This window comes from Phoenix dactylifera, unplaced genomic scaffold (assembly GCF_009389715.1).
Source record: "Phoenix dactylifera cultivar Barhee BC4 unplaced genomic scaffold, palm_55x_up_171113_PBpolish2nd_filt_p 000245F, whole genome shotgun sequence".
Lineage (NCBI taxonomy): Eukaryota > Viridiplantae > Streptophyta > Magnoliopsida > Arecales > Arecaceae > Phoenix > Phoenix dactylifera.
The window spans coordinates 1,679-145,857 of NW_024067741.1; positions in this window are offsets into that span (position 1 = coordinate 1,679).

Consider the following 144,179-nt stretch of genomic DNA (forward strand, 5'->3'; position numbering starts at 1 on the left):
AAGAAGACGTGTGAGCTGAGAAGAGTTAACGGCTGGGCAACCGGCTTCTTATTTGTGGATAGGCTGATAGAAGATGCTCGGAACTTTCATCCGGCTGACCACGGGATGAGGATGGATCGCAGGATACTCGGGAGGAGATGGGACGCTCAGAATGAATGGGATTCAGGTTCACTGGCTTGATCTGAAGAAGAGGATGAACGTGAAACAAGGGAGAGAAGTTGGGGATCCGGTTTGGATGCCGTGGAACTCGGGAAGATGAAGCCAAATCATGGAGAAGAGGTGCGAAGTAATCCGGAAGAATGGGTTGATGTTGCTTCAACGCGGTGGAGATGAAGAGAAGTTGAGGGAGACGTTGAGAACAGTGGATACGGGTTGGGAACAGGGGATTAAGATGAACCTATTCTTTGGACATGGGAGAGAAGGAATGTCATGGAACGAGGGGAGGATAAGACAAGATGAAATTCCGGTTGACGTGGATGCATGGGAGCTAGGATAGAGCTATGCAAGTGGAACAAGGGTTGTGGACTGAGACACGAACGTGGGGAACTTGATGAACGTGTGAAGGAGAAGAAAAGAATTTGATGGAATGCAGTGTGGGTTTAAACATCATTTAATTGGGTTTGACTTGACCTGCATACATACAGCTCAATCAGTAAATAATCAAATCAAACTCGAATTATTTTTAATAATTTATTAAGGTGCAATAATGAAGGTAACACAATTTTTTTAGTTAAACTTACAAAATATGCGAATTAAAATAATGATAAGTGCTATGAATAAGATATTAATTTATGCATTATTTAGCACTTATCACACCCCCCAACCTGCATTTTGCTAGTCCTCGAGCAAAATAAAAACTAACTCACTTTCGCAGGAATCGCGATTGCATTTACCGTATGCAATAAGGCTTTAAACCCCTAGGTGGCCCTAGTGGACGAGTTTTGTCTCGTGAGGGTTTCCGGCTCAGATACCCACAAACTGCTGTCCCTACCTAAAGAATTTATTTTACTGTTTTATAAAATCTGATTTCAAATGCATAAGTGCCAAGAATTTCAAAAGCACACAAAGTTTTATTACTAAGTCAGCCCAAATCCTAGGTCAAGATGCAACTTAAGTTGAAGTCATTAAGTTTCCGTTAGAGAGTTGTAAGGCTAATTTATACTTGGGTGCTCGGTGATGTCTGGACCATATACAAGCTAAGGCTTTAGATTCTCCAAAATACTGCTAAAGCTAGTAGCTTCCAAGAATTGGTCAGATAAGACCTAATCACTGATTCAAAATCATCCTACCTTGCAGGATTTCGAGAGTTGTGGATGTTTACTTTAATACCTCATGGGCTTTATCTGTAATATTCCAGTTTACTCGAATTTTTACAACGACGGCTTTCACACTATCGTCTTTTTTCAAGGTCAATATTATTTTCTCTTTTTCTCTTTCATTTTTTTTGATTTTGATTTTTTTTTTTTGATTTTGTATTTATAAATAAATTATGCACTTTTACTCTTGTAATGATTCCTCCTTGTAGCGAGCATTCAGTCAACACTCCCACGCCAGATGGCATAAGGTGTTGGGCATCAAGACTCCCCTACGGACCTATGCTCGGGTTCCTTATTACAAGCCCGCTGACCTTTGACAATAGGTAGCCCTTTTCGATGTACCTGACTAAATTCGCTTCTTTTTTTTTTTATAGCGAATTAGATAGGTATGATTCATCAGGACTCAAGGTTGCTACCAGACTTAACAACATCATGTTAAACCTAACCCTTAGAAGTGCAGGCCATACGTGTTGTGAAATTTCAAAGTAAAAATTATCTTACAACTTGCTAAAAGAATTTTTGATGAAAAGAACTCAAATTGACTTATTCCTGACTAATCATTGGGCTTTTTAGATTTTATATACTTTGTGTGATTATCATTTCAGCACTAAGGCATAGAAATTAGGTTTTTTTTTTTTTTTTGAAATTCACTTTTTTTTTTTGAAATTCCCTTAAAAATGTGAAAATGCGAAAAAATTTCTTTAAAAATTCGAATCCTATACCCCCCCAACCTAGATCAGACATTGTCCTCAATATTTTTTTTTTTGAATATTATATTATTATTTTTATTGTTTAATATATTTTTTATTTTGGACGAAAATATGATGCATATGGAGGATAGAAGCATTTTACCGTAATTGCATCAGTAATATGAGGGATCCTGTTAATGCAATATAATAAAAAAATACGACAAGAAAATATGCAAAAATAACCTACGAGAATTGGGTTGCCTCCCAACAAGCGCTAAGTTTAACGTCTTCAGCCAGACGCAGTGCATCCTTATCAAATCATACCGGGTTCATGCGGGGTTCTCCAAGGAAGAAAATTTGTGGAAGACTGATTGTTAAGCAGGAAGTTGACTGCTTCTATGGCCTTGTCGATATCAAAGTCAAAATGGGCCAAGTATGTTTTCAGAGGGTCATCTGCTAAAATATAAGGAAAGGCTTCTTCTGCAAGATCGTCCATTTTATCTATTAGGAAGCACTCAACTTCCTTTGCGGGTTGATCAGAGGCACGAAATATATTTAACTTGACCTTCATATTCCCAAAGGATATATTCATCACCCCAGTTCTACAATTTATACTTGCATTGGCTGTAGCTAAAAAAGGCCGCCCAAGGATCACGGGGATTTGTTTCTTAGGATTAGGCTCATGTTCCATATCAAGGACGATAAAATCTACTGAAAAATAGAATTTATCTACCTTGACAAGAACATCTTCAATTATTCCTCGTGGTATTTTTACAGATCGATCAGCCAACTGAAGGGATACCGAGGTTGGTTTTAACTCACCTAACCCAAGTTTCTCGTAAACTGAGTAAGGTAAAAGATTGACACTTGCCCCTAGATCTAAGAGTGCTCGATCAATGAAATTATTTCCTAAGACACAGGAAATGGTGGGAGCACCAGGATCTTTGAATTTCGGTGGGGTGTTGTGTTGGAGAATAGAACTCACTTGCTCAGTTAGGAAGACCTTTTTAGGTACATGTGTCCTAGATTTTCGCTTTTGGGTACAAAGGTCTTTGAGAAATTTGGCATAGGAGGGAACTTGTCTAATAGCATCGAGAAGCGGGAGGTTGATTTTGACTTATTTGAAAACCTCCATCATCTCCTCTAGTGAAGTTCCCTTTTTGCCAAAGGGAGAGGGTGAATTAAGAGCTTCAGAAAATGGGGCCTTTGGGATATGAGTTTTGGCAGAAGGTGGACTAGCTGAAGAAGAAGAAGAAGATTTTAGATTTTCATTTGACACATTTCTATCCTCTTCTTTACCTTCCTTATTGTTATCCTCTCCAATCTTATTGTTTACTACACGTCCACTCCTTAGGGTAGTCAAAGCATTGGCTTGTTCATGATGAATTGTATTTAGTTGATTTTCTTGAGCCATGTATTGTCCCCTAGGATTACTCACTGGTTGGCTTGGAAGCTTTCCTTCCTCTTGCTTGTTCAGTGTATTAGCTAGTTGCCCCATTTGGGATTCTAGCTTGGCGATAGATTGCATGTGAGAGTGCACCAATTGTGTAATGGTTTCCAAACCTTGAAGGGAGGTCAACACTTTCTCCTCAAAGGCTGTGTTTCTATGGGGTGGAGGAGGAGTGTGTTGAAATTGAGTCGAAGGACGGTAGGGATTAATATTCTGGAATGGTTGAAAGTTTTGGGAATAAGGTTGGGAAGTATTGGGAGTCTGCTGCTTCCAAGAAAAATTCGGATGGTTGCGCCATCCCGGGTTATAAGTGTTAGAATACGGATCATTACCCGGTCTAGACTGTGCTTGGGCAGCATTCACTTGTTCTTGCACAAATTCAGGGAATTGTGCTGCCGAAGGGCACTCAAAGACAGTGTGAGATGGACTAGAACAGAGAGTACATACTTGTGCTTGATGAAAGTTTGGAAGCTGTTCTTTAGACATTAGTTGGTCCAATTTGCGGGATAATGCATCTACTTTCTCAGATAGACCTATGGACTGGTTAACTTCATATATGGTTCCTTTTCTTTGAGAACTCGGGGGTGCTTGACGAGTGGAGGAGGCATGGTGGAGGGAATTTTCATTAAGGTTCTCAAACAATTGCCATGCCTCATGTTCACTTTTAAGCATGAAAGTACCCCCACAAGAAGCATCAACCATTTGACGATTTCGTTCGGATAGTCCGTCATAAAAGCATTGCACTAATTGCCACTTGGGTATTTGATGATGCGGGCATTTCCGGAGTAAATCTCTAAATTTTTCCCAAGTTTCATGAAATTCTTCCCCGTCAGATTGGGAGAAGCTCGTGATAGCACGCCTAAATTGGTTTGTTCTTCCTATGGGAAAATATTTTTTTAGGAATTCATGTTGCATTTGAACCCATGAAAGAATGAAATTGGCTTCTAATGAATGGAGCCATTGTTTAGCTCTATCCTTAAGGGAAAAAGGAAACAGCCTAAGTTTCAGAGCATCATCAGTGAAGTTCTGAATTTTAACAGTAGTGCAGATCTCAAGGAACTCATCTAAATGTTTATATGGGTCTTCATTGTTAAGTCCATAAAAAGAGGGAAGCATTTGGATGACACTAGACTTAATTTCAAAATGCACCGCAGTAGTGGTATCAGGTAGTCGAATACAAGATGGAGAGGTATAAATGGAAGGAGTGAAGTACTCCTTTAACAGTTTGGGTTGCTCTTCAGCCATCTCGACAAGGGGTGTAGATCCTATGGTTCTATAGGTACGGATTTCGGCTCGAAGGGTTCTAATAGAACGCTCTATTTCAGAGTCAAAAGGTACTAATTCAGGAGATTTGGAACGACACCCTAGCATACACTAAGACTCCTCTGATCAGTCAAGTACAGTCAAGCATACACTAAAAAGAAAAACATATCAATTCCTTAAGTTCACCCTAAAACTGCTAGACAGCTCCTAACTGGTTTGAAGAGGGCACCTAAGCCTCCAATCCGGTCTAATGAACTGAGTTGACCAGGTAAGCTCCCAGGTAAGTGGGGGGGTCACGATGCGTTGCAAAGGTCCCACTTAAAAACCACTTGCCTCGAACAGATGAACTGTCTCCCTTGGGACAAAGCTTGCCTAGACATCAACTGAGTCACAGAGCGAAATTGGTGCAAGTTTCGGTGATCTTCGTCCTATTGAGCTCGAATGTCCCTAGGGGCCAACGTCTAATTGATTTTAATTAATGTGATAGCTATGTGAGAATTGATTCACCTAATTTGGGCAAGAATCTGGTGATGAAATCCAGTTCTTATCTTGTTGGGGTGATTGCCCTTACTATGTGCGGATTAATTAGTGTATGTTATCAAGCATGCATTCACACTTTTGCTGAATTTAAAATCAAACAATCACCACACAAGGAAATTTAAATAAGAAAGGTTAGATGTTACCAAAGGGAATTTCCCCAGCAATTTTTTTTTATTTTAAAGCAAACCTCTACAGCCTCTCTTTTCCAGCAGTTCTCTTTTTGATTGTCCCAGATGCTCTCTTTGATTCCTGATCAAATCATACAAAAAGAAAAACCCAAAAATTAGTAAGAGAGAAAAAAAGGGATAAGTAAAGTAACAAAAATAGAAGATATTTTTATTATTATTATTTTTAGATATATATATATTATTATTATTATTTTATTTTTATTTATTTTTTTTTAAATTTTTTTTTTTTGAAAAGAAAAACAATTATGCTAACAATCCCCGGCAACGGCGCCAAAAATTGATAGTCAACTTTAAAGACCACGCAATAGCACGTATCTGGTAGGATAGTGGTTACGGGTATCGATCCACAGGGATTGGGGTACAGTTGTTTTTCTTTAAAAATAAAAATATTTGAAAAAGGATGAATTTGTGAAACTAAACAATTTAATAAAAGAAAATGCAATTAAAGGGATATCAGTTTAGGAGATCCTAGGGCATGAAATTCACCACTAACATCGGAACAATGATTAATTATATTTTATTTCGTTCTTGGATTAACATGCAAATTGGCTACAAGCCTAATAAGCATTTAAATAAAAATTCACAAAAGTAATTTGGGCATAATCCATCTTCAGTTGGCATGAAATGTCTACCCTAATCTAAGGTGGTAGCACACTGCATCTTCCTTAAGCATGGACTATCTTATATTTACTTAGTGATCATGAAGAACAGTTGTACGAACATCATACTTAAAATCACATAAATTAAATATGATTCAAAAGAAGATATCCATTATAAACAATAAGTTCATACAACCCCAAGAATATAAAATAAAATATAAAACCCGTATCCCTTTGTTAGGGCTGCATCCAGCCCTAATGAGGAGATCAGCCTTCCATGGAGTGGTAGACGGCAGCAGCAGCACAGCAACAGGCTTCCATCACTATTGGCTTCCTCTCCGGCTCGTCTCCTCTTCCAATAAAATACTCTGTCTCTTGTGGACTCCTTCGAATGATGGATGGGATCAGCCTTGGTGGGGAAGAATGAATACCTCCCCTCCGAAGAGATGGTCCCTAAGAATGAATGCCTCCTCCTTTTATAGCTTCACCAACCCCTCTATTCCCCCTGGATAGGATCTTCCGAGTGGGAAGATAAGGTCAAGGAACGGCTAGATTTGGTGGGATAAGGATGGGAGCTGAACAGGGGATGTTGATGGTTGTTGGGAACGGAACTGGGATCAAGCCGTGGAAGGAAACGAATCCATGAGCTAGGAGGTAAGATTGGATCCTGAGTTTGGTAGATATGAAGTTGGCTTTGAATGACTTGGGAGATAAAATGCGAGCGTGGACTGAGAGGATCTGGATGCACACGGGAGGTTGGTTTCAGTTCGTGGGATACGGGAGCTATCCTGGCTGGCAGCGGGATATGGATGAAATGAATCCGAGATGAGGCTCCCCTGTTCTGTGAAGTTTGAGAAGAGGCTGAACTAAGAAAGCAGGAAGGTTCGGTTTGGATTTGGTTCATGGTTGATTCGTGAGATAAAGATGAACTTGGTTGAAGTTGGGAAGATGGGTTCTGTTTTGAGGCAGAGGAATATGTGGACAACGTGGCAATATGAGATGGTGCTCACGGCTGAGAGGAATCCGGAAGGGGCTTCAACGTCGAGGTCGTGGATGCTTGAGAGGATTGGGATGAAGCCGTTGGCTGGATGTGGCTGTAACAGAGGATTTAAAGCTGTGAACGGCTTGATACGGGATAAAGGCTATGGAAGTTTGAATCATGGAATCAGTCCGGAAGATGACTGGGACGTGGGAAATCCTGATGGATGTGATTCGAAACAGGAGATTCTGTTTGTGGATGAGATAAGGATGCTGGGAGATGTGATCCGGAGGGAGGAATGGGAAATGCTTGGCTTGGACGCTGGGATGATGGGATGCATGCGGAGAAGACGTGTGAGCTGAGAAGAGTTAACGGCTGGGCAACCGGCTTCTTATTTGTGGATAGGCTGATAGAAGATGCTCGGAACTTTCATCCGGCTGACCACGGGATGTGATGAGAGCACAAAAGTGCGACCTACATGTCACCTAAATTAGTATTATTGCTAACTGATAATAATAAATTCACTGGATTAATATTATATTTGGGTTTGGCACAGATTTTCATAAATTAGAGATAAAATGCACATTGAGTACAAATTTGACTAAAGAAGAATCCCTTCCCAGATCCGACCCGGTTGAAGATCGGATTGGGTCCGAGTCGGGTTCGGATCCGAATCAGGTCCATTTCTTTTGTGCTTTTAGGAAATAATTTTGGGGCAAATCTAATTTGGCCATATCATAACTATGAGGTGCTGGGTGACCCATGACTTAAAAGATTTGCAATTGACCTCCAGTGAGAACAGATGACCCGTGACGAATCCGTCTACAACCCAAATTTCATATCACATTATTTATTTTATCTAATTGGACGGAACTTGGTGTCTCCCAGCTCCCATCTCAGGAGGGCAAAACACATCCTAGCTCTTCCCGGATCGTAGCCGCATCAAATCATCCATGTCCTCCTCCTTCCCAGCAACCAAAGAAGGGAGTTCACACCCTTCCAAATCCTCCACGCCCACCGCGTGCCAGCCACCGTGCCAGCAGCGCCCAAATCCCAGCGTCCGAATCCATCTCCCGAAATCCAAGCTTCCCGTGATGCAGGCCGTGATCCAAGCAGCATCCCCATCTCCCCCTCTTCCGGCCACAGCAGCGGATTTTCAGCAAGCCCCGAGCAATGCGTCCATGATCGGCTCCTCCCAGTGCCCGGATTCGCAGTGCCCCAGCTGTTCACCGTCCGTGATCCCACGCGTGTCTGCCCTCTTCCCGTTCCAGCGTTCTCCCAACACCCATCAAGCCGTGATCTCCTTCCTTACGCGATCAAAATCCCAGCGGCCAGCCCCTCTTCCGTGATCCCAGCAACGCCCGTCTTCAATCTCCTCCACGGATCACGCCAAGATCGCTCCTCCTCCGCCTCAGCCCGTGCCTCCTTCCTTCCGCACCGCGTCCAGCCGTGCAACCATTCCGGATTCGAGACCCCATCCTTCCGCATCCAAGGAATCCCACTGCCAGCAGCCGGTAATCCAGCTCATCCCTGCATCCGCGCCGGATCTTCACCCATGATCAGCTCCCATCGATCACGATCCTCTCCACGTGCTTGCTGATGGGGTCTATATAAGAGAAGGAGGAAGAGGAAAGGGGGTGTGCTCGGTGGGAGGCCAAGGGCTAGGGAGGTGGGAGCTCGGCTAGTTCAAAAGAAACAAGGGAGAGCTCTGTTTCTTTTGGAGAAGAAGAAAAAAAAAAAAAATATTAGTTTATGTTGTTATTCCACCGTGGGAGAGAAAGGGAAAGGTTTTCTTTTTGATTTTTGTTATTTCTTTTCTTTATTTTATTTGCAGAAGAAAGGCAGCATCAAGTTACCAATCTTCATTTCTACCTTTGTAATCAATTTAGTTTTATAAATCTATCATTTCTTTTTCATGCAATCCTTGTTCTAGGTTCAAGTTAATTTCTATTTCTTTATGCAATCTTTTAATTGATGCAATATATTTAATTTTCTTTCATAAAATTTATGTTCCACGCTTCGATCTTCTTAGTTTCATCCATTTTAATTTATGCCAAAACTCTTCTTTGATTAATTAAATAAATGCTTTTCGAATCTGAGTATCTTTCTTTTAGTTAGTTTCAATTAGAAAATCATATCAACATCCTCAAAATAATGTTTTTCTTTAATCATTCAAAAATCGATTTCAAATCCGAGTGAACGTTCTGATTTTTATGCAACTCCAATCGCCTCCCTGTGGATCGACCTCTTACAACCGCTATTCTTCGAGTAGGAAAGGTAAGAGTAAAATTTAAATTAACTTTTGTTCGTCGGTTCTAACAACGATCTGTCTAGCATATTTTTAGGTAGACAGGAATCGGACGAACAGAATTTTGGTGCCGTTGCCGGGGAGGCAAATCGAGAAGCAAGAACGATCACGAAGATCAAATTGGATTTTGGATGCCCGGAGTGAACGCACTCCGGTAGTAAGTTTTTATTTTTATTATTTTCAGTTAATAATTTTGTAGTTATTAAATTCTGAAATTTGAAATTCAAAAAAAAATTCAAAAAAAAAAAATTTGAAAATATATTTCAAAATTCAAAAATTCAAAAATTCAAAAATTCAAAAATTTAAATTCAAAATTTGAATTCTGTGATTCGAAATTTGAAATTCAAAAAAAAAAGTTAAAAAAAAAAATTAAAGAAATTAATTAAATTCAAAAAAAATATTATTTTTGCTAGTAATTGATAGGGTGCAATCCCCCGAGGTGATCATACCTCTATTGGGACTCCTCACGGAGTAATCTCCAGAGCTTATTCAACGGGCATTCGGAGATTGACTGACGCATAAGGATTAGTTTTAGTTTACATTCAAGTTATTCCTATATTAAAAATTAAAAAAAAACAACATAAAATTAAAATTAAAAATTAAGAAAAATAAAATAAAAATAAAAAAAAATTGCTTGCTCATTTAATCAGTACAACCTAATGACATTGCATAAACTTTAAAAAAAAAATATTGATTATTTGCTGCATTTAGTATTAAGCATTTGCATAAAGTAATTAAGGGCAAAACCCATTAACAAAATAAGGTCGGGAAGTCATTACCTGTCCTTAGCCCAAAAATCACCACCTTGCATACTTATCCTAAGCCAAATTAAATTAAAATCAAATTAGACGTCGGCCTTAGGGTTTTCGAGCTCAATTAGGCTCTTGGAAAGAAGCGGCTGAAAGCCACTCCAGTGAGGATTTAGTAATTGGTGATGTCTAGGAAAGTTTTACAACAGTGAGAACTGTTACGGGTATTTGGTATCGGTGTATCCCTTCTGGCACCACTGCACACCCCGGGACTTTCCTGGTCACTGGTTACTGGATCACTTAACTGGTAAGCTCAAGCTTAATCTGAAAGGGAGATTAGGAGCTGTCTAATCTAGAGAGAATTTCAGGAACTTTTTTTAACCTGATAAGTCTCTATGCAACTAGATTTAAGAACCTACTAAACCTCACTTAGCTCTAAGACTAATAGGGTCAAATTGTTGTGTGGTGTTGATTGTGGTCATCTTGGTCTAGCCCTTCTTCTTATCTTTTAGGATTTCGTTTAAAAAAAATTGCGTCTAATTAAGTTGTGGAAAATGTATGCATGGTAGAAGGTCATTAAGGGATAAGTTAACCCCATTTGATCCTGAGATTGACAGAACTTTTCATCATAACCTGCGAACTGTAAACCAACCGTCGATCTCTACAATGGGTGAACATATTAGAACCCTGAATGAATTATTCGCACCCGCATCTGCTAGTCCTCCTACTTGCATAGTATTACCAATCAATAATGCAGCCCAATTCGAGATTCGGGCTGCAACAATAAACATGTTACCCAAGTTTCATGGGTTCGAGAGTGAACAACCCTACATTCATCTGAACAAATTTTTGACAATCTGTCAAACGTTTAGAAACCAAAACTTAGATGAAGAGGGTATTAAATTAAGATTGTTTCCCATGACTTTAGAGGATCGTGCTGCTGCATGGCTGTATTCCCTTGCTTCAAATTCCATCACATCATGGGAACAACTATCTAAGAAGTTCATGGCTAAGTTCTATCCTATGGTAAAGACTGAAAAAATTAAGGATGCCATAAGAACTTTTAGAGGCAAATCTGAGGAGGAATTTTTCCAACTTTGGGAAAGATTCCATGACTTGTTGGTCAAATGCCCACACCATGGGCTTGATAAGGCTGATCTGGTCCACTTCTTTTATAAAGGACTACCTCCAGCACATAGAAACATGATTGAGTCCATGCACAAGGGTAGGTTCATGAACCAAACCCCGGATCAAGCCTATGAATTTCTTGTTGACTTAGCTGAAAATGCCCAAAATTGGAGTAGCTATGGTGAGGAAGTAAATAGAGATGAGTTCGGGTCTAGAAAACCAGGTAATCATGAAATGAAAGCAGACCCAGAACTCAAAAATGTCATGTCCAATCTGGTGACTGGAATGAACAACTTAAGTAAAAAGTTTGATGCTTTCACTGTTTCCACTAGTTCGAGTTCATACAAAGAGTCAAATCCCGTCATGAAAGTGGATCACGAGTCATATAGTTTGTGTGTTTTGTGTAACAGTCCTGAGCATCTAGTGGAGTGCTGCCCTAATCTGCCCACCATAAAGGCCGAGCAAGCAAATGCTCTAAATTCATATAGTGCCTTTAAGAAGCCCACTCCCAACTCGTTCAGCCCAGTTTATCACCCTGATAATAGGTTCCACCCAAATTTCTCATACAAGCAAAATGAACCTATTCAGCATCAAGGTGGTCCACCAGGTTTTCAGAACAACTTCCCCAGGATAGGTCCACCACAAATAAACCAACCTTTGGTTCCATCTGTACCGCCTTATAATGCCCCTATCCCACAGCAACCTTCACAATTAGAAACCATGATGGCTAATATGATGAAACAACAACAAGATTTTATCAAGCAACAACAACAGACCAATACAGCCCAAGCCCAGACTAACCAATTCCATGCGCAAGCAATTGCAAAACTTGAGGTTAGTCTGAGCCAAATAGCTAACTCTCTAGGGGATAGGAAGAAAGGTGAACTACCTAGTCAACCAGTGCCTAACCCTAGTAGACAACAAAATCAAGGTCAGATAGGTCAGTATCAAATCAATTCTAATGGAAATCCGACCTATGAAGTCCAGGCAATTACCACTTTAAGGTCTGGCAAGCAAGTGGACAATAAAGTCCAACTTTCTGAACATGAAAAAGAAAATAAAACTGAATCCGATAAGAACCCTATTCAGAAGGGGGGTCAAGAACAGGACAAACCGGAAAAGAGGGAAGAACCCATAGAAACATACAAACCCAAGGTTCCCTTTCCCAGTAGACTTCAGGACTCCAAGAAACAATCTAACTTTGATGAAATCATGGAAGTCTTTAAAACTGTTCAAATAAATATACCTTTTCTCGATGCCATAAGACAAATTCCCTCCTATACAAAATTCTTGAAAGACCTCACCACGGTCAAAAGAAAAACCAGTATTCCTAGGCAAGCTGTTATGGCTGCACAAGCCTCATCTCTCATTCAACAACAGATTGCCCCGAAATTCAAAGACCCTGGTTGCCCAACTATTGAAATAAAAATAGGAGAGACGATCATCCAGAGAGCTCTATTAGATTTAGGAGCCAGTGTAAACCTACTTCCCTACTATGTGTACCAAAAATTAGGTTTGGGGGAATTAAAGCCTACAAATATTACCCTTTCCTTAGCAGATAGGACAGTGAAGTACCCCAAGGGGATTGTAGAGGATGTAATAGTAAAAGTAAATGAGTTTTACTATCCTGTGGACTTCGTTATCCTTGAGACTGAACCTGCAATACATCCAGACAGTCACACACCTATAATTTTAGGTAGACCTTTCTTAGCCACAGCAAATGCTGTGATCAACTGTCGAAATGGGATGCTGAAGTTATCTTTTGGCAACATGAAAGTCGAGCTTAATGTCTTCAACATAAGTAAACAACCACCAGACGACAAAGAAATCAATGAAGTTGACATGATTGAAAGTCTGGTTCAGGAGACTTTTTTACAAACTTATAATAAGGACCCTTTAGAAGCTTACCTTGCCCATTCCGAGGAAAGGGTCAAGCATGCGCCTCTTAGTTCTGTTCCCCTTATGAGCATAGATCGTCATCAGCCGACTGTTCTTCATCGGACTCTTCCAAAACCATTCTTAGATAATTGGTGAAAAAAAAGGAGATTTACATTTTGTCTGGCTGAAGACATAAAACTTAGCGCTCTTGGGAGGCAACCCAACATGTAAATATTATTAAAAAAAAATTATATAAAAAATAAATAAATAAATAAATAAAAATTTTTTAACATGCAAGTTTGGGGGTTTTTGGCCCTAATTGTCACTTTACCCATCCATATCAGGTAACTTCTCCTCTGTCCTCTTACTGCTTTAAATTTTCTTTAACATTGAGGACAATGTTAGATTTAGGTTTGGGGGTATTTTTAAGCATTTGAAATTTCATAAAAATTAAAAAAAAAGAGTTTTTATAAAATTAAAAAAAAAAGAGTTTTTAGGTAAAATTTTTGAAAAAAAAAAAAAATTTACAACACACAAGGTATATAAAATCTAAGAGCCCAATGACTAGTTGGAAGTAGTGCAAAGTGAGTTCCTTTTATTAAGTTCCTTTTAGTGAGTTGTAAGCTAATTAGTGCTTTGAATTTCACAACACATCTGGCCTGCACTTTCTAAGGTATAGGTTCGACATTGTGTTGGTAGCAATCTCGAATCCTGATGAACCATCTTTTTCTGATCCAAAAAAAAAAAAAAAAAAGAAAAGAAAAAGGATTTAGTCAGGTACATCGAAAAGGGCTACCTATTGTCAAAGGTCAGCGGGCTTGTGATGAGGAACCCGAGCATAGGTCCGTAGGGGAGTCTTGATGCCCGACACCTCATGCCAACTGGTGTGAGAATTGTCGACTAATTGCTCGCTACATGGAGGAATCATCACAGGAGTAAAAGTGCACAATATATACATTATCATTTCTCTTTCAAAAAAAAAAAAAAAAAAAGAGAGAAGAAAAAAAAAATGAAAAACAAAAAAATGTATATTGACCTTAAAAAAGACAATAGTGTGAAAGCCGTCGTTGTAAAAATTCGAGTAAACTGGAATATTACATATAAAGCCCATGAGGTATTAAAGTAAACATCCACAGCTCTCGAAATCCTGCAGAAAAGATGATTTTGAATCAGCAAATAGGTCTTGTCCGACCAATTCTTGGAAAAACTACTAATATTAGCGATATTTTGGAGATCCAAAACCTTAGCTTGTGCATGGTCCAAACTTCACTGAGCACTCAAGTATAAATAAGTTTTACAACTCCCTAACGGAAAACTTAATGACTTCAACTTAAATTGCATACTAACCTAGAATTTGGGCTACTTAGTAATTAAAACCTTGTGTGCTTTTGAAATTCTTATCAGTTATGTACTTGAAATTAGACTTTCATTTCATAAAATAAATTTCATTTTGGGATTGAAGTTTGTGGGTAACTTCACTGCAAACCCTCACGAGACAACACTCGTCCACTAGGGTAACCTAGGGGTTTAAAGGCTTATTGCACGTGCTAAGTGCAATCGTAATGCTCTACGAAAATGAGTATTTATCTTACTATTTTTTTTAATAATAAATTACACTTTTGCACTCTCATTTTATCATTTTCACACTAAATTGCTAGAGACTAGCAATAAGCTAGTTGGGGGGTGTGATGAGAGCACAAAAGTGCGACCTACATGTCAATTAGTATTATTGCTAACTGATAATGATAAATTCACTGGATTAATATTATATTTGGGTTTGGCACAGATTTTCATAAATTAGAGATAAAATGCACATTGAGTACAAATTTGACTAAAGAAGAATCCCTTCCCAGATCCGACCCGGTTGAAGATCGGATCGGGTCCGAGTCGGGTTCGGATCCGAATCAGGTCCATTTCTTTTGTGCTTTTAGGAAATAATTTTGGGGCAAATCTAATTTGGCCATATCATAACTATGAGGTGCTGGGTGACCCATGACTTAAAAGATTTGCAATTGACCTCCAGTGAGAACAGATGACCCGTGACGAATCCGTCTACAACCCAAATTTCATATCACATTATTTATTTTATCTAATTGGACGGAACTTGGTGTCTCCCAGCTCCCATCTCAGGAGGGCAAAACACATCCTAGCTCTTCCCGGATCGTAGCCGCATCAAATCATCCATGTCCTCCTCCTTCCCAGCAACCAAAGAAGGGAGTTCACACCCTTCCAAATCCTCCACGCCCACCGCGTGCCAGCCACCGTGCCAGCAGCGCCCAAATCCCAGCGTCCGAATCCATCTCCCGAAATCCAAGCTTCCCGTGATGCAGGCCGTGATCCAAGCAGCATCCCCATCTCCCCCTCTTCCGGCCACAGCAGCGGATTTTCAGCAAGCCCCGAGCAATGCGTCCATGATCGGCTCCTCCCAGTGCCCGGATTCGCAGTGCCCCAGCTGTTCACCGTCCGTGATCCCACGCGTGTCTGCCCTCTTCCCGTTCCAGCGTTCTCCCAACACCCATCAAGCCGTGATCTCCTTCCTTACGCGATCAAAATCCCAGCGGCCAGCCCCTCTTCCGTGATCCCAGCAACGCCCGTCTTCAATCTCCTCCACGGATCACGCCAAGATCGCTCCTCCTCCGCCTCAGCCCGTGCCTCCTTCCTTCCGCACCGCGTCCAGCCGTGCAACCATTCCGGATTCGAGACCCCATCCTTCCGCATCCAAGGAATCCCACTGCCAGCAGCCGGTAATCCAGCTCATCCCTGCATCCGCGCCGGATCTTCACCCATGATCAGCTCCCATCGATCACGATCCTCTCCACGTGCTTGCTGATGGGGTCTATATAAGAGAAGGAGGAAGAGGAAAGGGGGTGTGCTCGGTGGGAGGCCAAGGGCTAGGGAGGTGGGAGCTCGGCTAGTTCAAAAGAAACAAGGGAGAGCTCTGTTTCTTTTGGAGAAGAAGAAAAAAAAAAAAATATTAGTTTATGTTGTTATTCCACCGTGGGAGAGAAAGGGAAAGGTTTTCTTTTTGATTTTTGTTATTTCTTTTCTTTATTTTATTTGCAGAAGAAAGGCAGCATCAAGTTACCAATCTTCATTTCTACCTTTGTAATCAATTTAGTTTTATAAATCTATCATTTCTTTTTCATGCAATCCTTGTTCTAGGTTCAAGTTAATTTCTATTTCTTTATGCAATCTTTTAATTGATGCAATATATTTAATTTTCTTTCATAAAATTTATGTTCCACGCTTCGATCTTCTTAGTTTCATCCATTTTAATTTATGCCAAAACTCTTCTTTGATTAATTAAATAAATGCTTTTCGAATCTGAGTATCTTTCTTTTAGTTAGTTTCAATTAGAAAATCATATCAACATCCTCAAAATAATGTTTTTCTTTAATCATTCAAAAATCGATTTCAAATCCGAGTGAACGTTCTGATTTTTATGCAACTCCAATCGCCTCCCTGTGGATCGACCTCTTACAACCGCTATTCTTCGAGTAGGAAAGGTAAGAGTAAAATTTAAATTAACTTTTGTTCGTCGGTTCTAACAACGATCTGTCTAGCATATTTTTAGGTAGACAGGAATCGGACGAACAGAATTTTGGTGCCGTTGCCGGGGAGGCAAATCGAGAAGCAAGAACGATCACGAAGATCAAATTGGATTTTGGATGCCCGGAGTGAACGCACTCCGGTAGTAAGTTTTTATTTTTATTATTTTCAGTTAATAATTTTGTAGTTATTAAATTCTAAAATTTGAAATTCAAAAAAAAAATTCAAAAAAAAAAAAAATTGAAAATATATTTCAAAATTCAAAAATTCAAAAATTCAAAAATTCAAAAATTTAAATTCAAAATTTGAATTCTGTGATTCGAAATTTGAAATTCAAAAAAAAAAGTTAAAAAAAAATTAAAGAAATTAATTAAATTCAAAAAAAATATTATTTTTGCTAGTAATTGATAGGGTGCAATCCCCCGAGGTGATCATACCTCTATTGGGACTCCTCACGGAGTAATCTCCAGAGCTTATTCAACGGGCATTCGGAGATTGACTGACGCATAAGGATTAGTTTTAGTTTACATTCAAGTTATTCCTATATTAAAAATTAAAAAAAAACAACATAAAATTAAAATTAAAAATTAAGAAAAATAAAATAAAAATAAAAAAAAATTGCTTGCTCATTTAATCAGTACAACCTAATGACATTGCATAAACTTTAAAAAAAAAATATTGATTATTTGCTGCATTTAGTATTAAGCATTTGCATAAAGTAATTAAGGGCAAAACCCATTAACAAAATAAGGTCGGGAAGTCATTACCTGTCCTTAGCCCAAAAATCACCACCTTGCATACTTATCCTAAGCCAAATTAAATTAAAATCAAATTAGACGTCGGCCTTAGGGTTTTCGAGCTCAATTAGGCTCTTGGAAAGAAGCGGCTGAAAGCCACTCCAGTGAGGATTTAGTAATTGGTGATGTCTAGGAAAGTTTTACAACAGTGAGAACTGTTACGGGTATTTGGTATCGGTGTATCCCTTCTGGCACCACTGCACACCCCGGGACTTTTCCTGGTCACTGGTTACTGGATCACTTAACTGGTAAGCTCAAGCTTAATCTGAAAGGGAGATTAGGAGCTGTCTAATCTAGAGAGAATTTCAGGAACTTTTTTTAACCTGATAAGTCTCTATGCAACTAGATTTAAGAACCTACTAAACCTCACTTAGCTCTAAGACTAATAGGGTCAAATTGTTGTGTGGTGTTGATTGTGGTCATCTTGGTCTAGCCCTTCTTCTTATCTTTTAGGATTTCGTTTAAAAAAAATTGCGTCTAATTAAGTTGTGGAAAATGTATGCATGGTAGAAGGTCATTAAGGGATAAGTTAACCCCATTTGATCCTGAGATTGACAGAACTTTTCATCATAACCTGCGAACTGTAAACCAACCGTCGATCTCTACAATGGGTGAACATATTAGAACCCTGAATGAATTATTCGCACCCGCATCTGCTAGTCCTCCTACTTGCATAGTATTACCAATCAATAATGCAGCCCAATTCGAGATTCGGGCTGCAACAATAAACATGTTACCCAAGTTTCATGGGTTCGAGAGTGAACAACCCTACATTCATCTGAACAAATTTTTGACAATCTGTCAAACGTTTAGAAACCAAAACTTAGATGAAGAGGGTATTAAATTAAGATTGTTTCCCATGACTTTAGAGGATCGTGCTGCTGCATGGCTGTATTCCCTTGCTTCAAATTCCATCACATCATGGGAACAACTATCTAAGAAGTTCATGGCTAAGTTCTATCCTATGGTAAAGACTGAAAAAATTAAGGATGCCATAAGAACTTTTAGAGGCAAATCTGAGGAGGAATTTTTCCAACTTTGGGAAAGATTCCATGACTTGTTGGTCAAATGCCCACACCATGGGCTTGATAAGGCTGATCTGGTCCACTTCTTTTATAAAGGACTACCTCCAGCACATAGAAACATGATTGAGTCCATGCACAAGGGTAGGTTCATGAACCAAACCCCGGATCAAGCCTATGAATTTCTTGTTGACTTAGCTGAAAATGCCCAAAATTGGAGTAGCTATGGTGAGGAAGTAAATAGAGATGAGTTCGGGTCTAGAAAACCAGGTAATCATGAAATGAAAGCAGACCCAGAACTCAAAAATGTCATGTCCAATCTGGTGACTGGAATGAACAACTTAAGTAAAAAGTTTGATGCTTTCACTGTTTCCACTAGTTCGAGTTCATACAAAGAGTCAAATCCCGTCATGAAAGTGGATCACGAGTCATATAGTTTGTGTGTTTTGTGTAACAGTCCTGAGCATCTAGTGGAGTGCTGCCCTAATCTGCCCACCATAAAGGCCGAGCAAGCAAATGCTCTAAATTCATATAGTGCCTTTAAGAAGCCCACTCCCAACTCGTTCAGCCCAGTTTATCACCCTGATAATAGGTTCCACCCAAATTTCTCATACAAGCAAAATGAACCTATTCAGCATCAAGGTGGTCCACCAGGTTTTCAGAACAACTTCCCCAGGATAGGTCCACCACAAATAAACCAACCTTTGGTTCCATCTGTACCGCCTTATAATGCCCCTATCCCACAGCAACCTTCACAATTAGAAACCATGATGGCTAATATGATGAAACAACAACAAGATTTTATCAAGCAACAACAACAGACCAATACAGCCCAAGCCCAGACTAACCAATTCCATGCGCAAGCAATTGCAAAACTTGAGGTTAGTCTGAGCCAAATAGCTAACTCTCTAGGGGATAGGAAGAAAGGTGAACTACCTAGTCAACCAGTGCCTAACCCTAGTAGACAACAAAATCAAGGTCAGATAGGTCAGTATCAAATCAATTCTAATGGAAATCCGACCTATGAAGTCCAGGCAATTACCACTTTAAGGTCTGGCAAGCAAGTGGACAATAAAGTCCAACTTCCTGAACATGAAAAAGAAAATAAAACTGAATCCGATAAGAACCCTATTCAGAAGGGGGGTCAAGAACAGGACAAACCGGAAAAGAGGGAAGAACCCATAGAAACATACAAACCCAAGGTTCCCTTTCCCAGTAGACTTCAGGACTCCAAGAAACAATCTAACTTTGATGAAATCATGGAAGTCTTTAAAACTGTTCAAATAAATATACCTTTTCTCGATGCCATAAGACAAATTCCCTCCTATACAAAATTCTTGAAAGACCTCACCACGGTCAAAAGAAAAACCAGTATTCCTAGGCAAGCTGTTATGGCTGCACAAGCCTCATCTCTCATTCAACAACAGATTGCCCCGAAATTCAAAGACCCTGGTTGCCCAACTATTGAAATAAAAATAGGAGAGACGATCATCCAGAGAGCTCTATTAGATTTAGGAGCCAGTGTAAACCTACTTCCCTACTATGTGTACCAAAAATTAGGTTTGGGGGAATTAAAGCCTACAAATATTACCCTTTCCTTAGCAGATAGGACAGTGAAGTACCCCAAGGGGATTGTAGAGGATGTAATAGTAAAAGTAAATGAGTTTTACTATCCTGTGGACTTCGTTATCCTTGAGACTGAACCTGCAATACATCCAGACAGTCACACACCTATAATTTTAGGTAGACCTTTCTTAGCCACAGCAAATGCTGTGATCAACTGTCGAAATGGGATGCTGAAGTTATCTTTTGGCAACATGAAAGTCGAGCTTAATGTCTTCAACATAAGTAAACAACCACCAGACGACAAAGAAATCAATGAAGTTGACATGATTGAAAGTCTGGTTCAGGAGACTTTTTTACAAACTTATAATAAGGACCCTTTAGAAGCTTACCTTGCCCATTCCGAGGAAAGGGTCAAGCATGCGCCTCTTAGTTCTGTTCCCCTTATGAGCATAGATCGTCATCAGCCGACTGTTCTTCATCGGACTCTTCCAAAATCATTCTTAGATAATTGGTTGAAAAAAAAGGAGATTTACATTTTGTCTGGCTGAAGACATAAAACTTAGCGCTCTTGGGAGGCAACCCAACATGTAAATATTATTAAAAAAAATTATATAAAAAATAAATAAATAAATAAATAAAAATTTTTTAACATGCAGGTTTGGGGGTTTTTGGCCCTAATTGTCACTTTACCCATCCATATCAGGTAACTTCTCCTCTGTCCTCTTACTGCTTTAAATTTTCTTTAACATTGAGGACAATGTTAGATTTAGGTTTGGGGGTATTTTTAAGCATTTGAAATTTCATAAAAATTAAAAAAAAAGAGTTTTTATAAAATTAAAAAAAAAAGAGTTTTTAGGTAAAATTTTTGAAAAAAAAAAAAAATTTACAACACACAAGGTATATAAAATCTAAGAGCCCAATGACTAGTTGGAAGTAGTGCAAAGTGAGTTCCTTTTATTAAGTTCCTTTTAGTGAGTTGTAAGCTAATTAGTGCTTTGAATTTCACAACACATCTGGCCTGCACTTTCTAAGGTATAGGTTCGACATTGTGTTGGTAGCAATCTCGAATCCTGATGAACCATCTTTTTCTGATCCAAAAAAAAAAAAAAAAAAGAAAAGAAAAAGGATTTAGTCAGGTACATCGAAAAGGGCTACCTATTGTCAAAGGTCAGCGGGCTTGTGATGAGGAACCCGAGCATAGGTCCGTAGGGGAGTCTTGATGCCCGACACCTCATGCCAACTGGTGTGAGAATTGTCGACTAATTGCTCGCTACATGGAGGAATCATCACAGGAGTAAAAGTGCACAATATATACATTATCATTTCTCTTTCAAAAAAAAAAAAAAAAAGAGAGAAGAAAAAAAAATGAAAAACAAAAAAATGTATATTGACCTTAAAAAAGACAATAGTGTGAAAGCCGTCGTTGTAAAAATTCGAGTAAACTGGAATATTACATATAAAGCCCATGAGGTATTAAAGTAAACATCCACAGCTCTCGAAATCCTGCAGAAAAGATGATTTTGAATCAGCAAATAGGTCTTGTCCGACCAATTCTTGGAAAACTACTAATATTAGCGATATTTTGGAGATCCAAAACCTTAGCTTGTGCATGGTCCAAACTTCACTGAGCACTCAAGTATAAATAAGTTTTACAACTCCCTAACGGAAAACTTAATGACTTCAACTTAAATTGCATACTAACCTAGAATTTGGGCTACTTAGTAATTAAAACCTTGTGTGCTTTTGAAATTCTTATCAGTTATGTACTTGAAATTAGACTTTCATTTCATAAAATAAATTTCATTTTGGGATTGAAGTTTGTGGGTAACTTCACTGCAAACCCTCACGAGACAACACTCGTCCACTAGGGTAACCTAGGGGTTTAAAGGCTTATTGCACGTGCTAAGTGCAATCGTAATGCTCTACGAAAATGAGTATTTATCTTACTATTTTTTTAATAATAAATTACACTTTTGCACTCTCATTTTATCATTTTCACACTAAATTGCTAGAGACTAGCAATAAGCTAGTTGGGGGGTGTGATGAGAGCACAAAAGTGCGACCTACATGTCACCTAAATTAGTATTATTGCTAACTGATAATGATAAATTCACTGGATTAATATTATATTTGGGTTTGGCACAGATTTTCATAAATTAGAGATAAAATGCACATTGAGTACAAATTTGACTAAAGAAGAATCCCTTCCCAGATCCGACCCGGTTGAAGATCGGATCGGGTCCGAGTCGGGTTCGGATCCGAATCAGGTCCATTTCTTTTGTGCTTTTAGGAAATAATTTTGGGGCAAATCTAATTTGGCCATATCATAACTATGAGGTGCTGGGTGACCCATGACTTAAAAGATTTGCAATTGACCTCCAGTGAGAACAGATGACCCGTGACGAATCCGTCTACAACCCAAATTTCATATCACATTATTTATTTTATCTAATTGGACGGAACTTGGTGTCTCCCAGCTCCCATCTCAGGAGGGCAAAACACATCCTAGCTCTTCCCGGATCGTAGCCGCATCAAATCATCCATGTCCTCCTCCTTCCCAGCAACCAAAGAAGGGAGTTCACACCCTTCCAAATCCTCCACGCCCACCGCGTGCCAGCCACCGTGCCAGCAGCGCCCAAATCCCAGCGTCCGAATCCATCTCCCGAAATCCAAGCTTCCCGTGATGCAGGCCGTGATCCAAGCAGCATCCCCATCTCCCCCTCTTCCGGCCACAGCAGCGGATTTTCAGCAAGCCCCGAGCAATGCGTCCGTGATCGGCTCCTCCCAGCGCCCGGATTCGCAGTGCCCCAGCTGTTCACCGTCCGTGATCCCACGCGTGTCTGCCCTCTTCCCGTTCCAGCGTTCTCCCAACACCCATCAAGCCGTGATCTCCTTCCTTACGCGATCAAAATCCCAGCGGCCAGCCCCTCTTCCGTGATCCCAGCAATGCCCGTCTTCAATCTCCTCCACGGATCACGCCAAGATCGCTCCTCCTCCGCCTCAGCCCGCGCCTCCTTCCTTCCGCACCGCGTCCAGCCGTGCAACCATTCCGGATTCGAGACCCCATCCTTCCGCATCCAAGGAATCCCACTGCCAGCAGCCGGTAATCCAGCTCATCCCTGCATCCGCGCCGGATCTTCACCCATGATCAGCTCCCATCGATCACGATCCTCTCCACGTGCTTGCTGATGGGGTCTATATAAGAGAAGGAGGAAGAGGAAAGGGGGTGTGCTCGGTGGGAGGCCAAGGGCTAGGGAGGTGGGAGCTTGGCTAGTTCAAAAGAAACAGGGGAGAGCTCTGTTTCTTTTGGAGAAGAAGAAAAAAAAAAATAAATATTAGTTTATGTTGTTATTCCACCGTGGGAGAGAAAGGAAAAGGTTTTCTTTTTGATTTTTGTTATTTCTTTTCTTTATTTTATTTGCAGAAGAAAGGCAGCATCAAGCTACCAATCTTCATTTCTACCTTTGTAATCAATTTAGTTTTATAAATCTATCATTTCTTTTTTATGCAATCCTTGTTCTAGGTTCAAGTTAATTTCTATTTCTTTATGCAATCTTTTAATTGATGCAATATATTTAATTTTCTTTCATAAAATTTATGTTCCACGCTTCGATCTTCTTAGTTTCATCCATTTTAATTTATGCCAAAACTCTTCTTTGATTAATTAAATAAATGCTTTTCGAATCTGAGTATCTTTCTTTTAGTTAGTTTCAATTAGAAAATCATATCAACATCCTCAAAATAATATTTTTCTTTAATCATTCAAAAATCGATTTCAAATCCGAGTGAACGTTCTGATTTTTATGCAACTCCAATCGCCTCCCTGTGGATCGACCTCTTACAACCGCTATTCTTCGAGTAGGAAAGGTAAGAGTAAAATTTAAATTAACTTTTGTTCGTCGGTTCTAACAACGATCTGTCTAGCATATTTTTAGGTAGACAGGAATCGGACGAACAGGATGGATGGATCGCAGGATACTCGGGAGGAGATGGGACGCTCAGAATGAATGGGATTCGGGTTCACTGGCTTGATCTGAAGAAGAGGATGAACGTGAAACAGGGGAGAGAAGTTGGGGATCCGGTTTGGATGCCGTGGAACTCGAGAAGATGAAGCCAAATCGCGGAGAAGAGGTGCGAAGTAATCCGGAAGAATGGGTTGATGTTGCTTCAACGCGGTGGAGATGAAGAGAAGTTGAGGGAGACGTTGAGAACAGTGGATACGGTTGGGAACAGGGGATTAAGATGAACCTATTCTTTGGACATGGGAGAGAAGGAATGTCATGGAACGAGGGGAGGATAAGACAAGATGAAATTCCGGTTGACGTGGATGCATGGGAGCTAGGATAGAGCTATGCACGTGGAACAAGGGTTGTGGACTGAGACACGAACGTGGGGAACTTGATGAACGTGTGAAGGAGAAGAAAAGAATTTGATGGAATGCAGTGTGGGTTTAAACATCATTTAATTGGGTTTGACTTGACCTGCATACATACAGCTCAATCAGTAAATAATCAAATCAAACTCGAATTATTTTTAATAATTTATTAAGGTGCAATAATGAAGGTAACACAATTTTTTTAGTTAAACTTACAAAATATGCGAATTAAAATAATGATAAGTGCTATGAATAAGATATTAATTTATGCATTATTTAGCACTTATCAACTACCCAACTCGTTGTTTTACCCCGGGCTAACAACGAACCCTACAATCCCCCAATTTAACCTAGGCTTGGGACGCCTATCCCTTGTTCCAAGTCCCTTGACTGGAACAAGCACAATATTCAAGTGTTTTACAAGAATTTAAAAGCTCTTATGAAAGCAAATAAAACAGTGAAGAACAACAAAATCGGAAGAACCCTCTTTGCCGTTGAAAGCATGGGTGATGGTGGTTCTTCCGATGTGGATCACGTTGGCTTGAATGCGAGCTTTGATTGCCGAGTGGGAGTGAGTAGATGAGCACGAAATCAGATGAAGAAGACTTGAATGCACTTGATTTCTCCTCTTGGAAGCACCAACTCCCTTGAACCTCTTTCTCTTTCTTCTCTCTTGAATGATCTTATGTTTGGTTGGTGAGAAGTTGTTTAAAGGCACTTAAAAGCTCTTTTTTATACTCCTACAAGCAATAGATCCGTTAGGCACAAAAATATAGCCGTTTGAATTTCAAACAAACCTGCAAAAGTGTGTCAGTCGCGTCCCAGGCGTTCCGGAGACGTCTCCCCTTGAACGAGAGACGTCTCGGCTGTATAAAAAATCTTTTGACGATGTTGGAGTCGACTCGGTGCTTTCTGGGGACGACTCCGAAGAAGAACAGCTCGATTTCTTGTTTTTCTGTTTTTCTGAGAGAGTCGGCTCGACGCTTTCTGGGGACGTCTCGGAATGTTTGTGCTTTATGCGTGGGGACGACTCCGCGACGTCGGGGACGACTCCGACGTTTTCTTAACGAAAAAACAAGTCCTCTGGAATCCCTGAGAGAGTCGACTCCGCGTCCTTCGGAGACGACTCGCGCGCATCTCCTGAAATCGGCCTTTCTACCGTCTCTGAGAGAGTCGACTCCGGAAAGCCGGGAGTCAACTCCGACCCTGCGAGACGCCTCGGCAGGTGCCGGGGACGTCTCCAGACGTGCCAGTTTCTCCTCTACGTGCCAGAGACGTCTCTGGAACAAACCGGAGACGTCTCGGCTGCCCCTGATCCGTTTTCTTCATCTCAAAAAATCTTCAATAAATCCTCGAAAAATATGGGAACATGCCTTGACAATTCTTAAAAATATTCTTAGTTAAACACCTGAAATGCTCAAGTAAATTGTTAATATAAGGGGAATTATACTCTAGTGTTTTGTATTCATCAAAATCCATTAGGGGGGTCAACACCTTCACAACTCAAGAACTCCTTCTTGGGCTTTCACCTTCAGAACTACTCTCTCCTCTCACTCTCTTTCTCTGGTGCTCTTGATCTAAAGAAGAAGGAAGAGGGGTGGCCTATTTATAGGCCAAGAAGAAGGTGAGGTGTCCCTATGAGGTGTCCTGTGAGGTGTCCTGCCAGGACACATGTCACACATGCAAGAAAAAGAGGTGTCCTGCTCTGCCACGTGTCACGCATGCAAAGGGGTGAGGTGGTCTGGAGGGCGATGTTATGGATGACCTCATGAGGCAGATGAGGTCATGGATGACATCAGGAGGAGTGTGAGGTGTCCAGGCCCGCCACATGTCACACATGCAAGCAAAAGAGGTATCCTGCTCCGCCACGTATCACACATGCAAGCAAAAGAGGTATCCTGCTCCACCACGTGTCACGCATGCAAAGGGATGAGGTGGCCTGGAGGGCAATCGAGATGTGGGTCCCACATATAGTATGTGGGTCCCACCTAAGCAGGACATGGGTCCCACATATAGTATGTGGGTCCCACCTAGGTAGGACGTGGGTCCCACATACAGTATGTAGGTCCCACATAGGGAAGGAAGTCCTAGTCATACTAGGATCATAATTGATTTTAATCCAATTTGACTCAAGCCAAATCTGATTTGGTTGGGGGCAAATTAGATATTTTTGCCAAACCAATTTTGGTGTCAATTACGATTTTACCAATTTCAAATCATATTTGAATTTGGTCAAGCCCAATCTCTATTACTCAATCAAATTGAGTCTAATCAGTGATCCAATCACCAATTAATTTCTCCAAGCAGCAATTGCTTAGGGTAATCAGTCAATCACATTGACTATTTTACCTCTAGACGATTCTTAATCGTCAATCAGCCATTTGATCAATCCAGAAACTTCTAAGCGTGTGACCTCACAGGTTCGAACCTAAGTCGGTAGTACAAGAACACTTCCTGCACTAATCGAAGTAATCATCTAGCAATGGGATCCGACGACCGGATAGGCCGAATAGATGCAAAGCAACATTCTAGAACCTATGAACTATGGTTACCGCATAATTCATCCTCTTGACCAGAAAATGCCCAGGGTGGGTTCAGAGTCTGTCTACCCTGAAACGATCCATCTAGAAATATTTTTCAATTCAATAAGTCAAGTGATAGTGATTTGACTTTTCCTGGCCAGGGTACTACTTAATTGAAAACACAAGGTATTCACCCTTATTTCTAAGGAAGGTCAATCCTATCTTGATCTGCAACTGACTACCACAAGTACTTGACTGGACCCATAAAACTTCCATCGCTGGATTAGAAATCCAGGTAGTCCGGCACCAAAGTACAGTGAGTTGCTTGCAAGCCACCGATTGCAATCTCAGGTCTAAAGGATACATATACCCATATCCACTCGGAACAACTCTTGACAAGAGAGAGTCCATCAATTGGTCACGTTCAGTGAACGTACACTACCATTCACCTATATACCATACTAGTATCTCTATACTCTTTGGTTTGGAAGACAACCAACAAATATGATACACAATGATCTACGCCCGATAATACTATCGTCCTATTAATAGTATATCATACGGTCATGAACATTTAAGGACCTGTGTGACAAAATCATATTTCATTACACAAAGCAGTCCTAAGGACTTCATCACATCGGAGTTTGTGAAGATGTTCTGGTGATGAATAAATACCATGTTATTTATAATTGATTCAAATACATTTACAATCAACAATTGATTGGATTTAGGACACAATTCCCAACACATTGACCTTCATGGATTCCATTTCGGATTGCATGGCTCCAAGCCATGCATCAGACTCATACCTCTGTATTGCATCCATGTAGGTGATCGGATCCTCATCGTTTTCATCAAGTTCGACAGGATCCCCGTTCCGCACCAAGAAACCATAGTATCTGTCTAGCTGACGTGGTACTCTACCTGATCGCCTTAATGGTGCATCTAAGATGGGTTCTGGATCTGATCTAATCAAATCCGACTCAATTGGTTCAGTGGATGGTGTCGGATCATCTACATGTTGAACTTTTCTAAGTTCAACATTAGAGCTATTAGTTCCTTCACTAGGAATTCTTTCTCTAAGAAAACAGCTCTATTGTTTACGAACAACTTTTGCTCTTCAGTAAGGTAGAAATAATATCCTTTAGTTTCTTTAGGGTAACCGACAAAAAAATATTTGTCAGACTTGGGTTCATGTTTGTCTGTCTTCAAACGTTTGACGTACGCCGGACACCCCCAAACCCTAAGATGAGAGAGTACCGGTTTCTGTCCCATCCACATCTCATATGGTGTTTTATTCACAGATTTACTTGGAACCTTATTAAGTATATAACAGGCTGACTCAAGTGCATATCCCCAAAAGGATATGGGCAGATCAGCAAACCCCATCATGGATCGAACCATATCTAATAGAGTTCGATTTCTCCTTTCTGACACGCCGTTATACTGCGGTGTACCAGGAGGAGTCCATTGGGAAAGAATCCCATTCTCTTCTAGATATGTCAAAAACTCATTGGAAAGGTATTCACCCCCTCGATCTGATCGAAGAGTTTTAATACTCTTTCCTGTTTGTTTTTCTACTTCATTACGATACAATTTGAACATTTCAAATGTTTCAGATTTATGTCTCATTAAATAGACATAACTATACCTCGAAAGGTCGTCTGTGAAAGTAATGAAATATGCTTATCCGCCTCTACCATTTGTGCTCATTGGCCCACATACATCAGAATGTACTAGGGTCAATAAGTCATTGGCTCGTTCACCTTTTCCAGTAAAAGGTGACTTGGTCATCTAACCAAGAAGGCATGATTCACAGGTTGTTAATGATTCACTATCATTAATATTGAGGATTCCCTCTTTATTTAACCTGTTCATCCTGTTCTTGTTAATATGACCTAGCCTATGATGCCAAAGGTAGACATCCATGACATTATCTATTCTAAGGCGCTTATTGGACTTGTACATTACATGAACAGGTTATGATAATATGTAAATCCCATTACTCAATTGTCCATGCATTACAGTAACACTTTTTATAACGATATCACAGTAATTTCTTTTTATTGAAATCTCATAACCGTTCATGGCCAAAAGGCCTACAGAAATTACATTCAATAAGAAAGAAAGACAAAAGTGACAATCACTTAAGACTATTATTTGAGAATTGAATACAAGTTTCAGAATCCCTAAAGCTAGAACTGGAACTGATCTTCAATCTCCAACATTTAGGAACCTTTCGCTTTCTTCAAATCTCTCACTGACCTGTAGTCCCTGCAACGAATTACAAATATTAAAAGGACTTCCGGTATCCAATACCCAGGTCGAATTATCATATATTGAAAAATTACAAGATGTTATCATATAAGTACCTTGATCTGCAACTGATTGCATCTTTTTCTTTGGCCTGTTCGGGTCAAGAGAGGCAATGTACTGAGGACAGTTCCTCTTCCAATGCCCTTGCTTCTTACAGTAGAAGCACTCTGCCTTACTCTAATCAGCCTTCTTATTCTTAATCTGACTTTGCTCTGCACGATGCACTTTTTTTCTTTTGATTTTTATTTTTCTTCTTCCCTTTCTTAAAAGGACCACGACCCTTGGACGAACCTCCCACTAAATTCACCGACCCTTTTAGGAGTTGGTGATCCTTCTCAAAAGTTTGTAGTAAATCCAACAATTGGTGATAGTTTACTACCGATTTCGTCATACGAAAGTTGGTGAGAAATTGGCGGTACGAACTAGGAAGAGAGTTCAGTATAGCATCTTTCCCCAATTGATCATGAAGGAGAAAACCGAGAGTGCTCAGGCGCTCGATCAACTCAATCATGTACAATACATGATCAGTCACCGATGTCCCATCCTTCATCCGTGCGCTGAAAATAGCACAACTAGTCTTGTGTCTTTCAACATCGTCGGGAGTGCCAAAAGATTTGTTCAACACTTGAACGATTTCTTCGGGCTGGGCGCTCTCAAACCGGCAACTGAACTCGTCGCTCATTGCAGCAAGCATAATGCATCGGACAGTGATATGGTCACTGAGCCACTTCTGATTAGTTTCTCTGACCGCACCCCGTGCATTAGCGGCTGGCTGCTCAGGTGCTGGATCCGTTATCACATAAAGGATCCGTTCATGCTCTAGCACAATCTTAAGTTTTCTAAGCTAGTTATTGAAATTGGGTCCAGTCAACTTGTCATTATTCAACAATAAACGAAGTGACAAATTAGTGGCCATTTCTGCATAAAAAGAAAATCGGCTATCAGTATATGAATTGACAATACCTTAAAGACTTGGACTTTAGTCTAAAGGTCCTCCCACCATTTTATACAAATTTGTAGCCTCTACCTCAAATTTGAAGAATTACACTTAAATCTTTAGTGAGCACTAGAACCCAATTGATCGCATATGGGCCCGAGTGTGGCTCGGCCAACCCATATGCACCTATTGGTAGGTTCTGAACTAATTGTTTCACCAAACAATTTCTAGTGATAATTTTGCCCCAGTCTCTTTGGCAGGCGTGTGGCGCCTCCACCGAAGATTCTGGTTAGGTCCAACCATTAAATGATAGGGTTCCGTGTAATCAACTAATAGATGACCAAGCCCGAGTGTGCTCGGCCCACCTGACCACCTATTGAAGGTACACTCGACTCATCATATATCAAATGACAATTCCAATGCCCGATAAGCACCAGGCGTGTGGCGCCTCCAATGATTATCGAAACATTGGACTCATTATCATCTAACTTAATGGGAGGCTATGACCTAGTTATCCCCATAACTATTTCATTTTAAGGACCTAATAATTTTAGAGGATTAAATTAGGATAGATAAGAAGATCCGGTTTACCTAAATTCTCCCACTGACTTCACCAAGTCAGATTATAAAGAATTAGATTCAAACCGGTTAAGGAGGCACCTAAATCAGTCAAACTGATTTTTCTTACAGGCATGGGTTAACTCGAATCATTAAATGATCCAATCAAAAAATGATTGACCAAATCGGCCAGATAAGTGAGATCGGTGGAAGGGATATGCCATTAACTCGACAAAGACGCATCAGTGCGAGTAGCTCCCAATTAAAAACTACCGGTTGAGTCTGCCAAACTTACCTTAGACACCGACTGGTTAATCAATTTTGATTTTGACCATCCTAATGACTCGGGCTCAACCACGGAGCCTAAATCAAGTTCCATCTTGGTCTGATCAAAGACATGGAACCGATCAATCTATAACTATTGTAAATTGAATTGAGTTATCTTGATTTGATCTAATTGCTACTTAGTTAGATTTAATCAATTAACTCAATCATTCCATGATTTGATTCTAACCTTAGGTCTAACCCAATTAGAGAACTTGACTTGGCTAACCCAAACCCCCAAGACTTATGCAATTTGTCATTGAAATTCAATTCACAATTCTAGGTCACTTAATTTTCAATTAAGTGTAGTTTAATGAAATTTTTTTAGATCATTGTATAAGTCTTAAATCAGATGTTAATTACAAATTTTTTGTTCTTAAAATCAGATCTAAATTTGTGAATTAAACATTCTGATTTCATATTTAATTCATGTTTAAATCATTAACGATTTATGTTCATATATCACATATATAAACTAACATGAATTAACTTAAATAACATGCATCATAAGCATTTATTTTCAGATCTTATATGTCTTACAAAATCAGAGATTAAAAGGATCATAAATTGCATTTAGATCTAATCTAAATAAGTTTATGATTTCAAATTTTACATGTTCAACATATCACATATATTAATCATAAAACATGCATCACATGCATCCAAATTTCAGATCTAGTTAATCATGCAAAAATAGTAATTAAATCATTCATAAATCTTCTTTAGATTTGATCTAAACATATTTATAAATCTCAGATTTAATTACAATTATTTTAAGCATAAATTGTTTAAACATTCAACCTTGCTTTGATACCAATTGTAGGGGGAGTCTCCACTCCTACATGGGTTCGGTCCTATTAAAAATAGGGTGACACCCATGTATACCTATCAGAGCACGCATCTCTATACGCCTCCGGATGGAGAGCCATGCTTCGTCACACGATCACGCGTGAGAGTTTCCGGAGATCGGTCACAACTCTTGGACCTTTGCTTTGATACCAATTGAAAGGAAAAAGCCGGTTTTTGCATGCATGTAATTTTAAAAATTTTCAGAAAAATGCAGCGGAAAGATAGAATTAAACTCTTTAATTCCAAGCATGCAAGGGAGATCATATCTCAAAAATAAATTACAGGAACATTTAAACTATTTATGTAAAAATAACTATAAGCATGATTAATCATAGAATTAGAAAATCAGCAATCCTTGTTAAGTTCTAAACCTAACTAAGATAAAATAAATCTCATACCTTATGATGAAGAGGTTGGATTTGAAGATCTGAAAGTCAAGCCTCATAGCCACACACGTGTCTGGCCTCTACGGATGATCCACGCGAAGCTCCGGGTTGATCTGATCCCGCGGAAGTGCTAGCTTGCGCGGAACCCTGCTGTGGCTGATTTTGTTCTTCTTAAAATCAATCAACTTTTGATTGATCTTATGAGATGAAGGAAGAAGATGAAGAAGGAGAAGAGGAGAAGTAATGAAGTGACCATTTTCTGAATTTTTCAGAACTCTAAGTTCTTAAAAAAAAATCATAATCACTAAACCCTTGGCGTGGAGAGGAAGAGGAGAGAATTAATTTATAATGTCTCTCTTGCTACCCATTTATAGATTGGGTTTAGGGCTTCTCCTAATCTTATTAGGAGTATGGGACTTTAACCCACCCTTGGATTAATGCCAAATGTCCAATCCTTGTGCTCATAGATGCATGACATGTGTCCACTTAATCAATTGATTAATTTTCTAATCACATTAGGATTTCTAATCTCATTAGGAGAATTAATTGATTTGGGAGCATGCATCCTACGACGCCATGGGGACTTTAACGCATAGTGTGAACATGACTTAAGTCATATTCATCCTACGATGACATGTGGTCTTTAAAATCCGCACAAACCTGGGTTTAATCAAATTGACCCATTCATGAACCCAAATTAATTTGGGTCGAACCCAATTTGATTTGGCTCATTAAATCAGCCCAATTGCAATCCAATTGCAATTAATTCCACTTAATTCTTCATAAGAATAACTCTTAATTGACTAGAGTCAATCCCGATCCAATTAGGTCAAGTTCGATCAATTAGGTTATGCCCAATCAGCTCGGGTCGAACCCGATCGAATTAAGTCAAACCCTAATTTAGCCCAAATTGAATCTAATTCAATTTGGCTTAATTAAAGTCCAATAATTCAATCAAATTGAATTTATTAGTAATCCAATTACTAATTAATCCTTCAATAATTCAATAATTATTTTAATGCAACTTTTGCTTAGGATAATTTGTCAATCGTATTGACCAAATTATCTTTGAATGATTCTTAATCATTAATCAGCCATTTGATCAACTTAGAAACTTCTATGCGTGTGACCCCATAGGTTCGAACCTAAGCCGATAGAACAAAAATAACTTCTTGTACTAATCGAAATGGCCATCTAGCAATGGTACTCGATGTCCGGATAGGCCGAATGATCGCAAAGCAACATTCAAGAACCCTTGGACTATGGTTACCGTATAATTTATCCCTATGACTCCTAAATGCCAGGATGACTTCAAAGTTCTGTCAACTCTGTAATAAGTGCATCCATGATGTGATTCAACTTTAGAAATCCTGTGACTTCTCACAAGGATTACCCTCGCCAAGATTTTGCTAAATTGAACACAAGGCATTATCTCCTGTTTCCAGGAGGGGTCAATTCCATCTTGACTCACAACTGACTACGCAAGTACTTGACTATATCCAGTGACCTTCCGTCACTGAATTAGAAATTCAGATAGTCCGGTATCAAAGTACAGTGAGTTGCTTGCTAGTCACAGGTTGCAGTCTCAGGTCAGAGGGCCAAACTTATACCCATATCCACTCGGAACATCTCTTGACAGTAGAGCATTCCGGAATTGGTCACGTTCAGTAAAATGTACTTCTACACTTCATCTGTGTGATATATCAGTGTCTCCACACTCCTTGGTTAAGAGGACAACCAACGTATATGTCACACAATGACCTAATCTCGATAATGCTGTCGTCCTAGTAACAACATATCATTTGATCGCGAACAGTTTTAAGGACTTGAAGATTGATAAGTGCTAAATAATGCATAAATTAATATCTTATTTATAGCACTTATCATTATTTTAATTCGCATATTTTGTAAATTCAACCAAAAAAATGTATTACCTTCATGATTGCATTTTAATAAATTATCCAAGATAATTCAAGTTTGATTTGATTATTTATTAATTAAGCTTAATGCATGCAGGTCGAGTCGAGCTCAATTAGGTAAAGCCTATGGACACTGCAGCATCCTCCAGAATCGACTCCAAGAACTCTCCTCCAAAACCCAGTGCTTCTCATTAATTCCCGTTTCTTCACAATTTCACCTACTTCTCTTCCCACACTTTTCAATCATTTATTTCTCAGATCTCAAAGTATATCATCTATTCATCTATAGTTGCACAGATCTCAGAGAATTCTAGTCATTGGCCTTTTCTCAGCCAAATAGGATTAATTTCCCTGTTTCAAACGGTTCAATTCCCATCTTCCCAACCAAGCCAAATCAAATCCATGGATAAAATCCCAGCCGAATCTGGCACCTCCCAACGGCTCAGTATCCTCCAAGATCCTCCATCTTCATCCCATCATCCGCTTTAAGTCCCCAGTTTCACGCGTCAGCATCCCAACGTCCCATGTTCTTCTCCGAACCCCAGCATCGGGCATGTTATCTTCCTTCTCCGTGTTCTTCTCAGCGGAACCAATTCTAGAACTCATCCTTATCTCCCAGCTCTCCTCTGCTTCCGGATTCCTTCCCGTCCAGCCACCGGAAACATCCCCGAGCTCCAAGGATGAGCATTCAAGCCGTTCTAACTCCCCTGTTTTCCAGCCATGCCGAGCATCACGGAAGAAGCTCACGCGTGAATGATCCACATCGTCCGCAGTCCAAGGATTTCCTCCCAGTCGGATGAGCATCCAAACTTCTTCCCCTCTGCGTGAAACAGCATGATCCTATCACCTCCCAGATCCCCTCCACGGATAAGCTCTCAACAACGTCACCAGATCATCATCTCCCGTGTCCCACAACAAAACCAAGCAATCAGCCGAATCCAAACCTCCACGTCCTTCCCAGCTCCCCTCCTTCACTCCATTCTCTTCCCAGCATCTGTATCTCCACGTCACCACGAAATGGATCAACATCCCAAGTGCATCCCGAGCTCCACGGAATCCCCTGTTTCGGAACCACTCCCAGTCGGCATGCCAGATTGACTCAAACCAATCCAAGCATCCCACGTTCGGCCATCCGTGGATCACGTCCCAGCTCCCTTGTTCCTAGCCGAAGAATTCTTCCAAAGATCTTCCTCCCAGCCGAGATCCGATCCTCTCAACATTTTGAAATCCTCCCACGTTCGCCCATTCGCATGAGATCCTCCCAACGTCCACGGTCTTCCATTGCTTCGGAACAAAGCCGGGATCTTCTCAACCATCTCCTCTTCATCACGAATCAAGGCCTCAGCTCCCAGCTCAACCTCAAATCCAGGCGTCCGTCCTCTACGATCAACGTCCACGTCTCTGCTTCTTCTAGATCAGCTTCCCTGCTTCCGCAACTGCTCAACGCATTCACAACTTCTTCCGCGTCGTCCACGCAAGCCAGCAAGCAAGAGCTTCTCCAAGGATCCAGGATCAGATCTACAACATTTTTGGGATCACCTCACGAATCCAGCAAATCCAGCAGCCCCCATCCGCAGAACGAATCAGCATCGCAGCCGCGTCCAAGATCTTCTACCACGTTGAAGAAGCTCGGTTTCTTCCTCTCATCGATTGCTTCCACGTCAACTGGATACGCTTCAAATCCCAGCATCTAGTTGTTCCCAGCCATCCGCTTTTCCTCTCGTTTGTTCGATTTCAAAGCTTCACGGATCAATCTCTGAGGAATAGAACATCCAACCGGCATCCAAATATCCGCGCGATCAGCTCTTATCTCGAAGATATTCTGAGTCCTTATCTTTCCAATCGCACGTGAAGCAAAACAGAGGAGAGAGGGGGAGATGGCAGCCTATAAAAGGGGTCAGGCGTGAGCAGAGAAGGCATTCTTCCCACCCATTCTTCTCTTCCATTCATTCCTCCCCCACCGAGGGGGGGCATTCCCTCTTCCCCCACCGGGGGTTGCTCCCATCATCTCTCGGAGGCCACATCCCACGGGAAGAAGAAGAGGAAACAGGGGAGGGAGTGAGCCACGGGAACATGAGAGAATAAAAAAATAAGAGGAGAGAGAAGAGTTTTGTTATTTTGGGAATATTTCAAAGAAAGAAATCATGAAGGAAGAGATGGGAGCCTGCTGCTGTGCTGCTGCTGCCGTCTCCAACTCCATGCAGGGCTGATCTCTTCTCCAGGGCCGGATGTAGCCCTAACAAAGGGCCAAGGGTTTTTATATTTTTAATTTCTATTCTTGGAGTTGTATAAACCTTATTCTACTTCTAATGAATATTTTATTTCATCTCATATTTAATTTCTGTGATTTTAAATATGAAGTTTATACAACTGCTCTTCATGATCATTGAAGTAAAAATAAGATAGTTCATGCTTAAGGAAGATGCGATGTGCTACCACCTTAGATTAGGGTAGACATTTCATGCTAAACTAAAGATGGATTATGCCTAAATTACTTTTATGAAATTTTATTCGAATGCTTATTAGGCTTGTAGCCAATTTGCATGTTAATCCAAGAATGAATTAAAATATAAATAACCCTTGTTCCGATGTTAGTGGTGAATTCCTTGCCCTAGGTTCTCTCAAATTGATATCATTTTAATTGCATTTTTTTTTTATTCAATTGCTTAGTTTAATAGTCTTCACAAATTCATCATTTTAAATATTTTTATTTTTAAGAAAAATAACTATACCCCAATCCCTGTGGATCGATACCCGTAATCACTATCCTACTAGATACGTGCTATTGCGTGGTCTTTAAAGTTGACTATCAATTTTTGGCGCCGTTGCCGGGGATTGGTAGCATAGTTGTTTTTCTTTTTATTAAAAAAAAAATTTCAAAAAAAAAAATTCAAAAAAAAAATAAAAAAAAATAAAAAAAATAGTTTCTATTTTTACTTTCTTTATCTCCTTCTCCTCTCTTACTAATTTTTGATTTTTCTTGATCAGAAATCGAAAAGAAAATCTGGGACGATCAAAAAGGGAACTGCTGGAAAAGGAATGCTGTTGAGGTTTGCCTAAATTTTTTTTCAAAATTGCTGGGGAAATTCCCTTTGGTAACCTCTAAACCTTTCTTATTTAAATTCCCTTTTGTGGTGATTGTTTGATTTTAAATTCAGCAAAAGTGTGAATGCATGCCTGATACACATACACAAATTAATCCGCACATGGTAAGGGCAATCACCCCAACAAGATAAGAACTGGATTTCATCACCAGATTCTTGCCCAAATTAGGTGAATCAATTCTCACATAGCCATCATTTTAAATTAAAATCAATTAGACGTTGGCCCCTAGGGACATTCGAGCTCAATAGGACGAAGATCACCGAAAGTTGCACTAATTTCGCTCTGTGGCTCAGTTGATGTCTAGGCAAGCTTTGTCCCAAGGGAGACAGTTCATCTGTTCGAGGCAAGTGGTTTTTAGGTGGGACCTTTGCGAACGCATCGTGACCCCCCCACTTACCTGGGAGCTTACCTGGTCAACTAAGTTCATTAGACCGGATTGGAGGCTTAGGTGCCCTCTTCAAACCAGTTAGGAGCTGTCTAGTGATTTTAGGATAAATATAAGGAATTGATGTGTTTTTCTTTTAATGCATGCTTGGCCCATTTTGACTTTGATATCGACAAGACCATAGAGGCAGTCAACTTTGTGCTCGATAATCAGTCTCCCACAAATTTTCTTCTTTGGAAAAATCGGCATGAACCCGGCATGAGATAATTAAGGATGCACTGCGTCTGGCTGAAGACGTTAAACTTAGCGCTTGTTGGGAGGCAACCCAATTCTCGTTGGTTATTTTTGCATATTTTCTTGTCGCATTTTTTTTTATTTTCTTAACAGGATCCCTCATATTACTGATGCAACTACGGTAAAATGCTTCTATCCTCCATATGCATCATATTTTCATCCAAAATAAAAAAAATATGTAAAACAATAAAAATAATAATATAATATTCAAAAAAAATTCATCAAAAAAAAAAAACATTGAGGACAATGTCTAATCTAGGTTGGGGGTATAGGATTCGAATTTTTGAAGAAATTTTTCACATTTTCACATTTTTAAGTGAATTTTTTTTAACAAAAAAAAAGTGAATTTCAAAAAAAAAAAAAAAAAACTAATTTCTATGCTTTAGTGCTGAAATGATAAACACACAAAGTATATAAAATCTAAAAAAGCCTAATAACTAGTCAGGAGTAAGTCAATTTGAGTTCTTTTTATTAAAAATTCTTTTAGTGAGTTGTAAGATAATTTTTACTTTGGAATTTCACAACACACATGGCCTGCACTTCTAAGGATTAGGTTCAACATTATGTTACTAAGTCTAGTAGCAACCTTGAGTCCTGATGAATCATTCATATCTAATTCACTATTATCCCGTGTTTATTGTTAAAAAAAAAAAAAGTGAATTTAGTCAGGTACATCGAAAAGGGCTACCTATCGTCAAAGGTCAGCGGGCTTGTAATGAGGAACCCGAGCATAGGTCCGTAGGGGAGTCTTGATGCCCAACACCTTACGCCATCTGGTGTGGGAGTGTTGACTGAATGCTCGCTACACGGAGGAATCATTACAAGAGTAAAAGTGCGTAATTTATAAATCTAAAAAAAAAAGAGAAGAAAAAGAAAAAAAAATTATAATATTGATCTTGGAAAAGACGATAGTGTGAAAGCCGTCGTTGTAAAAATTTGAGTAAACTGGAACATTACAGATAAAGCCCATGAGGTATTAAAGTAAACATCCACAACTCTCGAAATCCTGCAAGATAGGATGATTTTGAATCAGTAATTAGGTCTTATCTGACCAATTCTTGGAAACTACTAGCTTTAGCAGTATTTTGGAGATCTAAAGCCTTAGCTTGTGTATGGTCCAGATATCACCGAGCACCCAAGTATAAAGAAGTCTTACAACTCTCTAACGGAAGCTTAATAACCTCAACTTAAGTTGCATCCCGACCTAGGATTTGGGCTGACTTAGTAATAAAACTTTGTGTGCTTTTAAAATTCTTGGTACTTATGCATTTGAAATTAGATTTTATAAAACAATAAAATAAACTGGGTAGAGACCGCAGTTTGTGGGTATCTGAGCCGGAAACCCTCACGAGACAAAACTCGTCCACTAGGGCCACCTAGGGGTTTAAAGCCTTATTGCATACGGTAAATGCAATCGCGATTCCTGCGAAAGTGAGTTAGTTTTTTTTATTATATTTATTTTATTTTGCTCGAGGACTAGCAAAATGTAGGTTGGGGGGTGTGATAAGTGCTAAATAATGCATAAATTAATATCTTATTTATAGCACTTATCATTATTTTAATTCGCATATTTTGTAAATTCAACCAAAAAAATGTATTACCTTCATGATTGCATTTTAATAAATTATCCAAGGTAATTCAAGTTTGATTTGATTATTTATTAATTAAGCTTAATGCATGCAGGTCGAGTCGAGCTCAATTAGGTAAAGCCTATGGACACTGCAGCATCCTCTAGAATCGACTCCAAGAACTCTCCTCCAAAACCCAGTGCTTCCCATTAATTCCCGTTTCTTCACAATTTCACCTACTTCTCTTCCCACACTTTTCAATCATTTATTTTTCAGATCTCAAAGTATATCATCTATTCATCTATAGTTGCACAGATCTTAGAGAATTCTAGTCATTGGCCTTTTCCCAGCCAAATAGGATTAATTCCCCTGTTTCAAATGGTTCAATTCCCATCTTCCCAACCAAGCCAAATCAAATCCACGGATAAAATCCCAGCCGAATCTGGCACCTCCCAACGGCTCAGTATCCTCCAAGATCCTCCATCTTCATCCCATCATCCGCTTTAACTCCCCAGTTTCACGAGTCAGCATCCCAACGTCCCATGTTCTTCTCCGAACCCCAGCATCGGGCATGTTATCTTCCTTCTCCGTGTTCTTCTCAGCGGAACCAATTCTAGAACTCATCCTTATCTCCCAGCTCTCCTTTGCTTCCGGATTCCTTCCCGTCCAGCCAACGGAAACATCCCCGAGCTCCAAGGATGAGCATTCAAGCCGTTCTAACTCCCCTGTTTTCCAGCCATGCCGAGCATCACGGAAGAAGCTCACGCGTGAATGATCCACATCGTCCGCAGTCCAAGGATTTCCTCCCAGTCGGATGAGCATCCAAACTTCTTCCCCTCTGCGTGAAACAGCATGATCCTATCACCTCCCAGATCCCCTCCACGGATAAGCTCTCAACAATGTCACCAGATCATCATCTCCCGTGTCCCACAACAAAACCAAGCAATCAGCCGAATCCAAACCTCCACGTCCTTCCCAGCTCCCCTCCTTCACTCCATTCTCTTCCCAGCATCTGTATCTCCACGTCACCACGGAATGGATCAACATCCCAAGTGCATCCCGAGCTCCACGGAATCCCCTGTTTCGGAACCACTCCCAGCCGGCATGCCAGATTGACTCAAACCAATCCAAGCATCCCACGTTCGGCCATCCGTGGATCACGTCCCAGCTCCCTTGTTCCTAGCCGAAGAATTCTTCCAAAGATCTTCCTCCCAGCCGAGATCCGATCCTCTCAACATTTTGAAATCCTCCCACGTTCGCCCATTCGCATGAGATCCTCCCAACGTCCACGGTCTTCCATTGCTTCGGAACAAAGCCGGGATCTTCTCATCCATCTCCTCTTCATCACGAATCAAGGCCTCAGCTCCCAGCTCAACCTCAAATCCAGGCGTCCGTCCTCTATGATCAACGTCCACGTCTCTGCTTCTTCTAGATCAGCTTCCCTGCTTCCGCAACTGCTCAACGCATTCACAACTTCTTCCGCGTCGTCCATGCAAGCCAGCAAGCAAGAGCTTCTCCAAGGATCCAGGATCAGATCTACAACGTTTTTGGGATCACCTCACGAATCCAGCAAATCCAGCAGCCCCCATCCGCAGAACGAATCAGCATCCCAGCCGCGTCCAAGATCTTCTACCACGTTGAAGAAGCTCGGTTTCTTCCTCTCATCGATTGCTTCCACGTCAACTGGATACGCTTCAAATCCCAGCATCTAGTTGTTCCCAGCCATCCGCTTTTCCTCTCGTTTGTTCGATTTCAAAGCTTCACGGATCAATCTCTGAGGAACAGAACATCCAACCGGCATCCAAATATCCGCGCGATCAGCTCTTATCTCGAAGATATTCTGAGTCCTTATCTTTCCAATCGCACGTGAAGCAAAACAGAGGAGAGAGGGGGAGATGGCAGCCTATAAAAGGGGTCAGGCGTGAGCAGAGAAGGCATTCTTCCCACCCATTCTTCTCTTCCATTCATTCCTCCCCCACCGGGGGGGGCATTCCCTCTTCCCCCACCGGGGGTTGCTCCCATCATCTCTCGAAGGCCACATCCCACGGGAAGAAGAAGAGGAAACAGGGGAGGGAGTGAGCCACGGGAACATGAGAGAATAAAAAAATAAGAGGAGAGAGAAGAGTTTTGTTATTTTGGGAATATTTCAAAGAAAGAAATCATGAAGGAAGAGATGGGAGCCTGCTGCTGTGCTGCTGCTGCCGTCTCCAACTCCATGCAGGGCTGATCTCTTCTCCAGGGCCGGATGTAGCCCTAACAAAGGGCCAAGGGTTTTTATATTTTTAATTTCTATTCTTGGAGTTGTATAAACCTTATTCTGCTTCTAATGAATATTTTATTTCATCTCATATTTAATTTCTGTGATTTTAAATATGAAGTTTATACAACTGCTCTTCATGATCATTGAAGTAAAAATAAGATAGTTCATGCTTAAGAAAGATGCGATGTGCTACCACCTTAGATTAGGATAGACATTTCATGCTAAACTAAAGATGGATTATGCCTAAATTACTTCTGTGAAATTTTATTCGAATGCTTATTAGGCTTGTAGCCAATTTGCATGTTAATCCAAGAATGAATTAAAATATAAATAACCCTTGTTCCGATGTTAGTGGTGAATTCCTTGCCCTAGGTTCTCCCAAATTGATATCATTTTAATTGCATTTTTTTTTATTCAATTGCTTAGTTTAATAGTCTTCACAAATTCATCATCTTAAATATTTTTATTTTTAAGAAAAATAACTATACCCCAATTCCTGTGGATCGATACCCGTAATCACTATCCTACTAGATACGTGCTATTGCGTGGTCTTTAAAGTTGACTATCAAAGATAAATCCTCCTTTATCATAAAACAAGTCCTATGGACTTTATCATATAAGAGTTCATTTGAAGATGTACAATGAGATAAACAATGCCAAATACCATTTTATTAATTTATCAATTTATTTATAAAATTTAATCATCAGCGTACTGACGATTGACTCTTAGGATACAATTTCTAACAGTGGATAGACATCCAAGTGACTACATGCTTTGGTCACGCTCAGTACCCTTGTTCTCTAACAAGTACTTGCACAATCAGTCTAGTGTCCCTACACTGTGGACTCAAGATTCAACTATCTCACCAGGCGATCTGTGCACTAATCTCAGCGGATCGATCATCGTCCCTCGTGATGGATCCATCGATCAGGAGTAATTCAGGAATTAATCACCAATGACACATGCCTCAAATTCTCAACTCTTGAGAATATGCGTTATCATCTTATTAATTTCTTGGACGATTCATGGACACATAAGAACATGAATGAAAAGAATGCCCATCCTAATAAATTCATTATTAGGTCAAGTATAAATTTATATCCCAGAACAAAATAATGCGTCAGCCAAATTGGCTTCTAGGGCATACTTCTAACATCGCCCACCTCGTATACTGGATCTCTGTTCTTCCGATCATGCAGCTGCTTCATCCTGTTCTGCGCAGTCGTTATGTGGAACTTTAACCGCCGCAAGGTAACGTCGCGGTCTAAGAGCTCAAAATCTGCCTCTGTCCGGTCCGCATGTGACAGTGGATCATAGACTCGCAGCGTCGGTGGTACTCGTCCATACACCGTCTCAAAGGGTATCATCCCTATGGCTGAGTGGAAAGCGGTGTTGTACGAATACTCAGCCCAAGGTAAATAAGAAAGCCACTCTCGGGGCCGATCACCAATCATACAGCGCAAGTACTGCTCGATGCAGCGGTTTACCACCTCCGTCTGTCCATCGGTCTGAGGGTGGTAAGCCGAGCTCGTGGCAAGCTTCGTCCCTTGCTGTTTGAAGTAAGCCTACCAGAATGCACTAACAAAAATGCGGTCATGATCAGAAACAATAGTCCGAGGCATACCATGTAATCGAGCAACGTTCCGTATGTAGACCTCTGCCACTCGTTGAGCAGAAAATGGATGTGCGAGCGCTGAAAAGTGGGCATACTTGCTGAGGCGGTCCACAACGACCATGATCACTGAGTACCCTCGAACTAATGGCAGCCCCTCAATGAAGTCCATCGACACATCCTCCCAAACCTGATCAGGCATCGATAAAGGCTGAATTAGACCCGCAGGTCGCAGTGAATCTGCCTTCACCCTTTGGCAGACATCGCATTGCTGTACGTAAGCTCTGACTGCTGCCTTCATGCCTACCCACATACAGCTCTGGCTCAGCCTCTTGTAGGTCCTGAAAAATCCCTCGTGTCCAGCAAAAGGAGTATCATGGAAATGCTGGATTGATACCTGCCGTAAGGCTGAATCGGTGGGCACGCGGATCAACCCGTGGTCCAGAATCAACCCATCTCGGTCCTCCATCTCGGGGTGACTGCTCGGATCTGCTGCCAACTCCCTCTGGATTCGTATTAGGTCCGGATCCCGGCATGTGGCGGTCCTCAAGTCTGAAATAAAAGGGAAAACCGGCGTAGTCAAAGCCGCCAACTCGCCGGACTCGGGTTAGCACGATAGTGCATCCGCCACTCGATTTTCTACGCCCTTTTTGTACACTGTGGAGTGATTGATTATAACCCTATTTGATTTTGATGAGCACAAAGCCATTGAGTATATTTTATGTTATACTAATGAATTCAATCCAGCATATCAGGCAAAATTTGTAAGAATCCTCTTTTGAGTGCATGTGGAAATCAGCTTAAATCAAAGGCTGAAACTCGAGTCGACTCCGGAAGATTTCGAGTCGACTCCAAGTGTTTCAGACGTTCTGGCACACACTCGAGTCGACTCCGGCACACTGCGAGTCGACTCCGACTAAGAACAGACAGCAGGACAGAAAGATGAATCTCAGACCCTGTCACCGAGTCGACTCCTGAAGAATTTGAGTCGACTCCGATGCTTGCCGAGTCGACCCCCGATAGTTCCGAGTCGACTCCAAGGAGTAACAGACAGAAAGACAGAGAAGTTGTTTTGGACTCTGAGAGCCGAGTCGACTCCAGAAGAACTCGAGTCGACTCCGACGGTTGGCGAGTCGACTCCTAAAGAAGCAAGAGTCGACTCTCAGAGGAATGCAAGACCAAAAGTCAGAGAGCCAACTTCGGTGTCTGAGAGCCGAGTCGACTCCAGCAAAGTCCGAGTTGACTCCGAAGCAGTTCAACTCCAAAGACAGAAGACTAATTTTTCGGTGTCTGAGAGCCGAGTCGACTCCAGCAAAGTGCGAGTCGACTCCGAGGCAGTTCAACTCCAAAGACAGAAGACCAGTTTTTCGATGTCTGAGAGCCGAGTCGACTCCAGCAAAGTGCGAGTCGACTCCGAGGCAGTTCAACTCCAAAGACAGAAGACCAGTTTTTCAGGCTCTAAGAGCCGAGTCGACTCCAAGAGAATCCGAGTCGACTCGAGGAAGTAAACCCGAAAGAAAGATCTTTGGATTCCTGAAAAACGAGTCGTCTCCAGAAGGGAGAGTCATCTCCGAACATTGGCGTGTCGACTCCAGGTTTGGCCGAGTCGACTCCAGAAAGGGACAGCACTTTATTTCAAATTTTGAACAGTGGGCGAGTCGTCTCCAGTAAAGCATGAGTCGACTCCAGCAACAACCGAGTCGACTCCAGATCGAGCGAGTCGACTCCGATCCCAACGGACACTGTGTCAGGAGTTGCAGATTGTGCAGAACGGCTCTAAAAGTGTGTCTAACGGCTAGTTTTCGATGGGGATTGCTTAAATAGCTAGAGTGAACAGTAATAGAGAGAGAGCGAGACACTCCATTCAAAGCAAAAGAGATTTCCACCTACCAAAGCTTCTAAAGAGTAAATACAAGTGAAAGAAGGAAGAAGTGCATTAAAAGTCTATCCTCCAAACATCTTCCTCGCATTTAAGGCTTTCCTTCTGACAGCAAATCTTCAGCACACTCAAGAGGAGTTGCAGAGTTTGAGAAGCCCCCCTTCTTCACATTCAAAAATCTGTTTGAGGGCTTCTAACTCTTCTTTATTCATATCGTTTATATTTGCTTTTCAAGAAGCTATCCTTGTACTCTTTTCAAACTGCTTTTCTTACTTGATTCAATCAGGGGATTGAATCAAGGGTATTAAGGTTGGTTGGTGAGCCGAGGGTAAAACCAACGTGTAAGGGTTCGATTGTGATCCCGGAAAAACAATCGGGTGGTTCTAGTCGGTGAGCCTGTGAAAACCGACCGAGTTTGTTGTGATCTCGTAAAACAACAAGTTGGGTTGTGAGCTTGTAAAACAACCGGCTGTAATCCGAGAGATTATAGTGAACTCCCAAGTGAAGCTCGGGGAGTGGACGTAGGAGCAAGGGTTAGCTCCGAACCACTATAAAATCTCTTGTGTTTGTGATTGTTTAATTGTCTCTCCCATTCCCTTCATCCACTGCATATAGTAAACTAATTAATCCACTTGCAATAAAGTTTAATTAGTTACTCATTAAGTTTTAATTTGCAATTATTACTTAAAATTCAATTCACCCCCCCTCTTGGGTTGTCTTCTTGGGCAACATACACAATCTCATAGTCGTAGCCGAGAAGCTTCGACACCCACCTCTGTTGGGCTCGAGTATGTATGCGCTGCTCAAGAAAAAATGGGAGGCTCTGCTGATCAGTCCGAACGATGAATCGACGGCCGATAAGGTACGGCCTCCACTTTGTGACTGCATGGATGACCGCCATCATCTCCCTCTCATATGTGGATAGCGAGCGGGTCCTAGGGGACAATGCCTTGCTCATGAAAGCAATTGGCCGTCCCTCCTGCATCAAAACAGCACCAATGCCGGCACCGGAAGCATCGCACTCGACTACAAATGGTTTGGCAAAATCGGGTAGCGCCAAAACCGGGGCTATCGTCAGGGCTTCCTTGAGCTTCTCGAATGCTTCCGTCGCTGCCTCGGTCCATCTAAACTCGCCCTTTCATAGCAGCAGGGTCAGTGGCGCGGCGATCTTTCCATATTCCTCCACAAACCGGCGGTAATAACCGGTTAGGCCCAAAAATCCTCGCAGCTCCTTTTGGTTCTTGGGCAGCGGCCACTCAGTCATGCAATGTATCTTTGCTTGGTCCGGCTCCACACCTGCAGCAGAGATGACATGGCCTAGGTACTCGACCTTCGGCTCGGCCCATAGGCACTTGGACTCAATTGATTTCAGCGCAGAATTTTCAGCACTTCCTCCAAGTGCTCTAGGTGCTCCTGCCATGAATGACTGTAAACCAGTATGTCATTGAAGAATACAAGGACATACCGTCATAGTAATGGTCAGAATATGTCATTCATGAGCCCCTGAAACGTCGCTGTTGCTTTGGTGAGGCCGAACGGCATCACCTGGAACTCATAAGGCCATCGTGTGTCCGGAACGCCGTCTTGTGCACATCTTCGGGCCTGACACGGATCTGGTGGTATCCGGCAAGGAGATCAAGTTTGCTAAAGTAGGCCGCACCTGCAAGCTCATCCAACAGCTCCTCTATGACTGGAATTGGATATCGGTCCTTAACGGTGATCGCGTTAAGTGCCCGATAGTCGACGCAGAATCGCCACGTCCCGTCCTTCTTATGTACCAGCAGCACCGGCGATGAATATGAGCTTCTACTGGGCTGAATGATGCTGCTCTCCAACGTCTCTCGTACCATCTTTGAGATCTCGTCCTTCTGAACGTGCGGGTAGCGGTAAGGCCTCACATTCACCGGTTCCGCTCCCGATACAATCTCTATGTGATGATCGTGCTCCCTCTCGGGTGGAAGACCATGAGGCTCCTCAAATAAATCAGCGAACCCCTGTAAGAGAGCAGCCAAATCAGTAGGTATACCTGCCTCCATCGTGGTCTCCGTCGACAGAGGCAAGAGCTGCATCAAGTAGCTGCGCGCGCCGGATCCGGACAAGCCGACTAGGGGCTGAAGTGCAGCCCTTGGGCTAGGCCGAATGCCATCCATTCTAACTCGCCATCCGCTCCGTCTGAAAGTCACCCACATCTCGGCGAAGTCGAATGTAACCGGGCCAAGACTCTGCAGCCACTGCATACCAAGGACCAAATCAGCTCCTCGTAATGCCAAGGGGTAGAGATCGAGCTTGAATTGGCTGCCCTGGATCGTCAAAGTGATACCTCGGCATATGCCCTCCGCCCTCAACGTGGTTCCGTCACCCAATGCCACGTCGAAGCCCAATGTCGGCTCTGCTATGAGACCTATCTATTTGACGAGCCTCTCGTCCAAGAAATTGTGGGTGCTGCCCGTATCTATGAGGATACGCACCACATGTCTTTTGATCATGCCGTCCACGCGTAGCGTTTTCGGTGTCGCCGATCCGGAGTACGCATGCAATGAAATCTGAGGTGGCACGTCCTCTTCCTCGGCCTCTAAATCTTGGAGCTCGTCCTCAGCAACCTCATCACCATCTTCAGCCACGGCCTTGTCCTCCAACCCGTCGATCAACATCATCGCTTCGACGGGCCGCGCACACCGGTGTCCCGGTGTAAATTTCTCATCGCAATGAAAACATAGGCCTTTTGCTCGACGTTCCTCCACTTGTGCCGGTGTCAGGGTCCTCCCGGGTGCACACTCAACCCTCTTGACGTCACCTGACAAGCGAAGTGGGGTCCTCGGCCCTGTGTTGGCTGCTGCAGCCGGCGGCGCTCTCGGCTAGCCGATGGAGCTCCGTGCGGTTTGGCCGGCCCAGGGGTTGGTCCAGCTGCCCCATGCCATTGCTCGAGTGGTCTTGATCTTCTCTTCCACCGTCAGGGCCAAGGCAAAGGCATCCTCCAGCGATTGTGGCCGCAAAGTCCTCACCTCGGCTTGAACGTCGACACGAAGTCCTCCGAGGTATACGCTTTTCAGCGCGGAGTCGCTCCACCCCACCACTCGGTTGCTGATCCTCTCAAACTCCTCTTGAAAGGCTCTAACAGTAGTCTTATGGGTGACCCTTGATAGCATAGACTGGAAGTCATCGTACTCGGTAGGGCCGAAACGCCGACAAATTGCTGCAGAAAAATCCTCCCAACCGTCGAAAGGTCAGGCTCGGTCGGCGGTTTGAAACCATCACAGGGCGGTCTCTTCTAGGTGAAAAGATGAGATCAATACCTTTTGGTCCTCCGCTGTGCCATGGTAGTGAAAGAACCGCTCAGCTCGATACATCCAATCGAGAGGATCACCGTCTTTAAACTTGGAAAATTTCAGCCTAAGAGTCAGTCCGCGATTTCCTCCCTCGATCTCCATTACGATCCCGATCTCGTTCATATCCTCGGCGTGGGTAGTCCCCCACATGCTGGTTCCTCATCTGAAAATTCTGGATGGGATCATCCTCCATATCCGACCCGTCGTCGATGCCAATCGGGCTCATCCCTCGAGCCCTAGCACGTGCGCCAATCGGTATGAGCTCGGGTCGGGGTCTTGCTCGATCTTCTCCTTGGTCTAGCTGCATCTCCTCTGGTGGGTTGGGAAGGAGAGGCTCGCGAGGAGGGGGTCCCCTCCATCCTGGTTGTCCACAGGTAGGGGCCGGAGATTCCACCTGGGTCCGACGCGGAGCTTCCCCCCGGGTCCGACGCGGAGCTTCCCCCGGTGGAGTTTCTTGCCGCTGATCTAGCAATAGTTGCAACATCATCTCGATATGGCATTGCGTGGTATCCATCTTCTCCATCAATTGCTGTTGGCTTTGCTGCATAGTTGTTTGATTCCCACGCAAGAACTCCAAGAGACGGTCGATGGAATCAAGATCGGGTCTCAGGTCCGCCGAGGCCGCGAGTGATCGCGAGCCTTCTTGATGTGGGTCGACGCCCTTTGAAGATTCCGCTTCTTGCTACTTCGAGGTTGTAGAGCGGGTCTTCACCATCTTCCAAGGCCAAGGATTGAACTGCTCTGATACCAAATTGATGCGATCCGATAAAATTTGATCTGTATCCCAAGATTCTTGACTCTTTTTGATTTCTGGGAGGGTGGTTCCGACATGATTGTGGGCATGCTTTCTGAAGATCTGTCCGTCAGATCGATTTCAATTTTGGATATGTTGTAGGTCTTCGTGTAAGCTTTCCAGCGGTAGGTCGTGGATCTAGATATCAGCCTCCGACTGATGACTGCGTAGGGGAGGACGGGCTGATAATCCGACGGGATGGAGTTGTTTGTAGAGGCTGGTAGGGATCAAGGAGGAGAGGAAGAAGAGGGAGAAGGTGGCTGGCCTCTCGAAACAGAGGTGGTGCAGCCGGACGAAGGAGGGGGCGGCGGCCTTGGACGGCGGCCTAGGGAGAGGGGGAAGGCGTCGCGAGAAGAGAGGAGAGAAGGGAAGAGAGCTAGGGCAAGAGCCTTTCAATTAATTTTTGCATGCTAAAATAGCTTCTTACCACATCTATTTATAGGTGGCTACCTGACCCCTTAACTTGACTTGATCTAATTGAATTCAAGAAACAACTAAATCCAAAGCGACTCTAATAAAGGCCAAGTCGGCTAGCCCGAGCAAGGCTATAAAGAAATAAAATTAACATCAAGGATTCAAAAGCAAAAATAACCAAATGATTCAGTCCGAGGCGGTCTAGTGGATCCAACCGCATCAAAGTACCAGAAATGAAGAAAGAGATTCTTGATGAGGCCCATAACTCAGCTTATACAGTGCATCCAAGAGGTACTAAAATGTATCGGGACTTGAAGAAAAATTTTTGGAGTGGCATGAAGCGAGATATAGCTCAGTATGTTGCACAGTGCTTAGTGTGTCAGCAAGTGAAAGCTGAGCATCAGAGTACTGCTGGACCATTACAGTCTCTTCTCATTCCTCAGTGGAAGTGGGAGCACGTCACCATAGATTTTGTGACTGCTTTGCCTAAGACCCCTCGGGGTAATGATGCAGTATGGGTGATTGTTGACCGACTGACCAAGTCAGCACATTTGTTGCCTTTTAGAGTTGGCTTTTCTTTGGAGAAATTGGCAAGTTTGTACATAGAGCAAATTGTGAGGCTGCACGGAATTCCAGTTTCAATTGTGTCTGACAGAGATACTAGATTTGTGTCACAGTTTTGGAAGAGCCTTCATAAAGCTCTTGGTACAAGACTGGACTTCAGTGCAGCTTTTTATCCACAAACTGATGGACAGTCGGAGCGCACTATTCAGATCTTGGAGGATATGTTAAGAGCTTGTGTATGGATTTGGGTGGTGCATGGGATAGTCATTTGTCGCTGGTTGAGTTTGCCTACAACAATAGTTATTAGGCCAGTATTCAGATGGCTCCTTTTTAGGCATTGTGTAGCAGGAAATGCCGATCTCCAATTTGTTGGGATGATGTGGGAGAAAGAAAATTATTGGGTCCAGAGATAGTACAGCAAACTGTGGATAAGATACAGGTGATCGGTGATCATGTTTTCTTGAAAGTATCTCCTACTAAAGGTGTGATAAGGTTCGGGGTTCGTGGCAAATTGAGCCCTATGTATGTTGGTCCGTTCGAGATCCTGGACAGAGTTCGAGAAGTGGCATATCATTTGGCTCTACCACTAGCTTTATCAGGTGTACATAATGTATTCCATGTTTCAATGCTGAAAAAATATATTCCGAATCCGAACCATGTGGTAGATTTTGAGCCTATAAGGCTGCATGAGGATCTAATTTATGAAGAGTACCCGGTACGGATTGTGGATAGAAAGGATCAAGTGATGCGACGTCGGACCATTCCTTATGTAAGGTGCAACGGAGCAATCACTATGAAAGAGAGGCCACTTGGGAGCTCGAGGAAGAAATAAAAGCCAAACACCCTCAACTCTTTGGTATCCCAGGTACGTTAATTTCGTGGACGAAATTATTTTTAGGGGGGGAGAATGTGAAGACCAGGAAACAAAAAAAAAAGGATTGATGGATCGGCCTGAAGAAGCCGGGCCCATCTTCATTTACGTCGTGCCCTGGGCACGATCGTGGAAGAGGGAGCATCACAGGGGGGAGGGGATTTGCCGGAGGAGACCGAGCACTGGAGAGGCAACGGTTCCACGAGCCGGCCAGTCATGGAGGATGCCATATAGCCTTCTTCCTTCAGTGAAGATCTTCCCCACAAATCTGGTGAAGAGGTCTTGGATCTGTGCGTGTAGATCCGAGTTTGCTCAAGGATTTCCCCTCCGATTTCTCGTTGGAAAGGTTGCCGGAGCACCCCATCGGACCGAGGTAAGCATGGCTCACTTCCTTGTGTTTCATTTGCTAGGTTTAGGGTTGGGTTGGTTGGGATTTGGCCGGTGAGATTGTCGGAGAAGGATCTGAAATAGGGTACCCCTGTTTCGGCTTCTCTCTTCCGGATCTTGCGGCCGCCGGCCGTCGGCCGCCGGGTTGGCTGGGATCCATGGCCTTTGGGGGTTGAATTGGCACTGTGGGAGGATTTGGAAGGGATTTCTGGGTTTGATTGGTGATGGGGAGTAGTGGATCCGAGGTCTTCTTCCTCGTGATCCCATCCCCTTCTCCTCTTCCTCTCGTCGGTTGGCCACCGGCGGCACTGATGGTGAGTCGTGGGCCACCGTGGCTGCCATCGGGTAGGGGGGCCGAGCCACCATCATGGTGGCCTTCCGTTGATGATGAAGGAGGGGGGGAACCCTTCTGGTTCTTGGGGGAAGAAGAAGAAGAAACTTCTTCTTCCCTTCCTCTCTTAGCCGGCCATCATCGCCGGCGAGTGCAACAGTGGTGGCCGGCGATGGTTCTATTAGAAGTATGCCCTAGAAGCCAACGTGGCTGACGCATATTTGTAATCTGGGGCATAAATTTGTAATTTGACTCTTATTAATAAAAAGATTGGGCAATTTGTTTTTCATTCATGTTTTGTATGTGTCCATGAATCGTTCAAGAAATTAATAGATGATGACACATATTCTCAAGGAGCTGAGAATTTGAGGCATGTGTCATTAGGAATTAATTTCTAAATGCTCCTGATCGATGGATCCATCACGAAGGATGATGATCGATCTGCTGAGATTAGTGCACAGATCACTTAGTCAGATGGACGAGTCTCGAGTCCACGGTGTAGAGACACTGGAGTGATTATGCGAGTACTTGTTAGAGAACAAGGTACTGAGCGTGACCAAAGATAGTAGTCACCTGGATGTCTATCCACTCGTCAGTGACTACTTATGCTGCAGTTGTATGACTGGTCCTTTGACCTGCGATGCCTCAGCTATTCACTATGAGGTTGCTGTAGTTTGACGAGCATGTGAACTTGGGCCCTAGCCATTCGGGTCCTTGTAGTGCGGATTGGCTACAGTAGGTTCATTTTGAAATAGGATTGCATCTAGAGATCTATCGACCTTGATAGATTAGGAGTGATCCTATGTGATTTATGAGACTGAGTTCGATAAATTTCTGGCCAGGTATTTTGGAAAAAGAGTTTTTCATATCTCGAATTGGAAGTCGTATAAATTTGATATATGACGGACGATGGGGTTTGACGAGATATCCATAACCTCCGTCACGTCGGGATCCATGATAGAGGGACTGTATCATACGCTAACTGCACCTAGAGGTTTAGATATTCCATTCTGCTGGGTTGCCACCATATACTGCTAGGTGTCACTAGTGGATTGTGAGACTCGAAGGCATTCATTTGGTGATCAGTGAACCCTGAGAGTAGAAATGAAATCGTTTCAGTCCACTAAAAGGAGTTTCAGTGATATTGAGATGGAGATCTCAATATGTTTCACTACCAGTCAGAATAGAACTTACGGGGTCATACACATAGAGGATTTAATTAGTCAAACTATCATAATTGTGATTTGGAATCACAATAGAAATCAATCATCAATATGATTGGTGATTGAATTAACCCACTAAGTGTTAGTGAGTTAATGAAAGAAGAATTAAGTGGAATTGATTGCAATTGGATTGCAATTGGGCTGATTTAATAAACCAAATCAAATTGGGTTCGATCCAAATTGATTTGGGTTCATGATTGGGTCAATTTGATTAAACCAAGGATTGTGCGGAGTTTAAAAATCACATGTCGTCGTAGGATGAATATGACTTAAGTCGTGTTCACACTATGCGGACTTTAAAGTCCACATGGCATCGTAGGATGCATGCTCCCAAATCAATTAATTCTCCTAATGAGATTAGGAATCCTAATATGATTAGAAAATTAATCAATTAATTAAGTGGACACATGTCATGTATCTATGAGCACAAGGATTGGGCACTTGGTGTAGAGTGATTGATTATAACCCTATTTGATTTTGATGAGCTCAAAGCATTTGAGTATATCTTATGTTTACTAATGAATTCAATCTAGTGTTTCAGTGAAATTCTTGTAGATTTATGGTTAAGTGTCTCTAGATTTGGTTCAAGACAGTTTGGACCAAAGTCTGAGACTCGAGTCGACTCCGGAATATTACGAGTCGACTCCAAGCGTATCAGAAGCACTGGCACAGGCTCGAGTCGACTCCTGAACATTACGAGTCGACTCCGACTGAGAACAGACAGACGAACAGAAAGATCCAACTCAAAACCTGTCAGCGAGTCGACTCCTGAAGAGCGCGAGTCGACTCCGATGCTTGCCGAGTTGACTCTCGAGTAGTATGAGTCGACTCCAGGGAGTTACAGACAGAAAGACGGAGAAGTTATTTTGGACCCTGAGAGCCGAGTCGACTCCTGAGGAACTCGAGTCGACTCCGATGGTTGGCAGGTCGACTCCAAAGGAAGCGAGAGTCGACTCCCAGTGTAATACAAGGCAAAAGTCAGAGAGCAACTTTCGGACACTGAGAGCCGAGTCGACTCCCGCAAAGGCCGAGTCGACTCCAAGACAGCGCGACCCCAAACAGACAGAAGACAGTATTTTCGTCTCTAGAGGCGAGTCGACTCCAAGACAGTTCGAGTCGACTCCAAGGCAGCGCTACCCTAAAAAGACAGAAGACTGCTTTTCGGATACTGAGAGCCGAGTCGACTCCGAAACAGTTCGAGTCGACTCCAAGACGGCACGAGCCAAAAGACAGAAGATCGGAAGTTCGGACTCTGAGCGCCGAGTCGACTCCCAGAATTTCCGAGTCGACTCGAGTGAGCAAAGTTGAAGAATACATCTATGGATTCTTTGGAATGAGTCGACTCCAAAAGTGCCAGGTCAGCTCCAGACTTTGGGGAGTCGACTCCGGATTAAGTCGAGTCGACTCCCAGTCGAGAAGAGCACTTTAATTCAAATCCGGAACAGTTGTCGAGCCGACTCCAGAAAAGCATGAGTCGACTCCTGCTGCAGCCGAGTCGACTCCAGATCGCACGAGTCGACTCCGATGCCGACGGAAACATTGTCAGGATGTGCAGAATGTGCAGAACGGCTAGAAGATTGTGTCTAACGGCTAGTTTTCGTGGGGAATGGCTTAAATAGCCACAGAGAACTGTAGCAAGGTAGAGAAGTCATATTCCTTTCAAAGAAAACACGAAATCTTCATCTGCCAAAGGATTTCAACGGAAAAGAAGGAAGAGGGCCATTAACTCCATTCAACCAACTCTTCCCAGCATTAAAGAAGTCTCCTTCAGCCTTCAAGTCTTCAAGACATTCAAGAGGAGACCTAGAGTTCGAGAAGCCCTCCTCTACATCATCATAAACTTGTTTGAGGGCTCTTAACTTCTCTCCTATTTATATTGCTGAATATCTGCTTGTTTAGAAGCTGTATTTTTCTGTTTGTTTTTCTATCCATTTGGTCCTTACTTGATTCAATCAGGGGATTGAATCAAGGGTGTAAAGGTTTGTTGGTGGCCTAGGTTGAAACCAACGTGTAAGGGTTTGATTGTGATCCCGAAAAAACAATCGGGTGGTTCTAGTCGGTGAGCCTGGGAAAACCGACCGAGTTCGTTGTGATCTCGTAAAACAACAAGTTAGGTTGAGCTTGTAAAACAACCGGCTGTAATCCGAGGGGTTATAGTGAATTCCTAAGTGAGGCTTGGGGAGTGGACGTAGGAGCAAGGGTTAGCTCCGAACCACTATAAAATCATTGTGTTTGTGATTGCCTTGTCGTCTTTTACTTTCATTTCATTCACTGCACATAGCATCTAATTAATCAACTTGCAAAAAGTATTAATTAGTATTTCACAAACCATTTAATTGCAATAATTATTTTAAAACCCAATTCACCCCCCCCTCTTGGGTTGTCTATCTGGGCAACAAGTGGTATCAGAGCAGGAACTCTATTACCCAAAGAGTAAAAGATCAAAATGACAACCCCATTTGGATCTTCTCACATTGAGGGCGAGTCCACACATAGACCTCCATTCTTTAATGGATCCGACTACTCATATTGGAAGGCTAGGATGAGAATATTTATCCAAGCCCAAGACTATGAGATGTGGACCACCATTCTAAATGGACCATACATCCCATCCATTTATGTAGAGGGTGTCACCATACCCAAGCTTGAAAAGGATTGGGATGACAATGACATTAGGAAGGCACAACTAAATGCCAAAGCAATGAATGTGCTTTATTGTGCATTAGATAGAAATGAATTCAATAGAGTCTCTACTTGCATTTCTGCAAAAGAGATTTGGGATAGACTTGAGGTGACCCACGAGGGCACAAATCAAGTAAAAGAATCCAAAATAAATATATTAGTTCATAAATATGAATTATTTAAGATGGATTCTAATGAAACAATCACTTGCATGTTCACTAGATTTACTGACATTGTCAATGGCCTAAAAAGCCTTGGCAAAAATTATACTAACAGTGAGCTTGTCAGGAAGATTCTTCATTGTCTACCAAGGTCATGGGAAGCCAAGGTGACGGCAATCCAAGAGGCTAAGGATTTAAACAAGCTGCCACTCGAGGAGTTACTTGGATCCCTCATGACGCATGAGCTAACGATGAAACAACACAATGAAGAAGAGTCCTCTCACAAGAAAAAGGTAATAGCACTAAAATCTGTTTCCACTAACAAAGATGTGTCTTGCAGCAGTAGCAGTGAAGAGGAAGACAATGAGGGAGATGATGATGAGGCACTCCTTGTAAGAAAATTCCGAAGATTCATCAACCGGAAGAAGTCCTCTCATCAAAGGAGAGGCCCCTCAAATTTCTATCACAAGGATAAAGGTAAAGAAAGAGAAAATGAGGGGATTGGATGTTATGAGTGTAAGAAGCCGGGGCACTTCAGAGCTGAGTGTCCTTTGCTGAAGAAGGGGAGCAAGTACAAGAAAAAGAAAGTCCTTGTCTCCACCCTATCGGACTCCGACACATCATCATCATCATCGGATGAGGAACAAGAAGAAAAGGCCAACCTTTGTTTTATGGCTAACGACAATGAGGTAACATCCGGAACACATTTAGACTTTACTTTCGATGAGTTATATGATGCCTTCAATGAATTAATGGACGAGTATAAGACAATAAACCTTAAAAATAAAAAATTAAAACTAACTAACCAAACTCACCTCCGTAAGTATGATACATTAGTTAAGGATAAAGATGTTATTATTAAAGAAAATTCAGAACTTAAGACAAGCAACCAAATCTTAATTCAAAAGACTAATACCTTAACTAAAGATAACGGAAGGCTGACCAAAGAAATATTAGAACTTAAAAACAATAAACAAATCTTAAAAGAGAGTCTCACAAAAGACCTAAATGGACTAAAAACAGAAAAACAAAAATTGACACTAGAACTTGAAAAGTACAAGCCTTTTGTAGAAAAATTTACATATAGCTCAGAAAAATTAGAAATGATACTTAATAGTCAACGAGCTGTGTTCAATAGAGCTGGTTTAGGGTATAAACCTAAAAATAAGCAAAAAATCCTTAGTAATTTCTTTGTTAAAGCAGGGGAAAGTAAAACTAAGAAAATAACATGTTTTTGCTGTGGAACATTAGGACATAAAGCAAATGTGTGTGATTATAGAAAAGGAAAAACTAAAAGAAAAATTAAAAGGGTTTGGGTTCCAAAAGGAACCAACATTACTAACCATGAAGGACCCAAGAAAACTTGGGTACCTAAAATTGTATGATTTGCTTGTGTAGGAGTGTCTTGCAGCTAAGGTCGACAAAAATTGTTGGTACTTGGATAGTGGCTGCTCAAGACACATGACGGGTGACAAAGACCAATTCTTCACCCTTGAGGCTAAGAAGGGAGGTGCTGTGACTTTTGGAGACAATAACCTAGGTCACATCATTGGTATAGGTAAAGTACAAATTACCCCTTCAACCTTTATTGATAATGTTCGATATGTTGATGGTCTTAAACATAATCTACTTAGCATTAGTCAATTGTGTGATAGAGATTTTGATGTTTTGTTCAAACCATCCTTATGCATCATAACCAACTCAAAAGACAATAGTTTAGTTTTTAAAGGAATAAGACGTGGGAATGTGTACGTAGTAGACCTTGAGGATCTTGCCAAACATAACCCATGTTTAGTTGTAAATGAAACTAAGGATAATGATGCTAGTTGGTTATGGCACCGTAAGTTAGGTCATGCAAGTATGGACACAATTTCAAAACTAGTTAAAAGAGATTCCGTGATAGGTTTGCCAAAACTAAAGTTTGAAAAGAATAAAATATGTGAAGCTTGTCAATATGGCAAACAATCAAGGAACTCCTTTAAATCCATAAATTGTGTCTCTACCTCTAGACCTCTAGAACTACTACACATGGATCTATTCGGACCAATTAGAACCACAAGTCTAGGAGGAAATAAATATGGTCTAGTTATTGTAGATGACTTTTCTAGATATACTTGGGTCATGTTCTTAGTTCATAAAGATCAAGCATTTTCAGTTTTTAAGAAATTTCATAAGGAAGTAACAAATGCTAAAGATACTTCAGTCATAGCTATTAGAAGTGACCATGGAATCGAATTTGAAAATCATTTATTTGATGAGTTTTGTAGTAAAAAGGGAATAACTCATAATTTTTCTGCACCTAGGACACCACAACAAAATAGAGTTGTAGAAAGGAAAAATAGAACCCTAGAGGAAATGGCTAGAACCATGCTATGTGAAAGTAACCTCCCTAAGTACTTTTGGGGAGAAGCCATTAATACCTCATGTCATATATTAAATAGAGTTTTATTGAGACCCATTATAAAGAAAACACCTTATGAACTTTGGAAAAACAGAAAACCAAAAGTAAACTATTTTCATGTCTTTGGATGTAGGTGTTTTGTTCATAATAATGGGAAAGATAATCTAGGTAAATTTGACTCTAAATCTGATGAGGGTATATTTTTGGGATAGTCTACAACTAGTAAAGCCTATAGAGTTTTTAATAAAAGAACCCTTATTATAGAAGAATCTATACATGTAGTTTTTGATAATTCTAGTGATATCTCTTCTAGCAAGAGAGTTGATCTTGATGATGATGCTGAAATACTTGAAGAAAAGATTGATTAGATGACATTACAAGAAGATGAACAAAAATTAATTGGAAATGCATCATCAAGCCAAGAGGCTATTGTGGATCATGGGCTGACTAAGGCTTGGAGGTATGCTCATGGGCATCCTAAGAAATTAATTTTAGATGATCCATCTCAACCTGTTAGGACTAGAGCATCTCTTAGGAACTTAAATAACCATCTAGCTTTTGTCTCACATTTTGAACCCAAACACATAGAAGAAGCTGAAAAAGATATAAATTGGATAAATGCAATGCAAGAAGAATTAAACCAATTTACTAGAAACAAGGTATGGAACCTAGTTGAACGACCCTCTGAATATTCAATTATAGGTACCAAATGGATATATAAAAATAAACTTGATGAAAATGGAATCGTAATTAGGAATAAGGCTAGACTAGTAGCAAAGGGGTATAATCAAGAAGAAGGTATAGATTTTGATGAAACCTTTGCTCCTGTAGCTAGACTTGAGGCAATTAGATTATTACTAGCCTTTGCATGCTCTAAGAATTTCAAATTATTTCAAATGGATGTAAAAAGTGCATTTTTAAATGGGTATATTAATGAGGAGGTGTATGTAGAACAACCTCCTAGTTTTGAAAATCATCAATACCCTAATCATGTGTATAAATTGAACAAAGCACTTTATGGTTTGAAACAAGCACCTAGAGCATGGTATGAAAGACTTAGCAAATTTCTACTAGAACATGAGTTCACTAGGGGAAATGTAGATACAACACTATTTTTAAAAAAGAAAAACAAAGATATGTTAGTAGTGCAGATTTATGTTGATGATATTATTTTCGGTACTACTAACAATCGCCTCTGCGAAGAATTTGCTGACTTGATGCAGAGTGAGTTTGAAATGAGCATGATGGGAGAGCTGAACTATTTCCTCGGGCTTCAAATCAAACAATCTGAAGAAGGGATCTTCATCAATCAAGCTAAATACATCAAGGAGATGCTTAAGAAGTTTGATATGGAGGGAAACAAGTCAATCAGCACACCCATGAGCTCATCATGCAAACTAAACCAAGATGAATCAGGTAAATCTGTAGATCAAAAGATGTATAGAGGTATGATAGGATCTTTATTATATCTCACTGCAAGTAGACCTGATATCATGTTTAGTGTATGCATGTGTGCTAGATATCAGTCTAATCCTAAGAAATCTCATCTAATTGCAGTCAGAGAATCTTTAAATATCTAATAGGAACAAAAAATATAGGTTTATGGTATTCTAAAGAATCTAGCCTGAACTTAATAGGATACACAGATTCAGACTTTGCTGGTTGTAAACTTGATAGAAAAAGCACCAGCAGGTCATGTCAATTCTTAGGAGAAAACTTAATCTCATGGTTTAGCAAGAAACAAAACTCGGTTGCATTATCTACTGCTGAAGCTGAATATGTTGCTGCCGGGAGTTGTTGTGCTCAAATCATGTGGATCAAACAACAACTGGAAGATTATGGAATTAAACAAGATAAAATTCCCATTAACTGTGACAATACAAGTGCTATTAACTTAACTAAGAATCCAATTCAGCACTCAAGAACCAAACACATTGAAATAAGACATCACTTCATAAGAGATCATGTACTGAATGGTGATGTTACACTTCAATTTATTTGCACAGATGATCAACTAGCTGACATCTTCACAAAACCCTTGAGTGAAGAGCGATTTAGTGTGCTTAGGAGAGGATTAGGAGTGATTGATCCATCCTAGTGATATTCTCTTCTAGTTCATTGATTTTGATGATTAGCTTGTGTTAAATATGGAGTTTCTCATCTATGATCATCAAATCAGATCATAACTTAGTGATTGTCCCTTAACTTAGTGATTGTCCCTTGTTTGGTACGAAAATAGCATGATTTTTAGGTGCGTGCCAGAGTTCGAGTCGACTCGGATACGTTTCAGAGTCGGCTCATGACGGGGAGTCGACTCGCACATAGACGGGAGTCGACTCGAGGTCGATGGCAGCATAAGGGGAGTCGACTCGCGCATATTTTGGAGTCGACTCGAGGTCGAGTCGACTCGCAACTTACTGGAGTCGACTCGCGGTCGGGATCCGAGGTTTTAACCCTAATCCAAGCGTTTAATCAACACTTCTATTCACCGCCTCCACTGTTCACAAACCCTAGAGCCGTCTCCGACATCGTCTCCGACCTCCATTAGGGTTTTTCCGTCAAGCTTCTTCCGTCCATTAGGTTTTTATCCCATCTCTAGGTCAAGCATGCCCCGTAAGATGGTTGTCCCAAGCCGGAAGAGGCCCCAACCCGCGAGCGGCGCCGAGCGACGGTCCAAGGCTCGGAATGATCCCGTGAGGCCACAACCTCCGGTTTGTTCCCCGCCGAGGCCGGTTCCCTCGCGTCCGTGCGCCGGGAAGGCGGTCTCCACCGGGAGATATGTCAACTTCGACTATCTCTCCCGGGAAGGCTTCACTATAGGGGATAGGTTGAGGGCCCAAGGACTAGAGTTCTTTTGCTCACTAGATCTCCCCACTTACCCAAGGCTAGTTAGGGAGTTCTATGGGACAGTGTCCAGGGGCAATGGTGGAATACAGGGAACCGTAGCGGGTGTCCCTTTATTCATTTCTGAGGATTTTATAGCACAAATCCTACATCTTCCCCAAGTAGGGGTATTTTCTACTCACCCGGCCGATAGGACTGAGGCCCTTACGGCCATATTAGGGAGTCCACCCCAGTCCCCACTAGATGAGGTGTCCGCTAGTTCACTATCAGTTGAAATGCGGCTCCTCTTGAGTATTATTTCTAGGACCCTATTTCCTAAGACCGGCCGCTTCGACTTTGTATCCGAGAGGGACCTAGCCCTCATGTATTACATTCTCCAAGACACCCCAATTAACTTTCCTAAACTGATCTACAAATATCTATGTGAGCCACTAGACAAACCTAAGCTCACCCTTCCATATGGGATGATGTATACCCTGATTTTTAGGGAGTCCGAGATCCCCATCCCTGAGGGGGAACCCTCTCGCGCACTGCGATACACAGATCGCATGGGTGAGGAAACCCTTCACAGGATGGGATTTGATAAGGTAGAGGGAGTCTGGGTCAGGAAATCATCCTCTTCCACACCTACTACTCGACACTCCCCCAGCCTTGATCATGATTCTGATATTCCCACTCATCCCTCCACTTCAGTACCATCTACTTCAGCCAGACCCTCTTCTTCAGCACCTCCTACTCAGCCACTAGAGGTCCGGATCTCTTCTGAGCAGCTCCGGGAGCTGCGGCAGGAGATCGTGCGGGATCTCCGGGACGACCTACTGAGGGAGCTCCGAGGTCCAACCACTGCCCCCTCTTCTGCATTGGTTCCCTCATTGTCAGCCGTGACCGAGATGACGGCTCATCTGAGGGAAGAGATCTACAATGTCAGAAGCCTTATACAAGCCCAATTCTCAAACATGAGCGATGTCACAAGCAACACACGAAAGATGCGAGATGACATCCGACACGACTTGGGCAGCCAGAGTCAGGGGGCCGAGCGTCTGGCGAATGTGTTGATCGCCAAGTTGGACACACTTCAGGCGAGTCTGACTGAGCTCTCCTCGATCCACAGTAGGGCCACCTCGGCGATCATCACGCAGCTAGGGAACGTCACAGATGGGGTCAGTCTACTTATGGAACAATCAAGACTGGGCAAGGGAGCCACATCCTCCTCGAAGAAACCCTAGCCTGCTTTTTCATTTTTGACATGTACTTACTGCTTTACTCTTTGTATTCACAAGTGTACCTACATATACATCAATACAATGAGTAGACAATTTTCTTCAAAAATGTGCAAATTAATCTCTAATTGCTTGTGTGATGTGCTTTCTTCCTTTTTGCTATGATGACAAAAAGGGGGAGAAATATATTGAATAGATATGTAAAGGGAATCAATGAAAGTCAATAAAAAGAAAACTTTTAAAACACACAATAATTTGTTCTTAGTGGATTCGATACCTCGAGGCTCATTATCTCTCTGTTGGGGCTCCTAATGGAGTAATCTCCAGAATCTATTCAAGGAATATTCGGAGATTAGTTGAATCATACTCAAGAACAAATTGGCAGATTTTTCCTCTAAAAACCAAAAATTTAAGTTCAAAAGCTTCAATGCACTAAAAGAAAATTCAGAGAATCAAAACAAAGTTGAATGCATGTGTTGAGGGGGAGAATCTGAATTTTTTAAGAAAGCAAAATCATTAAATATATATAAGCCAAACAATTGATTGCATGACATGAAGGCTTATATAATTCCAAATGAAAGAGGGAGCTTTAACTTCAAAATTTATTGTTTCACACCTTTCAGGTTTGGATAAATTAAATAACCAGACACTTGAATTTATTTTAAAATTTTACTATAAATCTCCCTGTTTGTTGAGCAATTCACTTTACATATACTCAATGTTTTGTCATCATCAAAAAGGGGAAGATTGTGGAGTGATTGATTATAACCCTATTTGATTTTGATGAGCTCAAAGCATTTGAGTATATCTTATGTTTACTAATGAATTCAATCTAGTATTTCAGTGAAATTCTTGTAGATTTATGGTTAAGTGTCTCTAGATTTGGTTCAAGACATTTTGGATAAGTTAAGAAGTCAATTTGAACCAAAGTCTGAGACTCGAGTCGACTCCGAGATATTACGAGTCGACTCCAAGCATATCAGAAGCACTGGCACAGGCTCGAGTCGACTCCTGAACATTACGAGTCGACTCCGACTGAGAACAGACAGACGAACAGAAAGATCCAACTCAAAACCTGTCAGCGAGTCGACTCCTGAAGAGCGCGAGTCGACTCCGATGCTTGCCGAGTCGACTCTCGAGTAGTATGAGTCGACTCCAGGAAGTTACAGACAGAAAGACAGAGAAGTTATTTTGGACCCTGAGAGCCGAGTCGACTCCTGAGGAACTCGAGTCGACTCCGATGGTTGGCAGGTCGACTCCAAAGGAAGCGAGAGTCGACTCCCAGTGTAATACAAGGCAAAAGTTAGAGAGCAACTTTTGGACACTGAGAGCCGAGTCGACTCCCGCAAAGGCCGAGTCGACTCCAAGACAGCGCGACCCCAAACAGACAGAAGACAGTATTTTCGTCTCTGAGAGGCGAGTCGACTCCAAGACAGTTCGAGTCGACTCCAAGGCAGTGCTACCCCAAAAAGACAGAAGACTGCTTTTCGGATACTGAGAGCCGAGTCGACTCCGAAACAGTTCGAGTCGACTCCAAGACGGCACGAGCCAAAAGACAGAAGATCGGAAGTTCGGACTCTGAGCGCCGAGTCGACTCCCAGAATTTCCGAGTCGACTCGAGTGAGCAAAGTTGAAGAATACATCTATGGATTCTTTGGAATGAGTCGACTCCAAAAGTGCCAGGTCAGCTCCAGACTTTGGGGAGTCGACTCCGGATTAAGTCGAGTCGACTCCCAGTCGAGAAGAGCACTTTAATTCAAATCCGGAACAGTTGTCGAGCCGACTCCAGAAAAGCATGAGTCGACTCCTGCTGCAGCCGAGTCGACTCCAGATCGCACGAGTCGACTCCGATGCCGACGGAAACATTGTCAGGATGTGCAGAATGTGCAGAACGGCTAGAAGATTGTGTCTAACGGCTAGTTTTCGTGGGGAATGGCTTAAATAGCCACAGAGAACTGTAGCAAGGTAGAGAAGTCATATTCCTTTCAAAGAAAACACGAAATCTTCATCTGCCAAAGGATTTCAACGGAAAAGAAGGAAGAGGGCCATTAACTCCATTCAACCAACTCTTCCCAGCATTAAAGAAGTCTCCTTCAGCCTTCAAGTCTTCAAGACATTCAAGAGGAGACCTAGAGTTCGAGAAGCCCTCCTCTACATCATCATAAACTGTTGGGAACCCGCCCATGCCGCTGATATTTCAAAAATTAAATCAGATGGCAGCGGAAGAGGCATGTGCGGGATCGACGTTCATCGCATGAACGTTGTTTCATGAACCGTTCGTAGTTAGATAAGAATTAAAACTTTTAAAATCTTTAGGAAGATCAGAACTTCACCTTGTGCAGGTAGATGATCACCGCAAACTGATGATCGTGGTTTTAGGATGAAGGTTCGTTTGAAGCCGTTCAAACGTCCGGCCTCTACGGGTATCCACACGAAGCAGAGGACCGATCAAAGCTTTCTTGTCTTCCCGGGGTGCTAGCTCCCTTGCAAAGACTTCTTTTGATGGCTGATCTCCTCTCTATCAATCAACCCTTGATTGTGCTTGAGAGGAGGAAGAAGAAGAAGGCAACTGGATGAAGAACCAAAGCCCTTGCAGCCTACTCCCTTTTCCCTGCGTTGGAAGGAGGAAGAGAAGAGGAGGGGGCCGCCAATGGCTTTTCTTTTCTTCCCTTTTCTTGCGGCTGAACCAAGGAGAGATGGAGAGGGGGTGGCCACGGCTTGAAGAGGAGAAAAGCTTCTTCTAGGGCGCCGGCCCTAGTCCTCCTTTAATAAGGATGAAGGGCTCCTACAAGTTAGGAGCCCTTGACTACTTTCCAAGAGGGGGCGCCGGCCCCCTCTCTCTTCATGTCGCACTAACTAAGTGAAGAGGGGCTGATGCCCCTCTTACTTGGTTAACCCAATCCTCTTCCAAAGAGGATTAGGTGCCCTTCTCATGGTTTAGTCCTAATCCAATTAGGATTAACCAAATCATGAATCAATCGGGTTCAATCTATGCTAGTCCTAATCCAATTAGAACTTGAATGAACCATGACTCAATTGAACTCTTCAATCCTAATCCAATTAGGAGTCATGTTGATTCATTAGATTAATAATTAATTAGGACTTAAGGAATCCTAATCCAAATTAGGACATATTTAATTTTGGTCCTAATCCAATTAGGACTCTATTTGAATCCGAAGTCCTAATCCGATTAGGACTCTAGGAATCCTACTCCAAGTAGGAATCCAATTTTGATTCAAAACTCTTAATCTCATTAGGATTGCAGGAATCCTATTCCAAGTAGAAATCCCAGTCCTACTCCAACTAGGATTTTCAGTCCTAATCCAATTAGGACTCTAGGAATCCTACTCGAAGTAGGACTCTTGTTTCAAGTCCAATTTAATTAATTCTCTTTCCTTCTTCAACTTCTTATCAATCAAATTGATTACTCGTGATTCATAATCACTTTTCAACCATCGGATCGGTCAATACTTCTAGTGTGTGTGACCCCATAGGTTCTATTCTGACTGGTAGTGAGATATATTGTAATCTCTATCACTATATCATTGAAAACTCCTTTCAATGGGTTGGAACGATTCCAACTCTACTCATTAGGGTTTATCGATCATCGAGATAATCCCTGTGAGTCCCACCATCCACCAGTGACACCTAGCAGCATGTAGTGGCTATCCAGCAGAATGGAATGATGAACCTCTAGGTGCAGTTAACATGTGATACAGTCCTACTATCGTGGATCTCTACAGGACGGAGGTCATGGACAACTCGTCAAACCCCATCGTCTGTCATATGTCAAGATTTATTCGACTCGAGTTCGATAGTGGAAAACTCTTTTTCCACTTTTATATTACTGCCCTGGCCAAGGTCTTAGAACTCAGTCTAACAAATCACATAGGATCACTCCTCTTCTATCAAGGTCGATAGATTCCTTATAGGTGCATACCCTACTCCTACAGTGAACCTACTGCAGCCAATCTACACTGCATGGACCCATATGGCTAGAGACCATGTATGTGTGCAGTCAAACTACAATAACCTCACTGTGAGTAGCCGAAGCACCGCAGGTCAAAGGACCAGTCACACTACTGCAACATCAAGCAAGTCACTGACGAGTGGATAGACATCCAAGTGACTTCTTGTCTTGGTCACGCTCAGTACCCTTGTTCTCTAACAAGCACCTGCACTATCACTTCAGTGTCCCTACACTGTGGACTCAAGTCTCGTCCATCCAGAAGGAAAGTGATCTGTGCACTGATCGGATCGATCACCGTCCTCGTGATGATCCATTGATCAGGGGCATTTAGAAATTAATCACTAATGATACATGGCTCAAATTCTCAACTCTTGAGAATATGTATCATCATCTTATTAATTTCTTGGACGATTCATAGACACATAAACAATATGAATGAAAAAGATGCCTTTTATTTATTCAATAATAAATAGTCAAGTACAAAATTATGTCCCTAGAATCAACAATGTGTCAGTCAAATTGGCTTCTAGGGCATACATCTAACAATCTCCCACTTGCACTAAAGCCAATTGGTCATATATCTTAGGCCCATCTTCTCAAGGTGGGCTTCAGTCTTTTGCTGACTCAGCTGCTTAGTGAACGGGTCCGCCACGTTATCCGCGGAGTCTACTCTCTGCACCTCTACATATTTCTTCTCCACATAGTCGCGTATGAGGTGAAAGCGCCGCTCTATATGCTTAGACCTCTGATGAGACCTTGGCTCCTTAGCAAGAGCTATGGCGCCATTATTATTGCAGTAGAGTGTTATGGCATCGGATGTCATTACATCCAACTCTGCAATGAATTTCTTGAACCAGAAGCCTTCCTTAGCAGCTTCAGAGGCGGCGATGTATTCGGCTTCCATAGTAGAATCAGCAATGATCGGTTGTTTAGAACTCTTCCAATTTACCGCACCACCATTGCACAAGAACACATATCCAGATGTTGACTTCCTGTCATCGACATCAGTCATGAAGTCTGAATCTGTGTACCCTTCTACCTTTAACTCTGATGATCCTCCAAATACCAAGAATAAATCTTTAGTTCTTCTCAAGTACTTAAGAATATTCTTCACAGCTGTCCAGTGTTCTTCACCTGGATTCGACTGATATCTGCTTGTGACACTCACAGCAAGAGCTATATCAGGTCGTGTACACAACATGGCATACATGAGGTTTCCTATTGCCGATGCATAGGGAATCTTGCTCATGCGTTGAATCTCTTCAGATGTGTTGGGGCACATCTTCTTGGAGAGATGAATTCCATGCCTAAGGGGTAAGAGACCCCTCTTGGAGTTTTCCATGCTGAACCTCTTCAGCACCTCCTCTATGTACATTTTCTGTGAAAGGCCAAGCATCCTTTTAGATCTATCTCTATAGACCTTTATTCCCAAAATATAGGATGCTTCCCCAAGGTCTTTCATGGAGAATTCTTTTGACAACCAGACCTTGACCGAGGTTAGCATGGGAATATCATTCCCAATCAGGAGAATGTCATCTACGTACAGTACGAGAAAAATGACAGCACTCCCACTAACCTTTTTGTAAACACACGGTTCCTCTTCGTTTTTGATGAAATCAAACGTTTTGATTGCGTCATCGAAACGAGTGTTCCAACTCCGAGATGCTTGCTTTAGTCCATAGATGGACCTTTGCAGCTTGCAGACCTTGTGATCTCCATCACTGGAAGTGAAACCCAAAGGCTGTTCCATATAGATATCTTCATCAAGATATCCATTCAGGAAAGCAGTTTTCACATCCATCTGCCAGATTTCATAATCATGAAATGCTGCAATGGCAAGCAATGTTCGGATGGATTTTAGCATGGCTACAGGTGAAAAGGTCTCCTGATAGTCAATGCCCTCGCACTGACTATACCCTTTTGCCACAAGCCTTGCCTTATAGGTCTCTACCTCTCCATCCGAACCTATCTTCCTCTTGTAGATCCATTTGCATCCAATAGGTACAATACCTTCTGGTGGGTCTACTAAGGTCCAGACTTGGTTGGAATGCATGGAGTCTAACTCTGACTTCATAGCTTCCAGCCATTTCTCGGAATCGATATCAGATATCGCCTCGTTGTAGGTTTTGGGATCCTGTATGTGATCCCTATCTCCCACTAGGAACATTTCCTCGGTATCCTCTTCTAGTATACCTAAGTATCTATCGGGAGGATGGGAGACCCTACTAGATCTACGAGGTGGTCGAGGGACATCGTGTACTGGCTCTTTATGAATGGGTTCTATAGGATCCATGACTCGTTGCTTTTCAGAGACTTTCTCTTCAAGCTCAATTTTCCTCCCACTGCCTCTATCAAGGATAAACTGATTTTCCAAGAAGATGGCATGACGGCTCACAAACACATTGTGATCCTCTGAGATGTAAAAATTGTATCCTAATGACTCTTTAGGATATCCTATAAAACGAGCACTTATGGTCCTGGCCTCTAACTTGTTTGCCTGTAGTCTTTTGACGTAGGCCGGACATCCCCAAATCTTGAGATGACCCAGACTTGGTTTCTTACCATGCCATATCTCATACGGTGTGGTAGGAACGGATTTAGAGGGAACTCTATTCAATAAATAAATCGCTGTGAGTAAGGCATCTCCCCAAAGAAACATAGGTAAATCAGTGAAGCTCATCATGGATCTGACCATATCCAATAGGGTCCGATTCCTCCTCTCTGACACCCCGTTGAGTTGAGGTGTACCCGGAGGTGTCCATTGTGAGACTATGCCATTTTCTTTGAGATAGTCCCGGAATTCTCCACTAAGGTATTCTTCTCCTCGATCTGATCGAAGAGCCTTAAGAGGTTTTTCAGTTTGTTTTTCTACTTCATTCTTGAACTCTTTGAACTTTTCAAAAGACTCAGACTTGTGTCTCATAAGATACACATACCCATACCGCGAATAATCATCGGTAAAGGTAATGAAGTAAGAATAACGTCCCCTGGCTAGCACATCGAATGGGCCACATACATCTGTATGTACTAGGGTAAGTATTTCAGTGGTCCTCTCCCCATGTCCTACAAAGGGCAGTCTAGCCATTTTTCCTTGAAGACAGAACTCGCAAACTGGGTATGACTCGGAAGTCAATGAGCCTAAAAGCCCATCTTTATCCATTTTGTTCATTCTGTCCTCTCCAATATGGCCAAGCCTGAGGTGCCACAAATATCTTTGGTTTATCTCATCTCTGGATCTTTTGGATCCTTTGGCACTCACATCTTGCTTGGTAACATTCACAGATACATCCATATGTAAATGATAGAGACTGTCAATCATGAAACCGCGTGCGACTATTTTATTTCTTAAATAAATAGAACAGCAGTCTTTGTCAAATGTAAAAACATGACCTTCCTGTGCTAGACATGAAACAGAAATCAAATTTCTGCTAGCAACAGGTACATAATAGCAGTCTCTAAGTATAAAACTAAATCCAGACGGTAGTCGCAGATGGTAGGTGCCCACAGCCACAGCAGCAACTTTTGCCCCGTTGCCAACCCGAAGGGTTACCGCACCTTCCGCCAGCCTTCTACTTTCCTTTAGACCCTGCATGGTAGTGCACAAATGAGCACTAGAACCAGAATCTATAACCCAACTAGAAGTAGAAGAAACCGTTAGATTAGTTTCAATTATGAGCAAGTCTATACCTTCCGAAGGTGTGTCACCTTTCTTGTTCTTCAGGCTCTCGAGGTATGAAGGACAGTTTCTCTTCCAGTGGCCTTCGACATTGCAGTGGAAATATTTTCCTTGTCGTCAGCCTTTTTCTTTTGAACTTTCTTCTTTGGCTTCTTGTCTTTCTTCTGCTTCTTAGCAGGCTTCTTTTTCTTCCAAGTAGACTTTCTCTTGGAACCAGAAGTCAACTCAGCAGCAAGGACATTGCCCCTTGAACCTTTCAAGGCTCCCTCAGCAGTTACCAACATGTTTATCAGTTCAGTCTTAGTGCATTCAATCTTATTCATGTGGTAGTTTACTATAAACTGACCAAATGAATCAGGAAGGGATTGAAGGATCAGATCTACTTGCAATTCCGTGTGCATGTCCATACCGAGCTTCTCAAGCTCCTCTAGGTCCTTGATCATGGTCAGACCGTGATCATGGACAGACTGCCCTTCGCGCATCTTTGTCTTGAAGAGCCTCTTGGACACTTCAAAACGAGCTGTGCGACTCTGCTCACCATACAACTCTTGCAGATGTGCCAGTATGTCCTAGCAGTCTTCATATTTTCATGCTGGCATTGGAGTTCATTAGACATGGATGCCATCATATAGCATTTTACTCTAATGTCATCATCCAACCACTTTTTATGCATCTCACGCTGAACATCAGTAGGGCGTGTTGGTAGTGTGGGGATATCTGAATCGAGTATGTAGCCTATTTTCTCACAGTCCAAAACAATTTTGAGATTTCTAAGCCAGTACTTGTAATTGGTTCCGGTCAGTCGGTTGGTCTCAAGAATACGGGTCAAAGGGTTTGAAGCTGACATTGTATCTGCAGAGAGTAAAGATTCTAGTTAGACTTTTGTACTTGATCCTAATCTGTTCTAAGGTCTTTTAGAACAATGTAACTCCCACTATTTTCTCGAATTCCCTCACACTCCCCTGGTAGGGAAAACGGAAATCCCACACGACTAGGGTTTCTAGTGGATACTGCGGTCCCACCGATTTACATGCCACCTCCCCTAACAGTTATTGGTGACACATAGATGGATGAGTGTACAACTCTTGTACAATGCTTCTCAAGCATGTTGCAGTGTTACTTGGTCTCTAAGCCATGAAGACCTCACCTAACAGTTATTGGTCCCATTTCTTAGTTAAGTCAGACCCACCGTATAACCGTAGGAATAAAGTCGTCATTGGGTCCTCACCTAACAGTTATTGGTGCCCAACCCCACCTTTACCCTACAACATCTCATGTCTATAGAGAGGTCCAGCCCCCCGATGCAACTTGACCACTGTGTCCAGCCGAGACAAATCAACATCAGAAAGGCCTTAGCAGCTCTACTACAGTGGAAGACCTATTGACTTAATATTGGTTAATCAGGTCTTAGTGTTTGCAACTTGAGCCCTTCATAAGAGGTAATCGAACAATTGGCCAGGTAAGCAGGTGGGAGGCTCCCCTTACTCTCTAATTAATAACCACCTTTCATGCTTTCCTAGACACCAATTAGATCAATTAATCTAATATGACTTGCTCATGTCGGTTCACTCTCGACTTGATTGAAAAGGTTTTGATTTAGGTCTCAATTGGGTTTGCTACATCACATGTAAACCTATCTACCCGACTCGCATTCACATCACATGCAAACGGCACATCACAGGCAGTTATAATCGCAGCATCAAATAAAGCTAAACTTTAAATAGGTGATGATCATGGATTCTAGTTAGGTCGTATTACAAGCACATGCACGTCAATCGATCAAATGGTCTTCAACTCTTGAATTGGTTCCAAGCCTCCTTGATTCGATCCTTGACCAACTCTTGATCCAATCGCCATCAACCGCTTAGACCCCTGTTCATCTCATGCCTTGTCTTCAACTTGATCGTTGACGTACATCACATCACAGAAATACAACCAGATATAAAATAAAAATAAAATAAATTACATCTCCCTTTTAGGAGGCACGCAGGTCTCTCAAAACATCAAATAAGATGCATGCAAGCATCTGAAAAATTACATGACATCGCAGATCATATCGCAGGTCATTACATTTGATACCAAAAGGGTTTGAATCCTATGATCATCACCGTATGCAACAATTATAATTTTCAGATCTGAAAACTAACTGATTATATCATGACATAGGTTGCTGATCATGCTAATCATGATTCTAAACTTTGTAATCTCATTAACAACGCAATTAGAATCATCATTTTATCACATAAAAATCAGCATGCAAAAATCAGCATCCCTGAAAAATCTGCATGCAGAATTTTTCAGCATGCATGATCATTCAATTTTCAGATCTGATAAGCCTTTAGATAATTAATTCTTAACTTAATCTACGAAGCCTAGGCTCTGATACCACTGTTGGGAACCCGCCCATGCCGCTGATATTTCAAAAATAAATCAGATGGCAGCGGAAGAGGGCATGTGCGGGATCGACGTTCATCGCATGAACGTTGTTTCAGACCGTTTCGTAGTTAGGTAAGAATTAAAACTTTTAAAATCTTTAGGAAGATCAAGATCTTCACCTTGTGCGGGTAGATGATCACCGCAAACTGATGATCGTGGTTTTGGATAGAGGGTTCGTTTGAAGCCGTTCAAACGTCCGGCCTCTACGGGTATCCACACGAAGCAGAGGACCGATCAAAGCTTTCTTGTCTTCCCGGGGTGCTAGCTCCCTTGCAAAGACTATTTTGATGGCTGATCTCCTCTCTTTTCAATCAACCCTTGATTGTGCTTGAGAGGAGGAAGAGGAAGAAGGAACTCAAGGAAGAAGAACACAACTTCTGCAGCCTTCTTTCTTTTCCTTGCGTCGGAAGAAGAATTGGAGGAAGAGGATGACGCCAACGCTTGGACTTTGCTCTCCCTTTGCTTGCGGCTGAACCAAGAGAGGAGAGGGGCTGGTGGCGGCAGCAAGAGGAGGAAGAGAGCTCACACCTAGGGCACCGGCCCTAGGTCCCTTTTTATAAGCATCAAGGGCTCCTACAAGTTAGGAGCCCTTGACAGCCTTCCTTCTTTGGAGCGCCGGCCACCTTCTCTCTTCTTGTCGCCCTAAGCAATTGGAGAGGGGCTGATGCCCCTCTTAGTTGGTTAACCTAATCCTCTTCCAAAGAGGATTAGGTGCCTCTCTCATGGTTTAATCCTAATCTAATTAGGATTAGCCAATTTTGGGTTCAACTATGCTAGTCCTAATCCAATTAGGACTTGAATGAACCATGACTCAATTGAACTCTTCAATCCTAATCCAATTAGGAGTCATGTTGATTCATTAGATTATTAATTAATTTAGACTTAAGGAATCCTAATCCAATTAGGATTTGTTTAATTTTAGTCCTAATCCAGTTAGGACTCCATTTGAATCCGAAGTCCTAATCCAATTAGGATTTCTAGGAATCCTACTCCAAGTAGGAATCCAATTCAAAATTCCTAATCTCATTAGGATTGTAGGAATCCTATTCCAAATAGGAATCCCAGTCCTACTCCAACTAGGATTCCTAGTCCTAATCCAATTAGGACTCTAGGAATCCTACCCGAAGTAGGATTTGTGTTTAAGTCCAATTAATTAATTCCCTTTGTTCCTTCTTCAACTTCTTATCAATCAAATTGATTTCTTGTGATTCCTAATCACGATTTCAACCATCGGATCGGTCAATACTTCTAGTGTGTGTGACCCCATAGGTTCTATTCTGACTGGTAGTGAGATATATTGTGATCTCTATCACTATATCATTGAAAACTCCTTTCAATGGGTTGGAACGATTCCAACTCAACTCATTAGGGTTTATCGATCATCAAGATAATCCCTATGAGTCCCACCATCCACCAGTGACACCTAGCAGCATGTAGTGGCTACCCAGCAGAATGGAATGATGAACCTCTAGGTGCAGTTAACGTGTGATACAGTCCTACTATCGTGGATCCCTACAGGACGGAGGTCATGGACAACTCGTCAAACCCCATCGTCTGTCATATGTCAAGATTTGTTCGACTTGAGTTCGATAGTGGAAAACTCTTTTTCACTTTATATTACTGCCCTGGCCAAGGTCTTAGAACTCAGTCTAACAAATCACATAGGATCACTCCTTTTCTATCAAGGTCGATAGATTCCTTATAGGTGCATACCCTACTCCTACAGTGAACCTACTGCAGCCAATCTACACTGCATGGACCCATATGGCTAGAGACCATGTATGTGTGCAGTCAAACTACAAGAACCTCACTGTGAGTAGCCGAAGCACCGCAGGTCAAAGGACCAGTCACACTACTGCAACATCAAGCAAGTCACTGACGAGTGGATAGACATCCAAGTGACTTCTTGTCTTGGTCACGCTCAGTACCCTTGTTCTCTAACAAGCACCTGCACTATCATTTCAGTGTCCCTACACTGTGGACTCAAGTCTCGTCCATCCAGAAGGAAAGTGATTTGTGCACTGATCGGATCGATCACCGTCCTCGTGATGATCCATTGATCAGGAGCATTTAGAAATTAATCACCAATGATACATGGCTCAAATTCTCAACTCTTGAGAATATGTATCATCATCTTATTAATTTCTTGGACGATTCATAGACACATAAACAATATGAATGAAAAGATGCCTTTTATTTATTCAATAATAAATAGTCAAGTACAAAATTATGTCCCTAGAATCAACAATGTGTCAGCCAAATTGGCTTCTAGGGCATACATCTAACAGGGGTCAGCTCGAACTCACTTTGGAGTCAGCTCGGCGGCTCCTAAGTGGTTGGGTCATCCCCACAGTTTTGATGAGTCGACTCGTCCACTGCCATAAAACTTTAAGTTAACTTTTGAGTCAACTCGAAGCTCCCCTTTACTCTTAAGGGGATGGCTCCTCATGATCCAGAGTTGACTTCTCAAATTAAGAGTCGGCACACAAAGGAAGGAAATTCAAGATTTTCAATGAAATATAATTGAAATTGAAATGATTCAAAATGACAATGAGGAGTTAAGTAGAAGGATTTTAGCATAAAGGATTGCAAATTCCAAGTTCTCTCCTAACAAGTACAATTTATCTTTATTTAAAGATTTTGTTAAAATATCAGCAAGTGGTTTTTTAGAACAAACAAATTCAATCACTACATCGTTGTTATAAATATGATTTCTTATGAAGTGATGTCTTATCTTGATATATATATTTTTTGAGTGTTATATTGAATTTTTAGTCAAATTAATAGCACTTGTTTTATCACATTTTATGGATATTTTAACAAGTTTAATGCCATAATCCTCAAGTTGTTGCTTAATCCACAAGATTTGAGTATAATAACTTTCAGTTGCTATGTATTAGCTTCCAATTTAGATAAAGCTACCGAATTTTGTTTCTGGTTAAACTATGAGATTAAGTTAACTCCTAAGAATGGGAAAGTTTCACTAGTGCTTTTTTTTTATCAATTTTACATCTAGCAAAATCAGCATATGAATACCCAGATAAATTTATTAAAGATTGTTTTGAGTACCATAAACCTATGCTCTATATTCCATTTAAATATGTTACTATTCTTGTAGCTATAGTTAATTATGATTCTTTAGGATTGGATTGATATTTAACACATAGGCAAGCACTAAACATGATATCAGGTTTAGTAGCAGTAAGATATAGCAAAGAACCTATCATGCCTCTATAAAGCTTTAAATCAATGCCTTTACTATGCTCCTCTTTATCTAATTTATGAGAGGGAATCATAGGGAAACCGAAATTTTTTACTTTCTTCATGCCAATTTTTTTAAAGATTTCTTTAATATACTTGCTTTGGCTAATGAAGATCCCATCTCTAGTTTACTTAGTTTGGAGACCAAGAAAAAAATGTGAGTTCACCTATCATGCTCATCTCAAATTCTTTTTGCATAAGCTTAACAAAATCTTGACATAACACCAACAATGACATCATCAACATAGATTTTCACAATTAAGGTCTCGTTATCTTTTCTTTTTATGAAAAGAGTTTTATCTATATTTTCTATTAAAAATTATTTTCTAAAAAAAATTACTTAATCTCGCATACCATGCTCTAGGAGCTTACTTTAAACCATATAGTGCCTTGATTAATTTGAATACATAATTTAGAAATTTATGATTTTCAAATTCAAGCATTTGTTCCACATAAATTATTTCAGCAATAAAACTATTCAGAAAAGGCACTTTTAACATCCATTTAAAATAGTTAAAAAATTATGTAGCAAGCAAATGTAAGTAATAATCTAATAGCTTCCAATCTTGCTACAGGGGCAAAAGTTTCATTAAAATGAATACTTTTTCTTGAGGAAGCATCTTTCTTGGGGCCATTATGAGATTAAGGGTGAGAGGCTTGGAGATGGTAGTGAAATCAGAAAGAGGGTGAAAGAAATTTGCTTGGTAGATCACCGAGGGAAGGTAGATTTTGGAAGAGATGAAAAGGGGAAAGAAAAAGATCAGATCGATTAAAGAAAGTAGGGCTTCTAGGTGTCGGCCTGGGAGGTCGATCGCTGCTTTCGAGTCAACTCATCATTATGCATGAGTCGACTCCCCCAACAACTTTCATGGCTTTGAGTTAACTCTCGAGTCGACTCAAAGCTCTCTCTTACTCTGAGGGGTCAGCTCCTCATTATCTAAAGTCAACTCTTCACGTTAAGAGTCGACTCGTAGAGGAAAAGAATTTAATAATTTTAATGAAACATGATTAAGATTTAAATGGCTCAAAAGGATAAACAAAAAAAATTAACAGAAAGAATCACAAACTCCTAATGCACATCTTTTAAAACCAAATTTGTATTCCTTCAAATGTTTAGTAAGGATATTAGCAAGTTATATTTCAGAACATACAAATTCAATCATTGGACAATTGTTTTGAGAATTGTTGTTCCAATTAGATATTTATGCATTCTTTTAACAGTAGTTAAGAGTGATTTCTTAGGTTTAGACTGATAGCTTGCATGTAAGCAATGATATTAGGTCTATTTGCAGTTAAGTATAATAAGGATTCTATCATGCCTTAGTAAGGTTTTAAATCAAAGTTTTTATCCGGCACATCTTTGTCTAATTTACAAGAGGGGCTTAAAGGAAAACCAATATGTTTTGCATAACCTTAGTTGAATGCTTTTCCAAATTATTCTTGGTAAAGAAATTAATAAATGAATTGAATTATTCATGAATTGCATAAAGTTTCCACGATTTACACGTGTAAATGCTTTACAAGTATCAATGAAAACGTTTCTAGAATGTATGTAAATGATGATGCTATATGTAATCATTGATGATCTTCTTGCTATTATTATTTATTATTCTTGCTTCTCCCCTTGTTTTCTTTACAAAGGGAAAGTATTATATGTGCTGTAGTCAGTCCATACTATAGTACAATAAGAAATATAAAATAAATACTGTAGTAATTTGTTCTTAGATTATGGTATGTACGATGCACATGACCTAAAAAACATAGATAGTAGAATGCAATTGGAAACACATATATTCATTGACGAGTTTTGAAAGGAGTTCACACATGAAAAGGGTTTCTAAATGTTTATCCTAGGAAGGATCCTAGATATAGTGTGCTTTAATTGGTCGGGAAAGAATTCTAAATATAGAGGGGATATAGTAGAGAAATGGTGGGGAAGTCATGGTGTGATTGCTACAATCCTAGCTTAACTATGATTAGTTGTGTCTCTGTTTGACTAAAACTAAAGTTATCTTCAGCTGGTTATGGGGAAAAAGTAGTGATGGTGTTGAGAGTTGTTTTAGCATTAAAATTTGGGTCCCAGTTGGAATATGAGATAGGTTGGGTTATTTGTGAGGCATGGCATCCATTAGTTATGGTTGTGCGACGTCTTTGAAAAAAGTGGGCATAATTTTTTAACCTAATTTTTGTATGTTTACCTCTAAATAAATTATTCCTAGATGCTCAAAAGAACTTGTACCTATAGTTACGAGAAAAGGCCTAGTAGCCCACAAATGGGTACTCCAAGGCCCACGATGGAGTCCAGACCATAAAACATGGATCCGAGCCACAAACTAGCTAATCGAAGGCCAACTTGGGCACCATGGGGAGTGTTATCCTGCCGCTCTCTCTTTGTCCAAACCCTAAATGTAGAGGCTCTTTCACTGTCAGTAAGACTGTAAATGGATCGGGTTGATCCGTGATCTGACCCGGTTAGAACCGACCTGACCCAACCCAAATTGGAGGACCCGCAGGGCCGGGCCGGGTCCTAAAATTTAACCCGTTCTACTTTTTGGGTAGGATTTGGATTTATTAAATTTGGATCCGACTCGACCCGTTGCCTTTTGGATCAATTTTGAATCATTTACCCAATGACCCGATCCGACCCAACTTGAGCTCGGATTATCCATTTGGGCCTACAGGCCCAAAGGCCGCAGCCACAGCAGGGGAACTTAGATTACCCATTCGACCATTCGTCACCTCGAGCTTGGCCTCGAACTCCTCTCATTCATGCTCGGTGGCTATTGTCATCATGTCCTACTCTATTCTTCGTCGGGACATTATCTAAAGGAAGAAGAGCAGATTGAATAAATTAGAGTGGTTGAATCCTCATACAAAATAAAGAGATCGAAAGAGAAAGAAGAGGAGACGAACCCACCAGATTCCGAGGAGAGGAAAATGGAGGTCTTCCGAAACGGCGAGGTGGTGATAGAGACAAGGGCCTGGCTCTGTAGGATACCTTGGGCGGAGCAGCGAAGAAGCTGGGGGACAGATCGCTGCCATGGGCACGCGAGGTTTTAGAGGTGGGAAGAAGCCCTCCACCACATCGTCTCTCCCCACAGCTGTAAGAGTTCTCAGGTCACCCCGTATCTATGCTTGCGTTCTCGCTAGCTCTTGGAGTGTTGACCAAGAAAGGAAGAGGCGCCATCGATCTAACGGGAGGGGTTAAAGGTGTTTCTTTCACATGAAAGAAAAACACCTTTCTTTGAGGACCGGAGGAGCTTTTCGCAAAAAAAAGAAAAAGAAAAATGGAGGAGTTAAGGGTGCTTGAACATTTGTGTGGAGTAAGATCCAACGGTCCATATCGCGAAATGAGATCAATTATTTTTTTGCGCGACCTGAACTTGAATTTTTTCGGTCGGGTCTGAATTATATATGGATCCGACCCAATCCGAATGACTTGTTGGGTCAAAAATTGCAGCTGTAGACGCGACGCGACCCGACCCGATCCGATCTTCAATTAGGTCGGATCTGGGTCTAAAATGAAGATCCGAACAAGAAACCGAATCAGGTTGAGGTTACTTAAGACCCGACCAAATCCAACTCATTTGCACCTCTAGCTGTCGGTGCGGTCAGCCGAAGTCCCAATCATCTGTTCACCTATCCCACCTATCGTCTTACGTCTGAGCTTTGGACATATTCATATACCCACTTTTTTCTCCCTTTCTTTAGCTTCAATGGATAATTCCGAAGTGGGAAAATCCCTTCTCTTGCTCAACCTATCATTCTCTCGAGAACTCTTGGGTGTAAGACCCGTCTACCACTTACCGGCAAAGGCTGGAGGGCATGTGAAAACTTATTACACACGAGGCTCCATAGGCAGAAGGCAGGTGGGCATCCTTAGAGCAAAATTTACCTGAGCAATCTTGGAACATTAGATGTTCATATGAGGAGTGATACGTAGTTTCCAGTGACTTGGTATTGTTGCAGCCAGATATAAAATTTACAAGATTATATTCTTCGATAAAAGGGGACATAGTTTAACTAGTTTATGATGTATCTATCTCAATTGAAGAAAGGAGCATAATGAGCCAATCATCACTAAATTGATGTTAAGATTAGTAAAGTTTGTATTAGACTGAACTCAAATTCCTTATCATCAGAATATTTAAATCAGTCATGCATTGGGTAAAGCTTAATTCGGTCTATATTCCGAAATGTCAAACAAATAATTAAACAATCAGTTAGTAATTAAATTTCAAACTTTTTAATTGTGATTGTCATAATGTTTTCAACCCCTTATCAATTCATAAGTTCTTATTAAACAATACACAAGTGTATCCAAAAATAACACATGATTATAGTATGGGATTAATTATTATTAAATAGAAACTATAATATATTGCGAGTGATGCATAGAGTGCTCAGACAAATGATCTTTTGAGTTTACTGGTTGCTCCAAAGTTCACTGCTTATAGTGGTAGAGTCTGCTAACTAGTATATGCCATGAATAAGGCATATAGATGGCGTGGATTTATAATTTTTGTTCCTAATAAAATAATGAATAAATAAATTAGAGGTTAAGCCACATTAATATAATTTAGGTTAAATTATAATTTTAGCATGGTTCCTAAACTTTAAAATTTTTTAATTAGGTCCTTATCATTTCACTTGTGTTTTAATATCGTCCTTCTACTCGATTCTGGCTGCTTTCTCTCACCAGAATTCTTGTTGCCATCATTGTCATCTTACTGGTGATTATGGAAAAAAATCTGTACTCATTTACATTTAGTGTGAGGTGCCGATGTACCAAAAAAAAAAAAAAAAAAAACCCTATTTCCCTCTTTCTTCTTACCTGATTCATCTGGTGTTGGATCCCTAAAATGATGGCGAACCCTTCTTCTTTCATTCGTAAGAGTGGCCTCAACAATAGAATCAAAGATCCTCCAACTGATTAATCTCAATGGAGAGAAGTTTACTAGTTCTGTCTACTAGCTCCTATCAATCTAGTACTCCCAACAATGGTGGAGAAAGGGTTTGCTTTTGTGGGTTTACGACTTAGATGAGGACGTCACGGACAAGAACAAATCCATGTCGAAAATTCTTTGGATGCCCACGAGATGGGCTATTTGATCTATTTCATTTATGTATAGCAATTGTTTGATGTTTTGCCGCTTTCAGAATTTAAACATAATTTCAGATGATAAGGGAGGATCATGGTGTGAACTTGAAGCTAGCATGCCAAAGAGAGGATGTATGGGGTAATTATTTTGCTTTCTTGGTTGGTTATTGATCTGTTGATGTTCAAGAACCAATAGTAGTAGGAGAAGCAACCAGTGCTTCTTTATAGGATGCATCGTTTTGTAATCTATATAGGTAATGGTGTTGGTGGGTACTTGTAATGTTTGCATAAAAAACTGGTGTCTGTGATATATATGGGTAATGATGTAGGATGATGGGTAACGATATGGGATGTTTGCAATGAATAGAAATGAAATCTTTTTGTATGCCTCAAGTTGTGTAATGTTTATATGAAGAAATTGGTGCAAACAAATGTTTGGTATGTAGATGAGACTATATGGTGGCTAAGTGATAACTATTGGGACTTGTTGAAACAATTTCTAAAATATTGGAGACTAAACAAAAACATTTTATAAAGTCTAAGGACTAACAAGCCACATTATAAAGGCTCTCCAACACATTATAAAGTTAATACATCATAGAACTATTTCTGAAACTTTCTCTGTAAACATAATCATGCTATTAAAACCTATAATTCCAACACAAAACTTAGCCACTAAAATAAGATCACAAGGAAACTTAGAGTTCATAAATAGCTATAATAAGAAATTACATGGAAATAGTAATCTACAATTGCTACCTCCATAATAGCATCACTTTCATTAACTCATTTTAGAATTTCTGTTGCTTCTTTCTTGCTGTGTCATAACTCAAAAGGGTTTGGCAATGTAAAAATGCACCCTTCTTAAGCCATGGTTCAGCAAGATGATATCTTTCCACCATTTTATATTAATTAATTGATTTTACTAGATGAAAAATGTGGCAACAATTGTAAAACTGGTAACTGTTTGAAAAGCTTAGTAGCCTACAACAAAGAAAAAGACTCAAACAAAGATAAGTTCCAGAAGCTGATAGAGCATCTTCCTCTATATAGCTTTGTACACTTTGAGTAGTAAGCGACAGGATTTGATAGCATTTTCCTAGTTCATCAACTTTATAGCTCCTTTTTATAAATGAACTGCAGGAAGCAAACAAGTCATGATTCATTAAAAACACTACATTATAAACTTAATACATTATGAAACATTTCTAAAAATATCCTTCATTATAATTAAAATGTTAGCTATACAAATCCACTACCTTTTCCCATGCCACAAAAAGGTATAGGACCACCATTCATTATCTTACACTAGGTTTAAGTATGAATTTTCTACCATGGTGAAATGTGACTGAAAATATATTTGAAGCCATATCTAGTAATGCCACAAACATTATAAAACATTTAGTGCTCCAATAACCAATTCACAAACAGTAAACAGGAATTTGAATAAGTTATATAGACAAAGTTAAAAACACAGACAAGCTTTTTTTCCTAGAGTATAAGTGTTATTAATCAAATTCTGAAGACCTAATTAGATGCTTTTGAAGTTTAGGGACAATTTGAAGACGTAACCTAAACTTAAAGAACTAAAAACATAATTTACCCTAATATATAATTACCATACTTTGTATAGCCTAGATTCAAATCCAATTATTGACGATGGTGATGGCTAAGTCAGGGTGATGTCTATCTTGAACCAAATCCCATTCAAGCTTTACATACATGATGTAACTTTAAAATACACTATAAAAGGTACATAATGGTGGAAGTACTGTCATTTCAATTACTTATGTGGATGTATTGTCATCTCTTTAAATTGTACTACAAATCAAGAAAATCAGTAAAAGGTCCACCCAAAAATATAGGCAAATCAATAAACAATATATGACTTCCTTGACTTAGGGACTGATTTTGATAATTAGAAAATAATTGAGTAAGTTACTAGTGATTATACATTTTGGAATAGCTTAAGTTGTTTTTCAGGCAAGCCTTAGGAGCTTGAATGCCTAGAGAAGTATTGAGAAACTCAAAAGATGAAAATTTCAAGTTAGAGACAAGTTTGAAGGAGTTTGGAGACTTCTGAAGTATGAAAGTAGACCCTACATAGTCAAGAGTTGACTTCGGAGGATCCACCGGACTAAATGATAAAGAATCAGTATGTTGGACATCAGGTGTCAACCTCTAGGTCAACCCTTAGGTCGACTCCGACATGTTGGGGATGAGTGGTATGCATGGCACACACCAGGTTTCGACCCTAGGGTCGACCTCTAGGTTGAGCCCTGATGTGCCACAGAGGGATGGTATTTCAAGTTTCCTTTGGGGTTGACCCCTGGACCAAAAGGTCAACCTTGAGGTTGACCCTTCTATGCTTGCAAGCTGGAATAGCTAGTTTTTAGCTGAAATAAAGTGCAGTAAATAAGTTCTAACCTTGATCCAACGGTCTTCAATGGCTCCTAATCACTCTCCAACAGCTTCTCTTCATAAATCCAAAAGGTAGAAAACAAGTAGTGAACTCAAGGAAAAGTCAAGAAAAAATAAAGAAAGGAGCATTCAAAGCAAGAAAGGCATTCATTAAGTGAGAAGTATACAATCCAACTTTTCAACCTCTTCAAGAGCATTCATTGAGCATTACAACTTGAAGTGGGGACTTCTCCCATCATTTCAAAAGGTTTTTAATTGGTTTATTTTTGCTCATAAGGAGCTTTGATTGTATTCATTGTATTTTGATTACTATTATATTATATTTCATTGTATTTGTGGGACAAGTTTCAGTTGGGCTGAAACTAGCAGAGATTGATCCGTACCTTGAAACGGAGTGTGTAAGCTTGCTTATGCCCGAAAATGAGTGACTAGCTTGGAGAGCTAGGGTTGTTTAGTTGGTGGTATCAGATGTTGTAATCGTTTGCGAACGATTAGTGGACTAAAATTTCTAAGTAGGGAGCTTGAGTAGTGGATATAGGTGCTAGATTTGGTACCAAACTACTATAAATCTTTTGTGTTTGTAGTGCTTGGATTGTGTGCCTTGTTCATTTTGCTTATCACGTTACTTAATGCTCATATTTCCAATTTCACATCACATTCACATAAGTAGGATTTCAATCTGCTGCACTTGTAGTTTAAAATTTTGAAAAGCCTAATTCACCCTCTCTTTTGGGCTGCATAGCTGGGCAACTCATGATATAAGAACCTTGATACTCTAGCCCCTCTTCGACCTAACCATTAAGAGTTAAAGATCAATGGCAATCCCAATTAGATCCTTTCTTCCGCCAATGGGCCTCCTCTTTTTAATAGCACAAACTACACTTATTGAAAAGCAAACATGAAAATCCTTATCCAAGCAGTTAATTATGATATGTGGAGGATCATAATCAATGGGCCACATAGACCCACTAAGTTGGTTGATAGCATGCGCTCTCCCAAGCACAAAGGAGAATAGGATGAGTTTGATAAGAAAATGGTTCAGCTCAGTGTTAAAGTCATGAATGTATGGTATTGCTTTTTCAATGCTAGTGAATTTAATCAAATTTCAACATGTATTTTTGCTAAAGAGATTTGGGATAAGCTGGAGGTAACTCATGAAGGCATTAACTAAGTCAAAGAGTTTAAAATTAACATGCTTGTACATAAATATGAACTCTTTAAAATAAAATCAAATGAATCTATTACTGAAATGTTTTGTCATTTTACTGTTATTGTAAATAGTCTCAAAAGTCTTGGCAAACCTTACTCTAATAGTGATCTTATGAGAAAGGTTTTTATGTCATTGCCAAAAACATGGGAGGCGAAGGTCACGATAATATAAGAAGCTAAAGGCCATTGGAGGAGCTCTTTGGGTCACTAACGACACACGAGTTGACCACAAAGCATCACAATGAAGGAGAATCAAAGAAAAAGAATACTATTGCTCTCAAGTCTAAGAAGCAAGATGAAGATGAAATGGAGCAATTTGAAGATGGTGATGATGATCAAGAAATGGCTCTAATCACCAAAAAATTTAGAAGATTCATGAGGAGAAGGCAAGGAATAAGAAAGAGGCCAATGACTAAGAGGAAGCCAAGCAAAGAAGAGAAGGAGCAGCTTCTTTCTATGGTATGAATGTAAGAAGTGTGGTTACTTCAAAGTGGACTGCTTGCTACTCAAGAAAGCTCTCAAGAAGCCAAAGAAGAAGACGATGATGGCTAATGGAGTGATAGTGACAATTCAAGCATGGTTGAAGAGCCAATCTTTGCATCATGCCCCATGAGGATGAGGTAAATTTCAAAAATATAAACAATTCCACTTTTGATGAACTTCAAGAAGCATTTTATGATTTATTAGATGAATTAAAGAAGCCAGAACTAAAGAATAGAGATCTGAAAATGAAAAATCAATGCTTGACAAATGACAAGGATAAAATTTGAAAAGAAAACTACTCTTAATAGAAGAAAATCAGAACCTAAGAAAAGAAGTGGATAGATTGAAACCAATTGTACATAAATTTATTTTAAGTTCTAATTAAGTACAAATGATCTTAGATAATCAAAGATAAGTCTGTAATAAAGCTGATCTTGGCTATAATCCTTAGAAAAAGTAAAAGTTTTTGAAGAAAATTTTTGTTAAATCTTTCAACAAAATTTGGTAAATGTCACTTGCTTCAACTATGGTAGACTAGGACAGAAATCCTGTGCATGCAATTCTAAACTATATAGTAGCACTATTGTAAAGAAAGGTTGGGTTCCTAAAGAAACCATAGTAACTAACCAAAAATGATTCAAGAAAGTTGGGGTACCTAAAATTAAAACAAATTTTTGCTTGTAGGTGTATCTTGTAGCCTGTGGAATGAAAAAAGGATGATATCTCAATAGTAGCTATTCAAGACACATGATGGATGATGGATATAAATTCATCACTCTTGAGGCAAAAGATGGAGGGATGGTCACCTTTGGCGATAATGGCAAAGAAAAGATCATTAAAATTGGTAAGATTAGAATCACTCCCTCCACCTTTATTAAAAATATTTTATGAGTTGATAAGCATAATTTACTTAGCATTAATCAATCGTGTGACAAAAATTTTAAATATTATTTCAATTCTCTATGTGCATTGTTTCTAGTCCCAATAATGATGGCATAAAGTTCATTGAACATAGGTATGACAATGTGCATATGGTTGATTTAGATGATCTATTCACAAAAAATATACAACTCTTAGTTGCAATGAATGCTAAAATCAATGAGACTAGTTGATTGTGATATCATAGATTAGCTCATGTAAGTATGGATATGATCTCAAAACTTATTTAAAAGGATCTTGTTGTAGGTTTGCCCAAATTGAATTTTAAAAAGATAGAATTTGCAATACATCTCAACTAGAAAAACAAACTAGGATATCTTTTAAATCAAAGAATATTGTTTCAACTTCTAGGCCTTTACAGTTATTGCATATGAATTTGTTTAGACCTACTAGGACTACTAGCCTAGGATGTAAATACCATGGTTTTGTGATTGTTGATGATTTTTTCTATTTTACTTAGGCTTTATTTCTAGGTCATAAGGTTGAAGCGTTTTTTGCCTTTACAAAATTTTGTCAGAAGGTTTCTAATGAAAAAGGTTTACCAATTTTGAGTATTTGTAGTGAACATAGAACCAAATTTAAAAATCAAAACTTTGAAAATTTTTGTAATGAAAAGATTGAACATACTTTTTTTACTTCTATGATACATCAACAAAATAGGGTGGTAGAGAGGGAATAGAACTCTTGAAAAAATGGTCGTACCATATTGTATGATAGCAATCTTCCAAAGCATTTTTGGGCGGAAGCAATTAACCCAAGATGTTACATTTTAAATCATGCTTTAGTTGAACCAATTTTAAAGAAAATAGTTTATGAGCATTGAATAGGTAGAAAACCAAATATTGGATATTTTTATATTTTTGGTTGCCAGTGTTTTATTTTCTACAATGGTAAGATAGGTTAGGAAAATTTAATGCTAAATTGGATGAAGATATTTTTCTTGGATGCTCATCCTCTAACAAGGCATATAGAGTATTCAACAAAAGAACTTAATAGTCGAAACATCTATACATGTTGTATTTGATAAGACTAATGATTTTCCATCAAGAAAGAAAAATACTTTTGATGATATTGCAGATCCACTTGAAAGAAAAATGAAGGACCTCACATTGAGGAATAGAACAGTTTAAGATGAGAAGGACCATAAGGATAAGAATGAGAATGGAGATGAAGGTGATCAAGAACAGCAAAATCAGTAAGAACAACCTCAAAGTAGACATGAATTATCTAAGGAATGGAGGTATGTTCATGACCACCAAAAGAAACTTATTGTAGGTGATCCTTCACATAGGGTAAGAACTAGGTCCTCTCTTGGAGATGCATGTTAGATGTATGCCCTAGAAACTAATCTAGCTCACACATTGTTAATTCTAGAGACATAATTTTGTACTTGACTATTTATTATTGAATAAATAAAAGGCATCTTTTTATTCATATTGTTTATGTGTCTATGAATCATCCAAGAATTAATAAGATGATGATACGTATTCTTAAGAGTTAAGAATTTGAGCCGTGTATCATTGGTGATTAATTTCTGAATGCTTCTGATCAATGGATCATCACAAGAACGGTGATCGATCCGATCAGTGCACATATTGCTTTCCTTATGGATGGACGAGACTCGAGTCCACAGTATGGCGACACTGAAGTAATAGTGCAGGTGCTTGTTAAGAACAAGGGTACTGAGCGTGACCAAGACAAGAAGTCACTGGATGTCTATCCACTCGTCAGTGACTTGCTTGATGTTGCAGTAGTGTGACTAGTCCTTTGACATGCGATGCTTCGGCTACTCACAGTGAGGTTATTGTAGTTTGACTACACATATATATGGTCTCTAGTCATATGGGTCCATGCAGTGTAGATTGGCTGCAGTAGGTTCACTGTAGGAGTAGGGTATGCACCTATAAGGAATCTATCGACCTTGATAGATAAGGAGAGATCCTATGTGATTTATAAGACTGAGTTCGTAAGACCTCGGCCAGGGCAGATTGCACAGTGGAGAAAGAGTTCTCCGCTCTCGAACTTAAGTCGAATAAATCTTGACATATGACAGACGAAGGGGTTTGATGAGTTATCCATGACCTCCGTCTTGTACATGATAATTGTACCTAGAGGTTCATCATTCTATTCTGCTAGGTAGCCACTACATGCTGCTAGGTGTCACTGGTGGATGGTGGGACTCACAGGGATTATCTCGATGATCGATTAACCCTAATGAGTAGAGTTGGAATCGTTCCGATCCATTGAAAGGAGTTTTCAATGATATTGTGATAGAGATCACAATATATCTCACTACCAGTCAGAATAAAATCTATGGGGTCACACACACTAGAAGTATTGATCGATCCGATGGTTGAATCGTGATTAGAAATCACAAGTAATCAATTCGATTGATATTCAGTTGAAGAAGGAACAATGGAATTAATTAATTGGACTTAAACACAAATCCTACTTCGAGTAGGATTCCTTGGAGTAGGACTAGGATTCCTACTTGGAGTAGGATTCCTATAATCCTAATTAGATTAGGAGTTTTGAATTAAATTTGGATTCCTACTTGGAGTAGGATTTCTAAAGTCCTAATCGGATTAGGACTTCGAATTCAAATAAGAGTCCTAATTGGATTAGGACTAAAATTAAACAAGTCCTAATTGGATTAGAATTTCTTAAGTCCTAATTAATTATTAATCAAATGAATCAACATGGCTCCTAATTGGATTAGGATTGAAGAGTTCAATTGAGTCATGGTTCATTCAAGTCCTAATTGGATTAGGACTAACATAGATTGAACCCAATTGATTCATGATTTGACTTAAGCCTAATTGGATTAGGACTAAGCCACAAGAGGGAAACCTAATCCTTCTTGGAGGATTAGGTTAACCAAATAAGAGGGGCATGAGCCCCTCTCCTTTTCTTGGTGCGGCATGAAGAGAGGGGGCCGGCGCCCCCTCTTAGGAAGTTAGTCTAGGGCTCCTAAATTGTAGGAGCCCTAGATGGCTTTAAAAGGGGAGCAAGGGCCGACACCCTAAGTGATGTGAAAGCCCTCTCCTCTCTAGCCGTGGCCACCCTTTTCCCCTTTGTTTCAGCCGCCAACAGCAAGAGAAAAGAAGAGGAGGCGTCTCCCTCCTCTTGGGCTTCTTCCTTGGCTTCAACGCATGAGAAGAGAAGAAGGTTGCCAAGGGCCTTGATCCTCTTCATCTCTTCATCCTTCTTCTTCCTCCTCCCAAGCACAATCAAGGGTTGATTAAGGGGGAGGACATCAGCTATCAAAAGTTATCTCTGCAAGGGAGCTAGCACCCCGGGGAGATAGAGAGCTTGGATCGGTTCCTGCTTCGTGTGGATACCCGTAGAGGCCGGGCACTTGAACGGCTTCAAGCGAACCTTCATCCAAAAACCACGATCATCAGTTTGCGGCGATCATCTACCCGCACAAGATGAAGATCTGATCTTCTAATATTTTTAAAAAGTTTTAATCCTTATTTATCTACGAACGGTTTTAAACAATGTTCATGCGATGAATGGTTGATCCCGTGCATGCCTCTTCCGCTGCATCTGAAATTTCTGAAATTTTTTCTGAACCTATGGGTGGGCCCCTAACAGTGGTATCAGAGCCTAGGCATCGTAGATTAAGGTAAGGATTAATTATTAATAGGCTTATTAGATCTGAAATTTAAATGATTATGCATGCTGAAAATTTTCTGCATGCAGATTTTTTCTAGGGTGCTGATTTTTGCATGCTGATTTTTATGTGATAAAACAATGATTCTAATCGCATTGTTAATGAATTACAAAGTTTAGAATCATGATTAGCATGATCAGCAACCTATGTCATGAGATAATCAATTAGATTTTAGATCTGAAAATTATAATTGCTGCATGTGGTGATGATCATAGGATTCAAACCCTTTTGGTATCAAATGTAATGACCTGCGATGTAATCTGTAATGTCATGTAATTTTTCAGATGCTTGCATGCATCTTATTTGATGTTTTGAGAGGCCTGCGTGCCTCCTAAAAGGGGATGAAATTTATTATTTTTATTTTACATCTGGTTGTATTTCTGTGATGTGATGTACGTCAATGATCAAGTTGAAGACAAGGCATGAGATGAATGGCGATCTAAGTGGTTGATGGCGATTGGATCAAGAGTTGATCAAGGATCGAATCAAGGAGGCTTGGAACCAATTCAAGAGTTGAAGATCAGTTGATCGATTGACGTGCATGTGCTTGTAATACGACCTAATTAGAATCCATGATCATCACCTATTTAAAATTTAGCTTTAATTATTGCTGCGATTATAACTGCTTACGATGTGCCGTTTGCATGTGATGTGAATGAGAACGGGGTAGATAGGTTTACATGTGATGTAACAAACCCAATTGAGATCTAAATTAAAACCTCCTCAATCAAGTCGAGAGCGAACCAACATGAGCAAGTCATATTAGATTAATTGATCTAATTGGTGTCTAGGAAAGCATGAAAGGTGGTTACTTAATTAGGACCTTACTCTCTGAGTAAGGAGAGCCTCCCACCTGCTTACCTAGCCAATTGTTCGATTACCTCTTATGAAGAGCTCAAGTTGCAAACACTAAGACCTGATTAACCAATATTAAGTCAATAGGTCTTCCACTGTAGTAGAGCTGCTAAGGTCTTTCTGATGTTGATTTGTCTCGGCTGGATATAGTGGGCAAGTTGCATCGGGAGGCTGGACCTCTCTATAGACATGAGATGTTGTAGGGTAAAGGTGGGGTTGGGCACCAATGTTGCCCAAGGTGACAACCCAAGAGGGGGGGGGGGGTGAATTGGGTCTTTTAAAACTTTTTAACTACTAATCTTTTAGAGTTAATTAAGCTAAGTTGTATGGATGCATAATGGAATTTAAACTTAGCAAGAGTATGATTCTAATCTAATCAACTAATAAGCAGCGGACTCAATAAAAGATTAGTCTAAGTTTGCCCAAGTATGCAATTCAATACAATGAGTCTTAATGCAGTTATATTGAATGAGACTTGATTAAGTAAACTGAATATGCTTGCAACTAAAGGATGCACAGAGAAGAGTTAAGCAAGCAATTCATCTAAGTAAGTAAGTGAGTGAGGAAGTTAGATAACAAAGAGCATCACAGACACAACAAAAGTATAGTGGTTCGGTGCATCCCAGCACCTACATCCACTCCTCAAGACCTCTTGGGAATTTCACTATAATCCCTCAGATTACAGCCAGTTGTTTTACAAGCTCACAACCCAACTTGTTGTTTTGCGAGATCACAACGAACTCGGTCGGTTTTCACAGGCTCACCGACTAGAACCAACCGATTGTTTTTCCGGGTTCACAATCAAACCCAGTTGGTTTTCCCAAAGGCTCACCAACCACAACTTTACAACGATTGTTTTCCGGATTCACAATCAACCCAGTTGGTTTTTCCAAAAGCTCACCAACCACAACCTTACAACGTTGATTTTCTCTTTGGCTCACCAACAAACCTTAACCCCTTGATTCAATCAAGGGATTGAATCAAGTTACAAGATATTAGAACAAGAGTTTAAATCAAATACAAGCTTCTCAAATAAGCAAATATAGCAAATATAAACAAATAAAGTAAAGAGAAGAAGCCCTCAACCAAATTTGTAGATGAAGGAACTCGGCTTCTTCTTTACTTGACCCTCTTCTGATTTTGCACGAAGTAGAGGATCACCGAGGCAGCACACAGTTGGAGAAGAAGCTTTGGGATTCACTTGGATGCTCTTCTTCTCTCTCTTTTACTTTAAATGGCCCTTTTGTGCTTTTGGAAGATTTTTCTTGTAATCTCTTTCCTAAATGTTCTCTCCCACTTCTATACCCTCTCCCCTTGCTCTCCCCTTGATTTTATAGCTTTAGAGGGAGTGAGAACAAAAATCTAGCCGTTAGAGACAAAAATACAGCCGTTGGAATCAAGAAAAAACTAGCCGTTATGCCTCCCAGCGTGCTGGAGTCGACTCGGCTGAAGTAGGAGTCGACTCGGCTGAAAATCAACTCTCTGTTTTTGGCTGTTTGCAGTCCTGGAGTAGACCTGCAGTCTCGGAGTCGACCTCGGAGTCGACTCGAGCAGGAGTCGACCTCGGAGTCGACTCGGCACTGTAGCACTAAAAATCAACTCTCTATTTTTTGTCTGTTTTCAGTCGGAGTCGACTCATAAAGTTCCAGAGTCGACTCGAGCACTGTTCCTTGAAACTCCAGAGTGCCAGAGTCGACTCTGAACTTCCAGGAGTCGACTCGAGGACTATTCTTTTGAATCTTTCTTTGAATTTGCTCCTTCAACTTAAATCCTTTGAACTTGAAACTTGGGCCAATAAATTGTAGCTTTCTTCTAACTTTTCTTGAGAGCTTTTGAGGCCTTCTTGTATTTTTCCAACTTGCTATATTCCTTGCAAAACAAATTGTCTTTCTTCTTGCAACACAAACATTAGTATTTATACTTCAAGATTTTGTGATCATCAAAATCAATCTTTAAATCAATCTTTGGGTCATCAGTCTCCCTTTTTGATGATGACAAAACTTGGAGTATATGCAATATAAAATATATTGTGTTCTAGAAGTAGTGCATAGCTAAGTTGCATGAAGTAGAAAATATATATATTTAAAACATACTTCATGATAATGCTTTAGATTTAATCAGCTTAACACAATCAACATATTTCAATTTAAGCTGATTTGTATTCAATTCAAAACATAAAGCATTATGAGCATATACTTAGATATTTTTCTCCCTTTTTGACAACATCAAAAAGGTTGCAAGATAATGAAACATTAAGCACAAAGATAAGAATACTCCAATATGTCTTTTTCTTTTTGTACTCTGATTTGTATGTCAAATTATTGCAAGAATATGAATCATATTACTCAAGGCAATAATGTTAGAAAAAGATTAATGAGCATAGATCAGAGCCAATTATAATGAGAACACATCGAATGTGGTTCCAAAGATAGTTTTCAAATCAAGTATAGGTGGAAACTTTCTCAAGTTAATTCAAGAAGTACCAAGAATGATATTCAAAGAAAGCACGAATGAAAATCTAATCATTCTTTAATAATAAGTATGAAAGCTTGTTTATTTAAGATCTTTTGCCCAATATATTAAGTATTTTAGCAACATGAGAGCAATTGAACTAATTTTCTTTTTGGAGAATGATTTCAAAGTTCTTTTATTCCTTTAAAAATAAGTACATTTTGATACATATAATAATGAATTGGCACAAAATTGAAGTTCTAAAGAGCAAGCCAATAAGAACTCACTAGTGAATTCCAAAATAGATTTTCTAAGAGATACTCAATGAAATTCAATATTATTCTCCCCCTTTTTCATTAAGCTAGAGGCTCTTAAGATCAACTGTTTAAATTGCAATTTGGTTCATGATTTATGCATAAGATATATTAACCAAATAACAAGCCTCAAGGTGTATCATAAAGATTTGTATATTTAAATTTCAGATGATACTTATTGGAGAGTATTAGGATCACTTCTTGTTCTTTCTCTCTCCTTTAGTTATAGATTTATGCGATTAAGTTCCATATGATCTCTCCCTCTAAAATTTTCTTTCTCCCCCTTAATTATTCATTCCATTTAAGAGTTTAAAATTTGAAGATAGTGTCCAATAAAATTGTCAAACTCGAAAATATATGTTCAATATATTCTATTTCCATAAAGCTCAAATTTTGAGATAAAACAACCTTTATACAACTCATCTCAAGGTACAAGCTTATTATGTATTCATGAAGTCATGCAACACAATGAGGTTCATCAAAATCAATCCATAAAGCATTCAAAATATTCATCAAATGGACGTGACATTTTGGATAAGATACAGAATGCATTTAGATTGAATATCTAAAGCTCCCCCTCAAAAGATGCATTCTTATTTAATTATTCTATAATATTAAGAATGTAGAGTGATCTAGAATTATTCAAAATTTATAGCAATCACTCTTTTTAATCTTTCAAGAACAAGTTATGCTTCCTCTTAATCTTTGAGAAAATGTACTGAAATATTAATCAGAAAATGATTCATTTGAAGCTCAAATTCTTTCAAAAGCATTTACATTTTCTTTCTTTTAAGAATCATTTGAGTGAGCTGAAATGTTTCTAGACTTAAGATCATTCACTCTCTTAATAATATATATATATATATATATATTGATGGAAGTCTTTAATAATGTAGGAGAGAAAAATATATAGATGATCATTGAGGTATATATATTTATAGAACTCAATTTCTTAATCATAGTTTTTCAGCAATGTATACATGAAGCACAATAAATCTTTTCAATATCAAAATAAAATAATATATTTAAAAATATTTGTTTGCAATCAAGATCATCGAAAGACACATCATTTAGACCAATATTAGTACACTTTAAAGATAAGAAATGATATGTTTCAGATACGTATCGGGGCAAACAATCAAGGCATCAGAATTATTCTATTTTTCTTAAACTGTAGTTTTTATCTAGAAATCATATTGAGTTTAAACTTTTATACAAAATCAGATTCTAAATTTCATAAATATTTTCAATAGAGGCTTTCAAAATCATAATTTGAGATATGTATCTTCCACATTGTAGCTCATCTTAAATCATTACGATTGAAAACACATATTTCAAACATTCGAGCACTTTCAGAATTTTTGTATTTAATATTGAGTTTCGATACAAAATAAAGGATATTTTAACAAGTATTAGGACATTATGTATCAAAGTTAGGCAAGTAGAAAGATAGATCAAGATCAATTCATTTTGCCTAAATAGAAATATCCTTCTCTTCTTCTTTTTGTAAATCTATTTAACTTTCAAAGATAATCGTGAATGATAAAACTGAAATTTCTTTTTAATATTACTTAAAAAAAACTTTATGTAGTATTTTAAACATTCAAGCATTGTAATACAAGTTAGTTTGAGGCAAGGGTGAAGCAAGGACTTGTGAGCAAAGTTAAGACATATTCCAAGTTAAGACATATTTCAATCAATTTATCCAAGCATGGGGCATTACAAAATATTGAGAACCCATAATTCAAAACATCATGCCACATGCAAAATATATTATGTGTTAAGTCATGCATTAAAATATTAAGAACAAGCATGTCAAGGATCAAAATCAATTCTTTTCGAATTAACTCCCCTTATTTAAATATAATCTTCCACTAATTTCATCCTTAAGGTGTGTTTCCAAGTGATTAATACTTGACTTGATTCTTCTTATATACTTTCATTTACTTTGTCATTCATTTTCTCCTTTTTTTGAATTTCTTTTCTTAACCAATTAACGAACATTTTGATATTGTTTTTTGTTTTTACTTTCTTATGCTCTATACTCTATTTGCTCCCTATCCGGTGGAGTTGGAAGGGGCACGAGGTACTACCACTAGCCTCCCTCTTGTGCCATCCCTAATATACCCTACACCGAATAGTTGGGTCAAATAGTGCCGGGTACTACCACTAGCCTCCCCATTGGCACCATCCCTATGATGAGCAATATAGAAAATTTAAAAGGTTCACTTCAAACTCTCCCTGTTTAAGTGTAATTAATTACAGATTTTATCCCTTCCAAATGTGCCGAATATATTATGCTTGTTTTGCTTTTCCTTAAGATTGGAGTATTTGCCTTTGCTTAGATTTTACATCTCTTGAATAATATCCATTTTCTTTTCTTTATCTCTCTCTTTTTTTGTTATTCTCAAGTAATTTACATGAAAGAGCAGAATAAAGAAATAATCTTATGTATCATATAGATGTATATCATGCAAACAACATTTTCATTGTGCTCAAGGATTCATAATTTCTCACAAGTTATTTTAAATCAAAATTTTAAGCATAAACTTGTGTATTTCATGGTTATGACATAGGCAAAGATATATTTTAGTTTGGGCAAACCATGAAACAATTTCTAAAAGTATAAGTCAATCAATATATATATATAGACATGATATCAAAAATTAATAATTAAAGACCTTAATCATGCCATAATAAGATTTAAGTTTTTGACTTTGCTCAATTAATTTATGAGAGAGGTATCTAGAATTATCAATTCATTCTGCATTCTTCAGTCAAATACCTACTAGATTTCTTATGTATGAACTTTTGGCTGAAGAAGGTCCTCTCTCTTGTTTGCATGTGAATGTTTATTGTATCTTACATGGAGATATCCTTCAAGTAGAAATCTCTCATTTTCTTGCTCAAAGATCCTGCATTATTAACAAACTCCTTTTCTTTCTTGAAAGAAAGTCATTAGTTTCTTCAAGATACAAAACATTCATATAGCATATTTCTTAACTGGATGACTCAATCATAAGATATGACAACAATTGAATGTTGAGTCACTTTACTCAAGAGATTGCCTAAATATAAGCAAACACATGTCACTTAAACTTAAGAGATAGTTTTATTAACCAAAAAGGTTCAAGGACAAGCATGTGAAGCAATAGGAAGATTTATCAAGGTCAAATCAATTTTTTATTTTCAGAATCAATTTAGCTTAGATTCTATTTGCTTAAGATAATTATCAATAAGACATGTTAGCTAAGTTTTAATCAATTTATCTTAAACAGTTGTTTCTATCAAAATTCAGATTATGAATCATTAGAGTTAGATTGAAGTCTTGCACAAGGGCACATAATGAGCATACAATCTGGTCTACTAGCTGTATGATAAAATAATTATTCTATCATGCTTCAATACAGCTTTAAAACAATAGATCTACTTTGCTCATCCTTTTCAAATTCTACAAGATGGGGTCATAGACATATCTTCTTCATGCCAATCTTCTATAAGAGTTTTCTTGTGGACTAACTTTGGTCAATGAAGATTCTCTTTCTTGTTTGGCTTAATTTGGAGTTCGAGAGAAAATGTTAATTCATTCATCATACATATTTCAAACTCACCTTGCATGAGCTTCGTAAAATCTTCATATAAATCTCCATTAGTAGAACCAAAAATGATGCCATCAATGTGTGCTTTGAGCAAGCAAGATATCACAGATTCATCTTTTTAATGTATAGATTTATCATTATTACTTTTTATCAAAAAGTTACTCAAGCTTTTATATATCACGCTTTTGATGCTTGTTCCAAATCACATATTGCTTTATCATATATGTAATGAGTATTTTTAAATAAGGTGGTTATTTTACATAGATCTTTTCTAATGAAATAACCACATAGGAGTGCATTCTACACATTCATTTGACAGAATTAAAGTTTATAAAGCAAGCAAATGATAATGGTGATCTAAATTCTAATCATGCAAGAATCTTATCAAGATCTATTTCATCTTTTCTTGATTTAGTCTTTTAGTAGTCATCAATTTTTCTTCATTAAGTGCATTTCTGAAAAATCCAATTTGGTTCTAATTATTAACAAGTTTTTTTCAGATTGTTATATGTAAAAGATTAACCATATACATATATAATTTGATTTTAGTATTTTGATAATAAATCATTAGTCTCATAAAGAATAAAATGAATTGATACTTCTACAACTAGAATCTTTTCATGAATGTTCTATATGCATTGCTTGATGAATGATATCCAAGGATAGAGATATCTTTATCAGATTTGGCATTATTTTTATAAGAACATATCAAGCATAACGTGTATGACTGAAAAATATGAAAGATATGCAATGGTTCATTTTCCATTTTTCAGAAGATCAAAAGGAGTTTTCATCAAAAATAGATCTAATAGAAATCATATGTATGACAAGCAGTGATGATAGCTTTTAAAAATCATTTAAGTAGATGACTATCATACACAATTGTCTTTTTCATTTCTTCAAGAATTCTATTAACCCTATTTTACTTAAGGTGTCCTTGGTGCTGAAATAATTAATTTCTGTACAAACTTTATCAGGATTTTGGTTTTCAACACTGTGCCATGATACTCTTTATCTTCATAGTTTGGATACCTTTATCATTTGAAACACTTTTACAAGATTTAGCAAATACAGAAAATATTTCAATTTTATTTGCCAAGAACAAATCCAATGTAAGCTTTTGAAAACTTAGTGATGGAAACAACATCTTTAGATTTAGAAATTGATTTTTGTTTGTTTCCTTAGTTAGCATGCATAGCAAACTTTGACCTTTCAGAAGATAATCTAAGTAAGCCAATGGCAAGGTCTTTTGAGATTAAGTACATACTAGCATGAGTTGATTTTATATGCCAAAGATGGTTTCTTTAATCTTGGTATTCATAGTGCATATATTCAAAAGCACACCAAGTACACATTATCATATCTATGATCAATAAACAATAATGCCATGGATAAAAACTCTCAATCAAGCATATAGAGAATTTATAGAGTTATTCTTAATAAATTAATTAATCATTTAGCAACTTATCCAATAGTGAGTAAAGTATACTATAAAATGAAGTGATTTGATTATATTTCCAAAAGTATTTTCTATATCACAAAATTGATCAATACTTGCAATTCATATTTTAATCAAATACTAAAGCAAAAATAATGATGAGATGCAAGGATTACTGATTTCATTATTATTATTATTATTATTTTTTATTTAAAATTACTTTTCATAAGTATGTTTTAAGTTTCATTTTTTGACGTGTGTCTAGAACACCCATTTGTATGAATCTATTTGTTCCATGGGTATCTTGGCACATCTATGTCTACATCCTCATATTTTTATTTTGGGTACGCAAGCTTGCTTGGGTCCTTGAGAGTTAGGACATATGGTTCCTTTTGGAACCCAGATTTGTTTAATTGTAATAACTTTACCACTTGATTTAATTATGTTAGAACGATAGGTAAAGTTGTTATGCCCATTCTTTTTATGTTTGAAATAAGTTATCTTATTTAATGGTTTGCTTGGTGAATTGATAACCTTTTTCTCTAGAGATTTATTATTAAGTAAAGGAGTCAAGCCAAATTTTGATTTATCATAAGCAACATATTGGCTTTCAAACATTATTTTTAATCTTTCTGAACTTACAGTGAATTTGTTAATAAAAGATTTTAATTGGTTAATTTCTTCACTTAATTTTTGATTTTCTTTAATTAAATTCTGATTTTTCTGAATCAATTGTTCTGAATTTAACCTTAAGCTTTCATTTTCAGAATTTAGTTTGTCATATATTTCAGCAATAGAATTTTTTTCTTTTGAGATTTCGAGATTTAGCTTTTTAAGATTTTTATTTTTGATAGCTAATTTTCTACATTCACTATATAAATCATGAAAAGCATTTAATAGTTCATCATAAGAATATTCTTCATGAAATTCATTAGATTCAGATTCTACTTTATCTTCTAGTGCCATAAAACATAAGTTAGTTACCTCTTGTAGTTCATTGTTGCTTCTAGCTTTCAATTTCTTGCTTGACTCTTCCTTGGTCAAGACTTTCTTGCTTTTTATCTTTTTCTTCCTTTCTTCTTGCTTCCTCTTCTTCCTTGTCTTTAGGAAGCTTTTGAATCTTTCGGTGTTTGGGAATGGATCCTTGTTTCCATCGCCGGACTCTTTATTTTTTGAACTAATCTGCCTCAGAGTCGACTCGGCTAACTTGGGAGTCGACTCGGAAATACTTGAAGTCGACTCGTTCATAGGGTCTTCAAGACTGTATCTCTGCCTTTCAGACTGTTCTTCTCTAGGAGTCGACTCGGACAAACTGGGAGTCGACTCGGCTACTGTGGAGGATTCTGCAATCTCATTGTTAGTATGCAATTGAAGCACATGTGAGCTAATCTGAGATTTATCATAAATAATTGTTAAAGTATTCCAGATTTCTTTAGCAGATAAGCATGCAGAAATCTTATGAAATATAGATTCATGGATAGCACAATATAGAAAGTTCATAGCGTTGGCATTCAATTGTGCTAAGTCTTTTTCATTGACATTTTGAGAGAGTGTGTGAGGTCCATCTATAATGATATTCCATATTTTATAGTTTTGTGATTGAACAAAAATTTTCATTCTAGCTTTTCATTGAATATAATAAGTTCCATCAAAAGGTGGAGGTCTGTTTATGGAAAGTTCCTCGGCAAATAATGTATTATGTGGGGTTGTCATAATCTTTAGCTCTAGTCGGTTAAGACTATAATTAATAGAAGAGCACCTGCTCTGATACCACTTGTTGCCCAAGGTGACAACCCAAGAGGGGGGGTGAATTGGGTCTTTTAAAACTTTTCAACTACTTCTAATCTTTTAGAGTTAATTAAGCTAAGTTGTATGGATGCATAGTGGAATTTAAACTTAGCAAGAGTATGATTCTAATCTAATTAACTAATAAGCAGCGGACTCAATAAAAGATTAGTCTAAGTTTGCCCAAGTATGCAATTCAATACAATGAGTCTTAATGCAGTTATATTGAATGAGACTTGATTAAGTAAATTGAATATGCTTGCAACTAAAGGATGCACGGAGAAAAGTTAAGCAAGCAATTTATCTAAGTTAGTAAGTGAGTGAGGAAGTTAGATAACAAAGAGCATCACCGACACAACAAAAGTATAGTGGTTCGGTGCATCCCAGCACCTACATCCACTCCCCAAGATCTCTTGGAAATTTCACTATAATCCCTCAGATTACAGCCGGTTGTTTTACAAGCTCACAACCCAACTTGTTGTTTTGCGAGATCACAACGAACTCGGTCGGTTTTCACAGGCTCACCGACTAGAACCAACCAATTGTTTTTCCGGGTTCACAATCAAACCCAGTTGGTTTTTCCAAAGGCTCACCAACCACAACCTTACAATGAATGTTTTCCGGGTTCACAATCAACCCAGTTGGTTTTCCCAAAGGCTCACCAACCATAACCTTACAACGTTGGTTTTTTCTTTGGCTCACCAACAAACCTTAACCCCTTGATTCAATCTCTTGATTGAATCAAGTTACAAGATATTAGAATAAGAGTTTAAATCAAATACAAGCTTCTCAAATAAGCAAATATAGCAAATATAAACAAGTAAAGTAAAGAGAAGAAGCCCTCAACCAAATTTGTAGATGAAGGAACTCGGCTTCTTCTTTACTTGACCCTCTTCCGATTTTGCACGAAGTAGAGGATCACTGAGGCAGCACACAGTTGGAGAAGAAGCTTTGGGATTCACTTGGATGCTCTTCTTCTTTCTCTTTTACTTTGAATGGCCCTTTTGTGCTTTTGGAAGATTTTTCTTGTAATCTCTTTGAAATCTCTTTCCTAAATGTTCTCTCCCACTTCCATACCCTCTCCCCTTGCTCTCCCCTTGATTTTATAGCTTTAGAGGGAGTGAGAACAAAAATCTAGCCGTTAGAGACAAAAATAGAGCCGTTGGAATCAAGAAAAAACTAGCCGTTATGCCTCCCAGCGTGCTGGAGTCGACTCGGCTGAAGTAGGAGTCGACTCGGCTGAAAATCAACTCTCTGTTTTTGGCTGTTTGCAGTCCTGGAGTCGACCTGCAGTCTCGAAGTCGACCTCGTAGTCGACTCGAGCAGGAGTCGACCTCGGAGTCGACTCGAGCACTGTTCCTTGAAACTCCAGAGTGCCAGAGTCGACTCTGAACTTTCAGGAATCGAGGACTATTCTTTTGAATCTTTCTTTGAATTTGCTCCTCCAACTTAAATCCTTTGAACTTGAAACTTGAGCCAATAATTGTAGCTTTCTTCTAACTTTTCTTGAGAGCTTTTGAGGCCTTCTTGTATTTTTCCAACTTGCTATGTTCCTTGCAAAACAAATTGTCTTTCTTCTTGCAACACAAACATTAGTATTTATACTTCAAGGTTTTGTGATCATCAAAATCAATCTTTGGGTCATCAACCAATAACTGTTAGGTCTGGACCCAATGATGACTTTATTTTTACGGTTATACGGTGGGTCTGACTTAACTAGGAATTGGGACCAATAACTGTTAGGTGAGGTCTTCATGGTTTAGAGACCAAGTTGCACTGCAACATGCTTGAGAAGCATTGTACAAGAGTTATACACTCATCCATCTATGGGTCACCAATAACTGTTAGGTGAGGTGCCATGTAGATTGGTGAAACCGTAGTACCTACTAGAAATCCTAGTCGCGTAGGATTTCCGTTTTCTTACCAGTGGAGTGTAAGGGATTCGAGAAAATAGTGGAAGGCACATTTGTTCTAAAAGACCCTAGAACAAATTAAAGATCAAGTACAAAGTCTAACTAGAATCTTTACTCTCTGCAGATACAATGTCAGCTTCAAATTCTTTGACCCGTATTCTTGAGACTAACCGACTGACAGGAACCAATTACAAGGACTGGCTTAGAGACCTCAAAATTGTTTTGAATTGTGAGAAATTGGGCTACATACTCGAAAATGATATCCCTAGACTACCAGCACGTCCTACTGATGATCAGCATGTGACGCATCAAAAGTGGACGGATGATGACATCAGAGTCAAGTGCTATATCATGGCATCCATGTCCGATGAACTACAATGCCAGCATTAAAATATGAAGACTGCTAGGGACATACTGGCACACCTGCAAGAGTTGTATGGTGAGCAGAGTTGCACAGCTCGTTTTGAAGTGTCCAAGAGGCTCTTCAAAGCAAAGATGCGCGAGGGGCAGTCAGTCCATGATCACGGTCTGACTATGATCAAGGACCTAGAGGAGCTTGAGAAGCTCGGTATGAACATGCATAAGGAATTGCAAGTAGATCTGATCCTTCAATCCCTACCTGATTCATTTGGACAGTTTATAGTAAACTACCACATGAATAAGATTGAATGCACTAAGACTGAACTGATAAATATGTTGGTAACTGCTGAGGGAGCCTTGAAAGGTTTAAGGGGCAATGTCCTTGCTGCTGAGTTGACTTCTAGTTCCAAGAGAAAGTCTACTTGGAAGAAAAAGAAGCCTGCTAAGAAGCAGAAGAAAGACAAGAAGCTAAAGAAGGAAGCTCAAAAGAAAAAGGCTAATGACAAAGAAAATTGTTTCTACTGCAATATCGATGGCCACTGGAAGAGAAACTGTCCTTCATACCTCGAGAGCCTGAAGAACAAGAAAGGTGACACACCTTCAGAAGGTATAGACTTGCTCATAATTGAAACTAATCTAACGGTTTCTTCTACTTCTAGTTGGATTATAGATTCTAGTTCTAGTGCTCATTTGTGCACTACCATGCAGGGTCTAAAGGAAAGTAGAAGGCTGGCGGAAGGTGCGGTAACTCTTCGGGTTGGCAACGGGGCAAAAGTTGCTGCTGTGGCTGTGGGCACCTACCATCTACGACTACCGTCTGGTTTTAGTTATTACTTAGAGACTGCTATTATGTACCTGCTGCTAGCAGAAATTTGATTTCTGTTTCATATCTAGCATAGGAAGATCATGTTTTTATATTTGACAAAGACTGCTGTTCTATTTATTTCAGAAATAAAATAGTCGCACGTGGTTTTATGATTGACAGTCTCCATCATTTGCATATGGATGTATCTGTAAATGTGTCTGAGCAAGAAGTGAGTGCCAAAGGATCCAAGAGATCCAGGGATGAGATAAACCAAAAATATTTGCGGCACCTCAGGCTTGGGCATATTGGAGAGGACAGAATGAACAAAATGGATAAAGATGAACTTCTCGGCTCATTGACTTCCGAGTCATATCCAGTTTGCGAGTACTGTCTTCAAGGAAAAATGGCTAGATTGCCCTTTGTAGGACATGGGGAGAGGACCACTGAAATACTTACTTTGGTACATACAGATGTGTGTAGCCCATTCGATGTGCAAGCCAGGGGACGTTATTCGTACTTCATTACCTTTACCGATGATTATTCACGGAATGGGTATGTGTATCTTATGAGACACAAGTCTGAATCTTTTGAAAAGTTCAAGGAGTTCAAGAATGAAGTAGAAAAACAAACTGGAAAACCTCTTAAGGCTCTTCGATCAGATCGAGGAGGAGAATACCTTAGTAGAGAATTCCGGGACTATCTTAAGGACAATGGCATATGTTGTGTGATTCATGTTTACTTAAAAATACGCTAAATAGATCGTTGTTAGAACCGACAAACAAAGTTTAATTTAATTCTACTCTTACCTTTTCTACTCGAAGAATAGTGGTTGTAAGAGGTCGATCCACAGGAAGGCAGTTGGAGTTGCTTAAAAATAAAAACGTTCGCTCGGATTCAAAAGCGATTTTTGAATAACAAAAGAAAAATATTATTTTGGGGATGTTGAATAATTCTCTAATTGAAACTAACTAAAAGACAGGTGCTTAGATTCGAAAAGCATTTATTTAATTAATCAAAGAAGAGCTTTGGCATAAATTAAAATGGATGAAACTAAGAGGATTGAAGCGAACACAAATTACATAGAGGAAGATTTAATGTATTGCATAAAAAGAAAAATTCCAGAAGTTGAAGAACGGAACTTAAAAATAACAGAAATAAAAAAAACAACAAAAATTAAAGCATTAGCATAAATAAAACTCTCTATTAAACTAAAAACTCCAAAACAACATGTCTCGAAATAAAACTCTTACTAAAAAAAATACATTGCTCTCAATTAAACTTAAAAAAAATAATAAGAACAACATGATACTCAAAACAGAATCACTAAACACAAATTAAAAATATAACCTCTAAAAGAAAAACAACTAAAACAAAAAAAACAAAAGAAACGTAATGCTCTATTTTCAAATCTGAAAACAGAGCACTACTCGCCGACCCCTTCTTCTCCCCAACCTCTGTTTCTTGGCTCAACACCTAGCGCTCTGAGAGCTCCCCTCCTTCTCTGGTTCTTGGCCTCAACCCCAACCGAGCACACCTCCCTCCTCTCCTCCTCCCCTCTTTTTATAGGCCCTTGGAGATGTGGTAGAGGCGGGATCAGCGGGATCGGCTGGGCGGGTTGCGGAAGGGAGGCGCGGTCTTGCTTCTTTGGGCCACGGATGCGTGATCGCCGGAATGCTTGATGCGGAAGGCGTTGCTAGGATCACGGGATGAGATGGGATTCGGAAGAGCTGGCACGGACGGCTGAATGCGGAGGAGCTCGGACGGGATGATGTGGGGTTCCTTCTGTGAGGTGGGGATGCACTGAAATGGAAGATGCCACAGGATGCTGTGGCGTTGATGGGAGGCGAATCATCCGGGATCGCACGCAGAAAAGGAAGGATGCTGGGGCTTCCTTCTTTGGGTGCCGGATTGGAAGCTGGATTGACGGGGAGGAGGATTCGTGGATGATGAGCGCAGAGGAGGGCTGAGTCGGAAGATGAATACGGACGGCTGTGGGTGCTGTGAAGCTTCTGGGATCACGAAAGATGGATCGGATGGCTGTGCGTGCTGTGAGGCTTCTGGGATCATGGAAGATGGATCGGATGGCTGGGATCTGCCTTGCTAGAAGGGGGGATTTGATGCGGCTTGCTTATTTGGGAGTCTTGGAAGAGGGGCCGAAGCCGGAGGGAGTTGATCTGGATCTTTGGATGCGGACACGGTGATGCTCGCGATGTTGTGTTGTATCGCGGGATGAAGTCAGGATGTGCAGACCCTGAAAGATGCTAGCTTGACTTGAGCTCGGGTTGCCAGGCATTGGGCTCAAACCCGATATTATTGGGTTTATTGGATTACTTGCACTCAAACATAAATACAACGTTAATTAGTTGATTTCATCATTAGTGATTGGCTAAAGTACTAATTAAAGTAGTATGAAGATTGCACTTTTGTGCTCTTATTACACCCCCCAACTAACTTATTGCTAGTCTCTAGCAATTTAGTGTGAAAATGATAAAATGAGAGTGCAAAAAGTGTTGTTTATTATATGTATATAAATATACCTGAACTAAGATAAATACTCACTTTCGTAGAGCATTACGATTGCACTTAGCACGTGCAACAAACCTTTAAACCCCTAGGTTACCCTAGTGGACGAGTGTTGTCTCGTGAGGGTTTGCAGTGAAGTTACCCACAAACTTCAATCCCAAAATAAAATTTGGTTTATGAAATGAAAGTCTAATTTCAAGTAAATAACTGATAAGAATTTCAAAAGCACACAAGGTTTTAATTACTAAGTAGCCCAATTTCTAGGTTAGTATGCAATTTAAGTTGAAGTCATTAAGTTTTCCGTTAGGGAGTTGTAATACTTATTTATACTTGAGTGCTTAGTAAAGTCTAGACCATGCACCAGCTAAGGTTTCGGATCTCCAAAATATCGCTAATATTAGTAGTTTCCAAGAATTGGGGACAAGACCTATTTGCTGATTCAAAATCATCTTATCTGCAGAATTTCGAGAGCTGTGGATGTTTACTTTAATACCTCATGGGCTTTATCTGTAATATTCCAGTTTACTCGAATTTTTTTTTTTTACAACTACGGCTTTCACACTATTGTCTTTCTTAAGGTCAATATACATTTTTTTTTCATTCTTTTTGTTTTTTTTTGTTTGCATTAAAGAGAAATGATAATGTATATATTGTGCACTTTTACTCCTGTGATGATTCCTCCATGTAGCGAGCAATTAGTCGACAATTCTCACACCAGTTGGCATGAGGTGTTGGGCATCAAGACTCCCCTACGGACCTATGCTCGGGTTCCTCATCACAAGCCCGCTGACCTTTGACAATAGGTAGCCCTTTTCGATGTACCTGACTAAATCCACCAATTTTTTTTTTTTGGATCAGAAAAAGATGGTTCATCAGGATTCGAGGTTGCTACCATATTCTCAACACAATGTCGAACCTATACCTTAGAAAATGCAGGCCAGATGTGTTGTGAAATTCAAAGCACTAATTAGCTTACAACTTACTAAAAGGAACTTAATAAAAAGAACTCACTTTGCACTACTTCTGACTAGTCATTGGGCTCTTAGATTTTATATACCTTGTGTGTTATAATTTAATTTTTTTTTTCTTTCAAAAAATTTTAACTAAAAAAACTTTTTTTTTAAATACTTAAAAATACCCCCAAACCTAAATCTAACATTGTCCTTAATGTTAAAAAAAATTTAAAGCAGTAAGAGGACAGAGGAGAAGTTACCTGATATGGGTGGGTAAATTGAAAATTGGGGCAAAATCTCCCAAACCTGCATGTTAGTAATTTTTTTTTTATAGAAGATATTTATATGTTGGGTTGCCTCCCCAGAGCGCTAAGTTTTATATCTTCAGCCAGACAATTCTAATTCATTCATGATAGACAGGGTTGGTCAGAAGTGTCTCCTCAACTTCTGGACAAAGATACTCAAGGTATGGTTTTAAACGATGTCCATTGACTTGAAAGGTCCTACCATCCTTGGTGTTGCATATTACTACTGCACCATGCGGGTGTACTTTCTCTACTGTGTATGGGCCAGTTCAGCGAGATTTAAGTTTTCCAGAGAATAGATGTAATCGAGAATTATATAAGAGAACTTTTTGTCCTTGGTAAAACTCTTTACGAGTGATTATTTTATCATGCATGACTTTCATGCGATCTTTGTACTTCTTAACACACTCGTAAGCATAGTTCCTAATTTCTTCAAGCTCGTCGAGCTGAAGCTTCTATGTTCTCCCGCCTTGTCGAGGTCGAAATTTAGGCGTTTGATTGCCCAATAGGCCTTGTGTTCTAACTTGACAGGTAAATGGCAAGCCTTGCCATAGACAATCGTATATGGGGACATTCCAATTAGTGTTTTGTAGGCCGTACGATATGCCCACAATGCATCTGTTAACCTAAGGGACCAATTCTTTCGAGATGGGTTGACAGTTTTTTCAAGGATGGTCTTGATTTCTCTATTGGAAATCTCAACTTGTCCACTCGTTTGTGGATGATATGGTGTACCGACCTTGTGGGTGATATTGTACTTCCTAGCAAGGGCTTTAAAAATTCTATTGCAAAAATGTTTTCCCCCATCACTAATGATAGCACGAGGGATGCCAAGGCGAGCGAAGACAGACTCCTTAAGAAACTTGATCACTACTTTGTGATCATTGGTCTTACATGCGATAGCCTCAATCCACTTGGACACATAGTCAACAACTAGGAGTATGTACTGGTGCCCAAATGATATAGAAAAAGGACCCATAAAATCAATACCCCAAACATCAAAGATTTCTACAATTAAGATCGGGTTCTGGGGCATCTCATTTTTTCTTGAAATTTTTTCTAGTCTTTGACATCGTCACATGCTTTACAATACTCGTGTGAGTCATAAAATAGTGTGGGCCAATAGAATCCGCACTGCAAAACCTTTGCAGCCGTCTTTTTACCACTGAAATGACCACCACAAGCGTGGTCATGACAAAAGAAAAGGACTTTCCTTTGTTCGTATTCAGGAATACACCGTCGGATGATCTGATTAGGGCAATATTTAAATAGATATGGTTCATCCCAATAATACCACTTCACACGAGCTAGGAAGCGAAATTGCTCCTGTTTGGTCCAAGAGCTAGGCATTTGTTTAGTAACGAGGTAGTTGACTACGTCAGCATACCATGGAACATTGGTATGAGAAATCATCATTAGTTATTCATCCGGAAAAGTTTCGGATATAGGTAATAATTCTGCAGATGACTCAACAATCAGTCTGGATAAGTGGTCAGCTACTACATTTTTAGATTCCTTTTTATCTCGAATTTCGAGATCAAATTCTTAGAGCAAAAACTATCCTTCATACCTCGAGAGCCTGAAGAACAAGAAAGGTGACACACCTTCAGAAGGTATAGACTTGCTCATAATTGAAACTAATCTAACGGTTTCTTCTACTTCTAGTTGGGTTATAGATTCTGGTTCTAGTGCTCATTTGTGCACTACCATGCAGGGTCTAAAGGAAAGTAGAAGGCTGGCGGAAGGTGCGGTAACCCTTCGGATTGGCAACGGGGCAAAAGTTGCTGCTGTGGCTGTGGGCAGCTACCATCTGCGACTACCGTCTGGTTTTAGTTTATTGCTTAGAGACTGCTATTATGTACCTGCTGCTAGCAGAAATTTAATTTCTGTTTCATGTCTAGCACAGAAAGGTCATGTTTTTACTTTTGACAAAGACTGCTGTTCTATTTATTTCAGAAATAAAATAGTTGCACGTAGTTTTATGGTTGACAGTCTCTATCATTTACATATGGATGTATCTGTGAATGTTACCGAGCAAGAAGTGAGTGCCAAAGGATCCAAGAGATCCAGGGATGGGATAAACCAAAAATATTTGTGGCACCTCAGACTTGGCCATATTGGAGAGGATAGGATGAACAAAATGGATAAAGATGGGCTTCTCGGCTCATTGACTTCCGAGTCATATCCAGTTTGCGAGTCCTGTCTTCAAGGAAAAATGGCTAGATTGCCCTTTGTAGGACATGGAGAGAGGACCACTGAAATACTTACCCTAGTACATACAGATGTATATGGCCCATTCGATGTGCTAGCTAGGGGACGTTATTCGTACTTCATTACCTTTACCGATGATTATTCACGGTATGGGTATGTGTATCTTATGAGACACAAGTCTGAATCTTTTGAAAAGTTCAAAGAGTTCAAGAATGAAGTAGAAAAACAAACTGGAAAACCTCTTAAGGCTCTTCGATCAGATCGAGGAGGAGAATACCTTAGTGGGGAATTCCGGGACTATCTCAAGGAAAATGGCATAGTCTCACAGTGGACACCTCCGGGTACACCTCAACTCAACGGGGTGTCAGAGAGGAGGAATCGGACCCTATTGGATATGGTCAGGTCCATGATGAGCTTCACTAATTTACCTATGTTTCTTTGGAGAGATGCCTTACTTACCGCAGTATATCTACTGAATAGAGTTCCCTCTAAATCCGTTCCTACCACACCGTATGAGATATGGCATGGTAAGAAACTAAGTCTTGGTCATCTCAAGATTTGGGGATGTCCAGCCCACGTCAAGAGACTACAGGCAGACAAGTTAGAGGCTAGGACCATAAGTGCTCGTTTTATAGGATATCCTAAAGAGTCATTAGGATACAATTTTTACGTCTCAGAAGATCACAATGTGTTTGTGAGCCGTCATGCCATCTTCTTGGAAAAACAGTTTATCCTTGATAGAGGCAGTGGGAGGAAAATTGAGCTTGAAGAGAAAGTCTCTGAAAAGCAACGAGTCATGGATCCTATCGAACCCATTCATACAGAGCCAGTACACGATGTCCCTCGACCACCTCGTAGATCTAGTAGGGTCTTCCATCCTCCCGATAGATACTTAGGTATACTAGAAGAGGATACCGAGGAAATGTTCCTAGTGGGAGATAGGGATCATACACAAGATCCCAAAACCTACGACGAGGCGATATCTGATATCGATTCCGAAAAATGGCTGGAAGCCATGAAGTCGGAGTTAGACTCCATGCATTCCAACCAAGTCTGGACTTTAGTAGATCCACCAGAAGGTATTGTACCTATTAGATGCAAATGGATCTACAAAAGGAAGATAGGTTCGGATGGAGAGGCAGAGACCTATAAGGCAAGGCTTGTGGCGAAAGGATATAGTCAACGCGAAGGCATTGACTATCAGGAGACCTTTTCACCTGTAGCCATACTAAAATCCATCTGAACATTGCTTGCCATTGCAGCATTTCATAATTATGAAATCTGGCAGATGGATGTGAAAACTGCTTTCCTGAATGGATATATTGATGAAGATATCTATATGGAACAGCCTTTGGGTTTCACTTCCAGTGATGGAGATCACAAGGTCTGCAAGCTGCAAAGGTCCATCTATGGACTAAAGCAAGCATCTCGGAGTTGGAACACTCGTTTCGATGACGCAATCAAAACGTTTGATTTCATCAAAAACGAAGAGGAACCGTGTGTTTACAAAAAGGTTAGTGGAAGCGCTGTCATATTTCTCGTACTGTACGTGGACGACATCCTACTGATGGGGAATGATATTCCCATGCTAACCTCGGTCAAGGTCTGGTTGTCAAAAGAATTCTCCATGAAAGACCTTGGGGAAGCATCCTATATTTTGGGAATAAAGGTCTATAGAGATAGATCTAAAAGGATGCTTGGCCTTTCACAGAAGATGTACATAGAGGAGGTGCTGAAGAGGTTCAGCATGGAAAACTCCAAGAGGCGTCTCTTACCCCTAAGGCATGGAATTCATCTCTCCAAGAAGATGTGCCCCAACACATCTGAAGAGATTCAACGCATGAGCAAGATACCCTATGCATCGGCAATAGGGAGCCTCATGTATGCCATGCTATGTACACGACCTGATATAGCCCTTGCTATGAGTGTCACAAGCAGATATCAGTCGAATCCAGGTGAAGAACACTGGACAGCTGTGAAGAATATTCTTAAGTACTTGAGAAGAACTAAAGATTTATTCTTGGTTTTTGGAGGATCATCAGAGTTAAAGGTAGAAGGGTACACAGATTCAGACTTCATGACTGATGTCGATGATAGGAAGTCAACATCTGGGTATGTGTTCTTGTGCAATGGTGGTACGGTGAATTGGAAGAGTTCTAAACAACCGATCATTGCTGATTCTACTATGGAAGCTGAATACATCGCCGCCTCTGAAGCTGCTAAGGAAGGTTTCTGGTTCAAGAAATTCATTGCAGAGTTGGACATGATGACATCAGATGCCATAACACTCTACTGCAATAATAATGGCGCCATAGCTCTTGCTAAGGAACCAAGGTCTCATCAGAAGTCCAAGCACATAGAGCGGCGCTTCTATCTCATACGCGACTATGTTGAGAAGAAATATGTAGAGGTGCAGAGAGTAGACTCCACGGATAACGTGGCAGACCCGTTCACTAAGCAGCTGAGTCAGCAGAAGACTGAAGCCCACCTTGAGAAAATGGGCCTAAGATATATGACCAATTGGCTTTAGTGCAAGTGGGAGATTGTTAGATGTATGCCCTAGAAGCCAATCTGGCTGACACATTGTTAATTCTAGGGACATAATTTATACTTGACTATTTATTATTGAATAAATAAAAGGCATTTTTTCATTCATATTATTTATGTATCTATGAATCGTCTAAGAAATTAATAAGATGATGATGCATATTCTCAAGAGTTGAGAATTTGAGCCATGTATCATTGGTGATTAATTTCTAAATGCTCCTGATCAATGGATCATCACAAGGACGGTGATCGATCCGATCAGTGCACAGATCACTTTCCTTCTGGATGGACGAGACTTGAGTCCACAGTGTAGGGACAGTGAAGTGATAGTGCAGGTGCTTGTTAGAGAACAAGGGTACTGAGCGTGACCAAGACAAAAAGTCACTTGGATGTCCGTCAGTGACTTGCTTGATGTTGCAGTAGTATGACTGGTCCTTTGACCTACGGTGCTTCAGTTACTCATAGTGAGATTATTGTAGTTTGACTACACGTATACATGGTCTCTAGTCATATGGGTCCTTGTAGTGTAGATTGGCTGCAGTAAGTTCACTGTAGGAGTAGGGTATGCACTTACATGGAATCTATCGACCTTGATAGAAGAGGAGTGATCCTATGTGATTTGTTAGACTGAGTTCTAAGACCTTGGCCGGGGCAGTAATATAAAGTGGAGAAAGAGTTTTCCACTATCGAACTCGAGTCGAATAAATCTTGACATATGACAGACGAAGGGGTTTGACGAGTTATCCATGACCTCCGTCCTGTAGGGATCCATGATAGTAGGACTGTATCACACGATAACTGCACCTAGAAGTTCATCATTCTATTCTACTGGGTAGCCACTACATGCTGCTAGGTGTCACTGGTGGATGGTGGGACTCACAGGGATTATCTCGATGATCGATAAATCCTAATGAGTAGAGTTGGAATCGTTCCAATCTATTGAAAGGAGTTTTCAATGATATTATGATAGAGATCATAATATATCTCACTACCAGTCAGAGAACCTATGGGGTCACACACACTAGAAGTATTGACCGATCCGATGGTTGAATCGTGATTAGGAATCACTAGTAATCAATTCGATTGATATTCAGTTGAAGAAGGAACAAAGGAAATTAATTAATTGGACTTAAACACAAATCCTACTTTGAGTAGGATTCCTAGAGTCCTAATTGGATTAGGACTGGGAATCCTAGTTGGAGTAGGACTGAGATTCCTACTTGGAATAGGATTCCTATAGTCCTAATTAGATTAAGAGTTTTGAATTAAGTTTGGATTCCTACTTGGAGTAGGATTCCTAGAGTCCTAATCGGATTAGGACTCCGAATTCAAATTAGAGTCCTAATTGGATTAGGACTAGAATTAAATAAATCCTAATTGGATTAGGATTCCTCAAGTCCTAATTAAGTATTAATCTAATGAATCAACATGACTCCTAATTGGGTTAGGATTGAAGAGTTCAATTGAGTCATGGTTCATTCAAGTTCTAATTAGATTAGGACTAGCATAGATTGAACCCGTTTGATTCATGATTTAGTTAATCCTAATTAGATTAGGATTAAACCATGAGAGGGGCACCTAATCCTCTTTTGAAGAGGATTAGGTTAACCAAGTAAGAGGGGCATCAGCCCCTCTCCACTTGGTTAGGGCGACATGAAGAGAGGGGGCCGGCACCCCCTCTTGGAAATAACTCAAGGGCTCCTAATTGTTAGGAGCCCTTCATACTTATTAAAAGGGAGCTAGGGCCGGCACCCTAGATAGAGCTTTTCCTCTTCCCTTGGAGCCGTGGCCACCCTCTCCCTCCCTTGGTTCAGCCGCCAGCAAGAAGAAGAAGAGAAGAAGCCATGGCGTCCTCCTCTTCCTCCTTTCCTCCTTCCAACGCAGGAAAATGAAAGTAGGCTGCAGGGGCTTTGCTTCTTCCTCTTCTTCATCCTTCTTCTTCCTCCTCTCAAGTACATTCAAGAGTTGAAAGAAAGAGAGGAGATCAGCCATCAAAAGTTATCTCTGCAAGGGAGCTAGCACCCCGGTGAGAAAGAGAGCTTGGATTGGATCCTGCTTCGTGTGGATACCCGTAGAGGCCGGGCACTTGAACGGCTTCAAGCGAACCTTCATCCAAAAACCACGATCATCAGTTTGCGGTGATCATCAACCCGCGCAAGGTGAAGATCTGATCTTCTTATATATTAAAAAGTTTTTAATCCTTATCTATCTACGAACGGTTTTTGAACAACGTTCATGCGATGAACGGTTGATCCCGCGCATGCCTCTTCCACTGCATCTGAATTTTTTAAAATTTCAGCAGCATGATCGGGGTTTTCTAACATTGCCAACAAATCACATAAGGATTTTGATATTTTGCTAAAATCCTTGATAAAGCGACAGTAAAAACCCGCATGTCCTAAAAAGGATCTGACTTTCCGAACAGTTTTGGGAGGTGGTAACTTGGCAATTAATTCTACTTTGGCTTTATCCACCTCGATTCCCCTTTGTGACACAATGTGTCCCAAAACAATACCTGATTGGACCATAAAATGACATTTTTCCAGTTAAGTACTAAATTTTTCTCTTTACATCGTTCTACAACAAGGGTCAAGTGATGGAGACATTCATTAAAATTAGATCCGAATACAGAAAAGTCATCCATAAAAACTTCTAAAAATTTCTCCACCATATCGGAGAAAATGCTCATCATACACTGCTGGAATGTAGCCGGTGCATTGCATAACCCAAAAGGCATACGACGATAGGCAAAAGTGCCATAAGGACAGGTGAATGTGGTTTTCTCTTGATCCTCACGTGCAATTGGAACTTGGTTATATCCAGAATAACCATCAAGAAAACAGTAATGAGAGTGGCCAGCTAGACGTTCTAACATTTGGTCAATGAAGGGTAGTGGAAAGTGGTCTTTCTTAGTCATGGCGTTCAGCTTTCTGTAGTCGATGCACACTCGCCATCCAGTTTGGATTCGAGTTGGGACTAACTCATTTTGGTCATTCTTGATCACAGTAATTCCAGATTTCTTGGGTACGACTTGAACTGGGCTCACCCACTGGCTATCAGAAATAGGGTATATAATCCCTGCATCTAAGAGTTTAATGATTTCAGCTAGAACCACATCCTTCATGACTGGGTTAAGTCGCCTTTGTGTTTCTCTAGAGGTTTTTGCATCCTCTTCTAGATGAATTTTATGTTGGACCACAGACTAATCCCCTTAATATCAGCTATAGACCAGCCGATCGCTTCTTGATTTTTCTGAAGGATATTTAACAACTTCTCTTCCTGTTCTTCAGTTAAATTTCATGCAATAATAACAGGTAAGGTGTTGTTGTCCCCTAGAAATGCATATTTTAGGTTTTCAGGCAGATCTTTAAGTTCAAGCTGTGGAGGTTTAATACTTGAAGGTATTAGCTGGGATTCAGGTATAGGTAATGATTCAAATTTAGTAGCCCATCTGCTAGTATCCATTACAGGAATAGAATCTAGCAATGCATTAACCTCCTGATTCGACTCTCTTTCCTCACAATCTTGACTGAATTGGGCCAAACATCTTTCTAGTGGATCAGAATAACTTGTTTCTCGAAGGACTTACTGATTATGTTTTCAATCATGTGAATTTCTTCTAAATCGTCCATCTCAGATGGTTGATTACTACTGTGAAAGACATTGAGTTGGACGGTCAAGTTTCCAAATGCTAAGGTCATTATTCCATTTCGGCAACTGATCACAGCATTTGAAGTGGCCAAAAATGGTCTACCAAGGATTACCGGGATGTGACTACCTGGGTTTTTCACTGGTTCAGTTTTGAGGACTACAAAATCCACAGGGTAATAAAACTCATTTACCTTTACAATTACATCCTCTACAATTCCCTTAGGATACTTCACAGTCCTATCTGCTAATGACAAAATAATGTTTGTGGGCTTTAATTCCCCCAAACCTAGTTCGGTGTAGACAGAATAGGGTAATAGGTTCACACTTGCTCCTATGTCTAATAGGGCTCTCTGAATGATGATTTCTCCTATTTTAATTTCAACAGTGGGGCAACCAGGGTCCTTATATTTTGGGGCAATCTGTTGTTGAATAAGAGATGAGGCTTGTGCCGCCATCACAGCTTGCCTAGGAATACTGGTTTTTCTTTTCACCATGGTCAAGTCTTTTAAGAATTTTGTATAGGAGGGGATCTGTCTGATGGCATCTAGGAAGGGTAAATTTATTTGGACATTTTTAAAGACTTCCATGATTTCATCGTACTGAGATTTTTTCTTTGAGTCTTATAGTCTACTAGGAAAGGGAGCCTTGGGTGTGTACATCTCTATTGGTTTCTCCTCTATTCCTTGTGTTCCCTATTCTTGTGCCTTTTTCTGGGTGGGGTTTGGTTCATGCTTTTCTTCTTTTTCTTGCACAAGAAGTTGGACTTTGTTGTCCACTTGCTTGCCAGACCGTAAAGTGGTAATTGCCTAGACTTCATGGATAGAATTTTCATTAGAATCAATCTGAAACTGGCCTCTCGGCCCTTGATTCTGTTGCCTACTAGGATTAGGCACTGGCTGACTAGGTAGTTCACCTTTCTTTCTATCCCCTAGAGAGTTTGCTATTTGGCTCAGACTAACCTCAAGTTTTGCAATTGCTTGCGCATGGAATTGGTTAGTTTGGGTTTGAGCCATGTTGGTCTGTTGTTGCTGTTGGATGAAGTCTTGTTGCTGCTTCATCATGTTAGCCATCATGGCTTCCAATGATGTAGTTTGCTGAGGGATAGGGGCACTATAAGTAGGAATAGGTGGAGCCAATGATTGGTTTATTTGTGATGGACCTATCCTGGGAAAATTCTTCTAAAAACTTGGTGGACCACCTTGATGTTGAATAGGTTCATTTTGCTTGTATGAGAAATTTGGGTGGAACCTATTATCAGGGTGGTAGACTGGGCTGAATGAATTGGGAGTGGGCTTTTTGAAGGCACTATATGAGTTTAGAGCATTTGCCTGCTCAGCCTTAATGTTGGGTAAACTAGGACAACACTCCACTAGATGCTCAGAACTATTACATAAGATACATAAACTATGTGACTCGTGATCCACTTTCATGATGGGATTTAACTCTTTATATGAACTCGAGCTAGTAGAAACAGTGAAAGCATCAAACTTTTTGCTTAAGTTGTTCATTCCAGTCACCAGATTGGACATGACATTTTTGAGTTCTAGGTCTGCTTTCATTTCATAATTACCTGATTTTCTAGACCCGAACTCATCTCTATTTACTTCCTCACCATAGCTACTCCAATTTTGGGCGTTCTCGGCTTAGTCAACAAGAAATTCATAGGCTTGATCCAGGGTTTGGTTCATGAACCTACCCTTGTGCATGGACTCAATCATGTTTCTATGTGCCGGAGGTAGTCCTTTGTAAAAGAAATGTACTAGGTCAACCTTGTCAAGCCCATGGTGCGGGCACTTGACCAAAAGATCATGGAATCTTTCCCAAAGTTAGAAAAATTCCTCCTCAGATTTTTCTCTAAAAGTTCTGATGGCATCCTTAATTTTTTCAGTTTTTACCATGGGATAGAACTTAGCCATGAACTTCCTAGATAGTTGTTCCCATGATGTGATGGAATTTGAAGCAAGGGAATACAGCGATGCAGCAGCACGATCCTCTAAAGTCATGGAAAACAACCTTAATTTAATTCCCTCTTCATCTAAGTATTGATTTCTAAACGTTTGACAGATTGTCAAAAATTTGTTTAGATGAATATAGGGTTGTTCACTCTCGAACCCATGAAACTTGGGTAACATATTTATTGTTGCAGCCCGAATCTCAAATTGGGCTGCATTATTAATTGGTAATACTATGCAAGTAGGGGGACTAGCAGATGCGGGTGCAAACAACTCATTCAAAGTTCTAATATGTTCACCCATTGTAGAGATTGATGGTTGGTTTACAGTTCGCAAGTTGTGATGAAAAGTTCTATCAATCTTAGGATCAAATGGGGTTAAGTTATTCCTTAATGACCTTCTACCATGCATACATTATCAACACTTCATTATATTTGACTCCTAAAATGAACGAAATCCTAAGAGAAGAGAAGGGCTAGACACAAATGACCACAACCAACACCACACAACAATTTGACCCTATTAGTCTTAGAACTAAGTGAGGTTTAGTAGCTTCTTAAATCTAGTTGCACAGAGATTTATCAGGTTAAAAAATTCTTGAAATTCTCTCTAGATTAGACAGCTCCTAATCTCCCTTTCAGATTAAGCTTGAGCTTACCAGTTAAGCAATCCAGTAACCAGTGACCAGAAAAGTTCCGGGGTGTGTGGTGGTGGCAGAAGGGATACACCGATACCACAATACCCGTAACAGTTCTCACTGTTGTAAAACTTTCCTAGACATCACCAATTACTAAATTCTCACTGGAGTGGCTTTCAGCCGCTTCTTTCCAAGAGCCTAATTGAGCTCGAAAACCCTAAGGCCAATGTCTAATTTGATTTTAATTTAATTTGGCTTAGGATATGTATGCAAGGTGGTGATTTTTAGCATAAGGACAGGTAATGACTTCCTGACCTTATCTTCTTAATGGATTTTGCCCTTAAATTATTTTATGCAAATGCTTAATACTAAATGCAGCAAATAATCAATAATTTTTTAAAGTTTATGCAATGTCATTAGGTTGTGCTGATTAAATGAGCAAAATTTTTTTTTTATTTTTTTATTTTATTTTATTTTATTTTTTATATAGCAATAACTTGAATGTAAACTAAACACAATCCTTATGTGTCAGTCAATCTCCGAATACCCATTGAATAAGCTCTGGAGATTACTCCGTGAGGAGTCCCAATAGAGGTATGATAACCTCGGAGGATTGCACCTTATCAATTACTAGCAAAAATAATATATTTTTTAATTTTTTTTTGATTTAATTATTTTTTTAACCTTTTTTTAAATTTAAATTTCAAATTTTGAATCATAGAATTCAAATTTTGAATTTAAATTTTTGAATTTTTGGATTTTGGAATTTTTTTCAAATTTTTTTAGAAAACTTTAAATTTTGAATTTCAAATTTCAGAATTTAATAACTATAAAATTATTAACTAAAAATAATCAAAATAAGGAAGATTAATAAAAATAAAAACTTACTATCGGAGTGCGTTCACTCCGGGCATCCAAAATCCGATTTGATCTTCGTGATTGTTCTTGCTTCTCGATTTGCCTCCCCGGCAACGGCGCCAAAATTTTGTTGTGTGATTCCTGTTTACTTAAAAATACGCTAAATAGATCATTGGTAGAACCAACAAACAAAGTTTAATTTAATTCTACTCTTATCTTTTTCTACTCGAAGAATAGTGGTTGTAAGAGGTCGATCCATAGGGAGGCGGTTGGAGTTGCTTAAAAATAAAAACGTTCACTCGGATTCAAAAGCGATTTTTGAATAACAAAAGAAAAACATTATTTTGGGGATGTTGAATAATTCTCTAATTGAAACTAACTAAAAGACATGTGCTTAGATTCGAAAAGCATTTATTTAATTAATCAAAGAAGAGCTTTGGCATAAATTAAAATGGATGAAACTAAGAGGATTGAAGCGAACACAAATTGCATAGAGGAAGATTTAATGTATTGCATAAAAAGAAAAATTTCAAAAGTTGAAGAACGGAACTTAAAAATAACAGAAATAAAAAACAACAAAAATTAAAGCTTTAGCATAAATAAAACTCTCTATTAAACTAAAACTAAAAACCCCAAAACAACATGTCTCGAAATAAAACTCTTACTAAAAAAAATACATTACTCTCAATTAAACTTAAAAAAAAAAAAGAACAACATGATACTCAAAATAGAATCACTAAACACAAATTAAAAATATAACCTCTAAAAGAAAAACAACTAAAACAAAAAAAACAAAAGAAACGTAATGCTCTGTTTTCAAATCTGAAAACAGAGCACTACTCGCCGACCCCTTCTTCTCCCCAACCTCTGTTTCTTGGCTCAACACCCAGCGCTCTGAGAGCTCCCCTCCTTCTCTGGTTCTTGGCCTCAACCCCAACCGAGCACACCTCCCTCCTCTCCTCCTCCCCTCTTTTTATAGGCCCTTGGAGATGTGGTAGAGGCGGGATCAGCGGGATCGGCTGGGCGGGTCGCGGAAGGGAGGCACGGTCTTGCTTCTTTGGGCCACGGATGCGGGATCGCCATAATGCTTGATGCGGAAGGCGTTGCTAGGATCACGGGATGAGATGGGATTCGGAAGAGCTGGCACGGATGGCTGAATGCGGAGGAGCCCGGACGGGATGATGTGGGGTTCCTTCTGTGAGGTGGGGATGCACTGAAATGGAAGATGCCACGGGATGCTGTGGCGTTGATGGGAGGCGAATCATCCGGGATCGCATGCGGAAGAGGAAGGATGCTGGGGCTTCCTTCTTTGGGTGCCGGATTGGAAGCTGGATCGACGGGGAGGAGGATCCGTGGATGATGAGCGCGGAGGAGGGCTGAGTCGGAAGATGAATACGGACGGCTGTGGGTGCTGTGAAGCTTCTGGGATCACGGAAGATGGATCGGATGGCTGTGCGTGCTGTGGGGCTTCTGGGATCACGGAAGATGGATCGGATGGCTGGGATCTGCCTTGCTGGAAGGGGGGATTTGATGCGGCTTGCTTATTTGGGAGTCTTGGAAGAGGGGCTGAAGCCGGAGGGAGTTGATCTGGATCTTTGGATGCGGACACGGTGATGCTCGCGATGTTGTGTTGTATCGCGGGATGAAGTCAGGATGTGTAGACCCTGGAAGATGCTGGCTTGACTTGAGCTCGGGCTGCCAGGCATTGGGCTCAAACCCGATATTATTGGGTTTATTGGATTACTTGCACTCAAACATAAATACAACGTTAATTAGTTGATTTCATCATTAATGATTGGCTAAAGTACTAATTAAAGTAGTATGAAGATTGCACTTTTGTGCTCTTATTAGCATAGTCTCACAATGGACTCCTTCGGGTACACCTCAACTCAACGGGGTGTCAGAGAGGAGAAATCGGACTCTATTGGATATGGTCCGGTCCATGATGAGCTTCACTGATTTACCAATGTTTCTTTGGGGAGATGCCTTACTTATCGCAGTATATCTACTGAATAGAGTTGCCTCTAAATCCGTTCCTACCACACCATATGAGATATGGCATGGTAAGAAACCAAGTGTTGTTCATCTCAAGATTTGGGGATGTCTGGCCCACGTCAAAAGACTACAGGCGGACAAACTATAGGCTAGGACCATAAGTGCTCGTTTTATAGGATATCCTAAAGAGTCATTAGGATACAATTTTTATGTCTCAGAGGATCACAATATGTTTGTGAGCCGTCATACCATCTTCTTGGAAAATCAGTTTACCTTTGATAAAGGCAGTGGGAGGAAAATTGAGCTTGAAGAGAAAGTCTCTGAAAAGCAACGAGTCATGGATCCTATCGAACCCATTCATACAGAGTTAGTACACGATGTCCCTCAACCACCTCGCAGATCTAGTAGGGTCTTCTATCCTCCTGATAGATACTTAGGTATACTAGAAGAGGATACCGAGAAAATGTTCCTAGTGGGAGATAGGGATCACACACAGGATCCCAAAACCTACTACAAGGCGATATCTGATATCGATTCCGAGAAATGGTTGGAAGCTATGAAGTCAGAGTTAGACTCCATGCATTCCAACCAAGTCTGGAACTTAGTAGATCCACAAGAAGGTATTGTACCTATTGGATGCAAATGGATCTACAAAAGAAAGATAGGTTCGGATGGAAAGGTAGAGACCTATAAAGCAAGGCTAGTGGCGAAAGGATATAGTCAACGCGAAGGCATTGACTATCAGGAAACCTTTTCACCTGTAGCCATGCTGAAATCCATTCGAACATTACTTGCCATTACGGCATTTCATGATTATGAAATCTGGCAGATGGATGTGAAAACTGCTTTTCTGAATAGATATCTTGATGAAGATATCTATATGGAACAGCCTTTGGGTTTCACTTCCAGTGATGGAGATCACAAGGTCTGCAAGCTGCAAAGATCCATCTATGGACTAAAGCAAGCATCTCGGAGTTGGAACACTCGTTTCGATGACGCAATCAAAACGTTTGATTTCATCAAAAATGAAGAGGAACCGTGTGTTTACAAAAAGGTTAATGGGAATGCTGTCGTATTTCTCGTACTGTACGTGGACGACATCCTCCTGATAGGAAATGATATTCCCATGCTAACCTCGGTCAAGGTCTGGTTGTCAAAAGAGTTCTCCATGAAAGACCTTGGGGAAGCACCTATATTTTGGGAATAAAGGTCTATATAGATAGATCTAAAATGATGCTTGGCCTATCACAGAAGATGTACATAGAGGAAGTGCTGAAAAGGTTCAGCATGGAAAACTCTAAAAGTGATCTCTTACTTCTAAGACATGGAATTCATCTCTCCAAGAAGATGTGCCCCAACACATCTGAAGAGATTCAACGCATGAGCAAGATTCTCTATGCATCAGCAATAGGGAGCCTTATGTATGCCATGCTATGTACACGACCTGATATAGCCCTTGCTGTGAGTGTCACAAGCAGATATCAGTCGAATCCAGGTGAAGAACACTGGACAACTATGAAGAATATGCTTAAGTACTTGAGAAAAACTAAAGATTTATTCTTGGTTTTTGGAGGATCATCAGAGTTAAAGGTAGAAGGGTACACAGATTCAGATTTCATGACTGATGTCGATAATAGGAAGTCAACATCTGGATATGTGTTCTTGTGCAATGGTGGTATAGTGAATTGGAAAAGTTCTAAACAACCGATCATTGCTGATTCTACTATGGAAGCTGAATACATCGCCGCCTCTGAAGCTGCTAAAGAAGGCTTCTAGTTCAAGAAATTCATTGCAGAGTTGGACGTGATGACATCAGATGCCATAACACTCTACTGCGATAATAATGGCGCCATAGCTCTTGCTAAGGAACCAAGGTCTCATCAGAAGTCCAAGCACATAGAGCGGCGCTTCCACCTCATACGCGACTATGTTGAGAAGAAGTATGTCGAGGTGCAGAGAGTAGACTCCGCGGACAACGTGGCAGACCCATTCACTAAGCAGCTGAGTCAGCAAAAGACTGAAGGCCACCTTGAGAAGATAGGCCTAAGATATATGACCAATTGGCTTTAGTGCAAGTGGGAGATTGTTAGATGTATGCCCTAGAAGCCAATCTGGCTGACACATTATTAATTCTAAGGACATAATTTTGTACTTGACTTTTTATTATTGAATAAATAAAAGGCATCTTTTTATTCATATTGTTTATGTGTCTATGAATCGTCCAAGAATTAATAAGATGATGATACGTATTCTTAAGAGTTAAGAATTTGAGCCATGCATCATTGGTGATTAATTTCTGAATGTTCCTGATCAATGGATCATCACAAGGACGGTGATCGATCCGATCAGTGCACACATTGCTTTTCTTATGGATGGACGAGACTCGAGTCCACAGTATGGTGACATTGAAGTAATAGTGCAGGTGCTTGTTAAGAACAAGGGTACTGAGCGTGACCAAGACAAGAAATCACTTGGATGTCTATCCACTCGTCAGTGACTTGCTTGATGTTGCAGTAGTGTGACTGGTCCTTTGACCTGCGATGCTTCGGCTACTCACAGTGAGGTTATTGTAGTTTGACTGCACATATACATGGTCTCTAGTCATATGGGTCCATGCAGTGTAGATTGGCTACAGTAGGTTCACTGTAGGAGTAGGGTATGCACCTATAAGGAATCTATCGACCTTGATAGATAAGGAGAGATCCTATGTGATTTATAAGACTGAGTTCGTAAGACCTCGGCCGGGGCAGATTGCACAGTGGAGAAAGAGTTCTCCGCTCTCGAATTTAAGTCGAATAAATCTTGACATATGACAGACCAAGGGGTTTGACGAGTTATCTATGACCTCCGTCTTATAGGGATCCACGATAGAAGGACTGTATCACATGATAACTGCACCTAGAGGTTCATCATTTTATTCTGCTGGGTAGCCACTATATGCTGCTAGGTGTCACTGGTGGATGGTGGGACTCACAGGGATTATCTCGATGATCGATTAACCCTAATGAGTAGAGTTGGAATCGTTCCGATCCATTGAAAGGAGTTTTCAATGATATTGTGATAGAGATCACAATATATCTTACTACCAGTCAGAATAGAACCTATGGGGTCACACACACTAGAAGTATTGACCGATCCGATGGTTGAATCGTGATTAGGAATCACAAGTAATCAATTCGATTGATATTCAGTTGAAGAAGGAACAATGGAATTAATTAATTGGACTTAAACACAAATCCTACTTCGAGTAGGATTCCTAGAGTCCTAATTGGATTAGGACTGAAAATCCTAATTGGAGTAGGACTAGAATTCCTACTTGGAGTAGGATTCCTATAATCCTAATTAGATTAGGAGTTTTGAATTAAATTTGGATTCCTACTTGGAGTAGGATTTCTAGAGTCCTAATCGGATTAGGACTTCGAATTCAAATAAGAGTCCTAATTGGATTATGACTAGAATTAAACAAGTCCTAATTGGATTAGGATTTCTTAAGTCCTAATTAATTATTAATCAAATGAATCAACATGACTCCTAATTGGATTAGGATTGAAGAGTTCAATTGTGTCATGGTTCATTCAAGTCCTAATTGGATTAGGACTAGCATAGATTGAACCCAATTGATTCATGATTTGACTTAAGCCTAATTGGATTAGGACTAAGCCACAAGAGGGACACCTAATCCTCCTTGGAGGAGGATTAGGTTAACCAAATAAGAGGGGCATGAGCCCCTCTCCTTTTCTTGGTGCGGCATGAAGAGAGGGGGCCGGCGCCCCCTCTTGGGAAGTTAGTCTAGGGCTCCTAAATTGTAGGAGCCCTAGATGGCTTTAAAAGGGGAACAAGGGCCGGTGCCCTAAGTGATGTGAAAGCCCTCTCCTCTCTAGCTGTGGCCACCCTTTTCCCCTTTGTTTCAGTCGCCAACAGCAAGAGAAAAGAAGAGGAGGCATCTCCCTCCTCTTGGGCTTCTTCCTTGGCTTCAATGCATGAGAAGAGAAGAAGGCTGCCAAGGGCTTTGATCCTCTTCATCTCTTCATCCTTCTTCTTCCTCCTCCCAAGCACAATCAAGGGTTGATTAAGAGGGAGGATATCAGCCATCAAAAGTTATCTCTGCAAGGAAGCTAGCACCCCGGGGAGATAGAGAGCTTGGATTGGTTCCTGCTTCGTGTGGATACTCGTAGAGGCCGGGCACTTGAACGGCTTCAAGCGAACCTTCATCCAAAAACCACGATCATCAGTTTGCGGTGATCATCTACCCACACAAGGTGAAGATCTGATTTTCTAATGTTTATAAAAAGTTTTAATCCTTATCTATCTACGAACGGTTTTAAACAACGTTCATGCAATGAACGGTTGATCCTACGCATGTCTCATCCGCTGCATCTGAAATTTTTGAAATTTTTCTGCGGCATGGGCGGGTTTCTAACAATGCATACAAGCTTTTGTATCTCAAATAGAAACAAAGATTATAGATGAAGCCAAAAAAGATCATAATTGGATATATCCAAGAGAAACTTAACCAATTTGAAAGAAATAATATTTGGACACTTGTGAGTAGCCCAAAGATGACCAGTTAATTAAAACAAAATGGGTATGTGGACATAAATTGGATGATGAGGATGATAGTGTTATTTTGATGATTAACACAACCATTGAGGGTATACCTAATTAAATATTACAAGGTAATATGATACATCATTACTAAGTTCGTCACTCTTGGTACATTAGTAAAATAAGATCAAGATGTATTTTAATGATTAAAAATAAGATAAAATTTGCGATAGAAAAGGGATAGTGAATTCAAAATTCCAATTCGGCAAAGTTTCAAATGAAACGTACTCTTAAGTGGACAATAGTAATTTTCATTGTTTAGAGTATGTAGCACCACCATGACATATATTCAAAATTGTTTGAAGTTTATTTCATTGATTATATGGATGAATCTAACCTTAAGTTGCAGCAAAGTGTGGACTGAGTCGATCCCAAGATTGGTGGAGTCGACCCCGGCACATCAAGGAAACATCTGGCACACTTCTGCAAAAATGACACGGATGAACAGTACTTGGGTCGACCCAAGTGAAAGTTGAGTCGACCCCATCTTCAAGCCTCAAGAAAACAAGTCTCTGGAATTCCTGAGAGGGTCGACCCAAATGGAACTTGAGTCGACCCAACCTTGAGTTGACCCCAACTGAACATGAGTCGACCCAAAGGCTATGTCATTCAAAAATCAATTCTCTGGAATCTCTGAGAGGGTCGACCCAAGTGAAATTTGAGTCGACCCAACTGAACCTTGAGTCGACCCAAAAAGTGTTGAGTCGATCTAAGTGAAGGAAGGCTGAAATACAAGGTTCTATGTTTTTTGAGAGGGTCGACCCCAATGTTGCATGAGTCGACCCAAGTGAAAGTTGGGTCGACCACAGTAAAAGTTGAGTCGACCCAAGCACGGGCAGAAGCATAACGGCTAGTTCTGCAGAAGTACTTTTTGTCCTCCCAATAGTAAGTAACGGCTAGTTTTTGAAATCTGACCAATAGGTGGTGTCCAATGGATGAGGAAAACTATTTAAAGGAACACTATTCATCAGAGAAAATCATCCTTTTGCAAAATATCAAAGCTTACACAAGAAAGACAAGTGCCCTAATCTTCTTCATCCAAGTGCTTCATTCAAAGAGTCAAAAGGAAGTGGTTGAGCAGATTCCAAGAGATATTAAGAGCTCCATCCACCCTTGAAGAGTAAAGCATTCTTGACAAAGAAGAGAGAAGTTTCATCAAGCGATAACTATATTCTAAACTCTTCTTTGTAGCTTATAATTGTTATATTTGCTCATCTAGGAGCTTCAACTTTCTTCTTTCTTTTGTTAATCACCTTGTAAAGGTATGTTGGTGAGCCCGCAAAACCAACGGTGTAGGTTTATTGGTGAACCCGTAAAACCAATTGTGAAGGTTCGTTGGTGAGCCCATAAAACCAACATAGGTTCTTGGTGATCCCGAAAAACCAAAGTGTAAAGGTTTTTGGATTGTAAGCCAGGAAAACAATCCAACTGTAATCCGTGTGATTATAGTGAATTTCCAAGGGGTTGCTTGGGGAGTGGACGTAGGTGCTTAGGAGAGCACCGAAAGTAAGATAGCAAAAATTTAGAAAAACCAATTTACCCCCCCCTCTTGGCTTGTCATCTTGGGCAACAAGTGGTATCAGAGCAAGGTGCTCACATAGTATTTTGTTGATCTCACAATCAAGAGACAAAGATCATGACAACCTAAGTAGGATGTTCTATGAGTGAGGGTCAATCTACAAATAGATCTCCTCTATTTAATGGCACTAATTACACATACTGAAAAGCTAGGATGAGGATATTCATTCAAGCTCTAGACTATGAATTGTGGTATATTATAACTAGAAGACCTCACACACCCACAATTAGTATAGAATGCACAATCATTTCCAAACCAGAAATAGATTGGAATGAGAGTGATAGAAGACTAGCACAACTAAATGCTAAAGCAATTAATGTGCTTTACTGTTCACTAGATGTAAGTGAATTCAATAGAATATCTACATGCATCTCCGCGAAAGAAATTTGGGATAAACTAGAGGTCACACATGAAGAAACTAATCAAGTTAAGGAGTCAAAAATAAACATATTAGTACAAAAGTATGAGTTGTTTAAAATGGAATCCACTGAGTCCATAACTGAAATGTTTACTCGTTTCATGAAAATCATAAATGGGCTAAAGAGTTTAGGAAAGTCTTATACTAACTCTGAATTGGTCCGAAAAATTCTCAGATCTCTACCAAGAGTTTGGAAGGCCAAGGTAACAGCAATTCAGGAAGCAAAGGACCTCAATACATTGCAATTGGAGGACTTCTAGGATCACTCATGACCTATGAGTTGACCATGAGGCAAAATTTAGAAGATGAGGTCAAGAGAAGAAAGACCATTGCATTAAAGACTACCACTCCAAAATACAAAACTGAACCGGAAGAATCTGATGATGAGGAGGAATTTGATGAAGAAGGAATGGCCATGCTTGGAAAAAAATTCAGAAAATTTATGAGAGGAAAGAAGAAATTTCATAAAAAGAAGCCCTTCTTCAAAGGTAGCTTAAGCAAAGAAAAGAGTAAGGACAAAGAAAAGGAAACACCAATTTGTTATGAGTGTAACAAGCCCGGACATTTCAAGATAGATTGTCCGGAATTAAAGTGGATGGCAAGAAAACTTAAGAAGAAGAACTTCATGGCTGAATGGAGTGAAAGTGAGGCGTCAAGTTCGGAAGAAGAAGATCAATAAGAGACGACCCAAATCTGCCATATGGCTAATGACGATGAGGTAGATTCTGAACTTGAATGTGATTTTACTGTTGAAGAATTACATGATGCATTTTTAGAACTCATGGAAGAACACAAAAAACTAATAAATAAAAATAAAGCTCTAAAAGATGAAAATCAATCTCTTATCAAAGATAAGCTGAAACTATCTAATAACTATGAAACATTAAGTAGGAGATTCACAAATGAAACCGAGAATCTAATTGCTGAAAATGTCAAGTTAAAAGAAGATGCTGAAAAATACAAATCCTTAGGAGACAAGTTTACACTTAGCTCAACCAAATTAAATATGATTCTTGATAGCAAAAAGCCGTATATGATAAAGCTGGATTAGGATATAAAACAAATAGGAAACAAAAATACTTAAAGAACATATTTGTGAAAGCCAAAAATAAAAATATAACTTGTCATTGCTGCAATAAATTAGGATATAAAGCATATGAATGTAACTATAGAAAGTCTAGCAACAACAAATTGAGTAATAATTATAAGCTTAAATTCAAGAAAGTTTGGGTTCCAAAAGGAACATCAAGTACTAACCCTAAAGGACCCAACATAGTTTGGGTACCTAAAGCTTATTCTTGATCTTGATTGCAGGGGTGTCTTGCAGCTAATAAGGTGGATAAACGATGGTATCTATACAGTGGCTATTCAAGACACATGACAGGTGATGTTGAACAATTTGTCACCTTGGAATCTAAGAAAGGTGGAGTAGTAACCTATGGAGACAATGGAAAAGGGTATATCATTGGAAAGGGTAAAATTTTTATTACTCCATCTACCTTTATAGAAAATGTCTTATTAGTTAATGGTTTGAAACATAACCTACTTAGCATAAGTCAATTTTGTGATAAAGGTTTTAAAGTCACATTTGAAGCCTCAGTATGCATAATCGCAAATTCTAAAAATAATAGCATTGTACTTATAGGACAAAAGCAAAGAAATATTTACATAGTAGATCTTCATGAATTAGGTAAGAAAAATGGATTATGTTTAATTACTAATAAAAAAAGAAAAATGAAACAAGTTGGCTTTGGCATCGTAGACTAGGACATGCGAGTATGGACTTAATATCAAAACTAGTCAAAAAGGAATTAATAAAAGATGTGCCAAAATTGACTTTTGAAAAGGACAAAATCTGTGGACCATGCTCATTAGAAAAGCAAACAAAATCATCCTTCAAATCAAAGAATATAATATCGACTACTAGGCACTTTGAACTCATACATATGGATCTATTTCGACCCACTAGAACTGCGAGTCTAGGAGGAAAGAAGTATGGACTAGTCATAGTAGATGATTTTTCAAGGTATACATGGGTTTCATTTCTTGCACATAAGAATGAAGCATTTTCAGCATTCTTTAAATATTATAAAAATATCATAAATGAAAAGAAACTCACCTTAATAGCAATTCGAAGTGATCATGGAACTGAATTTGAAAATCAATACTTGGAAGAATTTTGTAATGAAAATGGTATCTCACATCAATTTTTAGCACCTAGAACGCCTCAACAAAATGGGATTGTTGAAAGAAAAAATAGAACCTTGGCAGAAATGGCACGCACAATGTTGTGCGAGTCAAATCTTCCAAAGTACTTTTGGGCTGAAGCTATAAGTACCGCTTGCCATATTCTAAATCAGGTTTTAATATGACCAATAACCAAGAAAACTCCTTATGAACTTTGGAAGAATAAGAAACCAACTGCTAAATATCTTAGAGTATTTGGATGTAGATGTTTCATTTTAAACAATGGCAAGGAGGATCTAAGTAAATTTGATGCCAAGTAAGATGAAGGTATCTTCTTAGGATACTCTACATCTAGCAGGGCATACAGAGTGTTCAATAAAAGAACTCTTGTAGTTGAAGAGTAATATCATTTTTGATGAGTCTGATAGTGATTCTCCTAGAAGAAAAAATATTCTTGATGATAATGCAGAAATTATTGACTTTGAAAAATTGAATCTTGATGACGTGCCAAATCAAGATAAAGAAAATGATTGCGTGCTACCACAATCTCAAGACTTGCCAAAGGAATGGAGGTATGCACATGGACACCCCAAAGACTTAATTATTGGTGATCCATCTCAAGGGGTAAGAACTCGATCCTCTCTTAGAAATTTAAATGATTATCTTGCTTTTGTTTCACAATTAGAACCTAAGACTTATAAAGAAGCTGAAAAAGACACCAATTGTATAAATGCTATGCAAGAAGAATTAAATCAATTCAAAAGAAGTAATGTATGGACATTAACTGAGAGACCAAAGCATAACTCTGTAATTGGAACAAAATGAATCTTTAGAAATAAATTAGATGAAAATGGGGTAGTTATAAGAAATAAAGCTAGACTTGTGGCTAGGGGATACAATCAAGAAGAAGGGATAGATTTTGAGAAAATATTTGCTCCCGTGGCTAGATTAGAAGCCATTAGATTACTTCTAGCTTTTGCATGTTTCATGGATTTCAAATTGTATCAAATGGATGTGAAAAGTGTCTTCTTAAACGATTTTATAGAGGAAGAAGTATATGTAGAGCAACCTCCTGGTTTTGAAAATCATGAATTGCCAGATCATGTGTTTAAATTACATAAGGCATTATATGGATTAAAACAAGCACCTAGGGCTTGGTATGATCGACTAAGCAAATTTCTGATGAATAATGATTTCAATAGAGGAAATGTAGATAAAACACTTTTTCTCAAAAGGAAAGATAAAAATCTGCTAGTGGTACAAATATATGTAGATGACATAATCTTTGGTGCCACAAATGATAATCTTTGCAAAGAGTTTGTTAATTTAATGCAAGGAGAATTCGAGATGAGTATGATGGAAGAACTAAATTTTTTTCTTAGATTACAAATCAGGCAAACTAAAGATGATATGTTCATTCATCAAACTAAGTACACAAATGAAATATTAAAGAAGTTTGGGAATGAAAATCACAAGGAAATAGGAACCCCAATGAATCCTACTAGTAAGCTAGACAAAGATGAAAAAAGAAAAAGTATAGATATGAAGCTTTATAGAGGTTTAATTGGATCTTTGCTTTACCTTACTGCTAGTAGGCCAGACATAGTGTTTAGTGTGGAAATATGTGCTAGATACCAATCAGATCCTAAGGAGTCATATCTAAGTGCTGTTAAAAGAATCCTTAGATATTTGAGAGGAACTACAAACATAGGATTATGGTACTCGAGAGACTCCTATCTAGATTTGCTTGCATACTCTGATGCAGATTTTGCTGGATGCAAATTAAATAGGAAGAGCACTAGTGGAATATGTCAATTTTTAGAAAACAACTTAGTATCATGGTTTAGCAAAAAGCAGAATTCAGTAGCATTGTCAACGGCTAAAGCCGAATATATAGCTGCCGGCAGTTGCTGTGCTCAAGTACTATAGCCTAAGCAACAACTAGAGGACTATGGAGTTAAACTGAATAATATTCCTATAAAGTGTGATCATACTAGTGCCAAATCCAGTTCAGCACTCTAAGGCCAAACACATTTAAATAAGATATCATTTCATTAGAGATCATGTGCAAAATGGGAACATATGTATTGAGCATGTTTGTACTGAAAAACAATTAGCTGACATATTCACAAAACCTTTGAGTGAAGATAGATTCTATATGCTTAGGAGGGAATTAGGCATATGTGATCCTTTTGATTAAGCAGATATAAAAAGGAGCAAGTTGTCTCATGATACTCTCCTCCCATTTTGAAAAACCTATGAAACATTAGTCAATCTAGTCATCTATAGATTCCTTACTAATGTATCATTGTCCCAGTAAGAATTTGTAAGGTTTGGAGGAAAGGAAGAATTTTTAAAAAGAAAAAGGAAGAGAAAGAAAAATTTCTGAACTAGGATCGACCCAAGCCAGAATAGGGTCGACCCAACGTTGAGTCGACCCAAGAAAAATCTGGGGTCGACCCTACGACGGGACCCCACTTTTAAAAGGGGGACCCGTGAGCATTCTAGGGCACTGTTTCATCTTGTCCTCTTCCAAAAACCCTATTTTCCACTCTCAAATCTCTTCCAATCATCTCCAAACAGTAGAAGGAAGCTTCCCCAAGCCATTAGATCAAGATCTTGAAGGAATGGGACCCAAGCGAGCCGTGGATAAGCGATCCGGGAGGGTTTCACGGACAACCCATGTTGATAGAAATGCTACAGAGTCTTCTACAGTGCCTCCACAAGGTGAGACACGTGTAGAGCCTCCTCCTCCTCCCTCCCCTTCAGTCCAACTTGCAAAATTTGCGAGAAGACCGGTTACCACGGGAAGAAGGATCCACTCCGAGTTTTTGGATCAAGAAGGGTTCTGGTTGGGTGATTGGATCCGAAGGCAAGGATGGGAGTATCTTTGCTCCCTAGATGTGGTGATCTATCTAGGGTTGGTTCGTGAGTTCTATGCCTGAAAGTTGGAATGGGAGGGCTTATATCTGAAGTCCGAGGAGTAAGGGTTAGGGTTTCAGAAGAAAGTTTGAGTGAGTTGCTTCATCTCCCCTGCGAAGGTGCAACTCCAGAAAAGCCTGAAAACAAGTTGAGAGCTCTACAGTTGATTCTTGAGAATGATGATTTCGACTATTCTGAAAATGTAATAGCAAGCTCTCTTTCAGCTGAGATGAGGTTGTTGCACAACTTCATAGGTCGGATTTTGTTTCCGAAAAGCGGAAGATTTGATCTCATTTCTGAGCGAGACCTGGTCATCATGGAGCACATTATTCAGGGCATTTCCCTGAACCTCCCAGCTATGATGCTTAGGCAGATGAGAAAGGTCATATGCAATTTGAGAGTCTCCCTGCCTTATGGTATGATACTCACCCTGGTCTTCCGACAACATGACATATCAGTAGAGGGAGAGATCTCCAGGCACCTTCTCTACACTGACACTTACACCGCACGATCCCTCATTCACATGGGTTATGAGAAGGTGAACGGGCAGTGGATGCGTACAGGAGCAGGGATACATGCACCGGAGGGTGATACACCAGAGGTTGGAGACCCCATCCCTGAGGCTGAGGTACCTGAGGAACATCCTACGGCACCTTCAGAGACTGGCCCATCGTCATCTGTTCCCACGGGGTGCACAGATGAGTTTTGGAGTAGGATGACTGAGCTTATGTCAGCTTAGGCGAGGACTATCACTGATTGATTGACGAGCAGGTTGGATATCATGACTGCTGAGATTAGCGATCTCAGAGAGGAGGTCGGAGCATTACGGAGAGAGAGAGGCTCATGGTCCATCTGTACCCCGAGCAGCTGAGTCAGAGGTTTCGGCACAGAATCATCCAGCTCAGCGAGGTCCACGCCAGACTCAGTCCCATCATGCTCGACCTCCCCTCGCCACTTATGCTAGGAGGATGAGGACTAGATCACAGCCATTAGATACCCCCTAGGCTGATGTTAGCACATTTGGTATTAGTGCCTAGAATTTATCTAGTTCTCATATGTATTTTGTGTTGATCATGTACTTTGCACTTTGATTGAAGAACATTGTATTTTTGTGTTAATGTACTACAATGTTCCATGTTTGATCAGTAAAATCTGAATGTTTATTATTTACTGCGTCTACTTATCTATTGCCATGCACCTATTTGATGATAACAAAAAGGGAAAGAAGCAATGAAAGAAAATTAAGTTGTAATAAGTTGACAAACAAGGACAATATACACTTAAGGGGGAGCGATATGTATTAAAATCTAAACTTTTAATCAAATTTCAGAATTTGGCACATACCTCTCACACCTCGATACATAATCTGAAACTCTTGCTTTATCTCAAATTTTTGACGTTTCATCTTTAACCAAATATAAAAGAAAGGGGGAGTAAATCAAAAGTTCAAATTGGTAATATTTGGATGAAATAGGGGAGACTTCACTCTCAAATATGAAAAGCTGAAATTCAGCAACTTGAGCCCTTCTAAAACTAATTTTAAGATAAGAATCAATTTGCTCATACTCAATATTTTGTAATCATCAAAAAGGAGGAGATTGAGGATGATAGTATTATTTTCATGATTAACACAACCATTGAGGGTATACCTAATTAAATATTACAAGGTAATATGATATATCATTACTAAGTTCGTCACTCTCGGTACATTAGTAGAATGAGATCAAGATGTATTTTAATGATTAAAAATGAGATAAAATTCGCGATAGAAAAGGGATAGTGAATTCAAAATTCCAATTCGGCAAAGTTTCAAGTGAAACGTACTCTTAAGTGGACAACAGTAATTTTCATTGTTTAGAGTATGTAGCACCACCATGACATATATTCAAAATTATTTGAAGTTTATTTCATTGATTATATGGATGAATCTAACCTTAAGTTGCAGTAAAGTGTGGATTGAATCGACCCCAAGATTGGTGGAGTCGACCCCGGCACATCAAGAAAACATCTAGCATACTTCTGCAAAAATGGCACGGATGACAGTACTTGGGTCGACCCAAGTGAAAGTTGAGTCAACCCCATCTTCAAGCCTCAAGAAAACAAGTCTCTGGAATCCCTGAGAGGGTCGACCCAACCTTGAGTCGACCCCAACTGAACATGAGTCGACCCGAAGGCTATGTCATTCAAAAATTAGTTCTCTGGAATCTCTGAGAGGGTCGACCCAAGTGACATTTGAGTCGACCCAACTGAACCTTGAGTCGACCCAAAAAGTGTTGAGTCGACCCAAGTGAAGGAAGGCTGAAATACAAGATTCTGTGTTTCCTGAGAGGGTCGACCCCAATGTTGCATGAGTCGACCCAAGTGAAAGTTGGGTCGACCCCAGTAAAAGTTGAGTCGACCCAAGCACGGGCAGAAGCATAACGGCTAGTTCTGTAGAAATACTTTTTGTCCTCCCAACAGTAAGTAACGATTAGTTTTTAAAATCTGACCAATGGGGGGTGTCCAATGGGTGAGGAAAACTATTTAAAGGGACATTATTCATCAGAGAAAATCATCCTTTTGCAAAATATCAAAGCTTACACAAGAAAGACAAGTGCCCTAATCTTCTTCATCCAAGTGCTTCATTCAAAAAGTCAAAAGGAAGTGGTTGAGCAGATTTCAAGAGATATTAAGAGCTCCATCCATCCTTGAAGAGTAAAGCATTCTTGACAAAGAAGAGAGAAGTTTCATCAAGCGATAACTATATTCTAAACTCTTCTTTGTAGCTTATAATTGTTATATTTGCTCATCTAGGAGCTTCAACTTTCTTCTTTCTTTTGTTAATCACCTTGTAAAGGTTTGTTGGTGAGCCCGCAAAACCAACGGTGTAGGTTTATTGGTGAACCCGTAAAACCAATTGTGAAGGTTCGTTGGTGAGCCCGTAAGACCAACATAGGTTCTTGGTGATCCCGGAAAACCAAAGTGTAAAGGTTTTTGGATTGTGAGCCCGAAAAACAATCCAACTGTAATCCGTGGAGTTATAGTGAATTTCCAAGGGGTTGCTTGGGGAGTGGACGTAGGTGCTTAGGAGAGCACCGAACCACTATACTTCTTGTGTGTTTGTATTGTGTATTAGTTCAATTTCACTCACTCATCAATTGACTAAAGTAAGATAGCAAAATTTTAGAAAAACCAATTCACCCCCTCCCCCTCTTGGCTTGTCACCTTGGGCAACAGATGAAAATGGTAATGTAATAAGAAAAAAGGCTACATTAGTTCCTCAAGGATATAATGAAAAAAATTGATTTTGATGAAATCTTTGCTCATGTTGCTAGGTTAGAAGCTATTAGATTATTGCTTATTTTTGCATATTATATGGATTTCAAATTATTTCAAATGAATGTTAAAAGTACTTTTCTAAATGGGTATATAGCTAAAGAAGTATATGTAGAACAACCACTTAGTTTTAAAAATTATAAATTTTCAAACCATATTTTTAAATTGAACAAAACTTTATATGGTGTGAAACAAGCTCTTCAAGCTTGGTATAAAAGACTAAATAAATTTCTATTAGAAAATAAGTTTATAAGAGAAAATATAGATACAACTTTTTTTATAAAAAAAAGATAATAATATTTTAATTGTTTAAATATATATTGATGATATTATTTTTGGTGCAACTAATAAAGCTTTATGTCAAGACATTTGCTATGGTTGTACAGAAAGAATTTGAGATGAGCATGATGGAAGAACTCATCTTCTTCCTCGAACTCCAAATCAAGCAAACCAAGGTGGGATCTCGATAAGCCAAAGCAAATATACGAAAGAGATTTTGAAAAAAATTAGCATAGAGAAGTCCAAGCACGTTGGCGCCCTGATGTGCCCCTCCTGTAAGCAAGACAAAGATGAGAACGGTAAAAGTGTAGATTTAAAGCTTTATAGTGGCATGATAGGTTCATTATTGTATCTTATTGCTAGTAGACCAGATATTATGTTCAGTATTTGTATGTGTGCTAGATTTTAGCCTAATCCTAAAAATTCATACTTAATTGTTGTTAAAAGAATACTAAGATATCTAAATGGCATACAAAATTTGGGCTTATGGTATTCAAAATAATGTTCCATCAACTTAATTGGATACTTAGATGCAGACTTTGTTGGTTGTAAAATTGATAGAAAACGTACTAGTGGAACTTTCCAATTTTTAGGAGTTAATTTAATCTCTTAGTTTAGAAAGGAGCAAAATTTGGTGGCTTTGTCTACGACTAAGGCGAAATATATTGCAGCTCAAAGTTGTTGTACTGGAATTTTGTGATTTAAACAACAATTTGAGAATTATGGCATCAAATTTAATAAAATTTTCACAAGATGTGATAACACAAGGGCAATAAATTTGATTAAAAAAATCTATACAACACTCAAGAACTAAACACATTGAGATAGAACATCACTTCATAAGAAATCATGTACAACACAATAATTTGATGCTTGATTTGTGTGTATTTATAGATAATTAGCTGATATTTTTACTAAGCCTCTTAGTGAAAATAGATTCGGCAATATTAGGAGAGAATTAGGAATTTATGACGCACTAGCATAACCTCAATCCCTACTTCTATACTAGATCTTTTCCTTAATTTGATAAATTTCAAATTCTTGAATCACTTCTTCCCTGATAAGAGCTTCAATTGTGAAATTTCTAAACATGGAAACCCTTTGGCTAATTTTGAAATGCTAGGGTCGACCTCTAGCATGCAGGAGGGTCAACATATGCAATCTAGAAAGATAAGGGTCGACCTCCATATCGACCCCTTGTGATCAGCCTGTTAGAAGTATGCCCTAGAAGCCAATATGGCTGATGCATATTTATAATCTGGGGTATAAATTTGTAATTTGATACTTATTAATAAATAAGATTGGATAATTTATTTTTTATTCATGTTTGTATGTATCCATGAATCGTCCAAGAAATTAATAGATGATGACACATATTCTCAAGGAGTTGAGAATTTAAGGCATGTGTCATTAGATATTAATTTCTAAATGCTCCTGTCGATGGATCCATCACGAAGGACGGTGATCGATCCGCTGAGATTAGTGCACAGATCACTTAGTCAGATGGACGAGTCTCGAGTCCACGGTGTAGAGATACTAGAGTGATTGTGCGAGTACTTGTTAGAGAACAAGGTACTGAGCGTGATCAAAGAAAGTAGTCATATGGATGTCCATCCACTCGCCAGTGTCTACTTATGCTGCAGTTGTATGACTGGTCCTTTGACCTGCAATGTCTCAGCTATTCACAGTGAGGTTGCTGTAGTTTGACGAGCATGTGAACTTGAGCCCTAGCTATTCAGATCCTTGTAGTGCGGATTAGTTGCAGTAGGTTTGTTTTGAAATAGGGTTGCATCTAGATAGGATCTATCGACCTTGATAGATTAGGAGTGATCCTATGTGATTTATGAGACTGAGTTCGATAAATTTCTAGCCATGTATTTTGGGAAAAGAATTTTTCATATTTCGAACTAGAAGTCGAATAAATCGGACATATAACAGACGATGGGGTTTAACGAGTTATCCATAACCTCCGTCACGTCGGGATCCATGATAGAGAGACTGTATCATACGTTAACTGCACCTAGAGGTTCAAATATTTCATTCTGCTGGGTTGCCACCATAAACTGTGGGGTGTCACTAGTGGATTGTGAGATTCGAAGGTATTTACGTGGTAATCAGTGAACCTTGAGAGTATAACTGAAATTGTTTCAGTCCACTGAAAAGAGTTTCAGTGATATTGAGATAGAGATCTCAATATGTCTCACTACCAGTCATAATAGAACCTACGGGGTCACACATATATAGGATTTAATTAGTCAAATTATCATAATTATGATTTGGAATCACAATTTATGTTAATTATCAATGTGATTGGTGAGTAAATTAACCCACTAAATGTTAGTGAGTTAATGGAAGAAGTATTAAGTGAAATGATTGCAATTGGATTACAATTGGGCTGATTTGATGAGCCAAATCAAATTGAATTCGATCCAAATTGATTTGGGTTTATGATTGGGTCAATTTGATTAAACCAGGATTTGTGTGGATTTTAATGTCCACATGTCGTCATAGGATGAATATGACTTAAGTCGTGCTCACACTATGCGGACTTTAAAGACCACATGGCATCGTAGGATATAAATGCCATAAATCATATGCAGACTTTAAAGTCCACATGTCATCGTAGGATGAATATGACTTAAGTCGTGTTCACACTATGCGGACTTTAAAGAGGTATGCTGCAAGAGGGTCCTCTGCATCCTCTTCTTCCACGGCATCAAGGCAAGGAAGATCCACGATTAAAGCTACCTCCATCTCTTCCTTAATTGCGAGCAAGGTTGAAGAAGAAAGTGTTCTTCAAAGAGGTATGCTGCAGATTTTTATCTTTTAATCTTTATGATAGTCATGAGAGGTCTTTGCAAGGAGCTAGTACTCCGGTAAGACCTTATCTCAGATGATTAGATCCTCGTGTGGATACCTGTAGAGGCTGGACACGTGTACGGCTTAACCAGGAACCTACAAAGATCATCAAGATGCGGTGTTCTACACCTGCAGAATTTTTGAAGATGAGATCTTCAAATTTATAACTTTTGATTTTTGTTTTAGTTTTATGAATCTTAATCAACCTTTCTCAGATTCTATTATTCCCTCTCTAATGAGTTCAAAGATCTTCTGGATTTGGATCCAAAATTTTTTTTGAATTCTACGATCCGAGGCGCGTTCATGCGATGAACGACGTTCCGTTCGAATTCCGCTACGAACGTTGCATCGAACGGGGCGTATCTCAATAGTGGTATCAGAGCCAAGTTCTAGGAAGCATGATTAGGATTTAAGGATTGATTACCACATTTTTAATCTAATTTTTAAGAGAATTATGCTTGCTAAATTTTCTGCGTGCTGAAATTTCAGGTTGCTGAAATTTTCAGCATGCAGATTTTTATTTTCTTTTGATCTTGTATCTTGTTTTTAGAATTTCAATAAGATTACAATATTTGAAATCAAGTAATGCATGATCTAAAATCCAGAGAATAGCATAATAGGTTTAAAGTTTTAGATCTGAAAAATTATACATAAGATGCATGTTGTAATCATAATGTTCATACTTGTTTAAGGTTATGTTTAATACAATGTATGCATGAGATGTATGTATTAGTTAAACAAAATTTATTTGCATGAGATGTAAATAAAGCCTTTAAACAATAGAACATTTACATAAGATGTAAACTGAAATAATTATGTCATTTACATAAGATGTAATCACATAATATATGAAAGGGTTTCATAACTACATAGGATGTAAACTTGAACCAATGTGATATTTACATAAGATGTAAATCGAATGACGTATAGTATGGGGTAGATGGTTACATTAGATGTAAATTTCAAGAGATCTAAAACCTTCCTAAATCAATCGAGAGTGAACGATACATTGAGCTAGCCATATTTGATTAATTGATCTAATTGGTGTCTAGAAAAACTCAAAGATGGTTACTTATTTAGGACCTTACTCTCTGAGTAAGGGGAGCCTCTCACCTGCTTACTTGGCCAATTGATCGATTACTTTCTATGGAAAGCTTAAAGTTGGAATCACTAAGATTTGATTACCCAATATTAAGTCGATTGGTCTTTCACCATAGTAGAGTTGCTAAGATCTTTCTGGCGTTGATTAGTCTTGGTTGTATACAGTGAGCTAGTTGCATCGGAGAATTGGACCTCTCTATTAACATGAGATATTGTGGGGTAAAGATGGTGTTTAGCTCCAATAACTATTAGGTGAGGACCCAATCACAGCTTTATTTCTGTGGGATATACGGTGGGTCTGACTTAACTAAGGAATGGGTCTAATAACTGTTAGGTGAGGTTCTTATGACTTGGAGACCAAGTTAGCTCAATTTGCTTACGAAGCATTGTACAAGAGTTGTACACTCATCATCTATGTATCTCCGATAACTGTTAGATGAGGTGGCATGTAGATTGGTGGGACCGCAGTACTCCACTCGAAAGCCTAAGTCGTAGGTTTTCGTATCTTTACTAAGGGAGTGTGAGAGATCCGAGAAATAATGGGAGGATTTGATCCTATTTTATTTTAAAAGTTTCAAAAATAAATTAATGTCAACTACAAATTTTTAATTAGAATCTTTACTCTCTATAGATATCCATGGCTTCCAACCCGATAACTTGAATCCTAGATAACAATAGGTTGACCGGACCAAATTATAAATATTGGCTCCGTAACTTGAAGATTGTCTTGAGTTGTGAAAAAATAGCTTATGTTCTTGACCATGAACTCCCGGTGTTACCAACCCGTGCAACTAATGAGCAGCGTGAGACGCATGCAAAATGGTTGAATGACGACAATATGATTAGGTGCTTCATTTTGGCATCCATATCCAACAAATTGCAATGCCAGCATGAGAGCATGAAGACTGCTAAGGCATGCTTGATCACCTACAAGAGTTGTATGGTGAACAGAGTCGCGCAGCGAGGTTTGAAGTGTCCAAACGGCTTTTCAAAGCCAAGATGCGCGATGGGCAATCTGTTCATGAACATGGTTTGATCATGATCAAGGATCTTGAGGAGTTTGAGAAGCTTGGTATGACCATGCACAAGGACTTGCAAACGGATTTGATCCTACAATCTTTGCCATCTTCATTTGGGCAGTTTATTGTAAACTACCATATGAATAAAATTGACTGCACCAAGCTTAAATTATTAAACATATTGGTGACAATTGAGGGAGCCTTGAAAGGTTCAAATGACACAGTTCTCGCTGCTGAGCTAGCTTCTACTTCTAAGAGTAAGTCTATTAGGAAGAAGAAGAAGCCTGCGAAAAAGCAGAAGACCGAGAAAAAGCCAAAAAAGGAAGTTCCTAAGAAGAAGGCCGAACCCAAAGAAAAATATTTCCATTGCAATGAAGACGACTATTGGAAAAGAAACTATCCTATCTATATAGAAAGCATAAAGAGCAAGAAGGGTGACACGCCTTCTGAAGGTATGTCTAATATGCTCATTATTGAAACTAATCTAACGGTTTCTTCTACTTTCAGTTGGGTTATAGATTCTGATTCTAGTGTTCACTTGTGCACTACCATGTAGGGTCTAAAGAAAAGTAGAAAGATTATGGAAGGTGCGGCAACCCTACGGGTTGGAAATGGAGCAAGAGTTGCTGCTGTTGCTGTTGGCACATTCCCTTTGCATTTACCTTTAGGACTTAGTTTGATACTTAGATATTATTATTTTGTTCCTAGTGCTAGCAGAAATCTGATTTCTGTATCTTGTCTCACATAGAAACATTATGAATTCAATTTCAATAAAGACTACATTTCCATTTATTTGCGAAATAATCTGTTTGGACGTAGTTTTATGATTAACAGTCTCTATCACTTACATATGGATGCATCTGTAAACGTATCTAAGCATACAGTGAGTACCATAGGAGCTAAAAGATCTAGAGATGAGATAAATCAAAAGTATTTGTGGCACCTCAGACTTGGTCATATAAGAGAAAACAAAATTAACAAATTGGAGAAATATGGGCTTTTAAGTTCATTGACTTCTGAGTCATATCCGATTTGTAAATTCTGCCTTCAAGGAAAGATGACCAAATTACCCTTTGTGGGACACGGGGAGAGGTCCACTGAAATACTTGCCCTAGTACACATTGATGTGTGTGGCCGATTCGATGTGTAGGCTAGGGTTGAAAATGGAGCACCTAACAACGCATCTTCACAGACCAAGAACTACGAGATCGCCCCTGTAATTTTTCTACTTTATTACTTTTACCGATGATTTCTCATGGTATGGTTATGTCTATCTTACGAGACATAAATCTGAAGCATTTGAAAGGTTCAAAGAATTCAGATTTGAAGTAGAAAAATAGATAGTGAAACTCATTAAGGTTCTTCGATCAGATCGAGGAGAAGAATATTTTAGTGGAAAGTTTCGCGATTATCTCAAACAAAATGATATAGTTTCACAATGGACACCTTCTATAATACCTTAACTCAACGGAGTGTCAGAAAGAAGAAATTAGACCCTATTGGATATGGTCAGGTCCATGATGAGCTTCACTAACTTACCCTTATTCTTGTGGAGAGATGCCCTACTTACAACTATCTACATATTGAATAGAGTTTTCTCTAAGTCCGTTCCTACCACACCGTATGAGATATGACATGGTAAGAAATCAAGTCTTGGTTATCTCAAGATTTGGGGATGTTCGGCCCAAGTCAAGCGACAACAGGTAGACAAATTAGAGAATAAGACAATTGGTGCTCGTTTCATAGAATATCCTAAAGAGTCATTAGGATACAATTTTTACATCCCAGAGGATCACAAAGTATTTGTAAGCCGGCATGCCATCTTTTTGGAAAAATAGTTTATCCTAGATAGAGGCAGTGGGAGAAAAATCGAGCTCAAAGAGAAAATCTCTGAAGAGCAGCGAGCAATTATGCCTAGTGAAACTATTCACATTGAACCAATACATGAAGAACCTCGTCCACTTCGTAGATCCAGTAGGATCTCCCATCCTTCTAAAAGATACTTAGGTATACTTATAGAGGAAATAGAGAAAGAGTTCCTCATGGGAGAAGGAGATCATAGTGATGATCCCAAGACCTACAATGAAGCGATGTTAGACATCGACTCTGAGAAATGGATGGATGCAATGAAGTCAGAGATAGACTCCATGCATTCCAACCATGGACCTTAGTAGATCTACCTGAAGGTATAGTACCTATTGGGTGTAAATGGATCTACAAAAGAAAAATAAGTTCGGATGATAAGGTAGAGACCTATAAGGCAAGATTGGTGGCAAAATGTTATAGTCACATTGATTATCAGGATACCTTTTCACCGACAGCTATGCTGAAGTCCATTCGAACGTTGCTTGCCATTGCAGCTTATCATGATTATGAGATATGGCAGATGGATGTGAAAACTACATTTCTTAATGGATATCTTGAAGAAGATATCTATATGAAGTAGCCTCTGGATTTCACTTCCAATAATGGTGATCACAAGATCTGCAAGCTGCAAAGATCCATTTATAGACTAAAGCAAGCATCTCGGAGTTGGAATACTCGTTTCAACGATGTAATCAAATCGTTTGATTTCATCAAGAATGAAGAGGAACCATATGTGTACAAAAAGGTCAGTGGGAGGGCTATAGTATTCCTCATATTGTGCATGGATGATATACTCTTGATTGAGAATGATGTTCCCATGCTCACATCGGTCAAGTTGTGGTTGTCTAAGAAATTCTCCATGAAAGATCTAGGAGAAGTATCCTATATTTTGGGGATTAAGGTCTATAGAGATAGATCTAAAAGGATGCTAGGCCTATGACAGAAAATGTATATAGAGAAAGTGCTGAAGAGGTTCAGCATGGAAAACTCTAAGAGGGGATTATTATCCCAAGGCATGGGATAAATCTCTCAAAGAAGATGTGCCCTAAAACATCTGAAGAGATTCAGCGCATGAGCAGGATCCCTTATGCTTTGATAATAGGAAGCCTCATGTATGCCATGCTATGTACTCGACCTGATATAGCACATGCTGTGAGTGTCACGAGCAGATATTAGT